Source organism: Plectropomus leopardus, chromosome 4 (genome assembly GCF_026936395.1).
Source record: "Plectropomus leopardus strain MGB_pleo_1.0 chromosome 4, ASM2693639v1, whole genome shotgun sequence".
NCBI lineage: Eukaryota > Metazoa > Chordata > Actinopteri > Perciformes > Serranidae > Plectropomus > Plectropomus leopardus.
Genome location: NC_142179.1, coordinates 33,683,136 through 33,827,314, shown reverse-complemented (window position 1 = coordinate 33,827,314; position 144,179 = coordinate 33,683,136). Strand labels below are relative to the sequence as shown.

At 39.0% G+C, this 144,179-nt stretch overlaps 3 protein-coding genes across 5 annotated transcripts in view; 1 reads left to right on the top strand and 2 right to left on the bottom strand.

Moving 5' to 3' along the window:
* Positions 1–15,579, bottom strand: part of slc4a5a (solute carrier family 4 member 5a) — a 64,704-nt gene extending 49,125 nt beyond the window's left edge. For all 3 annotated transcript variants that reach the window (XM_088077168.1, XM_088077169.1, XM_088077170.1), the window contains exon 1: positions 15,373–15,579. In XM_088077168.1, the coding sequence (XP_087933294.1) occupies positions 15,373–15,518 (146 nt within the window). In that variant the 5' untranslated portion in view covers positions 15,519–15,579. The remainder of the gene's footprint in view (positions 1–15,372) is intronic.
* Positions 15,580–16,912: 1,333 nt separating this feature from the next.
* Positions 16,913–37,767, bottom strand: LOC121945056 (tetraspanin-15). The gene is made up of 8 exons (XM_042489060.2): positions 37,453–37,767; positions 29,945–30,130; positions 26,667–26,741; positions 26,408–26,503; positions 23,092–23,208; positions 21,916–21,966; positions 21,444–21,560; positions 16,913–18,413 (listed from the first exon to the last, which is right to left on the bottom strand). Exons 1-8 carry the CDS (start codon positions 37,537–37,539, stop codon positions 18,078–18,080), a joined length of 1,065 nt encoding a protein of 354 aa, XP_042344994.1. The 5' UTR covers positions 37,540–37,767; the 3' UTR covers positions 16,913–18,077.
* A 17,188-nt stretch (positions 37,768–54,955) lies between these two features.
* Positions 54,956–114,179, top strand: tacr1a (tachykinin receptor 1a). The gene is made up of 5 exons (XM_042487477.2): positions 54,956–55,763; positions 74,277–74,471; positions 92,680–92,830; positions 97,748–97,944; positions 102,879–114,179. The coding sequence occupies exons 1-5, from the start codon at positions 55,360–55,362 to the stop codon at positions 103,222–103,224; spliced, it is 1,293 nt and encodes a 430-aa protein (XP_042343411.1). The 5' UTR covers positions 54,956–55,359; the 3' UTR covers positions 103,225–114,179.
* The last annotated feature ends 30,000 nt before the right edge of the window (positions 114,180–144,179 follow it).

Genomic DNA, 144,179 nt, shown 5'->3' with positions numbered 1-144,179 from the left:
TCTGTCCCACTGACAATAATTTAGGCCTAATGCACACTTAAAAAACAACAGCTGGAAGAAGATCAGCTCTGCACTCAGGTTTTCTGGTAAGCAGGCTATGATACAGTGCTGGTTATGGTCGCTTAGCAACCATAGATGCAACCTGCCTCTTGAAAATAGGCACAGTGTAGGCACAAGATTAGCACCCAGCATCCAGCATTGTGTGTTCCACACAGATCATGGATGTGTTTGAAATCATCCACTCATTCACTCACTCCCTATCCACTACATCCGTGATAGGGGGTGATTTCGAACACAGCCCATGACGCAGAATGTGTCCCGGCCCCTTAGCACACACACACACACACACACACACACACACACAGACACACACACACACACACACACACAAATACACACCAGGGAACATACACAATCATTTGGAGAATATTTTGTTTAATTTAGTTTATCTTGCCAACTCTCTTCTCCAACTAATCACTAACTTTAGTCTGCCAGTGCACAGCAGGGTTTATCAGAGATGTTTTACTGAAAATATCTACCCAGAGGACATGGGACTGTATCTGTAAAATAGTGTGAGGACGATGATACTAAACCAAATGTGCAGCCTCAAAACTGACCCCCTTTCACATTACATTTCAATAAGTTACTTCCATAAACAAATGAGTAATACAGTTTTAAACCACAGACTTATTTTATCAACCAAACTACAAACATTTTTCACAGCCGAGTGTTATTTCTTGTCACAGCAGGAACAGTGTAAGTAATTTAGTCATACCTCTGTTCCATTAAGTGTCCCAGTTAGCCATGCCAGTGCACAATAGCAGGGCCCTGATACTGACCCACATAAATGGAATAGGGTGCACTGCATGCCAATCATTGTTAAGTGTTCCTGCTTTCTTTTTAAGTTATGAACTTGCAGATTGCAGTCATTATTACTCCTGTTCTTTTCTTGCTATGGCATGACTAGGTCTATTACATTACATCCGTGTAGCTAAGCCACGAGCTGGAAAACCGCCTGACTAAAGAACACCATTACCCCTTTTCCATCAAATTAGCTCCGTTTCTTGAACCGATTCATTCAGGATACTTGGAAGTTTGGGTGATATCTTGCAAACCAGTCTGCATTTGCACCAGTTTTGAGTGGAACCACTGTAAACCAAAATGTGTAATCAATAGAAGGCGTTGCACAATGCACAACTGATATAAGCAGAAGAGGCAAAATTGCGAATTACAATGATTACCTGCAATCTTTTTTGCAGTTTGTTTTTACCAAAAAAGAAAAATGGACCAACTATTAGTTTAACCACTGCAAGCTTTTTTTTTTCGACGACATCTGACTTCACTTCTTTATTGCGGCCTTTTCCATCCTCTCTTTCCAAATGGTAGAATATGAAACACCTACCGATGTCAGCGCAGTTTGCACTTCATGTCAAGGAAAACTTGCTATTTCTTTGGTTCTAGCCGAGAGCCAGCTTCTCTGGTTCTGAACCAATTTATTCTTGATTGAAATGTTACCAATGTTTGAATTCAGTGCGGTAACCAGATCAGAACCGGTTCCATGTTGGTGGAAAAAGGGGTATCTGAGATTATCATTTCCATGGGGAGGGATTATATATGGGCACATTTAAAGCTGCACTAATAGCTAACTATTTTTTAAATCTCAACAATGGATCAAATGCCTACAAGTAATTGCAATGGTGTCATTGTACTGATGAATTTGGACATAAAAATCAGCCAACTATGCAGTTCTCCTCAGCTCCATGGAACCATTAAGCCTGTTTTAAGCATAATTTTACAGCCAGCAACTTTACTGATTTGGTTCAGTCTCACTGCGTCAACCCTTTTCCAGGTGCAGCAGGCAGTTAAAAGATCTAATAAAAACAGAATGAATGTTAACTGTTCAATGCCAAACAGCACACAGACAAATCTGGCAGCTAGATAGCATATATTGCCTATTGCAGATCATTCAGCAGCTAAGACAAGACGTTTCAGCAAGTGTTGGTGGAGACCCAAACACAGCAAAAACACAAATGAATTCTGAAATTTACATTTGCCAAGTGGCCAGAAAAGCAACATGTTGCACTGCTCCAAAGTGGACAAAAAAACCTATAAATGCAGGTTTCAGTGAAAGAAACAGTAATAAACAACTGTCAAGAACAAAAACAACAAAGTTGTAAAGCAAGATATGAAGATACTTGATTGCTTTTACACAATCTATATCAAGCTATATTTGAGAAATGTCAAACAGTTATGTGTTCTTGGTCTGTTACTAAAGTAGAAGGTACCAGTATGAAACAAATGGACATTTTACTTTTATGCTTTTATGAGTTTCACTTATCACTTACAATTAAGTCAAACTGAACCCCAAGTCTTGCAAAACAAATGGATTTTGAATTCAAGGCTAAATTTTTCATTAGTTTTTGGTTTAAAAATACAAGATAACTGTCCAGCTTTAGAGGAAATACTGCAAAATAAAAAGTAAAACTGATTATGTATTTGTTTCTACTGCTGTCTTCTTCTGTTTTCAAATTGCAAGGCAGTTGATTTGTACTAAATTATTAAAAGGGACACTTCACCCCAATATCAAAAATATGTATATTTCCTCTTACCTATCGTGTTATTTATCAGTCTAGATTGTTTTGGTAAGAGTTGTCAAGTGTTAGAGATATCTGCCATAGAGATGTCTGCCTTCTCTCCAAATAGGAAAGAAAGCATAGAACTTTGCATCATTTATTCATTGTCCATAACCGCTTGTCCTCGCAAGGGTTGGCGGCTGGAGCCAATCCCAGCTGTCATTGGCTGCGAGGTGGGGTACACCCTAAACAGTTGGCCAGACTTTCGCAGGGCCGACACATATAGACAGACAACCTTTCATGCTCACAGTCACACCTAAGGGCAACTTAGAGTCACCAATCAACCTGAGCTGCATGTCTTTGGACTGTGGGAGGAAGCCGGAGACCCCGGAGAGAACCCACGCAGACACGGGGAGAACATGCAAACTCCTGTAGAGTTCCATTTTATTGGAGAGAAGACAGACATCTCTACAGTTTATGTTTCCAACACCCGGCAACTCACACCAAACCAATTAAGATTGACAAACAGCACCACATTATGGGAAAATATGCGTTTTTAATTTGGGGGTGAACTGGTCCTTTAAAATGCTGTTTCGGTATTCAGAGTTGCTCTGACTTTTTAAAAAAAATTCTGCTTCTCTACAGAGTTTGGCCTGTTATTTCAAAGCATTTCTTGTCTCTACAGTGTTTCACAGTGCAGTGCTTCACTTCACTCTCCGTGGATAATATGTCATTTTGGACTGACATTCTTGAAATACAATCCACCCCACAGGGATGAGAGGTGTAAAGTGGTTGGTGGAGGATGGGTTTAGCTGAGCAGAGCCCAGCTGAGCTGCTACTGTGAATGTTTGTAGCGCTGGCTTCCTGCCTCTGTAATTAGTGCTGTCACATCAGTGTCCTTCACACCCAGTGGGCAGCTGGAGCGAGAGCTGCAGGCGTCCCCCCTCACGGCCCGATCGATGGGCTCGCCCTGCCTCCAAATGCCCACACACCACTTGATAGAGATATGTGCACACTGTAGCACACGCTCGCACATAAACATGCACATGTGTGCACGGCATAATGTGTTCATCCGCTCTTCCAGCGTGCATGCAGATGCACAAAAGTCTTTGGCAAACACCAACACAGAGAAATGTGCATATCAGACACTGAATATAAAACAGGTCAGTCTGTCTACTGAGCTAGTCTGTAACTTTGAAAACATCTGCCAATGTGGTGACATAATTTACCTCACTTGACATATAAATTTACCTAGTAACTTTTAATGAAGAGATTATTTTCTCAATAGTAAATACTTTAACCTCATGTAAAGCCATGAAGAAAAAGTGAAACAAAAAAGGATATTTATATTTTTTCACAACAAAGACAGCCCAGTGCTCAAGGGGGATTCCCTATCCTTCACCTACAAAATCTTACTCAAAAACATAACAACCACAAATTGATCCAAAGGAACTGCAAAGTCACAAATTAACTTTAAAACATGACAAACAATCACAAAGAGACACAAAACTGTCAAAATTAAGGCATAAGAGTCCTTAAACGGACATAAAAAACACATAACAACCAGGAAGAGACACAAAATAATGCAAAGGAACTGCAGAAAGAGAGTAAATAAATTCAAAACATGGCAAACAACCACAAAGAGACACAAAACTATCAAAAAGAAAATAAAATTACTACAAAGAGACACAAAATGACTAAAGAGAAAATAACTACAAAAGCAGCAACATCCACAAAAAGACAAAAAACAAATAAACTGTAAACAGAAACTTTTAAACTTAAAAAAGTTAGTGTCTGGGCCTTAAATTTTAAGTTGACTGAAGTCTAGTTAAATCATTTCAAAATTATCTCAAGTCCAGTTAACTTTAAATTTTAAGGCAGCCTTTTTTTTAGAGTTGAAATATTTTTTTTACATACAGTGTACAAAGAGACATAAAACAACCAAAAAAAGACACAGAATTACCTTAAAAAGACAAAATGAACCATTAAAGACACAAAACTATAGACACACACACACACACACACACACACACACATACACAAATTGTAAGATGCATAATGTCTACAAGAAATGCAAAGCAACAACAAAAAGAGGTAAACCCAACACAAAGTCTGTGTGACTTGCTCCCATGTAAGAGAGGTTGTGTGGCCTTTTTGCATATTAGTGCCCAGGGGCCCATTGTCATAATCTGGCCATGTTTTTAAGGAAATAAAGGTAATGAGATTCACTTCTAAACATCAATAATCTCCAGATTATTATCATTATTATTATTTGCAGCATTCAGATCATAGCATTTATGCACATTAACCAAGCATTAACATAAACAAACTTCCCAAACAAGATGACATATAGCTACATACCATACTACACACACACACACGTATCTCAAAAGTTTGAGGCCTTGTGCAGCTCAGTAAAACTTTATATGCTATTTTGGATATTTTCGCATAAGTATGTGTGTGTATGTATAAAGTGAGAGAGAGAGATTACAGTTATTAGGATAAGTGGTGCTCATTATTGCTTCATTAAGTTTCAAGAAATGACTGTACGTCTCATCAACTTCTCAGAAAGTTTTTAAAAGCCTGTTTAACAAACTTTATTTTCTCCTTGGTGTCATATGAATCTGTTTTTAGTAAAAAAAAAAAAATGCTTACATTTTTTTAAAACAAAGGAGCCAACCCCTCAAACTCTGACAAAGTTTCTGCCTTGCACCTCAAACTATCACACCCACCTTTATACCACTGTTACTGGCAGCATAAGATATTTAAAGATGAAGATTGACACGTTCAACTTGATACAGACTCAGGTGTTAGTGTCAGTCAAAAGTTATCAGTATTGGCTGTCATAGATCGGTGGACTATCAGTCTGCTGTTCTGCTGATATTCAAGAGTCCAATTTTCTCCAAGTGCCATCACATCTATAGGTGTTTTCCCCACACATCACTGACTGTGTTACTCTTATCTTTATTTGCTGGGGCCTGAAGCTAAGGAAGGAAATCCCGAAGAACTAAATGTCATCTCTGACTCAACAGGCAGTGAAAATAACATAGCACAGAAGAGCTCAGAAAGACAGAGAAAGCAATCGGTGATGCAGAGAGATGAAAAAAAAACAAGATAAGACTATAAGGGGAAAAGTAGGACCACCTACCTGGATTAGTTGTCAGCTGGAATGATTGAAAGCAGAAAAGGCCTTTGCTGCTTGGAGGGTCGCATCAATGAAAACATGCCAGTGGAGCTCCAGCAAACTATTGAATGGCACAAACTCGACAAAGAGGAAAGCTCCTTTCTATTTGTCTCTGTCTGTCTTTCTGTCTGTCTGTCTGGCTCGCTCTGTCTCTCTCTCTCTCATGACTGGGTCAATAATGGACAAACTAGGACTCAGCAGAGAGCTCCAGGCAGGAAGCTGTTTCAGAATAGGGTGAACACCAACCACCGATAGAGAGTCTGTCAATATACTGCACCAGCAGGTCAATATATGGCATCGTGGAAAAAGTGATAAAGGATAGGAAGCTAGAGGATGCTGCTTGTGAAAAGACACTGTGGGTTGAAAATGGATTTGGAGATGGAGAGATGAGCGATCACACACTGTATGTGATCGATAAAGATCATCATTTTTGATATCCTATCTCAGCCCAGTCAACAGAAGACAGAGTTGGTTTCTGTAACCCATGAATACATTACATTTGCATGTTTTCAACGTATATCAATAGGCAGGTTTCCATTAATCTTCAAATTGCGCGAACTGAAATTGCAAATATAGAATACGTCTAACGCATAAATTTAAAAAAAAACAAAAAAAAAAAACTCCCTTTAAATGCAAACAAGTTTTTATGCTTGTGGTATTTCAGGCAATTTGAAAAAAAATAAAATCTTGCCAAACTACAAAGGAAATGCTTTTTCACTTTTATAGGTCACACGATACTATTGCTATGTGCTTGTTGGTAGGATCTGGCTCCCTCGTGCATGACGCAGCAGGCGCTACAAAAAGGTGTTATTGCATCGCATAACTCTTAACTCTCATAACTCTCATAATTTCTCTGTAAAATCGTGGACTATCACCTCCCAGAAATCCCTCATACATAGCTGCTCACATGCATAAGGGGTTTGCCTTTCCATTATCGCTCACATATCACGCCTACATCGCCTTTGAATGGAAGTAATGATGGCTAGCGTGGTAGCTGCAAAAGAAATAAACATGCTGATGTTTTAGACATCCATCACCATGCTTTTTGGAATGTTATTATATGAGTGCACATTGTCATAGGGATGTGAGGGGATGGTGGATAGCGTGATGCCTCGGCAAACACCTGGCCAGCTGCAGACCACTGTTCCAGACCAACAAACAGAACATGATTGAGCAAGTGGTTGCTGCCTTTCCAGTGGCTTTCAAGACACCAAACATGGGTGTTTGCTGCAATCTGTTGCTTATTCTCTAGCAGGCTTTTTAGGCATAAAAAGTGTTGTTTCCTGTCAGGATAATGGCACGACAGTCGGTTTTTTCACTAAGACATCGTTGTTCCTGTTTGATCCTGCATATTTTAAGCCAAAATCTGATATTAGCTTAACCATAAAAACAGTTTTTGGTGCCTAAAGCACACTAACCTCAGAGTTGTTGAAACCAAAAGTTTCAAAGTATTTTCTGCACAATAATGTACAAATGTTACATATTCATGGTTTACAGAAACATGCAGTGCCAAAATTTGGCAACTGGGTTGTCTGTCTAGTTTTTACATCAGGGTTTTTCAGATGTTTCCAGCGCTAAAGTGGACACCAACAAAGCATGTGAAGAAAGCATGTGATGACATTCATGAACTGTTGGTATTTGGCATTTATATGTTGGTATTTTACTGTAGGTATGGAAATACCTATAGTAGTAAGAGAGACAAAAAGCTCTTTGTCCACAATGTCTGTTGTTATCTATTGACCCTAACCCTTCCACTCTTCTCATTTCTATGCTTATGATATAGTCCTTCCATATCAAACCTGCCATATATTGTTATTTCCAGGCAGGTTATGTTAGTCGGAAAAGCTATATTTGGGGATGTGAGTGCTACCATATGCTCGAGGATACCTCTCAGGGATTTCCAGTGCATTGAACACAGAGGTGGATCAATAATGGCACTGAAGCCTTCTACTGGGAGCCAAGTCTGATGATTACTGTCCATATCAATCATGGAACATGACCATTTTAAACATGTCCTTCACTGTCTCTATTACCCTTTATCCCTCCATGAATTCAAGGCAAGACCTCCCTGTCGAAAGAGGGGTCCACTACCCAGTATACACATGAATAATAGATGTTATAAAAGTTATAAAGTAATATTATATCTGAATGCAACTGGTAGACTTACTGCTTGTTGTTTTTTTTTTTTCACAAATCTCAAGATTTCAGCAAAGAAAACCCATGCTCAATCCCAATCCCTCTTTGCCCCTAACACTTAGCCCTTAACCCTTGATTTTTTTGTGTTCATGTTTAGGGGAAGAGTTTCCTAATTCTTGTTGGAATAGAGGAAGAACAAAGCCCAAACACCCATCCGGCCAATCACAAGCAGCACAGTTGCACACAAACACACGGATTGCCACTCACAGCTGTCAAACACAACATCCACTATCTCCATCAGACAAAGGGCAAAGTGTCTATAACTATTGTCAAAGTCACATTCTTGTACTGATGAATACTGATGAAGTATGAGGGTCTTGAAGTACAACAGAAGATTAGGGCCATGTTAAAGAAAAAAAAAAGTTAGATTTCAAGAAGAATTTCAAGAAAAAGTTGTAATATTTTGAGGAAAAAAGCAGTTGTAATAAAAGTAATTTTATGAGAATAAATTAATATTATGAGAAACAAAATTGTAAATATACGAGAAAAAAAGTCGTAATTTTACGATATTAAAGTTATATTTTTACAAGAAGGGATATATTATTACTGAAATAAACATATTGCCAGCAAAATATAAAACTGGCGTGAGCACAGGATGCGTCCTTGGCAACCACTGTCACCGGTCCCTCTCATATTGCTATTATATCATCCCGGTCTTAAAAAAATACAACTTTATTCTTGTAAAATTACAATTTTTTTTCATATGAAAAAAAAGTTGTAATTCATATTTTCTCATGAAATTACAGCTTTTTTCTCATGTAAATCTACGACTTTATTCTTGTGATATTACGAATTTACGACTTTCTCAAAGTCTCTCTTTTTTTTCCGTCATACTTGAAGGGTTCTCGCATTTCATAGTAAAAGATTTCAATCACCCCCCCTTGTAAATCTATTTCAGGGGTTGTAGGGGCACTTGAAATCGAAGGGTAAGGGTAGGCCAAAAATATGACATGGGATTGGGCCGAGAACTACCTACATGGTTAAGACAGGAAGATGCACTTTTCTTGTGATTTATGTGAAATCAACCTTAAACTCTGAGACCTCCATCACTGTGACAGCATCATCATTATAGATCTTCCTCACCACTGAGCAGAGTCAAGGCTGCTTGCTGCCCTCTTACAATGAGGCAATAAGCTCATCACAGTTCAACCGAAGAGTCTGACTGAAAACGAGACAAAGGCCACAGACTAATAGTAATGTCTGCTTGCAAAATGACACTCTGCAAGTACCTGAAAATACCATTATCCAAAAGTAATGCTGCTATTTTGGATCATAAGCACCAGGCCTTTGGTTAGCATGGGTTTTCAACAGATAAGAACCTCTATATGTTAAACCTTTAGGTATAGATATTTAAAAGATGTATGGTGTTGGTGGAAATTAGCTTTTGAGTTCCATTCTTAAATGTTTTCTCCTGGGAGGATTAAACTGTCACTCCTAACTCATCCACATGGTGTCCTTAATGACTGTTAAATGGGCCGCCATTCATCAACCCTGAGGTTGTAGGGACACAAAGCATTTCAAGACATGAGATCTTTATTTTAGTGAATACCATCCATATGAAGCAGTATAAGTCATGTTTCTGCATATTCTGCACTTACGAGCATTATTGCCCAGTTTATGGGTACTTAGGCAATCTGGGTTCATATAACAGAGGAAAACAAAAGCCACTCCATCCTGTGGCATGGTGATTCACAATCGAGGCGGATGACAGCTTCATTATTGCAATCCTTCCATGAAATCCATCATACTAAGACAACAGATGATGAGAATGTGTTTTGACCAAGCTATAGTGCCATTATTACAGACATGTTAATGCCTTAAGATGTATTTACATGGTCTTATCATGGTAGAGAGGGCACGCTGGGTGAAAATACCTACACCGAACAGAATGTGAATTACAGTACTTCATCACAAAATAACTCGTGAAATCTACCAAACACAGAAGACGGATGATTTGTAGTCAGAGGGGAGATGCATTAGGTTTTGAATGACAAATAATAATGACTTTTTGTTTTTAAAAACTCCTAGCTCTTAACAATAAAACAATTGAAGCTTGCTCAGTTGATTGAGTCACTGATAATCCCCCTGCTTCTCCTCATATTGTGCAAACTCACAATGCAGAGAAGACCAGAGAGAGGCTATTAAAGGCAGTCTGTTAAAAGCTAATGGAGTGGGACTGCAGAGCCGAAGAGGTGCTGCTGTAAAGAGCAGTGAGACTGTAAAGAGGTTAAGTGGGAGGATAAGATGTGGGATACATATGATGAGAAGCCCCTGTGTAACGTGTGCAGTGGAAGAAATCTGTAGCATTGATATACCCTCAGGACAAAGCTTCTGGTAAAAGTCTGAAATCTGTGTTTTTATCCAACAGCTCATGAAGCATTTAGTGTGAAATTGACTGCAGATTGCTTGGTCAAGCTTTCCTTGTAACTGATGCCAGATATGCAGGTAATTTAATCAAGGGTGCACACAGGCATGGACACTTGTCTGTTCTGCGCATGTTTAGAGAGACAGTCTGAGTTGCTTCATGGACAATCCAGAGACTGATGTTAGTAGTGTGTTCTTTACACAAGAAAAGAAATTGCAACAAGAAACTAAAACTAGGTTGCCTCCTTGAACCATTCAAGCTACACTTCCAGTTAACACCTTTCAGATTAGTTATGCTGTTTACACCAAATTCCTGCCCTGCCGCATGTGTATCTCAAAGTCACATTATGAGACCATTTGGTTTAGTGCACTTTGGAGCCCATCGAAGGTTTCTGAATGCAACACCGCTGTCATTAAACAAACTTAAGGGGCGATCATACTGAGATGCACTGCGCCAGGTATGACCGCTCTAAAAACGCTGTGGAAGCAAATCTGGAAACAGCTGGGAGTGCATGTGGAGTGGGGCTGCGCGTGGCCAAAATGACAATGACGAGCGGTGCGATTCGGTGCCTTCAGTGGTAAAGTTGAAAACATTTAAACTTTTATGCATGCCCAAAAAATGCCGGAAAAATACAAAAGAACCACCCAACAGGCACGCTGAACCATAGGAAGCAATGGTTTTGTTGGCTACGCTTCTCTAGTGATGCGTCTCGTGTGATCAGGCCCATAGCATGTTATGGCTCCCCTTCATTGACAAAGTGCATTTTTTAACAAACTTAGCAACACAAAGCCAGCAAAGATCTGGCTGTATCATGCTATCAGCTATACTTCATGTTGACATGGGCTGATTCGGCTAACGACCAACTGCTAGTGTGTCAACAACTTTACTTGCTTTGCAACAGGCAAAGTCTGCTGCACTATACTCCAACAAGAAGCATGTGTAGCTAATGCATCTCGGGACTGTAAAGCTATGATGCTAACATCAGGCTGTAACGTGTCACCTGCTAAACTCCTGTCCAGATAAGCTGAATGGGTTTATGATATAAAAAAAAAAATAAGGACACAATAACTATGATAACAGAGCTAACAACAAAAAAATGCAAAAAATTAGACATAAAGCTAGCAAACAAGCATATTACTCACCTGCCCAACGGCAGCACAGCCAGCTCGGCATCTGATTCAGGCAGACTATTTTGCAAAATAGTGTAAAAGCCTGTCCAATATTTACTGTAATCTGGCTCTTGCTTGGCCAGTCTCTTTTTTTTGTCCTTCTAGCTTCCTCCGTCAACGTCCTCTACCGTCTCTTAGCCTCAGCCATTGTATCAGACAGTAACCAAGACAAGCTAACTGGCTTCTTTTTAGCTGAAGGCTGGTGGGTGATGTTACGCAGTTTTTGTGACAGAACCACGGCCTGCTGGCTAAGTTACATAGTGCTGAAGCCAGGTGACCGGGCGCTCTGCAGGAGTGGGATAGATGCCATTCCACCCATTGAAACTATTTGATTGAATTCAAAACTGCTATTTTAAGGTGGAAAAGCTACATGATGTTGTTTTAAAAATTGTAACATAATACAGTTATTGCTACTTTTGTGAAAAATCAGCAATCTTCAACATTTGTTTTGTTATAGTTTCAGAATGATGAAGACAGTTGGAGAACAATTATTTTTACACATGTAGGCTCCACAGGATGATTTTTGTTTGTTATGGCTACTATCATGTTTTTCTCAAGTGATGTACAGATTTTTAGGCATTCTATTGCCTCAAATGGCTTTAAAAAAAACAACAAACAACAAAATCTTCTAGTGAGCGCATGCCCCCCACCGCCCCTAGGTTGGGGCTGAGCCCCCCGTGTTTACAATGGCTCTCTCTACCCCTGATATACTATAATAATAACACTGAATGATGCAATTTTGTACTGCTTTCTTTTCTTTTTTTTAAGATTGTTTTTTGGGGGCTATTATTGTCTTTAATTGACAGAACAGTTCAAGAGTGAAAGGGGGAGAGAGAGAAAGGAGGCGACATGCAGCAAAGGGCCAAGGCCGGAATCGAACCAGTGGCTGCTGCAGCACGTAAACAACCTCTGTATATGGAGAACTGCTCTATCCACTGAGCCGCCAGGTGCCCCATTGCTTTCATTTTTAATGGTAATTGCACTAACACTGGGAATTATGCTGGAAATGCTGTTATGGGTCAGAGCAAAACAGCATAATCTCTCTGTAGTTTATATGCATGTAGGTTGTTGGCAATATGTGCTGCAGTGACAGCATAATTTCAGCAAATTTGAATGCTCAGAATCCATGACGTTGTATGTTATTATCTAAGCTCAATTTATGTGCAACAAGCCATATTGATACTGAGCCTCAAAATACCCAAGGCTGCCATGACTGATAAAGGTGTGATGAGTGTGTGAATGTGCCTATTTTCCCTTTCTGGTTCTAACAACAATTCATGTTCATATTATCATAATCACAGCTTGTTTGGACGAGCTCTCAGACTGTTGAGTGTGAGTGTGTGTGTGTGTCTGTGTGTGTGTGTGTTTCTTTTTTTTAGCTTATGCAATTCATCTCCTTGCCATAATTATTTCAACCACTGTTTATTGATCATCATGATGCGCTGTCTTGAATTAAATTAACATGAGTGGTGTATCTTATTCATCATAGAGGGGCTTTAGGGAGGCTGTGTGTCGAACGGGGGGAGATACAAGAATAGAGGGAGATTAGCTCATTAGCTCTGCTTATTATTTTGCATTGTCGCTGCTAAATAAATAAATAAAATAGATCATCTTTTGTCAAAGGAATAAATTGGTGGATGCACTTAAAAATTCATCCCCCCAAAATACCTACATTGTTTTTTCACTTTGCCAATATGTATTTTTGCCTTAGAAAAAGACTTGAATGTATGTCAGAATAGTTGGCAACTATTTTCTGTCAATTGACTGACTAATCAACAAATTTTGCAGCTGTACTTGTATAAACTGTTTGGTGAATGATTTCGTAAAGCATTGAGATAAATGTTGTTAACTAAAAAGTACAATTTTTCCCAATTAAAAGTAGTAGAGTAAATGTATAAAGTGACATGAAAAGAAAGTACAAAGAGAGTATAACTACCTCAAATTTGTACTTAAGAACAGTACTTGAGTAAACTTAGTTACACTGTCCTCAGTTACATTCCACTACTGGTAAAGACACAGATTTTAAGTACACCACCTCTAAAACTCACAAACTAATGTGACATGTTTTTTATTGAATACAGAGATTTAATGCATTCAAACACAAAAAAGCTTGCTCTGTTTTTTCTGAATTAACAAGATTATTATCTCAAAATTCTGAGAAACATTTGAGTAAAAAAAAAAAGGGGGGGGGGGCTTATTATCAGAATTATTAAAGATGTTTGCATTTAAAAAATGGATTAACAAAATAATCTCATACATTTAGAAAAACAAGAACAGATTTTTTTTTATGAAAACTTTTCTCAGATTTTTTTTTCTGAAGTGGAGGCATTGTGCTTTCATAGTTTATTCCACATTAAAACTAATGTGTAAAAAATGTGAAAAAAAATCCTCTGGTTGCCTGGCAACTGGTTCTGGCTAAGAAATAGTATCAGTTTTATTATCTTACTCTCAGCATGAAAGCGAATGAGCATATTGCCCCCAAAATGTTGAACCCTCAACTCTTCAGACCAAGGTTGGAACAGATCCTGGCAGTGTGACCTCCAGGAGGCAGACAAACCACCTGTTTAAGCCTTATTCAGTGATGCTCTTGGCATCCTGATTACCCCACGTCTGTGAACCTTTGCCTCCCAGTTGTCCCCAGGTCCATGGATCCCAGTATACTTGCCTGCAAGTCTATTTCTTTTTATTTGTGTCAGTTGTTTTGTTTTTCACTTGTTTTTCTTGTTACTATTAAAGTGTGACAGCAGTCTTTGACCTCCGGGGGGGATAAAGTTTCGGGGGGCGGGGGAGATCAATGCAATTGTTATTTCTTGTTTTCTTTTTTATGAATAGGTCCCTGTTTTACGTTCCACACGCAGTGCACACTCCCACCAGTGGTTTTACACTATTACACTGATATATGTGCTAGGAATCTGCCAACAGAGGCAGAGAAGAAGACCCAGCACAACCCGGTAAACATGGATGTAAGAAATGCTGGGTTTTAACATGGGCTTTGCAAATGTTATAAGAAGGGTATTTAAAACATTTGTTATACCTAAAGGAAACACATAATGTGTTTGAGTGAGATTTATATATATAACTTCTGATGGTTTACAAGAAGGGCAGGTGAGTGTGATCTATGGATGGATTACTCAACGGGCCAACTGGCCCCAGGCTTCAGGGGCCCAAGTTGTCAGGAACACCCCTTGCCCTCACATGTACTGACCAGGAAGAGACTCAAAACGACTACAAAAAGATGCAAAAGAACTGCAAAGAGATGCAAATTAACTACAAGGAGACACAAAACAACCAAAAAAGACTACAGCAAACAAACTAAAATTACCGCCTGATGGTTGTGTGCCTCCACACACCAGCCAAGTTTCACACACTGACACAGAGACATTTTCCCCTCAACAGCACAGATGATTTGTACAATCAGCTCTGTTTCAAGGTGGACACGCTTAATTAGTGTCACCAATTCAGTATCAGTATCTGACCAAATATGTTCCTTTCTGCACAGTAGTTTTTGTAGCTTAGTTATAATTTGAATTCAAGAGCTTCTGTGAGAACTTAAACTTGGCTGAAGTAGGGTATGTAAAAACAATGGGGCTACCTTTAACTCTCTATAGACACCAGCAAAACAAAGTACTAAAAGGAAACTTATATGCAACTAAAACACAACTTATTAAGTTAATAATCCTCCACCCAAATGAAAGTACAGGTAAATAAAGAAAAATGGAGGAATGACGACTTAAATAGTTGTCCTTGTTGTCCAATTTAAATCACTCTTCCTTGATTAATCTACTTGAATCCAGAAATATTCTAAGTCTACCCTTTAAAAAGCAAAAATAAACCAGAAAAAGCAATGCATTGCAAGAAAAAAAAGGGAAAAGGAATCAAGCTCACCATGGAATCAGGGGAAGAAATAGTCCAGTCTTAACTGTCTTAGTCTGCTCTGTATTCACGGTACTCCACACATACTGGTTGTAGTTCAGCCTCCAGTTGGTTGAGGAAACACCATAAAAAAGAGACAACTGAAAGTCTTTCTCCATAGCAGGCTGTCAGACTTCCTTTTTTTCCCTGTTTCCTCCTCTGGCAACAAATTCAGAAATCCCCTCCCCAAACAATTGTCTTCTTTTTGTTGAGAAAGGCCACGCCCCTTGAACTTGCGTGTAGCAGCACACCTGAGCAGAGCAAGCTGGGCGGCAACAAGACAGCAGGGCTGAGTTTTTAAGGTTATTTCACTTTAGAACCCTCTGACATAAACTATGCGTATGTGACGGTGTCGCACAGTGAAGCTGACGTTTAACCTTTTGAAAATAAAATGTCATCACCTAATCATTAGCAAAAATTTGTTTTTTTTTTCATAATCAGCATATGAATTCTTATGGCCAAAAACATGTTTTGTGAAGTTATATTGAAATTGACCTATGATCTTAGACCACCAAAATGAAATCAGGTCATTGTTGAGTCCAAGCTGAAATTTTATGCAAAATTTGAGGAAATTCCCTCAAGGTGTTTGTGAGAGATCGTGTTCATGGGAATGAAACAAATGCAAAGTCACAGTGATCCTCACCTATGACCACCAAAATTTAATAAGTTCATGATTGAGTCTAAGTGTGCATTTGTACCAAATGTGAAGATATTCCCCTTATGCCTTAGATGCCGTGTTCATAATAGTGGGGTGGACACAAGGACACAGTGACCTTGACTTTGACCACCAATATCTAAATCAACCCACCTGTAAGTCCAAGTGAATGTCTGTGCCGAATTTGAAGAAATTCTCTCAAGGTCTTTGTGGGATGTCGTGTTCACTTTGACCACCAAAATCTAATCAGTTCATCCTTGAGTGGACATTTGTGCCAAGTGTAAAGATATCATGTTCACAAGAGTGGGATGGACACAAGATCACAGCAACCTTTACCTTTGACCACTAATTTCTACTTAGCCTAAGTTTAAGTGGGTGTTTGTGCCATATTTGAAAAAAAAAAAAAATAATGTGACCTTGACCTTTAATCACAAATCAAGAATAAAAGAGACGGAGTCTCAGTGACCTCGATCTTTGACCTATCACCACCAAAATTGAATCAGTTTATTGCTGAGTGGAACTGGACATTTGTGCCAAATTTACAGAGGTTTTCTCAAGGTGCTCTTGAGAATGGGACAGATGTATGAACAAACCCAAAATGTAATGCCCAAGCCACAGCTATTGCAGAAACACAAAAAGAGGCAAAATCACCTCAGTGTGCCTGCATGGGTTTCACTCCTGCGCAGCACAGGTGGTGGGGCCATTTACATATCTGTGCTCAGGAGCCCATTGCCTCCTAATCCACCTAAATTGTAAACTACCAAATGACAAATAAACCTCTCTGTAAACAGGACAAATGTTTCACTTTGCAGTTATGGCGTCTCCAGTCTGCTGATATGCAAAACAATAGCACAAAACTCAGTAGACAAATTCAGCTTTATTGACAAGAACAGTAGTGCTGATACAAGGCAGGAGCTAGGGGGAAGCTCAAAACAGTGCATAACTCAGATACAAAAAACCATCATAGAGTAGCCTGTCACTGGATTTGTAGTCTGGATAATCCCTTTAGTTGTTCCATTAAAAGATGGAATAAAAAGTTTTGTTTAAAAATGGAATAGACTGAAGCCCCCCTGATGAGAGCTGAAGGCTGAGTGTCCATGTAGCGTTTTTTTTTCAATTGTTTCCAAGGAGGAGAAAGCATATAGTGGCTGCATGCAGCGGCCTAATGAAAAAGCGCAGCACCCAGCATCTTCTTCAGAGCTCTCCGACTTTTTTTTGTGAGCTCCAGAAAAGCCCATCTGTCGAGGAGGATCGGCCAGACACTGAGTGTTGCTGGTTAGTGTTGTGCTTTTATCACCGTTAGTGTTTAAAGCTCGTCTGTGTAGTGCCTTTCTGCCAGAGAAAAATGCTATATGGACACACGCCTTAACATGTAAACTTAAGGTTTTTTTTTCCTTACTTTATATACAGTACAAAACATGCATCCCATGTTATTCCACAACTACCAGTCTTACAATGTACACTGATTGCACAAAATCAAATTGAAATCATCATAAAAACAAACAATGCACAAACTGTATACATCCGTCACAGACGCTACACGCAAGACATACTTGGCTATTCCTATTTCTCTGACACTGAAAAACGTCTTTTCAAGCTACCATTAATTTACACACCAAATAGTACTGTCCTCTGACTACTGGGCTATTGTCAAAACAGCCTGAGGTAAGCTTTAGCACATGAGACATAGCTCAATTTCAAAGGCTAAAAAAAGAAGAAATAAAATGTGACATAATGCCATAAAATCTTTGAATATCAACTTCCACAAACAAGACAAAAGAAATGTTTTTATCTTAAAAGCCAATGTTGCATGTTGTTCCTTCTTTTTTTTTTTTTTTTTACTGTAAACAAATTCCTCAACAAAGTGCTAAAGTACTTCTGATCCCTTTAGCTGACCAAATTCCTTTTGATCCAATGACTGACAGGTTCAACTGTTAAGTAGTGCAACACAACTCCAACAAATGATTACAATGACAGAAAAAAAAGGCAAACCCAAAAGGCAAGAAAGGGTTAAAAAGAACGCTCAGTGTTCCCTTTTCTGCTTGCGGCCGACGTCGACCTCGTCCAGCCCTGTGGCCGATCTGGACTGCTGCAGTTCTCGGAGCTGGGAGTGTGTGCGCGGCTGCTGCTTCTTGAGCTTCTCCAGGTGAACGTCGATAGGGTCGAGGTCAGGCTCGGCGGCGGGGACGGGGAGGTAGCCGCCGTCCCTCGGCAGACACATGCACCAGCCGGCACCGGCCAGGTCCAGCTCACTGTAGTTGACCTCGGCCTTCTTCAGCTTGAAGTCCACCATGTCGGCCGACTCGCTCATGTCTACCAGCAGGTTCCAGAAGACGCAGCTCAGGATGATGCCCAGCAGCTGCAGGAACACATGGGAGCTTGTCAACACAAAACTCTCAATGCTTCTGTTTTTTAAACAGTTGTTTTTGATTCATTTATTATTTTTCAGAATTGTTATTATTATTAATTTAGTTTTATTTTATTTTGTGCATATTTGTTTTGTGTGAAGCAAACTGAGCTTACACTGTATGAAATGTGTTGTATAAATAAAGTTGATTTGTCTTGATTTAATATCATGAATTGCCAGAAATTTTTGTTTATTGACTCATTTATCATTTCAGTATCAGACTTTAAATCACTCAATCAAGTAATGTGCAGGGAAAACAAGTTAAACAAGAAAACTACCGTACGCATGCTGGTACTGATCGTCCGCCTTTTCTGCTTACAACTTTAGTCACATGGACTGAGACTAGCTACAGTGATAGGATGAGATACTACAGAGTTGTGAAAAGTGAAGCAAAAAATTGGGCACCTCTGTTTCTGGAAGTAAAAATATCACTTATTTCTCCATAGACACACTTGACTCATAGTTATTTTTATTGAGAGTCACTTTACAACTTTACATTAGAATTTATCTGGTACTACTAAGTAGAAGGGTAACTCCCAGTGTGCACTTTGGCAGTGAAACATACAATCTAAGAGTGAAATTATTTATCACAGACCATAATGATGTGTGAGACCTTAAAGGGCATCTCCATTATTTAATTTTACTTTTTTTTAAAAAAGTTTTTATATCATTCTGCATCCTTACAGTTAATCTTTGTGAAAGTAAGTATGTTTTACCATCAAAATGCTATTTTCCAAAGCCCTTCTAAAAACTTTTTTTCCATGTGACATAGGTTTATACACAATTTCGTTGCAACATTTAAACCCACGTACTACTGTGGACACATCAGTTTGCTTCTGAAATTAATAAAAAGTTATCAGAAAATTGCCTGATGATAAGTCCAAAAAAAAGAGGTAAAAATACCAAAAAACTACAAACAAAAAACAAGACAATGACCTCAAGAGAGTGTCAAAATTCAATTTTTTTTTCCTGTTTTCTGTAACATAAATTTGTAATTAAGAGAATTATTAACATACTGTTCTGGACATTTCCCCCATTTTTTGACAACAACCCCCTTATAGTTAATTTTTAGATAATTTCCTTAAAAAATGTTTTTGAAAGAAATCAAACCAATTTTCTTGGGTTTAAGGTTGAGGTTTAAATGCTACTGTAAGGCACCTGAAAGCAGCACAACAACACAGATGTCGATCCAGGTGTTAAAGGGTTAATATTATTGCATGAGTAACTTGATGGCGGGCCAAAATTAGACTTTGATGCTGTCTGGTGTGTGTCCAGTGTGTGTTCTCAGCCAAAGACTGTTGGTGAGGTAAAATAAAAATCCCTCTGATAGAGTTGACTGGCTGTTGGACAGTGTTTATATTATGATGGGTCTTTTCTCTGGCGGATTGCTTCACATCAATTTCAGGAGTCACATTCTCCGGGTTAATCTTTCAATCGTATCAGATCGATAATTCAAGCTTACAAACTTAATAGCTTTGAACCAGGGGCCGTCAGTATTTGGATCACACAGCTTATAAAAAATAAAGTGCGTCAGATCGAAATGATAGCCGAGGCTACTCAGCCTGCCAGATATATATTTAATCAAAATTTAGTATCAGCAGACGCCCACGATTAAAGCACTCAAACCGGGGCCAAAAAAATAACCTCTTTAATAAAAGCACCACTGTGATTTTTCCTATATGATTATTGCCATATTTTGTGTGTGTAATAACTTTTATGACATTAGTGAAGGTGTTCTTCATTTTAGGTGCAATAACAAACACTGCATGAAACCCAGCTGCAGTACTGTTGATAAGTGTCATAAAATCTTGACCTTCTATCACAGCCAGTGGATTGAGAGCTCACAGTCTGACACAGCACTGACGAAAAATAACCTGATCCAAGTTATATTATGATTCAAGCTTTTACGTGGTCCATAGAAGCTCAATATCCAAAACAGTAGGGGCGACATATTATTAGCCTGGCTGATTGCTGTCTTAGAACCACAGTGCTCTCATTTTAGTGTTCTCCAAACTACTTAACATAAGATCAGCTGCGTTACCATGGAAACTGTGCACCTCACGTGTAGTGCAGGGTTTTATAGTTGGCTTTCACTCGCTTCTGTGGCAACTGCTCCTATTATTCTGTTATTTAATCCATTGATTTGATCTGATCAGCCCTGACTGTTCTGACCACAAACCTTGACTCAAACTCAACAAACTGCAGCTGAGGAAAAAAAAATCCACCTGTTCTGCATTCAAGGACCCACGAAAACCTACCAGCTACCGCCACACGCAGAGTCTCACTCTGTAAGAAAAAGTGAACACTTATTTACAGGATCAAAACAATGACAGAAGTCAGACCCGGGAGGACATAAGCCACAGCAATTCAAATGACTGGAAAAAAAATATGCTGAAATTAGTACTGGCAAAAAGTAGAAACCTTGGATTTCTCTCCCAGAAACAGCAGTGTGAAAGCACTATTAACTGCAAGTGAGTAGGTTTTTATTTCAATCGGACAAAATGTATGAGCTACAATTTATTCTGGAAAAGTTACAAAGAACCGATGCTATTTACGCAGCTGTTTAGAGAGTAATGATTGTAATTACTCCACTGTGAGGGGGCCGCAAAGTCTAAATGTATGCATGGGAAGATTTGTGGACACTGTAATGTGTAGGAGACAAATTGAGATTTACCATGAGGTATAAAGTAATGAAACTGTCAAGAACCTGAAGCAAGTTTTTGAAAAGTTACAACACAATCAATGTGTTTTTTGCAAACATAGTTAAGTATTCTGGCAGTGTTAAATCAGTTTTTTATGCAGTAGAGGAAATTATTTGCCAGGCAGTGTTGTGAGGAAAATTAAAATGCCAGAAACTTTCACTGGAAGTGGGGAGTTCACGGTTCAAATATCGAGGCGAAGTTGAAGAGGTGCATTTAGTTGGAAAGAGGGCTTCAAACCCAGTTCGGTGTCAGTGAGTCGGTGCTATGAGTTTTAAATTACCTGGGGCAGCCCAATGGCACAGCAGAGTGCAATGGTTATTCCAATGTTGTCACTCATCCAGAGGTTGACTGCATGGATGCAGCCTCGCACATGGATCAGCTCATGCAGGGATTCACGCTGATGCACAGACCAGAGGAAGACAACAAGAGGAAAGTTTCAGTTTCAAACTCAAACTCAACCGTCACTGCTTTACTGAAAAACAAAAAAAGAATCCAGCAAGTTGAACTAGTGTAGTCCAATGCTGGAAGAGGAGAAAACATACAAATGAGCATTTCAGACTTTACTGGAACCTGCAAACCAATGTTTAACATGATAACAGTGAAGATCTGCTGAAGCAGCTATTTTATTCGCTATTGATAAATCTAACAAATATTTTCTCAATCGATTAAGTGTTGCAGCTCTCATATGATGAAAGAAAAGTGGTAACTTGTCTTGTGCTGTGACACCAGACATTATCAGTTGTTCCTCTCACCTGCTGCTCCAGAGTCTGGTAGCCGCATAGAGTGTTGATGACCTCTCCTACCTGTGCAAAGAGTTGAGATTTAGAGAGTTTGAGACATGACTTCAATAAAGCTCAGACGAGGAGAGACAACACCATGGGGACATATGTGGAAGTAAAGCTCCTCACAAGGGGGTGTTCTTGTCCCCTGCCAGCTGGAGCGTGAACTTAAGTGTTTTTAAAATGGCTGCAGCCCTGACAGGTAGGGACCGATAACAGCAGAAACCTGGCCAATGTTCAGCTTTCCTAATCATCTCTATCTCCACGCTGTGTGTGTGTGTGTGTGTGTGTGTGTGTGTGTGGGTGTGTGAGAGTAGTGGATGATTCTGTCATTAATTTCTTCCTGCACAGCTCCACTGCTTCCTGAGACAGTATCAGTGCTTTGAGCTGAGGGACAGGAGCAATACGAGGCATTTAGAGGGTGGAGGAGGCCATGAGGGACTAACATTTCATTTAAAGAGAGGACTCTCCCAAAAGCTTTATACCAGACACTTCTCTCACACAGTCTGTCACGTCTCTGATGTGTAGATAATAAGTGTCTCTTCTGGGTTTTGATAAAGCAGGAAACATAACTAACTCAGTGCATGATTTTTTTGATCTTAAACATTTATCAACAGGGACTGGGAATACCAAACAGGATGTTAACATCATGGATACTTTGATACCCACGAGGCCTGTCACAATAACTACTTTTGTTGGAGATATATTGTCCCAGAAATACTTGCGACAAATGAAAGTTATTTCAAGACCATTTTATGCCACTGATAAAATGTTAACATAATGGTATTATAATGCGAGTAAACACAGCTCAAGGGTCTCTTAGATAAAAAATAAAGACAAATTAAGATTTATATTTACTTTATTGTTTCAAGGCAGTATATAATAAGATTATTTTAAGTATGATTAACTTGTCAGATTTTTTGGTATACAATATAGTCACAATGTCATTATTGTATATTTGGTCAAAAATATTGTGATATTTGATTTTCTCCACATCCTGCGGCCCTAACAACAATGATCCTATCTGAACTGAACTGAAAGACATGGGTGAAAGCATTTATAGAAAGCACTGCCAAAAACTGATGCTGATGTTTTATGTGAATTTTTACATGACAGACTGTTTGTTCTATGTGTGTTTACAGCACTCACCTTGCCGCGAACACAACAGGTATAAGGAACCCCACAGGCTAGAGGACCAGTCCCATTGCAGAAATGGTACTGGTTGACCCCCCAGTCTTTATACTCGTCCCCTCCACAACATGAAAACTGGAAGACAAAACAGTTCAAAGACAAGGCAATTAGAAAAGAAAGCATGCTATCAAAACCAAGGGTCATCCCAAGTTAAAATGTGAACCGACGATGAGCTTTAGTTGATTTAATTCTCAGAAGTGAAACAACCCATACAGCTTCTGCTGTGAAATCCACACCTGTTTCACCTCAGAGCTCACTCGCACTGCTTCCTAATTATCACGCAGTGAGACAATGTCTCTATGTACATCCAATTTCTACAGCAAACTAAAGTCAATGTGCAGGGGAAAACTGCAGAGGGTCTTACAGTCAATTAAAGGCTATCACTTTTAAGCACCTCACAGAGAAGAATCAATCAAGGGTCCAACGTTTTGAGAGCTCTCAAAGACCATGAAGGACATCTTTATCTCTGTGATTGCCTGACCTCAGCCGCATGCTGCCAGGAACCACACTAGTTGCGCAAATAAGACATTTTTATAAGCAGTGGGGAAAAGAAACACTACAATGGACGACACAAGGCAGGAAGCAGGATTTTTTGCCATCTCTGTTGACGTAGGTGATGAAAAAAAAACAGCAAGTATCCCTTGATGGAAAAGGCACATGGCCAAAGATTAAAGACCCAATTACAGCCAATTTGTTTTTAAGTTCAAGAAAAAAACCTGCAGTTTATGCTTTAGTGGAGAAAATACTAATGTCAGTTATTGCTCAGATTAAATGTGTACCTCATATAGAGTACACATGATACATTTTCAAAACAACCACTTTCATAGATTCATAGATTTATTGTTTACGGCTCCAACCAGTCCACCCAGCTAGACAAACACACACAATTTATCTTTTCTACAGATGCCTTGAGATTTCCTTGTATGTTTTTGAAAAGCAAAATAATGTAGAGTGGTCTGACCTTCTTTAAAGAACCATCTTTGATCCAGCTACAAGAGCCATAATTGTGAGAAATCACATTACAGCTCCTGTTATTTTACCTGACAGATCAGGTAGTTAGCTCGGTATTGAAACTGCCAAATCACTATCAAGATGGCTAATGGCTTGAAAATAGCCCAAAAAATTGACAGCTCCTGTCTTATTGGATAGCTTCAGTATGCCATTAAATTGTAATGTATCATGAGGGTATAAAGGGGTCAGTCGTGTGGACTAATGTATTACAGGTGAGCACTGTTCAGTCTCTCCCTCCTGTGTGTGTGTGTGTGTGTGTGTGTGTGTGTGTGTGTATGTGTTTGCAAGAGACAGGAGCCCTTTTTACACAGAGACTGTGCTACAGAGCTGCTACAACCCTTTTTCATGCCTTTGTTGTATTTTTACATAGAAATAATACCGACAGCATCATTTTGTTCCAGTATGCAATTTTTGACAGCATGCCGGCATCGCAGAATTAAAGAGGTGTGACCAGCTTGACGTGAAAGACAACAGCTTCAGCCTCTGGTGTGACATTTAACAGGCGTCAGCAGCACTTTCTAAACAATAATATCATGGCAATAACATTTATCAACTGTCTCCATTAAATGACGGCTGATGTTGTCCTCTGCTTGGAGGGTAAGGAGCTCCAGAATCTAATTGTTTTCTAAATTTTCTGACATTTCTGGCCTCTGTTCTTCTTCTTTGAGTTAGCTGCTGACTGCGAACAGCTACTTTTTAAATCTCCTGTGATGGGTTGTATGCATAACATGTCGTCAAACTGCACAGCCTCCTAGCCCATGAGCCCATCCTGCTGGTTGTGCTGTTCATACATACATACACCATTTCTGCACTGTTTCTACCTCCCGTGGCAGCTGAAAGTGGCGGTCATTCCACAATTGTACCTTTTATACAGAATGGCGAGGCAGCATATTGACGTGAAATTCTCACATTGAAGGGTTAATATGAAAAGGGCTAGAGAGGGGAAGAGAAGGTAGAAGGTGGACAATTGCGCACAATGTTTCTTTAAGTTAATAACTTAACATTTATCGTAACACTGTGATACCCGCTGGTCGACCTGTGCATCATGAGTTGTCCTGCCTTACAGCAACAACACTTCTATTTCATTAAGCTTATCTTCATAACAAATTACTGTCAAATGTCTAAGAAACAGTTGTTCTTATTTTTACTACACCAAAAAGTAAAAACCGGCTTGTGTTTGTTGTTTTGACGGCCTGCCTGCAGTTAATATTTGGTGGCTGTGCTACCCCTCAGCAACACTAAAATAATAAAGCAATGTTAACCTTAAAGGTGCCGTGTGTAGGATTTAGGGGGATCTATTGGCAGAAACAGAATATAACATTCATAGCTTTGTTTTCATTTGTTTATAATCACCAGAAACTAAGAATTGTTGTTTTCATAGCTTACAATGAGTCTTTTATATCTACATCCTGAGTGGGTCCTCCTCTACAGAGTTCGCCATGTTGTTCTACGGTAGCCCATAACTGACAAACCAAACACTCTAGGTAGGAACATTAGCGTTTTTGCAATGGCCACAGTAGTTCTCCTACACCCTTGGCACACAAGAAAAGTCTCAGCTGCTTGCAATCTGAGACCTCACAGCTAAATGTGACTAAATCCTACACACTAGATGTTTAATAAGAGAATGGAGGCAGCTATTAAAAGGTAATGCAACAGTTACTGTTACTTTTTAGTAACTGATCATTTTTATATGCCATAAAGTATTTCAATTACATCTGAGAAAAGTAACTAGTGGCTATAAATAAATACTAACTTTCAGTAAGACCAGGCTTTTGTTTGTTTTGTTCGTTCTCATTGGAGCCAAGACTGTAAGAAATGTGACAAAGCAGACTGACTATTCCAATAGTGTCATTGGAAATAGATAATTAGAAACAGATAATACTAATTCAAACAATCATGTCATCTGTGATATGTAATGAACAGCTTGGTGCTGATCTGGCTAGATTAAAATGCAGGATAACAAATCTGTGTGACCATCTGACTTAAACAAAAGACAGATCACAAATCTGTCATTGCTAGAGCTCTGAATAATGCATAATAAATTCTTGTGAGAGCATCAAGCTTTAGATAATAACCCCTTTGTTGGTATAAGCCCACTTTTTTATCCTGCATCTATGTATCACAAACATACCAAATAATACCATAATTTTACAACAATATTTGTATTCAAATTGTATTAATTATACTGTCCACAAATATAAGAAATGTATCTTCCAAAGAAAATTTCCACTGTTTTTATTTATGAGAAAGAATATCAAACTACCTTTTGCTGCACGTAGTCCAAGATGTTTTTGAAATCCAGATCATCGTAGTAGTGTTTAATTCCTTCTCGTATACTGCTCTGAAACAAGGCAGACGTCTAAAGGCAGAGACACAGAGCAGAAGTGTTGACAAAGATGATGCCAATCATAAAGTGCAGTGAAGCAGTTTAAAGGCTATCATGAAGTGGCTAATGGCTATCCTTGGGGGCAACATATAACAATGTACAGGACGTGTGAAGATGAGTCACAAATAAAATGTACCTTGTTTTCAAAGATGAGAGCCGTGACGAGCCCGATCGCCTGGAGAAGCAGCAACACACAGAGAACACAGAGGAACTGCGGAGGGACAAAGACAACAAACTCAAACAGCATTTAGGGAAAATAATTATTAGTACAAGAATACTTAATACAGTGGTGCACCAACACAATGAAACATTGCATTTACATTGCTACCAAGTTTTTTTTGCAGTTGCCCTTTTTAAATCCATCCATGACACAGTGTAGTAGTATTCCAAGTATAACATACTTGTAGAGATAGCATTATCTTAAAGGCATCATCTTGGCAGATCCAGCAATAATGGATCAGTTTTGGCTAAAATAAACTTATTGTATCATATCATATGAATAACTTAATAGTTTTGAACCAGACCAACTAGTAGCTTGTGGACAATACAGTGTGCCAAATTTAGCAGTTTATGCTTGTTATTTCAGTGTGACAGATACATATTTAATCAACATTGTTTGCCCACTCTCTTCTATCCTCCAGCCCTGACAGCAGCAGCATGGTGGTGGCTGATATGAATTAGACGTTTGCCTTTGTTATATTGGTAGACCTATTTTTGTAGCTTTATTTCTGTAAGGTTTAGTTATTATAGTTATATAGATGAGAGGGAAGAGCCCAGATCCTGAAATCTTTTGTGGGTTTGTCTCGGTGTCTTCCCTTCTTTTTGTATATTTTGACCGGCCCATCAGTGTTTTGTTAGTAGGCTTGTTTGGTTAGTGTGTGTGTGTGCGTATTGTGTCATATAGGCAAATACAGACGAATTCAGGGACGTACTGGAAGTAAACAAGTCGCCATTTCTCCAGAAGCGTCCCCCCACAATACAGGCATATCTGAATGCAAGAAGTGTTCTTTCTACTTTTGCCTTTACTTTATATGTTATGTTACTTTTGACAAGGAACAGGAGGAACCTGTGCAGTTCTTGGCTGCTCCAACAATAGTGTTTTTTGCGATTCACTGATACAGATCCTCAGGCGGGTTCTTTCTGGCCGTTCTAGAGTCAAGGCTTAAAACTAAAGGTGACCATGCCTTTGACATCAGGGCCCATCAGGTTTAGAACGGCCTGCCCGAGGAGATAAGGCTAGCAGAATTGGTGACTTCCTTTAAATCACTTCTTAAAACCATTTATATAGATTTGCTTTAATGTGCTGTCCTCTTTTAAATTGTCTTTATTCTATCCTTTAACTTCTCTTTGTATTCTGTATTTTGCTAACATATTTCTGCTGTTAATCTCCTGTTTAATGCTACCTTAACTCTTGTCTGGCCTTGTTTGGCATTTTTGACTAACTTCTATTGTTTAATCGCCTCCAGGGCTTATTGCCTCTGCAATAGTATTATTATCATTATATGTGTTAAACTTCAGCTGTGGGGAAAAAAACTGATGGTGAAACGAGTAACATCAGCTGAGTTATTAGGACTTTTAATTAAAGTAACTAAAGTGAGCTAACTGTCCTGTCTACAGACTGCAGAGGTCCCAGGATAAATTAACTCAATCAACTAACTGTGGTGTTACTGTGAAATATAATTTTAGTTGCTCTAACTAGGGCTATAAAGTAAACGTCATTCGGTCTGCATCACAAACAGAACATGTACAATGTTGTCTCGTGTTTCAGTTTAACAAGTGAGTTTTAACCAACAGGTGACTCGAATACATCATGGTTGCTTGTTGTTACAGCAGCTGTTAAAACTGTGAGGGGAACATGTCCTTGTAAAAGTCTTCATTTTTATTTTAATTAATTTTAAACACATCCATATCTGTTTCTTACCTATGTCAGCAATTTATGTAAATGACTGCGAGAAAGTACAGACCCATTTAGCTTAAAGTCATAAGTTAACATGGTTGTCAAACAGAAACTCAGGCAGCTTAGTTTAGGAGTGACTTTTTTAATCATAAGGAACTCAACTGTTTTTTGGTAATGTCTACATTTTATGCCAAAATTTATGATCTATCAGCTGAGATAATTTTAAAAAATGACATTTGTTGCTGTAACTGATAGCAGCAGACACTGAGGCCACATTTAGATGAGAAAGGCACAACTAAAAACATAAGTCTTTCCTTTACGTTTAAAAAAAAAAAAAAATCTGTATTATGATAACATTGTGACAACGATCCTCGTGTTAAAGGATCTGCAACAAAAACTAAAAACGCCGTAGTCCGCATGCCAGGCCAATAGATGATGGTGTAACTTTGTAATGATACACCATAGAAGAACACCACGAATGAAGTACAGCTGTTTCGTCACTGTTCTGACAGGATTTATGCATTGCCAGTTTACATGGCAACAGAAGGAGTTGTAAAAGATTCAACTCTGGAACCAAAAGATAACACTCTGGAACCTTGTTTCCAAAGTTTGCGTTTTAAGGCCCCTATACGCCATTGTTGTGTGAACAAAAAGCCAAAACACAACAAAAGCTTAATGTTTCATGCAAGAACTGTTGCTGTTAAAATAGCCTGAGACTTGCCGCCGCAGTAATGGTGGAAGACACAAAGCGTAAATCAGATTTGCGTTTAAGTATTAAATAAAATTAATATTATGGGACTTTGATTGGGGCCATAAAAACTGCCATTATTTATTGAATACTTGCTGACAAGTTTTTAAAATGAAAGGAAACTGACTTAAAAGCTCAGCTTAACCAACCTACAAGTGCTGAGAGAAGAAAATATCAGCGCATAAAGGAACATAACTTTATGGCTTCTTCAGTGTGAAATGAACCGCTCATCCTCTTCATCAAAGCATAAGCAGAGACATCGCTGACTTCCTTTTTTATTGCTAACTTTTAATCCCCTTTTTCCGTTCTGCGTATTTAGCTAAAGCTAATTAGATAGTTGCATAGCAACCAGAATAATATATCCTTGCTCCCTCTGAGCTATTTTTCTGTTATTGGCAAAACCAACAGCTGTGCTTTTGCATTTCGGGTGAAAAAAATAAAAATCATAACGCATCCTAAGTGATCACGGATTTGCATGTTTTATGAACTGCTGCTGTTGGGCAAACTTTGAACACAAATTAGATTTCTCAGCTCTGATGTGTGTGTAATTTGTACACAAATATAAAAATGTTTATGTATAATTTTCTGTTTTATTACGCATTATCTCCCTGATTTTGTAAGTGAGCTAACAACCCAAATTGTGTAAAATTCTCAAAATTTAAATCTTACCCCTTAACAAAGAAGTTTAAGTGCACACACATATCATGGAAAAACATTAAAAGACATTCAGTCGTGCCCACGCCCCCTCCTCTTTCTCTATCATCCTTACCATATGCAGCAGGGTCTTGTTGTCCCTGAGGGACCCAACCATGCCCACCACCGACACTGTAAACATCACCAGGCCCAGCAGGATGAGCACCACGGCGGGGGCCAGGAAAAGACCCTCCAGGGTTCGATTCTTCTGCCTTTCCACTTCGGCATACACCCCCACACACAGCACACAAAGACCCATCAGCTGGAGGGAGAGAGAGAAAGAGAAGGAGGGGGTTAATGAGACAAAATCCTTGACAATCCTCAGTATAAAGAATAAATAGTGATGAGCATTTTGAACTATAGATAGCTCTCATTCATCTTGTGAGATGTAGTAGTAGCAGTGAAGCTTGAAATTAGACAAAGTTAACTATTTTATGTTATTATTATTATTTTTTAAAGATTTTTTTGGCATTCTAGCCTTTACTAGATAGGACAGATCAATAGCATGAAAGGGGGACGACATGCAGCAAAGGGCCACAAGCTGGTGTCAATCCCGAGGCCACTGCAGAAAGGACACTGCCTTCATTCATGGGGTGCCAGCTTTATGCTATTTTTTTATTATTATTTTTAAAGTCAAGATTGTTAAGGTGTTTTTTAAGTACTTTTATTTTTGTAAAAGTACTTTTTTTGTTTTCTTTACCCTTTGTATCCTACTCTACCCAACTGTACCATGGTGGCCCATACAATGTTTTGACATACAAGTTCAAAGGTTAAAGTGACAAATGCCAATACATACTCAACTTATTTATATTTTCAGTCTTTTTTTGAAATTAATAAAAGTCAGCAAGTTTGGTGGTTTTATTGGTGTTTCCGACAACACGTCAAAATGCTCCACTGAAATCCAGACTAATGAAATTCTTTTTAAGTGGATTTGTTGCCTCTTAAGGCAGGATAAGGCTCCAGCCCACATAAACTGCAACTATATCCACTTAGTGGTATTATGCAGCAAATGAAGACGATGGATGGAACTTGCCCTCTCATGCAAGGAGATTCAGACAGGATAAGTCCAAGACGCCTGATTGGGTGCTCGACAAACCTGCGATGACATCATCACAGTATGCAACAAGCCAACAACAATAGTGGCACCATGGGGTTTAGTAAGTTGGCCATTAAGTGGGTTCATTCTTACCACTCTGAAAAAACAAAGATAGTGGATGTCATTGGGACTTTCTACAAAGCTAAAACTAAAAGGTGTGGTGTCCCTCAAGAAAGTGACCTGGTGCCACTTTTTTCCCTATTATACATTAATGGCATGCAGAAAGCCTGTTCATCTGACCTGTTTCTCTATGAAGATTCAAGTATTCTTCTGTCTCTTAAACATTCAGCAGTTGTGGACAAGAGAACGACACAGAGGCTAAACAATGTTATGTTTTGGCTTATTTGTCTTACAACAGGCTGTCTCTTCACTTAGGGAGAACAGGAGCCATCTTTTTGAATCCAGAATAAACCAAGGAAAGACCCCAGAGATGAAGATAAATGTAGAAGGGGCTGTTATTCGGCCAAGGACACAGTGCAATATTTAGGATGAGCATTAGATAATCATCTATCAGAGGAGGTCATGGCGATGAAAGCCATCACGAAAGTCTGCCAATAGACAATTCTTGGCAAGAAAGTCAAGGTTTTTTGGACACAACACTAAGGATGTTAGCTGGAGCATTTTGTTCAGTGTTATTTTGATTATGCTGCCACCTCCTGGTTTAATAGTACTACCACAGCACTTTCAAAATTAACTAAAAACTGCCCAAAACAAGTTAATCAGGATTTTGTTAAAGTGACCTCCCTGTACCCTTCTTGATTTCGCGCATTTTTCTACTAAAAACTGCCCAAAACAAGTTAATCAGGATTTTGTTAAAGTGACCTCCCTGTACCCTTCTTGATTTCGCACATTTTCTACATTACTGACTTCCAGTTGATAGTCATACAAATCCAGTTGAGACTTGCACATAAAATTATTCATAATAATATGTCCACAAAAGCCCTGCGATAGTCTGACCACCTATCCAGGGTGTACCCCGCCTCTTGTCCAATGTCAGCTGGGATAGGCTCCAGCCCCCCCCGCGACCATTGCGGCGACATGCTGACAATGAATGAATGAATGAATGAATGAATATGTCGTCAAATATATGTACAACTACTTTAATCACTCCAGACACAATCACAACTACTCAAAAAGACACAGCTCAACAGATTTTATCCTTTTTAGATAAAAAAAGTTGAATGGGTAAAAAAAAAAAAAACCTTTTCATATATGGCTGCAAGTGAAACTTCCAATATCTCTGAAACTGATTGAAGCAGAGAACACTTTCAATTTCATTTCTCTTTCCTTGATTACATTCAAATCATAGTTGAATTGTTGCTCTCGAAACTCATGGCAAGAAATGTTCTGTTCAGATATTTTTGGGTTTGCATCATGCAATACTAATGACCATGCCCTGACTTTACAGCTAATACTATCCTGTCTACTCTGACTTGTGTGGATTCAGGGGTCATTCTTTCCACAACACTGTGCTCCACAACAACTCTCAACCTCTCAAAAATAAAAGATGTTTTTAGCATACACATAGGTTTAGGTATTTTTGTTCCGAGTACACAAACCCTCAAAATGAGCACAGCTGCCCTGAGTGCTCTGGTCATATTGGGTAAAAGCTACAAAATGTGAAAGAATGATTAGGCGCACAGAAAGCAGAAAAGTTGGGGTAAAATGTGGTGTTGGTGTAATATGACTGCATCAACACAACAAAGATGACCTCCAAAGTGCACCCAGTGCACTGTCTCGCTTTACGCTTACACAGGCATCTACACAGTGGCAAAAGAAATTCCCAGATCCTTTCCCTAAGTTAACATCCAAATACAACAACAGATTGTTAATACTGTTGAATCCATTCCGTGAGCAGGATTTTACTGTTGCAGCTGTTTAAGCTTTAACTGCTTTATACTACTAAACTACTTTATAACCTCTGTATCTGCCCCATACAAAGGCTCACAACATGTGGGAGTTTGTAAGATGATTAATGGGGCAGGAAATAAGAAAAAACAAGTTCAGCACAGACACAAATCACATATATAAATATATATACACAGACAGACAGACAAATATATAGAGAAAGTTAGTTTAAAGCACTTTTTAAACAAAGTCAATTGAAAAGTCCAGGGGAGGAATTACTTTTTGGAAGTACTGCAAGACATAAAAAACATAAAAAACTTGACAAGCAGCCCAAACCTGACACATTTTTCATATAAGGAGTCACAAGCCAAAAAGATTAGAAGTCTCTGTTTTAGTCTTTAACTATGTTTTCTTTCTTTTAAGCGTGTGTGTGTGTGTGTGTGTGTTTTTGTTTTGTTTTGTTTTATTTGTTGTTTTTTTTTTTTTTTAATTTAAGGTCTTAACTAGTGAGGTGACTATGGGGCAGCAGTAGCTCAGTCTATGGGAACATGGCCTGGGATCTGGAGGGTCGTCGGTTCAAGTCCTCATCCAGACCAAGTATGGAGTGTGGACTGGTAGCTGGAGATGTGCCAGTTTACCTCACTGCTGACGTGACCTTGAGCAAGGCACCAAACCCCTAACTATTCAGGGTACCTGTCAATGAGCAGCCTCCTCACTCTAACATCTCTGAAAATTTAATGCAAGTATAGGTCCTGTTTGTGCATGTGTGTGTATTTCTGTCCTGTTTGTATATGACAACAGAGTGAACAACTAAATTTCCCCTTGGGATCAATAAAGTATGAAACATTTAAAAAAAAAAAAATAGTGAGCTGCCTGACAAATGTTCTGTATAAAGAATGATCAAATGGAAATATTTAAGTGCAGCAAGTAGGTCAATGTATTTTGACACTTTGCATCACTGCATCCTGTGGCCAAGTGTGTTGGATCACATAGTGCCTCACAGTGAATCCCTGTAAAGAGCATTACATTAAAATGCAATACTAACAAAGTCTAACCCTTTGTGTCTGCTGAAAACTGTAAGTTATGTATGTTGTATGTTGCAGCCCTGTTTATATCTGACTTATGCAAGTGCTACAAAAAGAGAAATAAAAAACAGTGTGTGCTTTCCTGCTATTGATATTGATTTTCAATTGGAAACAGAGGGAATCTGCCTTAAGTGTGGGGTCCATTTACTTCAACTCCATTTACTGCTCACAGCCCTCCATAAAGCACTGGCAGATACATTTGGCTTGGATCCCACATCTAAAGTCATCCTTCCTATAATCACTGCTGCAGTAATGAAGATAAGAATGAGTAGCAGACTTCGTAGAAAGGGATCTGATACCTGATACTGCAAGAACTAAATCAGTCATCCTGGGACAGAAGGGATGCCTTGCAGTTTAAGTGTTTGTTAGCTTGATACTGATTGGTTCAGCGCTCATGACTACTGAACAGTGACGCTTTGCCAAGACACATAAATCCATGAGAAAGCCAGTACTGTATGTGTTCTAGCCTGCTTCACGGTAAGGATGGCTTTTGCAATCATTCTTTTGTAATGCTCTTAATACAATGCTAAATGTAAATGCATGACACTTTTAGTAGGATGTGAAAGATAAAGTATGACTGTAACTAACCGTGGGTGAAAAAGAGAAAAATATAATTAACTAAACCTATTTGAATTTCCCTAGATGAGGTAATTCCCACTTTACACCTGCAGCTTTATTCCTGATGTAAAAATCCCACATAAATTACATTACCAAACTTATCATCACAACAGCAAAGATAGCTTTGACATAGTTTACACAAAGTTAGCTTGGGGCCTAGAGTAGAGCTGAACGATATGAAAAAATAATCTAATCAGGCTTTATTAAACCTATATTGCAATTCAGCATGCAGTTTAAAACAATTCTTCTTTATTCTTTTACAATAAACAAGCAATGCATCATTTTATAGACCAAACCAACATTGGATACAGTCAACATATAAACTGCTCTTTCATGTAGGACAGCTACTCTTACAACAATGCAACATCATGGGAAAAAGCCCAGTTTCCAAAGTATGAAATTACCCGGATGATCATCGCTGTTTTCGCATTATTGGGCCCATTTAGCGCTCTGCTAACTTGAATAGGGATAAAATTACTCAAAAAAACATATTCACTAATTTACAGATCTCAATGTAAGTCTATGGGAAAATGTTTTTTTGGCCCAATGACATCGCCTGACAGAGTGGGGAACTGCAATCCCACTGTTTGGCCACTACGAAAAATCGGCTTCCTGGTGGACTTCGAGGGGGCCTGGTGGCCATTTGGATTGGTAGTACTGCAAGCATTGTGTGGCATAGAGTAGCATGCATGAAGCCCACAGGGCCAGATGTCTCTGACCCTTCTGATTGGTTAAATTGTGGAGCATAAAAGTCAAAAACTTTTTTTTCTTTTTTTTTTTTTACAGCTTTTGAAAATTGTGTTCTGTTATATTATAATGCAGGTTTATTTCGGTTAGTCGTCTAGATTAACTGGAATACGCTTTAACGCCATTTATACGGCAATTCCTTAGGCTAGACGAGCTTTTGTCCGTTGAGCTAAGCTGGGCCACACTGTCCTAAATCACTGCAGTAGGAGGGAGAGAGAGTAGAGAAGAGCGACAGATCATATGAAAGGGACTCTGGAGTGCTAATGGAATCAAACCACTGATGTTCTGGAGTCATATTCAATAATGTGCTTTAGGGTGTATGTATCTGACAAACACACACAGATGGGCAGATTGGTAGCCGTGCAAATTGAACATTATTCCAAAAACATTCCTGCAGATAAAAGTAGTGTAGGGGTGAGAGGTAGAAACAAAACACAGGGGTTTGTAAAAGGGCCGATGAGGGCTGAGGATCACTCGACTAGGGCGAACGTCTATTTTCATTGTTAAATCTGATTATTTTTCTCATTAATTCATTGTTTGGTCTGTAAAATGTCATAAAATGGTGAGAAATGTCAATTAGTGTTTACCAAAGACTGCTAAAATGCTGGAATCAGAGAATTTTGACTCTTTGAAAATAAATAACTAAAAAAGATTAATCAATTATCAAATTAGCTGGCAATTAATTGACACCTAATCAATTAAGCACTAGTGCTCAATACTCAGCGTTACTTCTCATTAGCCTGGTAAGGCTTGTCAGGCATTTAAGGTGGCAGCTGGATGCCAACTTAAACCCTAGATCGTAAAAAAAACAAAAAAAAAACAATCAAAGTTAGGTCTATGAGTAGCTCATCTTAAATGCCAAAGTGCCTGGTTGCATACAAAAATACTCCAGTCACAAACCAAGTTTACCAAACTGATTCACTTTTCTTTCCTTAGATATGTGTGACTTAATAACAAAAATAACTCTGTTATTAAGTGTAGGGAAATACTGAAATACTTAGCTTGATGTGACCCTTGATTGCTCTGGTCCTCACCTTTGCCATCCCATCCATAATGGCTTTAACACACTTTTGCATTTTTGGATGAAATCTAAAATTTTAATTTGTTTATTTGCTATATTCTTATGTTACAGTCAGATTTAAAAAGTATGGGGAGTGATGAGCATTGAAATTCTGGACCAGATATTTATTTTTGGAATAATTTTCTCTGTGTACTATAAAACCTTACCTTAATCTTCAAGGTTAAGTTAATAATTCATATAGGTGGGCATCAGTATGAACTATTCTGATTACAAATATGTAATTAGTGTATGATTCATTTTAGTCATAATATGAACCCAGATTAATTGAAAGACTAACAAAAGCGCCTTTTAGCCTGCTCCTGTTTTCTGTCGGCAAATCTATTTACCCACATTACCGTCCCTTTAAACTGGATCCAACGCCCTGCACCACCGTGCTGCTCGACTGCCAGTGATCGCTGTGTATTGTCTCAGTACTAAATGCAATTACCAATACCTTAGTATATTGTTTTATTATAAAATTGCACAAAATTCTTGAATCAACATCAGATTAAAATCCACCGAGATGCATGATGTCTGAAGTGGCAACGTCTATCTTGCAAGCTAACCATTAACCAGCTAGCTAGTATCCAGAGAATTCCGTACCTAATTCCATTTGAAAATATGGCAACTTTATATTGCATTGCTCGAAAACAAAAACACAAAAGTTGTTGTCATAACTTATAACTTAGAATCGAATCACGACAGTCATCTGATAGATACGGGATACATCATATCCGACAAAAGGCAATTAATTTCAATAAAGTCTCAGGTATAGCCCCCCCCCAGGCTTTAACCTCAATTAAACGGAAATTCCTTAGACGTTGAGGGGAATTCGTATTTAAAACTGAGATTGTAATCCAATGACTAGTGTACGTTTTGGGGGGTGTATGCCGATTTGTACAGTAGATCGTACATATTCGTAAAATACCTGATATAACGATCTAAAATGTTTGTATGTGCCAAAAGCAAAAAGGAAATTTAAAACACGAGTGTTCTGAATGAAGTTTGGTGGATGACTCACTGATGCTATTGGGTGGTTCGCGGCTACTACAATTAGCAGACACTGTTGTGGCTCAGACTTACTAATAGCACATAGAATGCTCACGTCAATGAATGTACCAGATACTCACCGAGAAGAGCATTGAGTAGATATTTAAGGTAAATTTGATAAAGTAGTAGAAGTGGTTGGTTTTCCTCAATTCAGAGTAGGACGGCATGGCTGCTCAGTGAAGCTAGCTTACAAGCTAGCTAGCTATCCTTCGTTTAGTTTAGGCAATATCAAAATAATAATAAGGAAACATTAAATATCGTTAAGAAGATGAAAAAAATCATTTAAGAGAGCTAACTGAATTTTAAATATATAGCAGCCCTCATTTCTCACATACTATTGTGGGCAGCCACCGAAACAAAACCACTTCCGTACGGCCGGCCAGTCCACGCTTTGTTTTGACTACATTCTTAAAGGGGCAGTGCGCACATCTTCGGTATTAATTGGATTTAACTTGTTCAGTTCATGTGAGGCATCATTGTGTTTGGTTTCAGCTATTATACTGCTACATTATTTTTTCAGTATTTATTGATGATGAAATTATAACATTATAAACCAATTCAAACATCGAAAAGTAGCCTGTATTTTGACACTAAGGTCAAAAGTGCTAGATAAATTGCTGTAGTGACAAAAAAAGGTGTGGGAATTCTTATTGCAGTACTACTTTTTGGACATTAACTGACATGATAGCTATAGACATCAATGTGACCCATATACATACTGTTCATATGCTAAAACAAAAAAACAAAAAGCAAAACATAAACATGCATTTGAAAAGAACAACTAGAGAAAATAGTGTCTAAGAGTGGTTGTAATGGATTACTTCTATTGCACAGCTAATCCCTTTTGCTCCAGGTTGCATCAGTTGTTGCCACCACTTGTTGGATATATTTGGCATCCTTGTGACATTACTGATGCATTCACAAATAGGTTTACACACTTGCAAAGCTGGTCATGTGTTTACCCAAGTGATTATCAGCACAAGTGTTTCTTCTTCTGAGATTCCCATCTTCAGAAGATGGTGTTTTTTATTTCATTTTCTCCTGATTTGTTCTGTTTTGGAAAGAGGTATTACTAGTGGATGCAATGTATTGGTGCACCCTCACATGCATATACTCCGTTGTGTGTGTTGCAAAGAGAAGCATGAGCTAGCTATGAGTCACATCAGTCATTAGGTTACATTGATGAGTCACTGGAGTCTCTATGACACCCTCTTTCTATGTAAACATTGTCACTCATGGTGTCTCCTTGAGCAAGAAGCATGGCTGACCCAACCTCTGACCTTATACTGGAGAGGACCAGTGACAAAATTTTTTTGTCAACAGAGCATTTAGTCATCATGCACTCACCTGTGATGGAATGGTAATCTACCTCCAATTCCTGCCGACACTGCTAGTCCCAGCAGAATCAGAGAAGGTTCATCACCAGAAGGCAGATTTGAAAGAAGTATGTAGCTCCTTTACTTGAGTAAAAGTACTAACACCACACTGTGAAAATATTGTGTCACAAATAACAATCAAAGTAGACATGTAACTTAAGAGTAACTTAAAGTATGTACAATCAGTAAAATGTATTTAAAGGATTGAAAGTCAAATTACCCTATGCACAAAAATCTTAAAATAAAGAAAGAAAAGAAAAAATACATAAACACCCGACAAGACATGAAACAATTAAAATAACAGTAGTGGAGTAAAAGTCTTAAGTTTTCAGAATCAGAATCAAAAAATGGTTTATTGCCAAGTAGGTTTGTACATGCAAGAAATTTAAATTGGTGATTTGCTGCACAACAATAAAAGCAGTCCAAAGGTATGTATAAGACATAATATGTAAAAAAAAAAAAAAAAAAAAAAATACAACAGAGTACGCCAAAATATATAAGAATATGTGAAGATATATATATTAAAATGTCTGTTTTTAAGTGTATGGTTGTGCAGGATGTGAAAGATCACAGTGTACTGTAAGTCCAAGTACAAAAATATCCATAAGAGGGGAGATGATAGGGATGTTTGTTGATGCAAAGCATAATGTCAAGAGTGGATCAGGATAAGAGTCTGAGTCAGTGGGGGTCCTGGGCCTGGTTGATGTCTCTGTTGATGTGGTTGATGTGGGGAAGAAACTGATATTGTGATGGGAGGTTTTGGTCCTGATGGGCTGCAGCCTCCTTCCAGAGCAGAGTGCTTCAGAGAGTTTGTGTCCAGGGTGGGACAGGTCAGTTACGATCTTTCCTGCCCACCTCAGGGACCTGGAGGCATGTGGGCCCTGGAGAGACAGCAGATTGCAACCAATCACCTTCTCTGCAGGGGGGAAGTGGGAAATGAATAAGCTGGAGTTGTTTTCATGATGATCATGACTCATGAGCTCATCTCTGGTGAAAGAGCTCAGCAGAGAAATAAACTGACAATAAAAACAAAGTCAAAACAATGTAAGGCAGCCGTGAGGCAGCTGTCCGCAGCGCCATCTTGACAGAAAAGACAATGAAAGGTGATCATGAACGGGAATAAGTTAGCAAAGAAAGGAATGACTGATCATGCACTGCTTAGTAAGTTCTGCAGCCTCATCTTCCCAAAGGCCAACTCATCAGCATATTCATTGATCTTTTTTGAAAGAATTAAATCTGTCACCCCATGCACATTCTGAGGGGTCATTAGGTCTCCCAGCAGCTCATCAAAGGCAACACGCAGGGCCTCACATCTTTCAGAAATAATTGAGTTTAAATTGTCAGGGAGAGGCAGGGCAACATTTAGGGCGTGCCACTGAAAGCCAATCAATCAAAAGGTCAGAAATAACATTTGGAATTCAGAAATGTTTTCATGTATCCGAGTGTCTTAGGATCATGGGCCAGCCTGGGAGCCAGTTTCCATGGATTGAATGGAGTTTAAATTCAGAAACTCAGCTCCTTTCTTGTGTTAAGCCATCTGAATCCAGCACTTCCTCTGCCAGCCTCCGGTCTGCTCTCCAAACCACACAAACATGAACACACACACCAACTACAACCTTTACACACTGTGAGGGGCATATATCATTTTCACTGAACTATGAATTGAAATGGACATTATCTTAATATATACATATATGCAGTTCTGCACAATGAGGCACATAAATGGTCCAATTTGACAAAACTGGTATATTTCTGCTAGTTTATATAGTACATTAGTTTGTTCTCCTTGCAGACAGCAATACGAATGTGATGAGTTCTATAAAACCACCTCTGGATTCATTTCTGTCATGACACCAGGCTCTGTGAAAATGTGATTATTTCCCACCTGAGATGAGATGTGAATAGCTGGCTGCCCAGCCCAGAATGGCATAGGTAGTCAATTATTAACAGACTACAGGACAGTTACCACTGATGTAGTGAATACGGTTTTAAAAAATCCTTCTAACATTATTAATCCATCATAAATTGTTTAAGTATCTATACTTATTATAAGTTAGTTCAGACCAAGCAGCCTTATTTGAGTGGTTAAGAGGCCTTCCATGAGTGCTTATACAAAGGATGCTTACGCAGTATCACAGTATTAAGGTATACCGGGGTATTTAGAAATCCTGCAGGTATGTTTTTCAATGCCCCCATAAATACAAGCTCTCCTCTTTATCTCATTGTATGTGGTGCACAGCATGCACCACCAGAGCTCAGTCTCCGGTCTCTACAGACACTGCAACACCTAACGGTGGAGGTTCGAGTTACAGGACTGTAAACAGCTGGTGGTCAGCAGGCAAAGAGAGACCATGGAGAATAACAGCATAGTTTTTTTTATTATTATTTTTTTTTGTACATCTAATTTTTTCACCTCTAATTTGACTGATTATTATTTTGACCAAACTGGAGCTGGTAATTGTTGAACCAGTGGACTTAATTACTTGATTTCTAGCAAGAGTAACTAAGACTGTTTGGGTGGGCCTTATTTTGTTTCTGTTGAGTTTGAATGAAGTGTGTTTTATGATGAGTCAACTAGGCAATTAAGCCTCGTCAGTCTTCTGTGACTGAGAGAAAGTTATATTCAAAAGGTGTACAGATGTATTTCTGTTGGAAAATAGGTGTGAGAATATTGCTTTCCTTAACATTTTGTAGGTTTATGTTGTGTATTTATTAGTCGGAAAAGCTGAAAGTAAGTAGTGCAATTGTCGTAAGCGTGGATGGGTGGCTGAAGGTTGTTAGCGGCACACAGTTATATCGTCATATACCATATATCCCAGTTAAATTTCAGAAAGGTATGAAGGTATTAAATATTAAATACTGCCCAAGCCTGATACAGAGTACAACATCACTGGGGCTTTTAAGTATGATCAAATCAGACTGTATGTTGCCCATGAACAGAGTTTGACACTTCCTGATGTGGACCAAGCCTACACCAAGTAGTAAGCTAGTGTGCTGGAATGTTTATACTCTGGTTCGGTGCAGTCCCAGTCAGATTGCAGAATAATTAACTGAACAAACCAATTATAATCTGTCGTCAGTTTTGACAGATTAATAAATGCTGCTTGTTGTATAATGGCAGTACCGCATGGGGGTGAGCTTGGCTGTGCTGATATTCAATATAACAACCCTCCCTCTGGTGTCATATTGCTATACTTTGACATTGTACACATGCAGTGCAGCATTTGTAGCTATCATCAGGATGCACTGACTTGTGTCCCAACAGCTCTACTTCAGAGACCACTTCCTCTGACCCGTGGCCATCTGAAGGCTCATTAGCCTCCAAAGTGGACTTCATGACTTTCCTATTTGCAGCCATTGTGACGGCCAGCAGTGTGAATGTTCTGCAGAGGGAGCAGCCAGCAAAGCCCCTATATCTCACCTTTATGTATACAGTGATCTCTACATCCCTCCCTCTGATGTTGCTCTAACAGCCCCAGATACCTGGTCCTCTTCCTCCTGATGATCACTGGCTTTGATTACCTGTTTTTAGGCTTCTGACAGCAGAACCTCGGAGATGTAACAGTGTCAGGGGACTTGAGCTGCCTGCCCAGGATCATACACAGCTCCTGTGATACTGATAAGTTTTCAGAGGCTTACTGACATTTGAAGCATCTCTAAAATATATTATATTTGCACTGTGCTTGTAACATAGTTTCTCTAAATGTATGCTTTTAAAATATGACTCAAAGAAGACGAAGGTTATTTTGTTTGCTGAGTGTTTATTTGGGCTTTGTGTTCATTCAATTATGGGACCTTGAGGTTCAAAGCACAACAACAATGGTAAAATAAGAACGCGCTATGAAATATTTAAAAATGATGTTGGAGAAAACACAATTCAGGAAGAAAAATGCATTTATATTTTAAATTTAGTATATTTTTAGTATCATAAGTATATTTTTCAAATGTAATGAAAAGACTGAACCCAATCATGTTTTAGTGTCTAAATACTCCACCTTCCCCAGGCCGTCTGCGGCTCTCTGAAAGCATGTCATTTTAACTAACAATATAAAGACTAAATAGTTTTATTTTTAAATAAGGCTCATTAATTTCCTAAAACAGTTGGGAACTGTATATTTTAGCAGTATTAGTTGATAATGCGGTGACCCACATTATAGAGATATTATAGAGACATCCGCCAAAGACTGCTGCCCTTTTTAGAAGTTCAGAGTTGTGAGAAGGGGATTATGGGGAATTTAGTTTTGGGGCTTTGTTGTTAGCTTTGCCAGCAAGTTAGCTGTGACCTTGTTCTGAACCTGTATTGTTGCCATTTAGAAGTGAGAGTAAACAAACTTGACTCCTCTTTCCTGCACTCCCACAATATATTGATTTTTACTTTGCATTGTGTGTTTGTTTTGTTTTGTTTTGTTTGTTATTTGTTGTTGTTTATTTTTAACTCTGTATTTTTTATTCTTTCTTTTTTTCCTTTAGGTAAGGTTTCTCATCATCAACCCATCATAGGTTTCTACTTCACCCGCACATGTGTTTTTGCACGTAGATATATTTATCTGGTTTTTTTACATCTAAATGTGCAAATAAACTAAACTAAACTTAATAAAGCTTGTGACTCCTGCTCCCCGGACTCCACTGACTCTTCCTACTGAACCTGTGAACATTATTTCAGTGCAGGACAGTTTGACCTTCAGTGTGGCTCAAACAAAGCAGCAAACTTCCAGTCCAGAGATAAACTCAGCTGAAGTTTGACCACCAGCAGCTCCTCAGACATCCCCTCCCTGTTACTGATGTCCAAGGAGGATACAATTGCAAAGCCAAGCACGGAGTAGGGACCAAAACCCACCAGAGACATAGCCCCAGCCTTGGCGACTCCTCTGACCCCTCCTTTTGAACCAGTGGACACAGTTACAGTGAACCCAGAGGTCAAAGAAAAGAGAGCCCAGGGCTTGTTTAGCTGGCTCTGCAAACCACCGTGATGTTACTTTACAGCCTGTGTCAAAAACACTGAGTAATTGTCTTGATATATTAAACAAATACACAATACAACTGTTTTATACACAATAAAACAGTTGTGATCATGTATGAAATTATTTAGTGGTATGAACAGTGTTTTAGAGTTTTGAATGTTTTTCCCACTACAATTAAGTTCTCAGGTTCTATTTTGCACTATAGGCCCAGGTCTTGTATGTGCTGTTAGATCCACAAATACTGGTACATAATATAACATAATAACACACTGCAAAACTATTATTCAAATGTCACCCATACATTAGACTTACGTCTCCATATATGGTGAATTGTTTGCATGCCTTTTGGCAAATTTCACATTTCTGTTTCTCTTCAGTCCCTCAGGCTGGACTTTTCATTTTCATTAGACCTGCTGTGCACTGATGGCAAGGCTCAACAGGTTACACCAGCAATTAATTGGAAAAAAATCAGTTGGAGGTGTATTAATTGAACACTGTCTGATTTCCAAATCATCAAAACCTATTTCTTCATAGGAAACTCCTTGGAAATTATTATAGAAAATTATTCTTAAATGACAGTCCTGTGAAACAAAGCATATATAATTTCAGAACTTATTTTATTGTATATAATTAATTATTTAATTATTTCCTTTTTCTATAATTATTATTTCATTTTAAAAGCATATTTTATTTTATAACTGTAGGGGCCAGGATGTTATGTAGCCTCTGTTATTATATTTATTATTATTATTTGCTTCGGCGGCACATGTTCTTTTGGTCACTTTCACCTCTGGTAATTCACATCATATGACAGCACTTAGAGAAAGAGGGTGAGTTTTGCTCACTATTGTTTGTTGGCCGTTAATATCACATTTCATCTTGTTCTGCTTTAGTTATTCCAGTTGCCAGTCTTTTGTTTAATAATCCACCATGAAATGTATCTCAGGACTTCAGTATGAATTTCTTTGAACAAGTCATAGTTATGAGCCTACTTAGCCTCTTAGCAGCTTTTTTATTGATAATAGTTGCCACAATAACAATGCAGAATTTTCCATTTGTAGAAGAGCAAATAAAACTGAAAGACAAGTGCCTACAATTGTATTCAATTATAGTACTTGAATCCAGTAGTTGCTCCTTTTCACAAACTCATGTTCCAAAATGTGCACAAAAAAAGAAAAAGAAACTGAGGATACAGCACTGTAGGTCTGTATTCTAATCTGAGAGAAAAGTCTTCCTCCCTTAACATTAGCTACCTTGATGTCATACGTGAGGCCCGTCAACATCAGATGTTTCCATCGAGCTGCAGCAGCTATTAAAATACAGTTTAAGCAGGCAAAGCAATCTCATCCTTACTCATCATATTTTGACACTTGTGCATAAGCCTTTTTCATTGAATCGTGATGCAAGGGGTCAGAGGTTAGGTTGAGGCGACAAAACTACCCGGTGAGGGTTGAGGGAAAGACATTGTTGGGCAACTTCAGGGTTAGGCACTAAAGTTACGTAGGTTAGGTCTAGGAAAATAAACATGGTGACAATGTACTTTAAAATAAGGATTGGGGTTACTCCTTTGCTGTTTGGATGAAAGTCCTTTGTTGATTTACCCATCCACCATCCCCATCTGTCTCCTTACGTGGACTTTCGGTCTTCATACTATTTACTTTGTTACACTCATCACCATTTTGGTTAAATGGTCGCAGCCCTCGTGAGTATGTGTGTTAAACATGAATAACTGGCTCATGATTTCATGGGTAATATATAAATTTTCTACATAACTTTTTGTAGGTATATACAGTGACCCTGAGGGTCAAACTACTACATCATTTCAGAAAACACATTTCCCAAAACACCACAACATTTCAGAAAACACTACAACATTTCCCATAACACTACAATATCTCAGAAAACATCACAACATTTCCCATGACACTACAACATTTCAGAAAACACATCATCTTTTCTCTGAAGATGATTTTATTAGAGATAATAAACTCTGCTGCACTCTGCACCCTGCAATTTTTTACACATTTTCTGGTGCCCAATCGAAATACTGTAGAAAAAAGATGACATTTTCTAAGAGAAGCAGAAAGTTTTCTTCATTCATTTTTTTCAGCATTTTGTTCATTATTAATTTGCATGTGCCTTCAACCTCTTTGATCCATGCTTGGAACTAACAACACAGAAGTGGCATCTTTTACAGATGGATGAGGACTGATTGCTGATTGGAGGATTGTGCAAAGAAGTTTTACACAGATGCATTGGAGATTTACAATTATGCAAGTATTCCTTTTGTTTAACACAGTAAATTCAATAGGGTTCTTGGTCTTTCTAGGAGCTGTTAACTGTTTTGAAGAGGGTGTAAAATATGTATAAAACCAATACAAAAGTGTCAACACATTTGTGAAAGAGGACTTCTACTGTGCTTAGAAGGTGATGATGTTGATCAAGTTGATCCCAGTTTCATTAACAGTGTCTTAGCAATCGAGAAAAAAAACTTCCCTTCTTCCATGTCTTCTACCTGAACTTCCTTTGAAGCCCCCTGGCACATTGTCTTATAGCTATAGCAGCAATTATTCCTTCTTTCTTTTTTTTCCTGCAACTGATACTAAGATTAGATTTTTCTGACTCGTTACCATTTCACACCTTCATAATATGTAATAATGACAAGTGAAACAGCAGTGGTGTGGCCAGACCTGTATATGTATAGCTTATTCGCACATGTTAATTAGAATCGGGTGGCGTTTGACAACTGGATTCAGGGAACAGACTATTGCTGGTCTGATCTCTCTCTGCAGTCTGCACTTGGAGATTCTGTTGCATTGTTGGAGCCTCCACACACATACATTTCTGCAGTGGCCACACAGAGATGGACCTGCATGTTAAAGCTCACAATCTGTCACATCTTCAATGGCAAGCTGATTTCAGTTAATCAAATCAAACCAAGGACACCTGACTCAGTAAAAAGGTTAATTATCTGTGTCAAATAATACATTCCTATAGCAGACATTCTGAATGTGTCAGTCAGTCATTACTTTCGTGGTATGTCTTTCTTGAATGCCCTCCTGCCTGTAAGGGCTCTATCACAGTTTGCCGCAACTCTCATTAAAGTTAATTGAAACCCCTCCAACTAATGAATTCAAGAATCTTTGTCTGGTTTTGGTGTGAGTTTCTGCAGACTTAAAGGTCAAGGCTTGCTTTTGTTGCACCAGATCAAAATCATCTACATCCATTAAAATCAGCAGGCGCCTGCTGGTGTCTCCAATAAAGGATGTCATAGTGAGGCCATAGACTAAAAATAATGCACAGAATTATTATAAGAATTATTTCCAAAAATGCTTGTGCCTATCTCAGCTAAGCATTATTTACTAAATTAAAAAATATTTCACATACTTGACCCATATTAATGAAAACCGTAAAACACTGGCAAGGCGAAGGCAGCTTAATTTGTATAGCACATTTCACAGAAAAAGTGATGTCTGACGCTTTGACCTTTTGAAGCTTTGACTTATAAGTGGTCAGAGATACAATCTCTAGAAGGTTATTCCAAATTTGTGCTGCATAATAAATAATAAAGCAAATGCAATTATAAAATGCTGCTTTACCATGCTTTGTTCTAACTCTTGGAATGGTCAGTAAGCCTCCCCAAGAGGTCCTAAGGGTCCCAGAGGGTTCATATGTCTCAAGTGGTGAATCACAGAGTGATTTATACACAATCAAATCTAATCTACTGAAAATAAAGGTGTGGGTGAGCCTTTCAAGGTCTTGCTTTGACATGAATAATCTGACTTGAGCAATATTTTTAAAATGGTATCAGGCAGATGAAGTTTGTGATTTGATGTGGCTGTGGAAATTTAAATCTGAGTCCAGGATAACCCAGCGGTTTCATGCATGATAAGAGAGAGGAATTCAAGGTAAGAGGACCAAAGATAGTTAGGTCAAAGTTATCCCTTTTGAGATGCCGAAAATTTTGAGGCATCCAATCAATGATTTCCTCAACACAATGACACAGAGATTCTGCAGTTTCTCATCTGGTCGAAGATATACGTATGTATATTTGCGTGTTGCCTGCATAATTATGATAGGCTACCATATAATTTCATATGATATGGCATGATGGAAGCATGCAAAAATGCAAAAACTACATGGATGGTTAGGAAATGGTTAGTAAAAGGAAATAACACTTTCAGATAGCCCTTTATCATTAATCAAAATTTGCGTCAGAGGGCTTTACAGCTTATGACATCCCTCTGTACAGACGAAGGGACCCCCCCAGCCCCCCTGCAAAAAAAAAAAATTTAATAGGGAAAAAATGGTAGAAACCCCAGCATCCACCCTGCTTCTATTACGTTTTTACTCGCAGTGTTTCAATCTGACACCATCACGTGAAGTATCACGCGAACGCGACAGATTCCATCTGGCCGTGTTCTTGACTGACACCACTCGTCAGTGTATTGTGGTGCTGAGACAGGTGCTATCTGGCCATCCGGCAGCGTATAACAACACTATGAAGGCTTCTGTCCAACCGCATTTCCAGCTGATGACATCCAGTGGCGTATCATGCAGACATGAAAGGTGGGTTTTGGCCTCGGGATCTTATATAACTACCGCAAAAGCACTATTTGACATCTTTGAATTGAGAACCAACCCAACCAACGAAAGCAACAAGTAGTGCCAATCATAGGAAGAGTAGGGGGATAAATCCTTTGCTACCCTAGGACTGGCAAATTAGCATGGGGAACCCCTCCTCTCACTTCCTGTAATCTCTCCACGTCTTCTGTAATAAAGACATGACATGGCCATGATGTTTCTCTGTGATGACATGCACAGCTGAATGAATAATGCCATTTTAAAGCTATCATCATTATGAGCTGTCACATCCAACATGCCGCTGCCATATTTAGCCTTTTTACAGCTCCTATGCAACACTGTTCCCCTTCCACTGTGACTGCTGAGTGTTATTGTAGCCACCTCAGACTCATCCAGCAGCCCTCTCCATCACAGTTGGTGACAAAGTGCCAGCAGCCATGTAGATATGCTCAGTATCAGTCACAGTGAGCCCAGAGAAAATAGCTTTTTCTTCAACTTTGAGAAATAGATATGACTGACTAATGTTTTTCCTGATAGTCTGGGGAAGTAGTTTCACTATCTGATGACAAAAAGAGCAAAATGGCTCCATCAGTTTCAGCAGCTTGGGTGCATGCTGATTGGGCTGGATTATATCATCAGGGGTGTCGAGGTAAACAACTTGTCATCATAATCATCCTCATTTGAATCACTTTAGACTAGCGTGTTTTTCTGTTAGCTGTGATTGGATCTGGAAAACTTAAATGACAAAGAATGAGTGGCAGATTTGAAACAGGCCTGGACAAAAATGATGGTACCAATGTACATGTGGTACATGTGCACCAATGGTGCAATGTCTGACTTTCATTGGTTAAATTTCATAGAATCGTTATTTATTATTACTTTTGCCAGATTCAAGTTATTTCTGTGACCATTGTGAGTTTTTCTTTCATTAACCGAAGGGTATCAACAATTTTGTCCACGTGTGTATATATTCATTTCCTCCAGGACTCAAGTTGTCTTTGATGCAGTTCTGAAAAAAACTTTTATTTAATATCTGTGATGAATAATATAAATGAAAACCTTGACAGGATCTTTGAATCTCAGAAAAGCTTGCCTGAAAAATAATGTGTCACTGATTGAATTACTTATTAGTTATTCACCAATATTTAAAGTTCAAATAAAGTCTAATTGTACAGTTGAAAGTAAAAATGGCTTTAAAAGTCCACAGATATACAGAACATATGCTGGCCTACCTCATAAGAGGTCAACTAACTGCCGCTAAAAAACGCTGCCATCTCCATAAGCTGTGTTTACTGGGTAGTCTGGCATTTCCTCCACAGAGGTCACCAGTGATACATATTTCTAAAGTTTGGGGGTTTTTTTTAGAAGTTGAACAGGATGATTTCCATAATAACAAACACTTCACATCAGCAGTGTTGCCAGATGTACAATAATTATCGTATTTGTACGATTTCTGTGAGGTGAGGAATTGTGGATTTAAAACTTCCAGGTGATCTGATCAACTTTTGAAACATTATGTGACGCAATAACGCCTATAACCTATATGAATCAGAATCAGAATCAGAATCAGAAATACTTTATTGATCCCAGTGGGGAAATTGCATTTAGTTACAGATGCTCCCATACAAAAGTCTTAAAAGAAGTAGGAAAGTATTGAATATATCAATAAAATTTAAACAGTACTAATATAAAATAAATATATCTAAATACTAAAATAAAAATATAAATGTACATTTGTTCTTGTTTCTACAAAATATTCTGACCTGTAGAAGCAAAAATAAAAAGTCTCTCCCTTGCAGTTTTGTGAAATATGGCTTTTTCGAAATTGTCTGAAATACCAACTCATGTAAGCATAAAACCTTTTTTTTGTGATAAACAGTTTTTTTTAAAAGGGAATTCATGTGTTTGAAGTAGGGGTATTTTGTATTTGCAATTTTAATTTGCACAATTTGAGGCTTAATGGAAACCTGCCTTATGATTTGCTGGTGATTTGGGGTTGTCCCTCAAAGCAATTTCGACTCCACCATGGAGCTCTGACAGTTGTGATGGAGAGGACAGTCCAGTATGGATCGAAGCTTCTCCCAGGAGAGAAACAATGTCCTTGTCCAAGAGTAATAGAATCACTGTGACTGGACACCATCTACAATGGAATTATCTTCAGAGGAGGTCACATTTTTTTAGGTCATTTTCACCAAATTGCTGAGGTCATTGATGAACTGATGACCTGGGTAGGACACAGATCACTGACAATATGTGAAAAGTGGACATTTGCAGTTCTTGATTGTACAGAGGGTGAAACTGCGGTCACGACTCTAAACATGGTACATGAGCCTAAAAGCATTACTATCACACATATGCAAACACAATTTTATTTTACCCTCCTGTTATGTTCAACTTCAAAAAAACAGAAATAATGTTCCCACATCAAATTGACTCAGTACATGTTTGACCATCTGAAAGTAGTATTTTTTTCTCCATATACATTATCTTTAGCTCAATAAATATCAATTTTATTAATAGTAAGTGTAATCAAGTTCACCACCTACAGATCATGGTTTACTGGTGAAATTTTTTGTTTTTCATCAAAGAATAATTTTTAAAACAGTTTTTTTCTGTACACTAGTAATAACAAAAAAAAGACATTCACTATATTTTTTCAAAACATTATTATTATTTTTTAAACATTTTTGATATAGCTTTTGTAACGGGGGCATGCTGATTAAGTCAAACAGTGCATCTCTTCTCTTAGGTGTCAAATTGACCATTTAAATAAATTACTTCTAAAAACTACATTTAATTTTTTAACAGTGTTTACAATTTTTACAACAGGAAACCTGAACAAGAAGAATACATTTTGTGTGTGTGTGTGTGTGTGTGTGTGTGTGTTGGGGGTGGGGTTCATGCTCCCAAAATTATGTAAAATATCTTTCCTGTTCTATCTGTTTCCTATTTTTAAAACTGTGACACGCAACATAACAAAAGGGTTAAGTAAACTGAAATTCTTGAAAACATTTTTTTTACCTGAATTAAGGGTTAAACTGTTCACACTGGGGGCCATGATTTCCCAGAAACGTTCACGGACATACAGCTGTTAGAGCTGTCACAGACCAAAAGCATTTGGATAATTGAATCTTTATAACACCAGCATAAAAGAGGAGAAAATTTATGATAAATGCCATAGCAACGGCTGAGGGTTGTCCATATATATTCTCCATGGACCAAAGAGTTTGATAGATGGAGAAACGTTACATTACATTAGTACATTAAATTGCCTTCTCCTGTTTCCACTGAACCTTAGTCAAGATGGCATCCCACAGAAGGACCCTACAAGAGGCACACGAGGTTCTGGCATTGACACGGAACAAGGCTGCATGAAAGCAATAGCCTGCAGTGCAATGAATGTGAGAGCTGTGAAGAGGAAGGCAGAGAAGAGTGGAGTGTCAAAGATGTGAATTGCATGAGTTTTTGCGCCCTGTGAGTTTGATGTAGTGTACTGTGGCCTCAGAACACACACAAAAGAAAAAAAAACTCTGAAAAAAGGTTATTTTTCCAATGTCTTTCCAACAGGATAAAACAGTGTGTGGGATTATTGTGTGGCTGCACTGTTTTTACAAGTGAATTTACAGTCTATTTCTCCTGTTGTATGGTTCCTCTTAGTTGTTGTGTCTATATGTAACATAGTACCATGTTCTTTCCACCTTATGTTATGCACTCTGTGTGTCCCATGTTTATCCTTATTTTCATCTTACTTTTACAAATATTATCTAGTAGGATGTTCAGAGAATGTTTTTTTTTTTTCTAAAGCAATCTTCATGTCATACAGAAATTTGGGGTGAATGCCAATTTACATTAATTTGATCTGCACTTACATAGAAATTTTCTAGTCTTCCGACCACTTAAGCACTTTAACACCACGCATCACATTCACCCATTCACACACACTTACAGGGGCTGAGGCTACATACAAAGTTCCACCTGCACTCAGTTTAAACGCACTCATACACTGATGCAACAGCCATCAGGAGCAATTTGGGCTTCCGTATCTTGCTGAAGGATATTTCGCCATAAAGACTGGAGGAACTGGGGATTGAACCGACAAGCTTCTGATTAGTGGACAACTCGCTCTACCTCCTCAGCCACATCACAGCAACCCTCCTGCATTGGAGTGTGGATACCTGACCTGAACTGAATGATGTTCGGGCACAAGTCAGGTTTGGCCCTGCAGCGTCGTGGGGATAAACAGAAATATATTATGACTGCTTCAAATGTCTTTTGCAATTTTGTTTATCTGGAACATGCATCAGACTACAACGCACGCCAGTGTCTTTCCTTAGTTTTTGTTCTTTGCGGAAAATGTGCCTCACATGTATCTTCTTCTCAGTGTCCGTCTGAGAAAGAAAAACAAATCCTGCAAACGTCTCTGAAACCCCAACACATTCTCATTCCCAACACTTCAGATGTAATTTCTTAACCAGTGGCCCTATGTGTCAAACTGTGATGCTCCAGGTTCCCCTTTAGCATCAGTTTTGGGTGTGTCATGGACAGCGTGTCAGTTTCCACTTGTTACATTCATGTCGCTTCCAAACTTCCATGTTTACAGAAAATTAACAGTTTCCACCCAGCATACAGTTTCTTTTCAAATTAAACTTTCAACATAAGTCTTAAAGAAGTTCATGGTTTGGGTCCGGTAAGCACATTTGTTATTGACATAACATAGCATAGCATAAAGTATGTGACTCAATATACTTCACATATATCACCTGACATATTACTTTATGTAGTTAAAATAACATTGACTTTTGTTTCCTATTTGATGGGTTTGACCCATCCATTCACCCATGAGTCCCCCCTATGTGTACTTTCGCTCTGTGTGTACTCTGCCTAGTGCCACTGACCGTGCCACTCCATACTTGGTACAGAACTTGAACTGTCCATCTTCAAGTTTCCACAGACTGAGCTTGCCACCCAAACGGTGAAGGATTCATTTTCTTGGACCCCAAACTCTGTACAAAATTTCATTACAATCTATCAGTAGATACAAATATTTCAGTTAGGGTTCACAGCACAAAACTTATGATTATAAAAGCTCCTCTACTCCACAGTCACACAGAGATGGGCTGTGAGTAAAGGTTCATTCAGCTTTTCACTCCTTCTGTCCTACAGAATCCAGTAGCAAGCCTGGAAGTGGCTCTCTTAATGAGCTCATTCATCCTCTCACATTGCTCCTCTGGGTAGACTCCTGCAAATGCAGACATAAAGAATGGATCCAGGAAAAAAAAGCTCTGATCAAATAAATAAAGCTCGGTATAATAAACGGTAAATACCCTGGACCGCCCCTTTATATGAAGAATTTCTGTTGAAGTGGCGCAGTCCTGCTTAGTATGCAGAGGATGGCAATGTGTAGACTCCATCTGTCTTAAATATTGTAAAGGTACATACATCTATATGACATTTTTAAGCGTGTATTTATATTGTGTTTTTTTTTTTCTCATGAGTCAAGTCATTAGTAGTGATATTATTACATTACTGGGCACCAGAGTGTTTTAAAACAACACAGGAATTTACTGTGAAATGTGCAAAGAAGCCTCCTGAAGCATGTCACAGTATTTGTCATCAGTATGTCACATCCCATGAAGCAGATCATGTCCAAATAAGCTCTGCAGTCCAGACTGTGAGTCCACAAGAGGGGGCAGTGAGTGAGTGGGCAGACAGACATTTAAACAGTGTGGCAACTCAGCCCACAAGGTTCACCACATTCAGGAGCAAATATGGATCTCTTAAATTGTATTAGGCAAATAAATCTATTCAAGATGAATTTGATCCAGTGGTGTCACTGGGCCTATGGGACTGTTCTTTTTCAGTCAGAGGAGGGGAGTGGCTGTTATTTTTTTTTGTTTGTTTGTTTTTCACCATCCCCAAAGCTAAAAAAAAAATTTTATTGAGCATCCCTGGGTGACTTTGAGAAGGTTTATCCCACACAATGTGCTCAAGGACCATTGGAAATTAGAAAATACAGCAATAATTTTTGTTCTTACAGTTTCTGACAATAATAAATGAGTTGTTTTGGGAGGCCTTCAAGTATGGAAGGCAAAAATCTCCCCAAAAAGAGACAAAAAATGGTAAACATTTTTTTTTCGGCAACACTCAAAAAGAAAAAATACCAGCAAGTTTTAAAGAAAAAGAATCACCAAAAAAAACCTTGAAAAACAACCCACCCGAAAAAGCTAAAGAAAAAAAGCTAAACATTTTTAAATTAAACAAAAAAATATCTTTTTTTTTTTAATTTATTTGTTTTCTTTAGAAAGAAAAAATCCTAGAAATGCCCCTGATGTCATCGATGATGCCACTGCTTTTACCACCACTATTATTATAACAATTTGTAAATATTATCGATAGGATGAGTAGCATTAATAGTAGTATTTGTATTATTACTCATGTGCCTATTCGTTCTTCCATTCTCCTGCTTGCGTGCTTGTTATTCCCTACAGAGGAATGATGAGCAAATTTAATCAGATAAGAGGTATTTAGGCATGATAATCCTGTTGGCTTTCCCGTGCGGTCTGAGTCGAATAGAATAAATAACTTACCTGGGCTCATCCACAGTCACAATTACGGAGCCTGCCTATTGGCCGGGTGCGCTTCGGCTCGCTACATAAGCTGGTGTGCAGGCGCTCAGCTCGAGCAGAGGGGCAGGGGAGTGCTCAGAGCGGCTGAAGGAGCGCAGAGCTCAGATATGTGAGAGTAGTGAGAGGAACACGGACTTCTTCTGGTGCTGCGATGCGCGTAAAAGGCGCGTTTTGTGTTTTACGCACAGCGACAAGTGTTGGAAGCAACAGATGGTGATAGATTGTGGTAAAGTGCAAGTATCTCACTTATACTGAGGTCCTGAGTTTATTATTTCCAAGTCATTGGAGTCTGTAAGAGAGCATTCCAACAGAGCGCGCGACGGTTTTCCGTAGCTTTTTTGTTTAGTTTGTATTTGGCACCGGGATGTTTAACTTTGTTCTGTAGTGAATTAGGTTTATATTCAGTGGTTTTAGTTTTACTAATAATTTTATACAGCAAAATGGATCCTTTATTTAATATTACAGATGCGTCAAATTGGACCAGCGGCTCCAACGTCACCAACAACGGGACCGTGTACTGGAACCAGTTTGTGCAGCCAGTCTGGAGAATTGTTCTCTGGGCCATTGCGTACAGTTGTATAGTTATCGTGTCCGTGGTAGGCAATGTGACAGTGATCTGGATTATCATGGCGCACAAACGCATGAGGACCGTCACCAATTATTTCTTGCTCAACCTGGCGTTCGCAGAAGCCTCCATGTCCGCCTTCAACACGGTCATCAACTTTACCTACGCCGTCCATAACGAGTGGTACTTCGGACTGGTGTACTGCCGATTCCACAACTTCTTTCCGATCGCGGCTGTGTTCGCCAGCATCTACTCAATGACTGCCATCGCTCTGGACAGGTAAGAAGAAATGTGTTTCTGTAAAGCGCACAGTTAAACCATTATTACGTCATCATTGATCAAAATTATTCTCTATTCCGTCCTGAATCACTGATGGCAAAATGCATGGACATTGTGCTGAAACTTAAGAGTGGTTGCAAAGTGATATGATCACTCATATTTCAATACTGTAGTAAAACACTACTCATATCTAAGTGGATTTTTGTCTATTAACCATATCCATAATGCGCTCCAGTTGTCAGTTGCTTTGCTTCTCTGGTCAAAGATTATTGAGATTGAGTGTCCTTTGGACAAAATATTGTACAAAAAAAGATATTAAAATGTATATTGCACCCAAATACTTGCAATTTCTTTTATTTTATTATATTTAATTTTATTTTCGGTGACACGCCTGTCTCTATATCAAGTTCTCTTTCTCACTTCACCCAGATCTCAGGATCAACCGTACCAGATCACTGACAGCATCCATCTCACAGCAGAAACACTTAATCATTCATTGCACAATGACCTAAAACCACTATGAACAGGGACTAAAACACGCACCACTATAGTGTTTTAGAGTATCTTTTATTTCATTCATTTAGGATAAACCAGGAGTCCATTACAACTTAAGGAAGCACTCTTCTTTATTGCATGGATTGTGTTCCCTCCCTTGCAGTAAATCTCACAGACATTAATCAGAAATCCTGCAATATGCTTCAAAAGGCTTCATTGTGGTCATCTTTGCAGAGTGATGCCAAAATAAAACTAATAAAACATTTTTTTTTTTTGTGATTACCTGTACCTTTTAAGCTTCTTTATCTGTACTCAGCACAGCAACACACCTACTGTACATTATTATTACACAATTTCCTAAATTGTTCATTTTGGGGAACTTAATAGTTAAGCATAGCATGACTACTTTCAAAATACTTAAACAGTTGATGGCATTGCAAAAACGTTTTACCCGTATACAGAAAATATGAAGTCAATTGTTCTATTCAGCAGTTTCCTTTTACTGTAAACCAATCTACATTTTTATGGTTGTGATTGCGTGTGTTGAATGCATGCATCTTTGGCCAAAATACTATCTAAAAGTCCGTTAGTCATTTTTACTTTGTGGAATGTACAGAAATAGTGATGGAATTGCTGCAGTAAAAGCTTTATTAACAGCATAAAATTGCTGACTGAAAAAAATCCAACATATGTGACTTTCTGGTTCCGAATAGGTAAAAATTAAATGCAGTTAAAAAGGCACAGAAGGCAAAAAAAACAAAAAAAAACATAAAAATGCACACTTAACAATCTCCTATGTGTTGTTCTGTATCAACATTATTCATAATGACTCAAAAAGTGTACTTTTTATGTCCAAGTAATTGAAAGAATTGCAACACCTGCCTATGTCTTTAATCGTGGTTGGTCTGTTTTACACAACTTACATAAATCATCTTTTTTTGATGTTTCAATCAACTGTTCATTCAAAAATGCTTTTCAGTTGTTTCAGTTGAGTTTTTAGGCTGCTGTTGTTGCAGAAGTTGAGGCTTTCTTCTTGATTCAAGGTTTTGAACATAAGGACTTCAATTCTGCTGTGTGCAAGCATTTGTAAATAAGACAAGAAAGATCCAGCTTGTATGTAATGTAAGTAAGCCCTTTAGAGACGTTTTAACTGATTGCGTATTCTGTAAAAATAGCATGAATTGTGTTAAAAGTAGGGTTCACATCAGACTGATGTGCTAACTGTGGTCAGAGTTTTGAAAATGTGACTACAGACTGGACAAAAGGATATAAAAAAAGCCATAATGTTATTCCAGTAATGCCATACAAAGCTATACATATTCAATCTACTTACATGAATAGGATAGCTCCAGATAGAAAAATACAAAAGTGCTACTCAGTTCTGTCTTCTGCCTTTGGCTACAAGTTCTCATCTCCATTACACCTTATGTTCTGTCTTACAACACATGCGGGAAAGAATCTTATTGCATTTCTGATCTGTTCCTGGCAATCTCCTGCAGATATATGTCCAGACCCCCAACATTTATTGTGTCCAAGAGAGACATGTACGAGCTCTCCACCTTAATGAGGAAAGGAATTCCTCTCTGTGGTTGTGGAATGTAGAGTAAGGTGGAAGGAAATGTGACTCAGTCACAGTATTTAGAAGGAAATGGTGGTATTGTACATTTCTGCAAACCACGGATATGTTAAATTTGTGCATTTCATACATATCAAGACAACTTTTCTAAAGTGATGTTGTTTATGAGCTGACTTTGTCATCTGTTGGTGTAGGGGATGGTGGACCACATGCCATGCACATAACATGCTCACCAAGCTGCGGACCACTGTTTAAGACCAACAAATAACATAACCAGTTGTGTTTTAGCGAGTCATTGTTGCATTTCCAGCAACTTTTAATATGGGTGCTTTTAGCAACTTGTTGCTTTTTCCAGTGGAAATGGTTCCATCAAAATTAACAGAGACATCGCAGTTTTTCCATTGAGGATTTTGCCCCAAAACAAGGTATTTTAGGTCAAAACATAAACTTTTTCCAACCATAACCAAGTGGTTTCTGTCCCTAAACCTAACTCATGTTAACTGCAGCGTTGTTGAAATGCAAAAAAACAGAAACAAAGTTACAATGTATCAGCTACCTAATAATGCGCATGCAGTGGAATGCATTTTGTGTCAAAGCAATGTATAGTGATTGCCAGAGGAGTCCTCTCCATCAAAGGACTCCTTATTGTTGTAGCAACTGAAGGAATCTTGGCAGTGTACCTTTCTGCAAACCACATACACATTTCACCTTTGTATGTTGCTATGGACAATGCTGTACTTGACAGGTGATTATGTTTATGCACAAAAACCCCTTGATTCGGTAAAGATAATGTTTTGGCTTACCTGGTTTGGCTGCAACACATTTTCATCCCAACTCTTCAATATTGCCACTTGGTCAGTACCGTTCACATATGATGCGCTAGGTATCCTCCTGCATCTGTTGTTCACACTCCGGGGATGGCATGTCAATTTATGTGTTAAATGTATTGTGTCTTTTCAAAATACACATTCTCACAGAAAATGTACAGTTTTTACATGTTAGATGCGTAGTCTTTTTCAAAATAAACTTACCTCTGTAAAACATGGGTATTTATGTTTATTTCCATGTGAAACAAAAACACGTGCTGAGGTTTACACAAGAAAAGCATTCAGGCTGTACCCGATTTAGAATTCTGCAAATCGAATCAGATTTGGCTGTTCAATATGACTATTCGACAATTTGTTTTGTTTTATCATACAACGTTTTAAAGTTTAAATGGACTTCAATGTGACAGCAGCTATAAATAATATAGTAAACAACCATACGGTGCTAACAACAGGTCACAAATGTGCAACAACATTTTTTCTGACACCAGATTCCAAACAAAAGCCAGAGACTGTCCTATTAAATTGCTGTGAGCTGTGAATTCACTACTTCTAAGCAGAAAGTCTGTGCCACTGCCTGTGTGTCTGCAGCATTACAGTGAGTGCAGAATTATTAGGCAAATGAGTATTTTGACCACATCATCCTCTTTATGCATGTTGTCTTACTCCAAGCTGTATAGGCTCGAAAGCCCACTACCAATTAAGCATATCAGGTGATGTGCATCTCTGTAATGAGAAGGGGTGTGGTCTAATGACATCAACACCCTATATCAGGTGTGCATAATTATTAGGCAACTTCCTTTCCTTTGGCAAAATGGGTCAGAAGAGGGACTTGACAGGCTCCGAAAAGTCAAAAATAGTGAGATATCTTGCAGAGGGATGCAGCACTCTTAAAATTGCCAAGCTTCTGAAGCGTGATCATCGAACAATCAAGCGTTTCATTCAAAATAGTCAACAGGATCGCAAGTAGCGTGTGGAAAAACCAAGGCGCAAAATAACTGCCCATGAACTGAGAAAAGTCAAGCGTGCAGCTGCCAAGATGCCACTTGCCACCAGTTTTGCCATATTTCAGAGCTGCAACATCACTGGAGTGCCCAAAAGCACAAGGTGTGCAATACTCAGAGACATGGCCAAGGTAAGAAAGGCTGAAAAATGACCACCACTGAACAAGACACACAAGCTGAAACGTCAAGACTGGGCCAAGAAATATCTCAAGACTGATTTTTCTAAGGTTTTATGGACTGATGAAATGAGAGTGAGTCTTGATGGGCCAGATGGATGGGCCCGTGGCTGGATCGGTAAAGGGCAGAGAGCTCCAGTCCGACTCAGACGCCAGCAAGGTGGAGGTGGGGTACTGGTATGGGCTGGTATCATCAAAGATGAGCTTGTGGGGCCTTTTCGGGTTGAGGATGGAGTCAAGCTCAACTCCCAGTCCTACTGCCAGTTTCTGGAAGACACCTTCTTCAAGCAGTGGTACAGGAAGAAGTCCGCATCCATGATTTTCATGCAGGACAATGCTCCATCACACACATCCAAGTACTCCACAGCGTGGCTGGCAAGAAAGGGTCTAAAAGAAGAAAAACTAATGACATGGCCTCCTTGTTCACCTGATCTGAACCCCATAGAGAACCTGTGGTCCCTCATCAAATGTGAGATTTACAAGGAGGGAAAACAGTACACCTCTCTGAACAGTGTCTGGGAGGCTGTGGTTGCTGCTGCACGCAATGTTGATCGTGAACAGATCAAAACACTGACAGAATCCATGGATGGCAGGCTTTTGAGTGTCCTTGCAAAGAAAGGTGGCTATATTGGTCACTGATTTGTTTTTGAATGTCAGAAATGTATATTTGTGAATGTTGAGCTGTTATATTGGTTTCCCTGGTGAAAATAAATAATTGAAATGGGTATATATTTGTTTTTTGTTAAGTTGCCTAATAATTATGCACAGTAATAATCACCTGCACACACAGATATCCTCCTAAAATAGCTAAAACTAAAAAAGCCCCACTCCAACTTCCAAAAATATTCAGCTTTGATATTAATGAGTCTTTTGGGTTCATTAAGAACATGGTTGTTGTTCAATAATAAAATTAATCCTCAAAAATACAACTTGCCTAATAATTCTGCACTCCCTGTATATCAGAGAGTAAAGTGAAAGTCAAGAACACTCACTCTGCAGCAAAATCTGGGGACCAAGAGTTCACTGCTCAGAGAAAAATGACTGCTGGATTTAAAGAAATTCTGACTTTCCAACTGAGGATTTGAGCCTCGGATGTGTTGCGGATTCAACAACTTTTTGGACAACATTCATACAGGAAGTGAACAGTGAGTTAACGGATTAATGCCCAGGGTTTGTTGGACCACTCCATCTCCCCTTCCACTTGCTATATACAGGTATCCATCTCCTATTACCCCATTGTCAACAGCATTTCAAACTGTCCCTGTCAAGTGACACATCATACTGCTGCATAAGGTGCCGTCTGGCCATGTTATAAACTGATGCTGTCTGGTGGTGTATAATACTGCCACAAAATGTGGCTATGGGCATGAGTGCCTGACTTTAAAATCACTGACCAACCAGTAGTATTTGACAACTTGGGAATAAGAACAAGTTGGGTTTGAGGGCACAATCCCATCTTGAAACACAGTGATGTCTGAGTAATAAGAAAACGAACACTTTTTTGGCACAAGAAGAGCAACAAATTGCCAAAAAAACACTCATGTTTGGGGGCTAAAAAGCCACCAGTAAGTCATCTACGTCCTAAATCAGTTTATATACTTCACAACCTTAGAAATGATGTGACATGTATTAAATGTAATGTATTTGTGGTCTGCAGAAATGTACATTTTTTTCTGGCATGCAGGCTTGAGAGGCTTTGTGTAGCTCAGTGAGTGGTTAATGGTTCATTGCCCTCTGGATCAAGTCCGAGTCATAAAGCCTTTGCCAAAAGCAGCTAATAATGGTGTATACTGTGGGCTATGTTCAGTTTTATCTGCCCATGACAGACTTTACTCTGCAGTGACTCTGCTGCTGAAAAAATACGGGGTTTGGGAGATTTATATCTTTATATATGGGGTTTCTCTTCTTCTCAATGAACATTTATGTGTGAAGGAACCGTATTCATCAGTGGTGACGGCTTCTCTTGACAGTGAGGCTGAATGAAAATTAGATTCATAAAAAGACCTGTGTGTGTGTTTGAGAGAGAGAGAGAGCGAGAGCGAGTGTGTCTGTGTATGCTATCTCATGCTCATGTGTTTCTATGTGTGCATCTGTCTGTATATTTGCATGCATGTACATACTGTAGGTTTGTTTTCACTTAAGCCTCTGTGTGTGAATATTATATGAATGTTTATTTACATGTTGTGTTTGCATGTGTATCTAATCTCTCTGTGTGTGGGTAAACATGCATCCATGTGTTTGATTCCAACACACACTGATACTGTTCTTATTGTAACACTGTGTGCATCCCTCCTGAAGCTTATTTAGTCTGCATCTGTGTCTTAACTCCAGATCTCAGGTGACGATGGCTTTTAATTCCTCTTTCACCAAGACAGCCATGAACTTGACCTTTTTTCAAAATCAACCTAGAGCTGGAGGAAATGAGAGGGAAAAGGCAGATTAAAGTGGCAACAGTTCTCACATTCAGACATATTTGCCATTCAGCAAATGTAGAAATCTGGTCATTTTCCACTGACCCGTGTTCGTACAGCACAATGACGCTATTAAAACCCTGGCAGAGACGCATTAAATTCACACTGATGGCATCGTACTTTCTCTGGCCGTGGAAGGAAAGAGTTATTTTGACAGTGAAAAAAAAAATCATTGATGTAGTGCACAATAAAATTTAGAACCTGGGTGCTGGATGTAACGGGAACTGGAAATGAAGTGGGTGGAGGAGAATTCATTGATTTAGCACTGAAATGTCAAGTATCAGCAACAAGGGAAAAATGGTTTCAAAGTTTGAAAGCAACTTATGATTGGCTCATGGAGACTGTGACAAAATGTGGTTAATTTACTGTGAGAATGAATGCCCATGGTCGTCTGATTAATTTAACAATGGAGAGAATGAATGAGAATCATTAATGTCTTCCTAAATGAACCTCTGCCAAGGCTCATTTCAGAATTTTTGAAATGTCAATACACCCACTGCGACCCATCACTGGCAGCCATCTCTCACTGCTGTTAAAGCACTAGTTAATTTCACCTTCTTAAAGGTTCTGTGTGCGACACTCAGATCATTAATATTATATTTGTCATGTAATGCAAAGTAGGTGGACTCAAATGCAGAAGATGGCAGTCAATAGGAACCCAAAAGATAATTTTTTTATTTCAAGCAAACAGCAACTGAACATGATATGGTCAAAACAAGGACTTGACAAAGACTGAACTGAAAACTAGGGCTTAAATACACATTAGACTGAGGAGGGGATGAAGTGCAGGTGGAGAAAAAGGGTAAGGAAGCTCAGCTGAGAGGAATAAAGTGATGGGGTGGAGGATCAGGCAGGGAGCTGATTGGCTGGGAGAAACTGTGGCGCAGGAAGGGACTAATGAGACTGATGAGGGACAGGTGTGTATGGGTAAAAGAGGGAAAGGCATCACAGAAACACAGGAGAGGAAAAACACAGTAAACTGAAAGCCAAAAACCAAGAAAACACAATTATCCTATGAGCCAACCAAGTGAAAACAAAGACAGACAGACAGACAGACAGACCAAAAAAAGCAACTTAAATGAGTCTGATACAGACTCTTAGACCAGTCCTCCCAAAAGTCTGAAGAAATCAGAACACATTGTGCAGACTGTTACAATATTGTTCATTGACAATTATATGACATTGCATCTCAGGGGATGTTTCAGATTAACGTAAAAGTTATGTAATGATTAGAGTGACAAATTATTTTCTATAGGGGAGTAATTAAGAGAAATGTAACTTTTTTGGAAAGCTGATATGTGACGTGTAATGTATTACTTTTTTGAGTAATGCCTTTAACACAGCTTGTTGATTGCTGTTGTTCTGCACTACGTTCATATGTTCAAGTGGCCCTGCAACAGACTGGTCACCTGTTCAGAATATTTCTCTGCCTTTTGTGGGTGTCAAGGGAGAAAGGCTTCAGCTCCCAGGGGTCCTAGAGTGTGGAGAATGGATTAATAGATAGTTTAATAGTTACCATATATCAGTGTGCTCAGTGAAGTATGGAGGATACGACCAAATTCATTATTGTCTCATTTAGCGAGGCTAATTTCCCTTCCATTTAGTTTCGGTCTTCAGTGTGGCTGCCACAGATAGCTGCTCTTAGCTCTTTGTATGAATCACTGATGATCACTTTCCCTCATGTTTATGATCAATTCCTGGTTAACTGGGAGAAGACATTTTGAAATTACAGACATTGATCATTGAGATTGAGCTTGCGGGGAGGCAGTGTGCATTTTCAAGTGCCCATTTAACCAAAGCTCTTCTGGATTGGACTGGATTAGTGAGACATACATGCAAACTATATATGTCATGTATCTGCAGTACAGGCATATAAGTTATGTTATCAAGTTTTCATAATAACAGCAACATTTGGACCAGCTTAACATAATTTAATGAAACAGTCCTTCTCCCATTCCTACCTTAACTTGTAAATGCAATGGCAGTTTTCTGTGCCGTCAGTATGGGGACTGGGAGCTGGAGTTAAATATCTAACAGAATTTTGCCAATGGAGGACATTGTGAGTTTTTCATTAGTTCAACTGGAGTGTGAAATGGCAACAATCCTGGATAAGACACAAGCAATACTGTGATGTTATTGGGCATCAAGGGGAGCCAGACTCTGCGATAACACTGCAGATAAAGTGAACCTGAAATGAAGTCCTGAAAACACTAGCTAAATAAAGTAAATAAAAAACTAAGATTACCACCTTGCGACAGTATGCCTCCAAAGTTTCGCCATAATTAGTGTATGAATCCTTGAGTTATGGCCAAAAATGTGTTTTCACTGTGACCTTGACCTTTGACCAGCACATTTTGATCATCTCATCCTACAGTTCAAGAAAATGTTTTTGCCAAATTTGAAGAAAATCCCAGAGGAAGATCCTGAGATATTGCATTCATGAGTATGGAGACGGTTGAGGATACAGTGACCTTGACCTTTGACTGCCAAAATCATATCAGTCCATCATTGAGTGGACGATGGACAGTGGACGTTTGAGCTAAATTTGAGGTCCTGAGGACATTCCTGAGATATCATGTACATGACAATAGGAGGGACAAACAACCCCAAATAATAATGCCTCCAGCCGATGCCTGAATTTGCACTAAAAAGGTGGGCTCTAGGTCAGCAGTTGCATGACATTGCATGTGTCTGGGATATATTTATATGTATATTTATACACATATCTTGGTAATATACAGTATACAATTCAAATGGACTTTTGTTTGTATTTCTTTGCACAGACCTACGTAACATATGACATGCATTTACACAGTTTGTATATATATGTATATTTGGTTATTAAAAAGAAAAATTATGTAGCTATTGAGATAAATCAAATTGTATACAAATATAATACTGCATATAAGGTACGGTGAACCAACTGTGCACTCCCAAATATTTAACTTCTTTGTAAATCAGGCCTCCAGGCTTGTTATCTTTCATAGCTCAAAATCATTTGCTTTGTTGAAATGGTCAACATGGTCCCTTGTCCAGCAGTCAGGTGCACTGTGTCCACAGTGCAAAGTCTCACTGCCACCACAGTGGTTGGCAGCTAATGGAGACAGCTTGATGTCTTTTGCCATGTCAAAAAAAATCTATTTTAACAGGGACATTCTAAGCTCTGTTCTCTCAGCCTTAAGATTACAGAAAAACACAGTTACCATTTATTGAGGGGTTCATATGTACCAAGACCCATAAACTTGGCAGGTGGTGGTAAGCAATAAGCAGTGATGGTACTCGTGGATAAAAATCACGAGTGCCGCTCCTCAGTAGTGCTGCCCTGTCTCAGGCACTGCCTCCAGCCACAGGCATAAAAATATCAAATTATAGCTCCTCTTTGAAGATATTTCTGTGTTGTTTACATGTCGGCAACATTTGCGGCACCTGTTATTTCCTTTCAATCTGCTCTGGTGGAGCTAAACTTGGTGAAGTGCTGTAGTTTTGACAGGACATAAAAGAGCTTATTTTACCTCATACGACTACTGACACTTGCCTGATTTTACAACGGCATGTTTTCAGCCAAAAAGACAGCACCAATGAAACGCACTGACATCATCTCAGCTACAAAAAGCAACACCACGCAGAGTCTGGCAGTCTGCTCTGGAGAAGTCTGATCATTATGACTGTAGGAGGAAAAGGATCGAAAAAGACAACAAGTCTGGCCTCAAACTTTAGATTTCCATTCATACCAACAGATTCCAATATAATACTGAATACTGTCAGACCTTACTTTAATTACATTTAATTATTACATGGTCTGCATTTTTTTCTGCAATAGCCATTAAATGTATTAACATTCAGTAATTAACTCTCCATTAGTAGTTGTGGGGTCCGCCATTCTGGTGCTAAAAAGCTGGATTCACAGAAAACCAACGCAAATACAATGTGTTTCTGACAAAGTTTCTGCTCAAGGGGTGTTTGTGGTAGCATTTGACCACATTTTCTGTTTCCATGGTAATAAAAGATGTTGAAAAATCAATAAAGCTGGAGATTTGAGGGATTATGACTTCCACTAATTATTATTTTCCATAAATAATTGATTAAATTGCAAAGTATATTGTAAAAAGGTTTACTTCCACAATCCCACAATTATCACCAAATTCTGCTGTTCATTTCAGCTTTACAGAACATTTTAGCGTCTCTTTGCTCATTTTATTAGTATTATTTAAAGAAGTAGCCTTAGTATGACATGACATTTCTATTTAAGTTAATAGAAATGTAAAAAAAGTAAAAAAAAAAAAAAATTAAAAAAAATCCGCAATAAACCCAATATACACTACCTGGCCTTAAAATACAGACGATGTTAGCCACTAGCTTGTGATTGTAGGGGAACATTTTCTTGATATGAAATCATTTTTACGTAAGGTCAAAGGTCAAGTGTGAAGGCTCTACCTGATGGATTAAGTAGCTAAACACACAAAGCAAGTGTGATGAACCACAGGCACAACCTGGCAACTCCGATAGTTGTTGTTATTGATTTTTAACCCTGTGAAACCTGAGCAAATTGGCTTCTTTCAAAAACATGGGAAGGAGACAATGACCAATGACATCCGAAATGACCTCAAATTAGCAAGAAATTAGTAAAAAATAAATTTAAAAAGTACAAGTAAATTACCTGAAAATTATTAAAAGGGAAATAAAAGAAAAACAAAAAGAAAAAGGAAGGTAAAAAAAAAGACAAACAAGACAAAAAATATCTAATAATTCTGTAACATAATTTTAAATATGGAATTATGATAATCATGGATGCATTTTTCAGTAGCTTATATATATACACATATTTGTTAATTTATTCATTTTAATATTATGAAAGGCATCTGAAAGCAGCACAAGAATGTCACCCCCTGGTTTCAAAGGGTTAAGTAATCTAAAAAAAAAAGTAAATCATTTTATTTTAAACCACAAGGCTAATAAAGTCATTAGTTACAACTTATAGCCTTAATTATTAGTGAAAAAAAGGGGCTTATCTACAACTACAGTGCCTTATATAGGCTGGAATGCAGCTGTAAAAACACATTCTCCTGCTCCTGAAATGCATTCTGGGAAACACGGTAGTGTAATGTACAGTGCTTTGTGCCCAGCTTGTCAGTGTCTGACTGATGATAAAGTATTAAAGTGCGCTCACAAGTGAATTGGTCCTTTAATGGTTCTTCAGTGGGAGTTGTTTAGAGAAAAAAGTGCTACTCATTCACAACCTGCCAGCTTTGTGGCCACTTTCCGCCTCTCTGACTTTTGAGCTCCAGCATTCTGCCTGTCACATGGCCAAGCAGCTTGTACAGTAACAAATGAAAGAATGATTGACTGAGACTGAGGCTCAGCTGAAGTTTTATAGTGCTGGACCTTTAATATTCACCTAATGTAGCTGAGGCACACAGCCAGCCTTTCCCAGACACACCCACGACAGCAGATGACGTTTTGCACAGCATATCAACCACTTCGTACAGCGTCCACCTCTCCAGCTCTCTCGCCTTCCTCCTTCAATTGCCACTTCCTCTACTCCCTCCTCCGTCTTTTGTCCCCAGAGAGATCATCATGGGAAGTTAGACTGCCCAGTGCCCACCCTTCTCCCTCTGGCTCTCTGTGCATGAAAAGTGGGAACAATGTGTTTTTTTTCTCCAAAAGAGGACTAGGTGACATCAAACAGTACTGACATAGATGTGACAAAGAAGAAGATGTGGATATAGCTCACCTCCCACTGGCTTTGGCTTCCAAAATCAAATTTTTGTTAGTATCTTTTTTTTTCTTCTATAACCTGGACTGACTTTTATTTTATTCTATTTTTTTTAATTTTATTTCGCATGATACACATTTGTTCCCTAAATGTAAAAGACAAAGCACTACATCAACAGAGACAGATGCTATTTTAGCAATAACACATTGACAAGACAGTAACTCATCCAAATTTATTCCTAAATATTTTCGGAAATACAATATTAGTTTTACTTTTATTGATCTCAACTCTCATGTCATATGAGGATGTAAATCTGTGTTTCAGAGGTGTGTAGTTTTGTCTGTCCCTCCTGTTTTAAGGCTGAATGTGTTTGTGTCTGTTGGCCAGGTCACTGCACACACAGCATATTTTACATTTGGATTTCTTACTCTAAGTGAGCAGTAATTCTCACTGTTATTTTCACCGTGAAAGACTGCATCAGCGCATCTATAAATCCACATCCATCAGAGTCAGTGTCACACATTTAGATAATTCCAAACAGCTGCCTGAGAGCCATGTCACCTCTGAGTGAATAAACAACACTCCAATCAACACTTGTCATCTCCTGTCAGCACAAAAATCCACCGTGATTAGAGCTTGAAAAACGGCTTTGAGGCTGGTAGTGCCCTGCTTAACGGCACATGGCTGACTCTGAAATAGCATGACTTTTGCTTCGTGTGCTACAGGACCCCCATCTCCATGGCTGTAACCAGGTTTTCTTAATACATCCTTGATGTGAATATTTTACAGGTTTATTTCCACATTAGTAGTGTCATAATTGACCTTTTTTGCAGTTTGAGTTGTCAGCAGAATTTTTTTTTTTTTTACAATGGTGGTCTATGCGGAGAATGCTTTTAAGGCTGTAAGGGATTTTTGGATTCAATAAAGCAAATGGTCAATGGGAAACATTGGAGTCTCTTGATTTGGCCTGGTGTGTTACCATTGTTTGTTACCAACTTTCTGATTGTGTGACTCAGATATTATTGCAGATGTTTGCAGTTAACCTGTCATTATCCATTTGCTAATTACTAGCCTACTAATTTGCATAATGGTATCTGAATCATGCAATCAGAGCCAAGACAAAAGAAAAAAAAAATCAATCCTATTCTTAAATTGTTTTTTAACTCTCTTCAGTGATGTTTTGTGGTTTTTTTGGAGGATCGGATTTTCTAGATTATGCTTACCTCAACAAGCAAGCTCATCTTCTACCTCAGTGGACACACGCTGCTCACCAAGAGCATTTCTCTGTGCACACACCACACAGACTAAGAAATCTCAACCAGGGAGAGGGTGATGCTGTGGTGTGCAGCTGGATATTAGTTTTGCACAAGACACTGATGTCTGCTGGGTATTGATGAGAGTGAGTTGGCTGAAGGAGTTATATGTATGCATGTGGACAGTAATGGAAACAACAGTGACAATACTTCAAATTACCCACCAGCCAACACATATATATGCACACACACACACACACACACACACTGCAGACTCTGCCACCTTCACCCAGTCTATCTCTGATGAGAATTTTTTTTTTTACATAACCTTCTGCAAAACAACAACAACAACAACCCCCTGAGAGGCCAATAATCCAGAGGAAGCAAATTCATGATCAAATTACCACAACCTACTTTCAAATGCAATTTGGAAAAAGGACAAAAAAATCACTGGCAGGCTTGAAGGCAGGCAATTTCATCTGTCGCTTTCGCTGCTTCCCTCTTAATCACTTCCGTTTCTTGAGGAAAACAGTGCAGCAGCCTCATGTTGTTTATATCGAACTGTTGCATTGCCATGGCAGTTTAGGTGCTATTTGTGGATAATTGGAGGTGTATTTCACCCATGCTATCTAGCTCTGGCTACCCATTGCTGCACGCTGCCCAGTGAGAAGGTATCTTATTGAGAGCTATCAGATATTGCCCACAGACAGATATTTGGAGAGCAAAGTCTCAGAGGTGTGCTTTCCAAGATTTGAGATGAAAGGAGGGAGAGCAGAGGTCGATGCCGACAAATCAATGAAAATGAAATACCTTTAAGCTGTAGCAGTATTTGGTGGGACTTTTTCTGGTGAATGAAAGGAGTGTTCGTGTTGAGATACACTGGAGGAGCTGCAGTACAGTCTGTATATTTGTGGACAGATTTTGTCAACATGATAGCATCAGATCGAGCAAGATGCAATCACAAAATATTACAGGTGTGAAGTTGAGATCAAAATGAGGGACAAGTGTGAACATTAACGTGTGGACTGATCAAGGGGCCTGCAAGTTGAGGGGTATGAAGTGTGGGGGGGCATTGCTCCTCCACTTCAAGGGGAAAATCACCTAAATTATGAACTATGTTATTATTTCAATAGCCTGCAAACGTTAAATTAAGCAATATTACATAAGAGGGTGTGCTTTAATGTAATTTGAGCACGACAGTGATGCGGTCAGGCCCTTGTGCAAGCATGGCTCATACAACTATTACAAACAAAATAAAAATGTATAATCAAAATGTATTCATGTTTTATGGCAATTAGCTCTCAGAATAGAAAGCTTTTTAGAGACTTTTACTGGAATTAGTGGAATACTGGAACATCAGTAGAATCCTATATAAAATGAAACCCAGTTTACTACTCTAGCAAGTACATCGAACCTTAGTTACGACCTAGTTACAGACACATTTTCCAGTCCATGTTGAGTCTGCTGACCAACTTGAACTTATACTTTCAAGAGATGGTCGGCTCTCCCAAACTAAACACATACACCAGATTTAAACTTTAGTCTTGAGTCATGACAGAATTTGTTCTGATTTCAATGCCGAAACCTTTCCTGTTGTCTGCTCTGGATGCATTAAATCGGAGCAGCGCTTTCATGCATGCCAGCAGGGGGGATAATAAATTGGGCTATGGAGCCAGCAGCGCGTTGTCCTCTGCAGGTGTATGTTTGATTCTGACATCAACGGCCCGGTTGTGACTCACCTCAGGGAAGAAAAAAAAGACACATGGCTGCCAGCGTTGTTTGAAGCTGAGCCAAAGTAAAGTCAAGGCTGTGATCTCCCATTTTCAACGGACTGCTGGGAGTGTTTGATTTCAAAGGCCTCCTCTTGTCTCTGATATAATTAGAGGGAGGATGTCAATTTAGCACATTTATTTGGGTTATTAGCGGGATTAAGCCTTTAATTAGACCTCTTTGGTTTGGGATGGTGTTTCACTGGAGAGCTTTGCTTAAAAGGGAGCCAAAAAAATAACTGCAGCACACAGTACATGTTTCCAGACTTTACACAGTCTGGCATAACAATATTAAGGCTCTGTGTTTTTTGTATATGAAGTATAGCAACAAAAAATTAATCCCTAAGAAATTAGTATAAATCAGACACTGCATTACTAGATAAATAAACGATTAATTATTTCGAGGGTTTTACAGGATGTAACTGTAATATTTCACAATAAATTATTGTCAAAATTCTATAGGAACTTACTGTGGAAGTAATGCAACTAGTACCGTATGTACCGTCCAACATTATTGTGAAATATCACCGTTACATCCTGTAAAACCCTTTAAATAATCCCAGCATCCTCATATTTATATCACTGTATCATTTTTACAGTAATTTATTGTGACATATTACAGTTACATCCTGTAAAACCCTTTGAATAATCACAGCATCCTCATATCTATATCACTGAATCATTTGTACAGTAATTTGTTGTGAAATATTACAGTTACATCCTGTAAAATTCTGGAAATAATCTCAGTATCATCTTACCTATATCAATGTATTATTTTACAGTAATTTGTTGTGGCATATTACAGATTTATCCTGTAAAACCCTTTAATTAATCACAGCATCCTCGTATCTATATTCACTATATCATTTTACAGTATTTTATTGTAAGATTTTACAGTTACATTCTGTGAGTCCCTGTAAATAATCACAGCATCTTTGTACACTGTAAATGGTACAGGGACTTTGCAACTAGTCGCCAGCAATTCATTTTAAATGTGCATTTAAAACTTTGACAGTGTATCTTCCAGGTTATTAAGGACAACAAACAATGTTTAAGAAATTGAAATAAAAGTAGATCAACACAGACAAATCTCAGTTGCGCTTAAGTCAAACATCTATGCAGTGGATAAAAAAGAACTGAGGCAAAGTAATACGTTTTCTCCTCATACCCTGAAGTACTGCATTATTACTGAGGAAATGGATTCCACCAACTAAAGTGTTTGAAATCCATTTCCTGATGAGTCTCGGCGTTAATGGTGCACAAGGTCATTTTAAGTTATTCATGCACTCCGTCGTCTCTCTGATTAGGAGCATGATTATAACAATGTGATATGATTACTCCAACACCGAGGGGAATCATTTGACTAGAATTCTACCTCATAGCACACAGTCTTTGTAATGTAACTTTAGTGTTGGTTTTGTTCCAAAGAGTACACGTTTATGATCCCATCCCCATCACAAAAAAACAATAATGGATTTTCTACCAGTATGACTTTTGGAAAAGAATCAAAGCTTACTGTGTTGTTTGTCCTGTGAATTTAAAAAGGAAAGAAAAGAAGCTTCCTTTTAAATATTTCAGATGCATGGGCGAGTGCGTTTTTGAATGTTTGTTTCCCGCAGGTTATGTTTCAGTGTGAAGTTTGATTCACACCCCAGGAGCTCTATTTCTTGTTTATGAGTCCTACACAAATGAGCACTTTTTACACTTTTTCCTACATCAAGGACCAAAATAACTTGTGATCACACCCTGAACAATGAATCCTCCGCATGTACAACTCTGTATCTTCTCTCCTCCAGTCTGCCTTTAGGTGAACAATAATTTACACAAATGTAATTCATTTTGGTCAGAGATGATTTACAATGTGTAGTTTTGGCTTGTGGTTCAATTTTATGGATTTCTGAGCAGTGCAGGTGTGATCTGGCAACTGTTTCTCTGCAGCTACAGTTACTGTAACAGATCTTTTTTTTTTTAAAATCAGATGACTACAGTCTTTATCTATGTAACACTGTTGACTATAATGTAATACATGAGGAGAGTTAGTAATCAAATGACCCACATAAAGCAGAAAATACACTCAATAAATGAAATCCGGTTTGCTGAACAACATTTATCATGCAATATTTGTAAAACTGCAAATAAAATGCAATGGCAAAACATTAAAATCATTGGCTTTGCACATTGGTACTGACACTTTACAATATGGTTAAAATGCTGGCTGCGGGCATTCACATCAATCTCAGATGATAAGTGTAAGATTTGTTGCCATTTTTATACACAGTCCCCACATTTTCTGGTACAGAAAGTTATTGGATAACTAATTATGAATTTTAATAAGTCGGCATATTTAATATTTGGTGTCATATCATTTGCAGTCAGTGAGAGCCTGAGGGCTCTGAGTCACAGACATGAGCAGACACTTGGTATTTTCACTGATAGCATTTTGCCAGGCTGCAGACAGCCTCACTGCATGCTTGTTTTGGGGGATCTTTCTATTTTAATGTTTTCTTCAGCAGATACAGCACACTGAACTGAGATCAGATCACTAACACAGCCAGTCACTGTTTATAGTTACTATGCTGCTGCATTACATGGACGCACTGATGTAGTGGTAGTTTATTAGGTGGGTGTTTCCTACATATAGGCACATGGGTACACTCTAAAAGAAAATTATTTGGCTCAAAAACAAAAAAAAAAACAAACAAAAAAAATCTCCCCACAGCCTCTTAAATTAGCTAAGCATAGAATAAATACAGGAAACGGCACACAGCTGTTGAAAGGTAGGCCTATCTAATTTGTTTAATCCATACAAAAACAAGAGCAAAAAAAAGAAATAAATAAAGAGTATTTCTTAGACGGGTGCAGTTAACCTTTTGATGAGCCGGGCTAGCTGTTTTCCTACCTCCAGTCTTTATGCTAAGCTAAGCTAATAAACTGATGGCTATAGCTTTATATAAGTGTAAGTACATTTCCCAAAATGTCAAACCATTTCTTTTTCTTCTTTTTCTTTTTTATTAATTCTTTTTATTTATTTATGCATACTTTTTCATTAGCGTGCATCCAGCTTATTGCTTTGCATGCCAAGCAGTGACGTGCTACTAAACCAATAAAAAAGTCAATCATAAAAAGTGCATCATATAAGATGTGAAATTATGAATGCATGACTTCTACAGCAGTCGGGGGTCAGTGCTCAGGTGTTGCTCAGCACTTTATCATCTTTCTCTTGTCCCTGCAGGTACATGGCCATCATCCACCCTCTGCAGCAGCGCATGTCGTCCACAGAGACCAAGGTGGTGGTGGGAGTGATCTGGGTGCTGGCTCTGCTTCTGGCCTTCCCTCAGTACTACTACTCCAACACGGACCAGCTCCCCGGCCGGGTGGTGTGCTACATCGACTGGCCCGAATTCAATGTGTGTGACTTCAAAAAGATGTGAGTCTCTCTGTGGAACAGCTATTCAAATACTCAACAAGCACTGTTAATTACTTCTGAATTGACAGCAAATGTGGGAGGATGTTGTTTGTATTAAGTGTAAATGAGAGCGTGCAGCGAAAAAGCACGGAAGCTTTTTGTGCTTTGTGGTGAATAAATTGAAGGCACATCATAGGGGATTTGTGTTCTCCCTCTGAAAGGAAAACGCATCCACTCCGATGGAAGAAAAGGACAATTAGAATTGATTGAAGCCTTATTCCACCATTCATTTTCTATTTGTACTTCTACTATGACAACTACTAAGTTGAAGAAGAACAGTTTACCAGGTGCTTTACAGACCAAAACATTTCAAGACATAAAAATGGGACAATAGAAAACAGAAAATAAATCAATCGTTCACTGGAAAAGAAAAGAAATGTTTAAATGAAAACACAATATTTACAAGTTTACTCTTTTTAAAAACAATTTTAGTTTTCATCTTCTTTTTTTTTAAATCAGAAATGCTTAAATCTAAAGTAAGAGTACAATTTTTGGTTGCTTATAGTGGATAGACCACATGTTCTGAAAACTGAAAATGTTGTTTCCTACATTGTTCAGCTTTTCACACTCATGCGAGCACACTGGCACATGTAGTGTGTAGTCCATTAAGGGTGCTGGGGTGCTGCCTGTTTTGCAATTTCAATTGTGGAAGACGTATTTTGATTTAAAATAAATAAATAAATTATATATATATATATATATATATATATATATATATAGTTGTTGCTATCGTGAAAATCATCTCACATATATCATGGCAGTACATTTTTCTCTTTAGGAATATCGCCAAATGTAGTGATTTTTGGCGCAGTCTATGATGCTAAATCTATTCTTGACCATTTTAAAGAAATCCTACGAGCATAGGAGACATGACAAACTACTCAGCTAGCAATTTTGGGTTCTAAAAACATTCTGAGAATGATACAATGCAGCAATGCAATGTTTTACTTGTGTTCTCAGCAGCAAGTTTTCTTGTAGTTCCCAGAATGTTCTTCTTAAAGTTAAGGTAACATTCTCTCACATAACATTACATTTTCATTTGAAAAAATGGTGATGTTTTAAATCTCAGTCCTCAATAACATGTTCTGAATGTTGCTTTTATAAAATTCTTCCTTTGTTCTCATGTAACATTGTAGGAATGTTTTATAAAAAAGAACATTCTATGATCTGTCACCTCTCAACATCATGAAAACATCCTCAGAATGTTGCAGTTATAACATTTTGTCAGCATTTATCCTTATGGGGACATTATATTTGAAATGATAATCATCTTTGAAATGTTCTTTGAACATTAGATTAAAATGTTTTCTTTAAAACATATTGCAACTTGTAGGCAACGTAAGCCGATGTTGTGGGAACATTCCCCGCCAGCTGGATAATAGCCCACATGTTCAACAGCATAGTATGATAACGGGAGAATCCACATATTTAAAAAATAAATATGCCTTTTATGTACGTTGTCGCACACATCTTTGAAATCTAAGACAAGATAAGATGATACTATATAGTCCGTTTCCACCGAAATTTGTCTGGCATACACAAGCTCTCAACAATCAACAGAATAGTATAGAAGACATTAAAAAATTTAAAATATCACATAAAACATCTTTAAGGTCGCCCCCCAGCAGTCATACAAAAGACAATACAATAAGTGACCATAAGCCCCTCTGACAAACACTGTTATGCGAGAAACATCATAGACGTACATTCAGAGAAACCCGTGTCCAGTCATAGAACACAGGTGGGATATAATTCCAGTCCATGTGGTGTTGATGATTGCAAGTCGATTTGTGCATTATGGGTATTTTAATGTGTTGTCACCTTCTAGTCATGCAGCAAGCAGCTAGCCAGATCAAAAGATTACACATTTTCTTTTCCAACTTGAGTGAGTTCTCAGCCTTTTTTTCTTGCTCCCCTAAAGAGGACATCTGTGCTGGATGATATTGCACACTGCAGTCTGCACTGAGCAGAAGGTGGATGGATTATTGCAACTCATAGAATGTTGGGAGTTGAACTTCTTGGCTTTGTTTTCCTCTGTTTTGCCTCATGTTGATGCTGTTGCTGTTCTGCCAGCCGGAGAAAAGAGACAGCGTACATCCAAGGTACGCTGAAAACTTTCATTGATGACAGACAGATGGTGCTTGAGGAATCTGTTCCAGCATCCCTCAAAGCGGCATCCTCTTGGCGCAGACACCCTGACCTGGGAATCCACCGAGGTCCGCAGCTTTACTATGATTCCTATTAAGGAGTGATCTGGGTTCACCGGACATCTTCAAAATGCCATGTTGCTGAGTTTTTCATCAACAAGTACTTCCCACACACAGCTCTCAGATGCTCAGCTAATGCAAATCCAATGATAAACAAGGTGAAACTGCACACTAAGCTCTCTTGTTATCTCTGACAGAGACAAGTTCAGTGTCTGCACTGGTGCTTATGGCCCTACTCACCCTCATAGTGAAGAACAACCTCCAGCTGACCCTCTTAGAGACAATTAAGCTCCTTCACATTCAGATCACAACCTCCATTACAACATTGGAGGCTGAGAGATGTTTCTGAAAAGGATAAAAGCATTTCTCTAAAACTTTGTCAAACAAACGTCTTAATGCGCTCGGCATGCCAGACATTCATAGTTTTAGGCTGCTCTTTCATATGCAGTGACAGAGCACTGCAATTTGCCTTATACGTAGTTGCCCAGATTTCTGCAGGATTGAAAAAATTGGGTGGACCCTGTTAATGACAATGCCCCAGAGACTTTGCCTTTCTTAATTTATTTAGTCATTATCATTATTATTGTTGTTACTGTTGTTGTTGTTGCTGCTGTTGCTGCTGGTGGTGATGGTGGCGGTGTTATTATTATTATTATTAGAAGTATGTTTTTATTTTTTTAGTCTTATAATTCCTATATTGTTGTAAATTAGTTGATTGCCTAGTTTGGTGATGGACTCGTACATTAATTCTTGTGCTTAATAACTATAAATAGTACAAGTTAATGTAATACAATAGAACTTGAATATAGATTCTGTAAAAATCCGTACAAATAAGCTAAGTAGCAGTAGTATGGTGAATGGTAACCCCGGCCACCAGTGTATGAACGTGTATGTGATGAGTAGGAGAGTGGTCGGAGGACTAGAAAGGGGCTATACAAATGCTAGTCATTAATCATTACCCAGATTACAGGAATAGGAAGCTAAAAATATAAGATTATGTTCTACCTGTGGTTCCCGTGGACCGCTGTCCAGGCAACAATTGGGGAACAAGGACAGGTCTGTGCAGAGCACCCAAACAAAAACACTGACACATCAACAACAGTGTGATAGTAAAATCCAAAAAACACAATTCACTCTCAGTGGTTTCTGTGACATGAAAAATACTTTCAGAATAGGCTGACTGATGTTTTAAAATACAAAAACGGACAAAATATGCAGAGCTACCTATAGAGCTGTTATCATAGCCCCACCTAGTGGAAAAGACATGCACCGCTGGCTTATAATCTTACTTTTAGCAAGCTGCATAAAAATCTTGAGTCAGACAGCTCTGAGACAAACCTCATCTTCTATAGGAGCATATGAGCTGATTTGTGTGAAAAGCTTGGTGTGAGCAGAAATCTGAATGCCCACCTGGCCAACTGTAGTTGTTTATCAGACCAAAACAGATTGAGGTCTGTTTTGGAGGAATGGCCCCATGTTTACCTGCACTATTCAACTTTGCTGAGAGCCAGCCAGCCGACTATTTTGTTTTGATTCTATAAATTCGCTAAAGAGCCTGTTCAAGCATCCCCTCGGGCAACCAAATATAGACCTGATTTTACATTGTTAGTCCTCTGAATTGCAGCAGATTTAGAGAGCTCAGCCCGAGGGCTGCACCAAATGCAAATTTCTAAACTATAACAGACAGTCGGGGATTTTATTCCTGAGGCATACTGAGTGTTTTTTCTGATTCAGAGTCATGCAGGTCAAAGTCTGAACTTCTACTGTGTATTCAGTTTCTTTCACTAGTTTACAGCATTATGATCTTCTTTTGTGCTTGAGTGTGGTTATTTTACTTCATGCAGCAAAAACAGTTTTTTTTCTTTTTTTTATATGGGCCATTCAGAAGAAACATCTCAGAGAGGTAGTACAAATTATGTGTTTGTGTGATTTTTGTCTCGAAGGGGGAACTTGCTACAAAGAATCCAGACCCTACCAAACATGTTGTGAGACTTTAAAAATATGTATATACTCAGACTGATATAGTTTACTCAAAGCTCAATGAATTAAAATTCATTCAAAATTATCCAGATTATGTGAATATGCCAATATTGTTGATTTCAAAAGATGAACTTTTAGACACAAGATGTCTCTAACTTCACTGTGAAGTCTATTTTCAGCGTTTGTGCACAGGACGTTTCATGTTTAAAAATCACACTTGTGTAAGTTGCATGCTGGGCCATGTAGAGACCACTGGAATTCCACAGGTGAATTTGTCCATTTGTGTGACTCAAAATGAGCTGTAACTGTAAAACCAAAGTCATTACGTGCACTCAGTTTCCCCCAATCCTCCATTTTTCACACCACCACCTCAGCTCTACCCATGGATGCAATATTTACAATAACCATACAGCCAATGACCTATGACGCCATCTTATCAACAACACCATATAGGTCGCCTTGTATTTCCTTAATTTATACACCTTTTCCATTAAAAAAAGTGTCCACATGCTGGTTTGTTGAACACGGGAAAGTATGCCGAGTATACCTTTCTGTTCTCTTTTTACTGTTGTGTCATAATTGACATTAAGCCCCAAACTAGTTGTGATTTCTCCATATCCTGCTCAACCAAAAGTGCCGGATGAAGAAAGGGAGGAGAGCTGGCATCAGTGTGAGGCTGACTTGACTTGGACCAAGCAAACAGCAAACAGGATAGACGGACCTTGTTGGGAGCCATAAGAACACAAGACTCTGAGGCAAATTCAGAAAATGCACTGCAGGAATTATATGATGCCACCAGCAGCAAAATGACCAAAGAACCAGATGGAACTTTCATAGTAGCTGCGGATTTTAATCAACTCATTCTTCAACTCCAAAGATGCATCAGGATCAAGGACAAATGAAATTTCATTTTTTAAACTTTGTTAAAAAAATTACTAAGAAATCTACCTTCTAGCTTCTACCTTCAATATGTGCATACGTTCCACTGAGATTAAACGTGGGCACAAAGAACACACACATCATTCTACACAGTGAAGCTCAAACATCCAGGTGAATTTGACTAGAGCGGAATTTTCAGTAAAATTACATTTAGACAAACTTTAGAATTATTTTTCCCACGGGCTGCTCTTTGTATATAATTTTAAACTTTGTGAGTGCCGTACAGGTTTGGCAAGAAGCTTGCTTGGCAGCATTGGATTTTTGTAATACATTAGATTCAGGATAGTTAAGGCAAGCAATAAGAAAGATTTAAAGGCATTATGTGACCCTGATCTGGCTGTTCAGGGACAGTCAGGTCTGAGTAGCCACCTTTCCTCCAGATATCATCTTTCACTGAGTTACTAAAATAGAACCAACAGCCTCTCATATCATACCAGTGACTAACCATAAATGTGAATCATTTGAACACTCTGTATTTATGCTTGGCTTGTACAGATGAAATGGCAAAAGCTGTCATTGCGGCTCAAGCGCGCCAATTTCATCTCCCCTTGCCCCATGATCTACGATCAAAGAGAAGGCGAGGAGATGTATTGTTGTACACACAGAATCCTAGACAAACTTGTGAAGCTGCTTTAAAACACAGGATAAATGCAGCATGCCTGGAAGTGATTTATTCACACTTTGTGCCACCCCAGTAACTCCAATTTCTTCCATTTGTCTTTTTGTAATCCCACTGGCACAACTGGCCGACGCACACATGAAGGCACAAACACAGGTTCAGTTCCACAAATGCGCACACAAGAGCAGTTCAGCGGACACAGAAAAACACCCACGCAATGACGCACATATGCAGGCACTCAGACACACAGCAACACGGCTGCGATCACAGCTCTGCTGATGGCAACCTCTCAGCTCATCAGCAACAGTGTTTACCCTGCTCTGCTACCAGCCTGCTATTGCCTTCCCCTTCCACTGCCTCTGTCACATTTCTCCATGGAAATATAGTTTGTTGTGAACAGCGCTACAGCAATTTCATTGTTCATTAAGGGGTGCCAGCTGCACTTATTACTTTTTTAATGAAACTGTAATCAGTGACACATAGGAGCAAAGTGAGAAGGCAGCAGTCATTCAGCCCGCTGCTGAAGTTGTAAATGACACATCTGATTAAGGCTGACCCTGGGTCAGAGCCCACATGTCTGTCTTTCCAGGTGTTGCCCCGCTGCTGCTATCAAAGTCACCCTGTCTGATGGCCTGTCTGCTGCATTTGCAGTTAGTTGGAATTAGCAAGCGTGGTCTAATAGCAGAGTAGGCTATTAGTAGATGACATTGTTTGTGAATGCACACTTACATGGATGACTGTTGTACACCACCAACCCCATGACATAATCACAATAACACATAGAGACATGAAATTACAGTTTGTCCTTCAACCTGCTACATCTTTGGAGATGAAGGATGAGTTGGCCAATATCTCCTTTCCCATTGTCAGTAGGGCAAAGCTGTGTACAATGCTTTGCAGCGAAAAGGGCTTTATTGTTGTCACAGCTCATCTCTGCATGCTGTAGTCTCATTACATTTGTCCATCGCTCAGCACTACGATAGGTGCATTAATGTTGCTTTAGCCCCTGGAGCTACGGCAATTAGAAGGCCCTCCCTTCACAATACGCCACAGCAATGTAGTAGCTTCCTGTGGTGCTGCGCAGAAGTGTGGTTGTGTTTATTTTTGCTTTAGAACCTAATCATAGCAAAACAATTTTAAAAAATGCATTTTATTTCTTGGAGTCACTTCTCCTTTTCTTCATTCACTTTCTTGCTTATTTGACCATTGCTACTCTCTTGAGCCTTTTTCTGCGAACATGTGCCCTGCAAACCTGAAATTATCTAGACATTACTTTAAAAAGCTGTATGTGAGAAAGCAAATGTCCAAATCAGTTGGATTAGATATTAAATTCACTCTACCCTGCCAGCTCCCTAGTGTAAAATTCAGTGTAATGTCTGATTGAGCTCATGTTTGATTACAGCAGGTAATTGTCCGTAAAACTCACAGCAAGCAAGTGGCTGTGTTCACGATGTTTCTATCATGAGGCTCATGTAAAACTGGACGAAAACAAACATGTGGGGGTGAAAAGAAAGGCCATTTACACAAAAAGAGGCAAACCTGATTCTCCGGACATTCTCTGGAGTTCATATGAAAAAAAAGGCTTCAGCTTTTCTCACCAAATAAAAATGTACTCATTCTGGAGAATCTTTCTCACCTTTTTTCATCTCCAGAAAAAATTGCTTCACATATGAGAATAAGTTCAAGAACACCTCACAAAATAGATCAATGCTACACTGAAAAAAGACACACACACAAATAGTGGATACACTTGTAACACTGGGTTTGAAATGCGGTGGGTGGACAACTCGAAATGAGAAGAAAAAGCAGGATAAAGACATTTCTCAATGTCCCATATTATGCTCACTTTCATGTTTATACTTGTGTTTTGGGGTTTCTACTAGAACATGTTCACATGCTTTAATGTTGAAAAAACGTTATTTTTCTCGTACTGTTTGTCTGAATATATCTGTATTCAACCTATGTCTCAAAAACCTTAATTTTAGCACCTTTCTTTCTGTGAAACTCTCATGAAAATCCCCAGACTGCGCTGACTGATCAGTGTTTCCAGGTCTTTCAGTCTTTTACGTCTGTGCTCTCAGTATCTCTGCGCTGTCACTTCAGGCAAGGAATGCTTTTCACAGCATTTTTGCAGCACTTTCTACCTTTTTATAATGTAGTTGCAATATCCCAACTTCACGGATATCCTGAAGGCTTGTTTAAAGGCACAGTTTCTGAATACCGACTGCACATTTCTCAGTGGATTCAGTCTTTGGATACTCTCTCAGTCTTTTGGACCTTTACATGCTTTATAATGATACAGGATTTTTAAGCAGCAATTCTCACAATATTAGAAAACATGTTCCCGCTTTGCAGTGGACTTCCATGTCTACATATTGAGATTACAGGATGGCGCTGCTGTGTTGTCAACACAAGAACATGGTGGGATTACGCTGCACGTGGTTATGTTTAGGCAACAAAAGCACATTGAAACCATGCTGGGATGTCAAAAAATGCACATGCTGACATGTATGGTTAGGTTTAGGCAGAAGAGGCACATGGGAAAGAAAAACATCACAGTCAGACAGGTAGCAGATTCCTGCATGAAAGTCCAGGGTTTGTTGGATCCATCCACTGCCCCTCCTGTCTGCCCTTTAAGGACCTTTGTGCTCCTTATATTACATCATTACCAGCAGTGTTTCAATATGACATCATCTAGCAGCGTATCATGGAGACGTGACAGGTTCCGTCTGGCTGCGTTCTTAGCTGACACTGCCCGTCCACATATAATGCTGCCAAGGCATCTTCTGGTTGTCAGACAGCATATAATAACACCCTGAATGGTTCTGTTTGGCTGCGTTCTTACCTGACAGTGTCCAGTGGTGTATCACGCAAGCGCAAAAAGTGGCTTTTGGTGTTGGGATCTTACACACAGAGGACTGCAAAAGTGGCAGTAATTGACGACTTTGTAATGAGAATGGGCTGGAAACCCAGAGGTGGAGTCAGTAGATCATCATAACTGTTTTAAAGACACAGATGAAAGTCTCTAAAGATGTAAATAATGAAGTCTGTAAACATAACTCACCATTGAAATTAATGTATGAATTTACGTCCCCACACACACGCACATTATTAGACACACACTCACAGAGAGGAAATCACGTGCTGAGCACACCTTGTCCTCTGTGATCTCTCTCTACTAAATTGGGCTTCACACAACACGAGCCTGAGATTAGTGCCAGTGAGGCAGAGTGGAGCGCGGCGTCCTGTTACCTCCAGTATTCTTTCGCCTCGGCTGGCAGGCAAAGTCAAGACAACAGCTGCCCTTCCTACGAACACACACATTCATTAATTATGTATACTTATACAAACAACTACATGTTTAAATAAAAAGGCACAGTTTAATTATGCATGTAATCATGCATTTCTTTCACATAACTCACAATTTAATGCTCATGTTGTGTCAAATAGATGTTGATACACTTCATTTCCTGTATTGAGCTGAGGGAGAGCTCAGCCACTTATATTTGTTACATTTGTATTCATATTCACACTTGCACATTCACACACACACACACACACACACACACACCAAGAGCCAAGAAAATAAAGACATTTGAAGCATGTTTGTCCGCTGGGGGAAAGGGAGCAGGCAGCAGCACTTGAAATTAAAACAACATAAGTTAGTGTGTATAATTTATCAGTGTGTCTGTGGCCTCTGTTGAAGGAGGTTTTATTGATTCAGCTTGTGTGACAGCGAGGCGACATAGTACAGATCCTATTCCCCAAAGTGTCATCCATCAATAGCAGTTCAGGGTCTGTTGGGGCCCTCTGGGGAGAGGGAGTCCCTCTGCTCTTACAAGGTAACACTTCAGCTACAGTTGGTTTGATGTAAATGAAAAATGTGTATTGTATGCATAGAATTTTTTTTTTTTTTTTAAGTATAATAGAACTACCACCCCTGGTAATAGTAACAGTGGTGGAATGTGACCCAGTACATTAACTCGGGTACTGTAGGCCTACTTAAGTACACATTTGATGTAGTTGAGTATTTAAATTTCATGAAACTTTACACTTCTACTTCTCTACAATAAAGAGAAAAATATTTTACTTTAATTTATTTATCTTACAGATATGATATGATATCAAACAAAGCAACTAACAGTATGGAAATAATAAATCAGTTAGAATTAGTTAAAAATAATTTATAATAATTGTATTTATTTTAATGCAGAATATAGGGAAAATATAGATAGTGGATGAACAACTAAAATCGAGGGCGTCCATGGTTAATTACCCTGAGCAATATGGGGCTTTGGTGCCTTGCACAAGGGCATCTCAGCAGTGCCCAAGAGGCAAACCAGCACTGAAACACCCTGTGGAGATTCCTAAAATGTGTGCAATTTTGCAGCCTAACATGCTGACTGTATATCCTTCCCTCATCAATCCCTGCATTGTTTAATTCCATTTTTGCTAGTTTGCAGTCGTCTGCTTCCTTTTCTTTGCTTGCACATCGCTGCATTTCTTGGCACGTAACCGTTGCCAAAAGTCAATAAATGTGATAACGTTAAACCGGTCCATGTGTTGTGTTAACTGTTAATCATAAGGAATACAAGCCATTCAAACACCAGAGGCGTTTATAAAGCTTGCTAACCCTACCAGCATGTAAGAGGCATTAACTGGGACCACTACATTTAGCCAGTGTTCTCATATTAATACTTGACAAGGCAGCTGCTACCACAGTTGGGGGTAGTTCAAGCAGACACATTTAAGCTCATTTTGAGCATAAAATGCATTTTGTGCTCATAAAATATGTATTGTAGAAAAAAAAACACCCATATTAATATACTATGAAGGATATTGGTATGATTTCCCATTTTATTTTAACCCAAACCATGATTCTTTTTCCGAACGTAACAAGAATGTTCCTATGGTAACACTGTTATAACAATTTGCACAGCCTACAGTGTCAACACACAGCAACATGGCCACAGATAACCTTGCAGGCACAAGTAGTTTTGTAGGTCGTAACGATTTTTATAATACAAACAAATAACAAAACACAACAAAATAAAGACCCCATTGTGAAAACATTGCTTCATATTGCCCCTAGTTCCCAAAACTTCATAGATTACCTGTAAATCTCATTCACTTGTATCGCCGGAAAGTTTTGACAAAAGAAGAAGAGCAATAAACAAACATGAATCTAATCTTCTGCAGTATGTATAAATTGCAAAGCATTTAAATTGTGAGTGTAAGCTGTTTAATCCTGGCAGCTGTCTGCAGCAAGACTCAGCCCAGCAAATCCAATAATAATACTTAATAACACACACACCTGCTGCCATGATTAGAAATAAATAGTACAGCAACATATATCAGCAAATATGTGTTCTCATTTTAGATATGCGTACTTCTCATAGATAGTTGCTGTTTGTTTATGTGTGCGTGTGTATTTGTGTGCATGCGAGCGATCAGCATTGGCACAGTAAAGAAATGTTTTTCATCTTTTCAACTAACCGGTCTACAGTCAGCATTTGAAGCCACAAATGTCTCCAATTTGGAGAAAATCACCAGACAGAGGCTCCCTTTGTTAGTTGTTTTCTGCAGTTGAAATGCACACACAGCAAACCTTAATGTCAGAGATGAAAAAAAATAATAATAATAAAAATTTTTTTTTAAAAAACTGTGCAAAGCAAAAGCCCATGTTAGCAAGTCACTGTGAGGTCTGGGAATAACAGTTTGTGTTGTCCCTATTTATTAAATATATAATATGTACTATTTCTGTATTAAAATGTCAAAAAAATGACTAGACATATGTTATTTTGATGAGTTGTGTATTTACATAATCCCCAAATGTTTACAGCAATGTTCAAACCAAGAGAAATCAGCCACCATGTTTTAGCGCACAGATCACCACAAAGGCTGAATAGCATCAGAGGAGCTGGTGGCGATGCTATTATATGCTATTATACATACCGGACGCGTACACATGAAACGCTGAAGTACAGCATAAGGTAGCCTAATTATACAATGTGAGTGCGCTTGTGGGGCAGATGGGTAGGGAGGTGGATTGGTCCCACACAAGTTCACTTCCTGTGTGGATGTGTGTTTTTTTTCTACACCTTGCCATTTGCCTCTTTTGTCTGAACCTGTCCATGACTTTGTTGCCTAATGTTAACCATTGTGACAGTCGCACTGGTTTTCATGACCTGTTGAAACACAGCAAACAACAAACTGTGCAATTTCATCCCACCATGTGCATTTGTTGACATCCCGGTAAGGGCATCCTAGAGCGTAAACAGGTGACACAGAAGGATACCTAAAATGCCATACGTATAAACAGAGGGTCACTGACAGAGGGCCACGAAGTGATGAGTTGGGATGAGAACATATTGGTAGGATCATGCCCACATAATACTTTCTTCTCCATCATTACTTTCTTCGTCTTCTTAGTTGTGGCGAACCTTCTGTCAACACATTCACATCGCGACCACATAGGTCACGAGACAGACCACAGTGCATGACGGTCTGCGGCATTTGTAGGATACATTGTCTGTTTTCTACATTTTGGGGTGTCACAAGATGATTTTGTAGTGCACAATATAGTGAATGAAATGTGGTGTATATAAAAGAACTATAAAGAATAAAGTAAATATAGTCTTTATTCTTCTGTGAATAGAAGTATTTTTACTTTATTTGTTATCATTCTTTTTGTATTACTTTTTTTTTGCTATGCTTATTTTGACTTAACCCTTTTTCTATTTGTGAGTTGCCATAAGTTGTCAATTTCCCTGGTGAGGGAAAAGTTGTATGTTACGTTATGTTATCTTATGTTGTCTTATCTCTAAATTTACATTTAAGTTCGGCACTACAATACAGCTGACTCACTATAATAGTGCGCTATATAGTGGACAAGTGTGCATCCTGAACAGAGCTTAGTTGAGTGACTTCTCAAACTTTTTGGCTACACCTGGGAAGTTTTAGGTGTGTCCTAATAAAGGGAATAAATACACATGTGACACAAATCTTTTGTATTTCATACCTGTAATTAATTTAGATCACTTTTTCGAAACTCAATTTGACTTTGGATCTTTTTCTATTGACTATATTAAATCGACTTTGATTAAATGTTGTTGAATATAAAACTTTCAAGAGGGGATTGCTTTGTACAAGTGCTGTTTTTATTCTAATGACTTAACTCTTGGGTACACCTTGGGGGTAATTAGTTGCATTCAGCAGCTCATTTACATTTCTGTTGTAGTTCACAGAAGCTGGCTAATCTTTGTGGCCTCTCATTAATAACACATTTTGGCTGGTTTAATTTTGACTCTGGATTCCTTTTGTCATGGTACTTTTGTTTTTATTTGTAGAGTCAAAAATCCCTGCAAAAAAGGTTTTTTAATGTGATGTTGCAAATGATACCAAACATCTTACCACCTCCAAAGCCACTTTAATCATGCAAATCAGAAGGATCTGTAAATTTACCCATCAACTTTCTCTGCATGATTAATACTTTGATGATTCACTGTCTGGAGGACTTTGGAGGAAGGAGCACTTCAGGATGAGTGCATATGCCATTGAGATGGACACGGCATCTGGTTTCAGTGTGTCATTTTCAGCTTTTTTTTGTTTTGTTTTAGGGAGGTACAGCATTCAGAGATGTGGCTGTTCAGCTGTGTTGAAACACAGCAGGCGACTTTGGACCTCTCTGTCTCTCAGAAATATGACCATGACATCTTCACTCAAAGCCTGATCCTGGCCAGTCATACTGACACAGCTGACTTTTTCAAATAAAGAAAGTAGATTTGCTTTAATAGTGTCTTTAAAATAAAAAAGACACCCAAGAGCTGAGAAATTACACACATGCTTAAGAAACAGGAGAGCCAAGAATGGAAATGCTGATGTCTTTTCTTCTTCTTTTAATGTGTCCCAGTTTAGAGAGTCCCTGCATCCTTTTAGCTTTTAACAAGACCGCGATAGATTAACAAGCCTTTCGCTTTTCCTTTCCATCTTCAGGCTGTTGTGTAAACAGGCAATGCTGATGAATTGCAAATGTGAATGAACTACCTGGTGCCCTTTATATTAAGCCTGTTTTTCATGTAAGGGAATTAAGAAGCTGTTACAGCCAATTTCACACCTCTCTGACAACAAACCCAATAAGGGATGCCAAAGACACTGAGCACAAGATGCATTTAATCTGGTTACATTTTCCCCCAAAAAGGTGCTTACATTCAGCAAATAACAGATGTGATTCACAGTATGTTGTCTTTTCTCTTCAATCTGAACTCCAGAGAAACACTTACTTAACCACACATAGTCAAACAGTTTCCCCCAAGCTCATATGGGCACTTGTACGCATACAAATCACATTTCTACAAGTAATTAGATTGCGGAAGCCTCAGTTTTCTCTGAATTGATTTTTCCCAGCCTTGTGGTAAAGGTTATCTGTGCCTTGTGTGACCCGCTGCAGTGTGCTCTGGCTTAAGTTAACACTTTAAATAGTGTTTTATTGCAGAGGCGTTGCAGAATGCTTGACTTCTTGGTTTAATTAAAGATTAGATTTGACTGCGTTTCTCCTCTCCACTCATGTGGAGGGAGAGGGTAAAAAAATCCCAGGTGTCACTAATAACATTAACGATGGCTCTTACTCATTTAGACTGTGCCAGTGAGCCGACGCAACACAGCCATGTTCACAGCTGAGTCCCAATTACATAGACATTTTAAGCAAATTGAGTATGTGGCAGAAGTCTGGCAAAACTAAGACAACTTAAAAAAAGTGAGTGTGCATGTTGACACAAAAACTTGCTCTTTGAGTGGGCTATTGATGTATAATATTTTCATACATTTCAATGCACAAAAGATATGGAGAATTTTCCCACAGCCGAAAAACTTTCAAAATAATTGCAGACATCTGTGACAGCTCAAGAAAGCTGCTGAAAAACAAAAACATAAAGACAAAATTTCACTGTGAAAGTTTCACTATGAAATACCCAAAAGCCCCAGATTTGTTGCACATATTGCATAATTTCCTGTTAGTAAACAGGACTTGACCTCTTGTATACTGAATGAAGAAAAAAAACAGGAGACTATGGTTGTGAAATTGTAGAGTAAATACTCAGTTTGTAGTATCATCAGTAGCTGATTTGGCCCTGCACAGCCTGCTCCATCCACACAGGTGTTTTCACTCTGTTTTCCTGATTAGACCTCCTCTCAGGACAGTGTGGGTGCACTCAGACTGTGACATCTCTCTCACTCTGTTGATAACATTGTTGCACCTGTTTAGGCCTGATCACATCAGAAAGTGGTACTGCCAAGTTCATGTGAGCATCCTCACAAAATAGGCAGCAGAGGTGATGAGCAGAGGTTTGATGATGTAGTGAACTCGCAGGGTAAATTGTTGGTGAAGTACATGGCAAACAGTAACATAATCACAATAGCTCTGCAGCAAAGGACACATAGAAATTGTCCTGTTACTTGTGCTGATATGTGACTTATGAACAAGTAGAATTCATAATGGAGCACACCAACCCTTTGAGATCTGAGTAAATTGGTTTGATTTTGATGGCATTTTATAGTATAAGTAAAGGTATAGTTAAGTATATTTTTCCTATACATAATTTTAAATGTATGATTTCAATAATTATGAATATAGTTAGTATAGTTTTGCGAGCATTTTTTTTTTTTAAAAAAAATGCAGGTGTTTATCTTGTCTACTTTTAGATATGTTGACATGTAACCACTGAAACCAGCACAAACCCAACTACAGACAGCGATCCAAAATAGGCAGATTTGGCATATCACACCTCCTTTCCTTATTTTAGCTCTGGCTTTCACTGCAGCAAAGGATTCATTTTAAAGGTGTCCTGCTCAGTTATGTAGATAAGGAAGAATACTGTCTCTCTAAATCTAAAAAATCTTCACTGCATATGAGTTCCCTTCAGGCTAAAGACTAAACCTGATGGAGCTCTCAGTGCTCTGATATTAGCTGTCTATGCAATGTTCTCCCTTGGCTGACCTGCACACCTTCTTCACAGTGTATCTGTATCTCAGCGTGGAGTTATTTGCAAGTCTAAAGGTGCCTAAAGCCTGTAGGGCAGGACAACTCATACCTTTATTATGCTTGATACCACATAATGTATATGCATGCTGTAATCTCCCACATAGCTCCATGCAGCCTCAAACTGAGCACAGGTCTAATCAGACAGAGTGATTGCAAACACCTGTGTGGATCAGGCAGTTCTGCAGTCCTGATGTACTCTGATGAAAGCTCCTGTGCTCCTGGGTATTCAGCCGGATTAACATAATTGTGGTTAATTGCCAAGAAAATGGCCTGTGAGTCTCATCTGCAGCGTTTGCAGAGGGAAAAGCAGACAGTCCCTCTGTGGATGCCAGAGTCAGGGGGTCGTCCCTCTCTAAACATAGTTAAACACAATATACACACTCGCTCTGAACAGTTCGGGGTGTTATAATAAGATTTGCCACATTTTAATGGACATTAATGCACACACACGCACACACACACACGTATGAATAGACGACAGCACGCCCTATTAACCTGTGCACACACTTAACAGGGAATTTACAGAATTAAACAGTGTGTCTGTGATAGATTACCAAATCATGAGCTAAAGACTTAAACTGTCATATTTAATTATCTCATTAGCGGTTTAAATTCATTGGACAGGTATTAGAGCAGAGGTTTAACTGATGCCCCTCATATCTTTAATTGGGTTACAAAGCAAAGCTATTTCTCAGTTGTCTGGCAAATGCACTAATGATGATTGATTCAGCAGTTGACTCGAATGAGTAACTTTTTATTTTATGACTTGCTGCATCAGTGCTTCAGAGTTAGGGGGAGTCAACAGGTAGAAAAAGTGATACTTGAGCATTAGGAAATGCCAGCTACCACTGAGACACTCATAAAATAAACATCTACCTGTATGTTGGGCATTGCACTGAGGATTTAAATTTGGTATTCCAACCCAGTCACCAGAATGAAGTTGGGATTGTATGTTTCTGAAAACCACACATATGTATAATTCAAATTATTATCCAGCTTTTTTGTTTTTTTATTTGTTTATTAAATTGACCAAGCATTAAGCTCTTTCACAGCAATGCCCTGGATTCACATTCAGTGGTATAGCGGTAAATTTAATGAAAACATATAACTTGCAGCAATGGCCGTATGCAGAAAGGCCAAGCATATAATTGCAGTTGCCTCACATCGATTGCACTCAGAATTTTAGCAGGTGCAGACCAACCTATTGTCAAAAGGAGAGTTTAAAAAAAACTAATAAATGCTAATATTGGTCCATGTTTGCTAAATGTCCAAAAGGCAGCTGTTTGCTCACTCACTCATTTGCCACATCAACTTAATAAGGTGAGAATCCAACAATGCTGTGATTACAGCTTGTTGTGATGACTCAGAGGTGCCCAAAAAAATCAATTATAGTAAGTTAAGATATTAAGCAAGATGAAATTTGTAAATTCTTCCTCATTGTCTCCTTCTGTTGTTATTAGATAGATAGATAGATAGAAGATGCAGTCTACTGCTCACATTCATTTAAACAATAAAAACACAAAAGAAGCATAAAAAAACATAGTAAAAAACATAATAATAGATATAATAACAAAAATGCTGCCATGCCATGGAGTACTTCTTTTCTGGGACAGTAATGCCATTTAGGGTTGGCTGGGAAATTTTGAGTCACTTTTATTGAAAAAGCATTTTCTATTTGCCATAATGTGCGCTTGATACTTTTCCCCTCTGTATTATACATACGGATGACAATTTTGGTTAAATTTGCTTTTAATATCCCGTCACAAGAGAAATACAGGAGGCACTTGTCTTTTATTTCAGCAATGCTGAACTCAATGAGTTTTGGCCCCATATTTCGTAGTACTAACCATGTCATGCCTTTTATAAGTTTATTACCACGTTTTGATTAGGTCATTGTTGCAAAAGAGCATTTGTTAATGTTTCCAACTGGTAAAATAAAGGTTAAAGAGTAATTTTTATAAAATTGTCATTTTGTTAATTAAATGCAAAACAAGTGCAAATCCTAAAACTAAACAATTTGCAGGCTCAGATTGTTTCCAGTTCCTTTTAGAATTTATGCTGCTAATGCACAAGCTGGGTTTTGTATGACATTTAAGTAACTTGATGACTCACAAAAGTTGATTGTACCCTGGTTACCTAAAGCCCCTCCCTGCTCCCACTCCTATTTGGCACTTATGTTGTCTCATTAGACCTCTTCTCACCTGTCAAGGCAAGACATCTAGCCCTATTATCATTCTGAATAGTATAAAGAGCTTGTTATCACAATTCACCTGGCTAGAGGTCTAATCAGTGAGGGTTATTAAAATCAGCTGTGTGGGTATGCAATTACATACTGGGAAACTTGAATAAATGGAGCCATTGACTGGGATATATGTCTTTTTGCAGGTATTATGTATGTGTGGCCATCCTGATCTATTTCCTTCCCCTGCTGGTGATGGGCTGGGCCTATCTGGTGGTGGGACAGACCCTCTGGGCCAGTGAAATTCCCGGAGACTCTTCTGACCGCTACAAGGAGCAGCTGACTGCCAAACGCAAGGTAACCTGCACTTTAGACAGCTCCCAGACATTCTTCGAAATAACGTTTCTTCCTGAAGGCATGAGGTTCTCCCAAGACCATATGCTTCTGAAGAACCTTTTTTTTTTTAAAGATAGGGTTCTTCAAGGTTCATCGTAAGACTAGGGGTTTCACTGAGGACCCTTTTCATCCAAATAGTGCCATGTCCAAACAAAGTCTTTCACAATCGTGCCATATTGCATTACACTCTCTGTCTGCACTTAATCCTTCTAAGTCATGTCAACAAACTACTTACCTATCAGCTGTGGTCTTAGAGACGTAACCACTGACAAGAGAGTTGAGTACTTACTTCCTTATCATTCATATCATCAACAATACTATGGTCTTTAACAGTTAGTTCTGACCAAGCAGTTTGATTGGTTGAAAGCCATTTAATGAGTGCTGATATACAGTACAACATCACCAGGACTCTTAACTATGTATGTAATACTCTGCTTTACAGGTTTTATAAACCGTTAATTAGGCCTATATTAATGGTGTCTAGTAATCTAAAGTTACCATAGATTGTAGCAGTGTTTCAAGGGCAAGGAAATCCCATCTGAAAATGCTCAAAAAGTACCTAAGCAAAATTCTGCCTCACGCAAAAGCCCGCTACCTGCAGCCCAGAAGGGGAGCAGCTGCCACGGACAGGTTTTGGTATACTGCCTTTCACTGGGAGTAAACCAACTGTCACAGATGTTACACGGATGTGCAGTGAGGTAGGGACACAATATTCTCACACCAACCACAGCCTGACACCGCCATACACAAACTGTCAGATACAACAACAGCAGCCTGAGAGCCACCGCCATACACAAACTGTCTGATACACTAACCACAGCCTGAGAGACACTGTCATACACAAACTATCTGATCTGGTACTCAAGGTGACAGAGATCATAGCAGTGAGTGGACACATGCTAGAGCGATGTATTGTCTGATCAAACTAACTCATCTGAATCACACAGGCTGCCAAAGCCACTATTAACAGATTCTTATTTTACTGGAAACACAGGGCTAATTGATTAATTGATTCCAAGCAGCTGTAACATGCAGACCAAGCTTCAACAGATTAGCAAACAGTGTGCAGGAAAATGTTTATGTGTTGCTAGACAACAGCTGTCTCTTATATCATTATATCATTATGGCTGTGATTATCCTCTGCACTTTGCCTATGGGCTCATGCCGTCGACCGTATCACACCTGTGATGATATACAGTACAACAGCACTCCCTCTTGTGTCATATTGCTTTAATATCATAACACCATCTTCTCTTTTTCAAACAAGCTAGATAGCTAGCAAGCTCTGCTGAGCTGGCGTACAACACCAGAAACATTCAGCTCCCTGGGGATCTCCCTCCCGCCAGATGCCAACTTATTTTCATTTTTGAAATAAAATGAGGACGTATCCTTTAGGTAATTCCTCATTTCAACCTCATGACTCAGTCATTCCTTATTCAAATGATGGTGGGTTCTAAATGAAACCCTTGGAACAAAACAGAGTTCTCAGTAGAACCCCCTTTTTTTAAAATCTTTTTTCCATCCACCAACATGAAAGTGGTTCTGTACCACTTCCAACCTAGTTTTGAACTGTTCAGAGCATTTCAACCAAAATTAACATGGCTCAGAACTCAAAAAGTTGTATTCTCAGCTGAAAACCAAAAAAAATAAGGTCTTCCAAGCCCTTAAGTGCTAATCATGATGACATCAGTGGGCGTCATATTCTACAGGCTGGAAAGAGAGAGGTTGGAGTAGGCAGGAATGGAGAAGTCAAGTGAGAAATTTTCAGACAAAAAAAGAGCAGTACAGCAATGCAGTGGTCTCATTAGTAGCTGGTTCATAATTGTTTTTTTAACTTTAAAATTTAACAGGTAACCAATGCAATCCGTGATTTTGTATGCATTGTGCAATACCTTACATTGATGACACATCCGGGATTACAGTGGTTTAGCTCAAAACTGGTGAAAACATGGGCTGGTTTGTTAGATAACACCAAGGTTCCAAGAATACCGAACGAAACCACTTCAAGAACTGGACCTAATTTGTTGGAAAAGGGGTATCACAGAAGTTTCTGGGTGGGACATTTCACAGATGGCTCTACAGATAACCCTTTAAGTTGGGTTTTAGGTAGAACCCACAGAGTGAGTTCTAGGTGGACGTATGACCGGAACTAATTGGACCTAATCGTGGTTTTGGGTGAGACATTTCAGAGATGATTACATTTTATGTTGGGTTTTAGTTAGAACATTCACAGAGCAAGGTCCAGGTGGAACCTTTATAAAAGGTTCTACCAGGAACCAGAAAGGGGTTTTTTTATGGGAAAAGGCCAAAAAACCTTATATGGTTCTAGTTAGCACCTTAATTTCTAGGACTGTAGCTCTATGATTATAAACTAGTGCAAGCACAATAGTCAAACCTTGTTACATGTTCCCTTGTACACAGCAGTCCTGAGCAAAACGTGGCTGCCATGTTCATGTTTTCTTGCATTTTTCCAAATGATCATCACAGCAGCATGAACCTGAAACACACACCTCTCTCTTTTTATCCTCACCTTTTTGGAAGTATTCCAGACCACCTATTGTCTTCTCAGCCCACCTCAGTCTCTTTATCTCCTGTTTTCACCATCAGCTGTCATCCTCTACCTTTTCCTTTCTTTTTCTGTCATCTTTCATGGCCTGTGCCTGTAAAGTGTGGTCCCAGTTTCAGTGTTGCAGTTCCTTATAGAATATTCTCCCAATGAAGACACTTGCAGAGGCTTGCTTCTCTGACACTAGAACAATAAAGAGAATCCTATGAGGCTTTACACAAACATGCAGTATTCCCTGTGGTGTCTCTGTACTGATGAGTTCAGTTCCCTGCAGCTTCATCTGTGAACTGAAGTTTGATAGATGTTTGAAAACATTGATTCCATTCACTGTATTTTATTTTACAGTATTTGACTCTAGTTTTCATTATTTTAGATTGTTCCTTCACTTGTTTTTATTTATTTTTATTTATTTATTTATAAATAAAAATGTATACTATATATTAAATTTATATTTATATTTATTTTATTTATTTTTTGTTAATCAATTTCTAGCCATGCCAGTAGCATTGTTCTATGGATGGCAACGTGTGATTGTCAGTTGGTCCACCCCTTTGCTCCATACTGAAATACTCCGACAAGAGGATGGATTACAATGATATTTAGGGGATGTACTCGCTTGACTTTGTTGATGAGGTTGAAGCTTGAAAACAAAGCAATGCAGGACACCAGTCCATCTTCTACTCTAATAAGGCAGCCTCATAGATATGTTACATCTGCCCATGCATGTTATTTTTAATTTATTGTCAGAGAGCAATGATGTGCCAATAAGTATTAGATTTCCATCTTGGCAAACGCAAAGGTCAAAGCAACCAAGCTTTTTCTGGACTGACAGATTTGTTGTCTCGCCAATAGAGAGGCTTGTTAAAGAAAGGAGAGGGTGAATGCTGAGTCCTTAGAGAAGACAATCAATATAGTGCAGCATGTCTCATCATCAAAGGATTACAAAAACAAACAGAAAACTGACAAAACTGTCTGTAGCATTGTTTTGATTGATGGTTTTCCTGGACAGGTTTTATGTGTAGGTTTATTATACATTTATATCATACGGGTTCATCGTACTGATATGTCTGGTGTTTTGAAAACCGAACCTCTTTTGCAGCATGAAGACTTTTTGCAATATTAATTTGCAGTTCCCCAGCTTTTCAGCCATCCTGAAGAAGCCATCTAGTCTGAAGGTTGCAAAACAAAGCATTGCAGGACACCAGTCCACCTTTGTGAAATCCCAGCCTGTTCTCAATTTGAAGTCAACAAATACCACCACTTTTAAAGTGCTTAAGATTCCGACACCAAAACCCACCTTTCCTGTCTGCACGAGATGCAGCTGGACCACGTCAGTTGAGAACATGGTTGGACAGAACCTGTCACCTCTGTGTGATACACTGCTTTACAGTCACAGGTTGAAATGCTGCCAGTAAAGAAAAAATATCATCTCAGTCATCTCATGTTGCTGCTTTGCAGCAGACTTCTGCATCTACATATTAGGTTTTAGATATCTCTCAGCATCTGGTGATGACGTCCCAGGATTGTGCTATCGTTTTAGAAAAAAGCATCCCATTCAGATGGGAAGTGAACCCTGGACTCCTGCATGAAAGTCCTATTCACCCTATAGGTGCCCTCATGGTCCTTATATTACATCATTACCAGCAGTGTTTCAACCTGTTTTCTGCGGATGCAGCAGGTGCCATCTGGCAGAGTATAAAAACAACGTGCACGGTTTTGTCTGGCCACATTCTCCCCGATGCCATCCAGTGGCATTTCATGCGTACACAAAAAGTGCCTTTTGACTTTGCCATCTTACACAAAAAGCACTGTCAAAGCAATAGTATTTTACAAGTCTGAAATGAGAACAGGCTGAATGTACAGAACAGGAAGGTCCCGATAGAGCAAAAGGGAGAGGCGGTGGAAGGGTCCAACAAACCACAGACTTTCATGTGGGAGTCTGGTATTTACTTCCTGTCTGAATGTGATGGGGGTTTTTTCTGCATCTAACCATGTGCAATTTTGCTTAAACCTAACCATCCTTGCCAGCATGCACTTTTGTTAGCATCCCAATGTTGGTTGCCATGTGCTCGTGTTTTCTCAACATAACCACATGAAGCATCATGCCACCATGTGCTTGTGTTGACATCATGGGAAGTATCCCAGAACATAAACAGCAGAAAACACAGAAGGACACCTGTGTAATATGTAGATGCAGAAGTCAACTTGGGATGATGACTTGGAATGAGAGCATGTTGGAAATCCAGAAAGGAGAGGGAGGCAAAACAGTACAAGAGCAAACAAAATGTTGTTGTCATGTCACCTGTTCACAGGTGGTGAAGATGATGATCGTGGTAGTGTGTACGTTTGCCATCTGCTGGCTGCCCTACCACGTCTACTTTCTGCTGCACCAGTTCTTTCCTGACATGTTTGAAGAAAGGTTTATCCAGCAGGTGTACCTGGCCATAATGTGGCTGGCTATGAGCTCCACCATGTACAATCCCATTATCTACTGCTGCCTCAATGACAGGTAAGTAAGCCCCTGCACACACACATACCTGTATTACTTATTTAACAAAAACATTCATTCCATCAAAACAGTCATTCCATCATTTGTGTTGTTTTAACACAAATAGGGCCTACTGTTCTCCAGTTCAGTCTTTTTTCATATATTTTGCTAAAGTTGTACTTGGTGACTCTTATAAAAATAAAAAATCTGTGAAAGATAAGATATTTCTTTCCCTCCTTGCAGTGCTTGTAATGGCATTTGCAAGGGTCAACCAAATGAAAACAACCAATCAGAGTCAAAGGCTCTCCAACGCAGCTGTCAGACGTGAATTACTTCTCTTGAATGGCAGTCAAACTGTCAAACTAGGCAGCACTGATCATATAGGAAACAAGATTGAAAAGCAGCACTCAATATTTCTTGCCTAAAGTATTTTCAGAAACATTTCTTACTTAAGAGTACACTAAAATAGGTCACTGAAAATATGTGAGGAAAGAAATAGGCAATGCAGTGATAGAATCTTGATTCATGCTTGATCAGCAAGTTTGACCTCAGTTCACAAGCAGATTGACATGTTTGACAGCTGCATTAGAGACTACTCAGCTCTAATTGGTTATTTTCATGAATCCTGCAAATGCCATCAGGAGCACCACAAGGATGGGGAGAAACATGTTTTTTTTGCTTGTTTGTTGTTTTTTTCTTTTACAGACTGTCTCTCTCATATATAATACTTTGACAGTTTCATCGAATAAGGCAAAAATGTTTTTATCCAAAAGTTACAAACTGACAGCTATAAGCTGTTGTCAAAAACCTGCACAGATGTTAGACACGCAAAGCTTTGCAGCAGCTCAGAGGGCGTAATGTCTGTCTGTCCCACTACACTTTTAACTTGACACTGCAAACTTTGAAGTCTACTCTCAACTCAGAGGAGAGTGAGCTTTAATGCACAACTCCAGCACACACCGTAAGACTGTCTTTTACAACCAACTTTTCAAAACACAATATTTCAGTGTTGAATCTCCATTTTCTTAAACGAAAAAACTAAATCTGTACAGATGGATACATTCAATTTCTAAGGCACCACCCTTAACAAAAGGCACGATAGAAACAAAAGTGTGGTGAACACCTAAAGCACGGTGTATTTGAAATGAGTTGTGTAAAGGCTTTTAATTTGGAAGTTGTGCAGAAAGTGTGTGGGGAGTTTCATTGACAGTGGCATTTACATGCACACTAGTATTTCACTATTATTCAGGATACGACAATGTTCCAGATTTAATACGGGTCATGTTAACATTACATTTCATCTGGATATAACAAATTAAGCACTTTACAATAAAGACTGGGCTATGCCTGTTAGTCAGGTTTTAGGAGCATTCTTTTGACATGTTGAGAGCTCATTCAAAATTTGCATCTTAATTGGGGTTTTGCAGCAGCTTTCCTGTTTACAGTTAGCTCTGTGGGTTGTCATGGATATGTACTCAAACCAACTTGCCAGTTGTTTGCAGGGTTGTGGTAGAGATGCATGCCCAAAAGGAAAAAAAAAAAAAACATTTTTGGTTGGAAAGAGAAATGCTCCTATTTTTAAACATTATGAAATACTTGGATATCAAAAGGCCTTTTGATATGCAGAGAGTATTCTAACGTCGACCTTTTCAAAAAGGTGGTTGAAGGAAGAGAGAGGAAGTTTCCGAGTGGTCGAACAAATCCGCCAGCCTTTAAAAAATTCTATTATAATGCAAAAGCAAAATGGCACAAGTGGGCTCCAGCTGCTCCACGTTCCATATTTTTCTTTGATAAGCGAAATGTTTGGGCATGTTAATCAGAGTATGAACAGCTGCATGTAATCAGGAGTATTAGTGGAATAATAATTTTCATTATAATTGGAATATGTAGGAATATTATCTTTTTAGGAATACAAGCAAAAATGGAAAGACTGTACATGTAAAAGTGGTCAGTTATGTTACACTGAATGACAAAGCAGCAAAGTTGACACAATTCTATAAATTAATGAGCGACAACGGTGTTCTCAGTTTGCACTGATAGATTTTATGCCTCTTTGCTGATAGCTGAGGCCGGGAGCATTATGTTTTCTGGTTGTCCATCTCCTGAGACTCAACAATGAACTTAGAAGAATTTGGTTTTCATTGGTCAAAAGTCAAGGTCATGGTGACCTTGCATCAATCTCATTTTCTTGAACACGATATCTCAAGAGCACCTAGAAGGAATCTCCTCAAATGAATGAAACTTATTAGAATTTGGAGGTCAGGGTCACTGTGATCTTACTAATCTTACTAGCACTAGTTTTTCTTGTTGATGATGATGATATTTGAGACTTGGCCATTATTTGACTGGAGTAATTGCGGTACTAGTTCCTTCCCTGTTCATTGGACTATTCATTTAATTATATCTTTATTTATTAACTACAATCCCAAGATTGGTGATTCTATCCTCATGTACGTTTAAAAAATCACGAACAGACAATTTTCTCATGTGTAGTTAATCACCAGGACAGAATTAATGTCATATATTGTAGTCTGTCCTTCGACAAGATAATAGACTGGGATTTAGACTACTTTTTCAAAAAAGGATGGCAAGTCTTCAGGGGGAAAACATTTTTTCCTTTATAAGTAGCGATCATATTGTCCTTCAGGACTGCAGTCAATGACGCACACACACACACACACACACACACATTTAGGTACACACGTCACATAGCAATACTCCGCTGCTGCCTTAGTGACAAGCAGTTGTCAACAGCTGAGAGGCTGCTTATACTCGCTTTGTCACTACTGTGGAAAGAAACTCTCCGTACCTAAAAGACTTCCACATATGAACTGAAGTTAGAATAAACTTCAAACTTTGAAACTCTTCTCTGAAAGTGGCTGAATCCAACTGAGAACATCACGACTGACTGTCAGACTGAGGCGTTATTAGCATTCTGCCTGTCAACGAAAATGTCAATGAATTCAGAAATTTGTAAAATAGAGACAGATGGTCAACTCTGCTTGTCGTCTTTAATTTGTCATCTCCTATTGTCGGACACCTGATAATTGTCTTTGTGCTGTCAGAGAGATAAGATTTCACACTTGGCTGTTTTCACCTCTGAAATTCATTAAGTCCTAAAAATGAAAATATGTTGATTGGACCGCAGTCAGCTGAGGTTTAGACATCATCCTGAACAGGATGACAACTAGCTTTTGTCTCCATCAGCTCAGCTGATATAAATTCAAATGCATGACCGATGATGGCCTTCTCCTCTCAGTTTCCATCCATCTCCTCTCATCTGTCTCCTGCTCTCACATCCCTCCCCCCTCCCACACTCGTCTTCCTGTGTGGGCTGTGTATGTACTTGTGTGTTTACTGAGGTGAGGTGTTTCCCTTCAGTTGCCAGCTCCTTGTGAGTTCTTTATTTCTGTCATCTCTTCCATCTGTGGTTTTTGTAATGCTAAACATCAAGTGCTGCAAGAATGCATCTTTTAATAAAGGTCATCAGTAAATGTCACATGCAATATTTAGTGTTAATTAATATGAGAACTCAGTTACACATAGACTTTGCTTTCTAGGTATATTTTTATTTTTTACATGGCATATCAGTCTTCTGTCAATCTGCATGTTAATCTGATTCTACATCAAATTAAAGTTTATGGTAAATTATCTCATGAGATTGGGAAATTTTCCAAACTGGCTGCTTTACCAAGTTTAAAGTGACAAGAAAATCTCAGCTCAATATGTAAATACTGATTTGGTTAAGGATCACTGCCAGATTATTTTGTTCAAAGAAGATTTCTGTAAACAGCATGATAATCTGGCTAAATAACACTGCACCCATTATGTAATGCAGAGCAGGTGGACCCAAATGGAGGAGACAACAGGGGCTCAAAAAGATCACATTTTAATCCAAAGGAGTAGCAACTAAATATCACATGACCAAATCAAGGATCCAACAAAGGCTGAAGTGAAAACCAGGACTTAAATACAAACTTGTCTGATGAGGAGACGAAGTGCAGCTGGAGAAAAAGGGCGGAGAAGCTCAGGTGAGGGGAATAAGGTGATGAGGCAGAACAGGCAGGGAGCTGATTGGCTGGAAGAAACTGAGGACCAGGGAGGGACTAACAAGACAGGACAGGTGTGATAGGAAACAGGCAGGAAACAGACAAAAATAAGAAGTCCCACACAACATGACACATAAGGGGATGACCTACAAAATAAGTCGGGAAACAGACAGACCACGATGAATACATGAAACAATGAAAATCATATACAGAAAACCCCCAAACAATGTCCAAAAGACAACAGAATGTTATTAAAAGCCATGATCATGACAGCAGCAACAACTGTGAACAGAGGAATGTCTGTACACTTCGGCTCCCTTTGCAGTTTTTTTAATTGAGATACCCACAAACCCAGTGCTGTTTCAAGCTACAGGGTTTTCTTTAGACTTAAGACTTTGGTCACATGACCATATCACCTGATTTACAGTTTCAGTGCCAATGTACTGTATCTGTGACATGACATAGACACTAACTTAAGTCATATAACAATGAGGCTGTACTTCCATATTATCATATTGCCCACAAAGAGTTTACAGCTGACCAAGAGATCAAGAGATTCAGGCAGGCTGTTCCACCGACATGGAGCATTCTAATTAAAGGATACCTCATCCTAAGTTTTTGTTCCAACTTTTGGGGCTTTTAAAAGGCCTCTGCCAGAAGATTTGAGAGTTCGAGAGGGCTCATAATATAAAAGCAAATCTGATAAATAACTAGGCCCAAGACCATTAAGAGCTTTCAAAATGAATAAAAGAATGTTAAAATCGACTCTGAAACACTGAAAGCCAGTGCACAGACTTTATGTGAGTGCCTTCTTTATATTGTGAAATACGTATTTATACGCACTCTGTTTTTAAATGTGCACATAAATCAAACTTACTAAAACTAATATATGTTTTTCTTGCACAGGTTTCGTGCTGGATTTAAACAAGCCTTCCGCTTCTGTCCCTGCATCCCTCGAGGCTCTTACGAAGGCCTGGAACTCAAATCTACTCGTTACCTTCAGACCCAGACAAGCGTTTACAAGGCCAGCCGCATGGAGACCACCGTGTCCACTGTTCTCCAGGTTGGAGACGACATGGAGCAGCCCAAGGCCAAGGCAGCAGCAGGTCAACGGCCCAGTGGGGCTGCAGCTGGGGCCAGACCACATAGCTCCTCCTTGGACCTCACCTCAAACGGGTCATCGTCCCGCAGCGTCTCCAAAACAATATCAGAGACATCCAGTTTCTACTCCAGTAACAACCTGCAGGAATAGACCTCAAATGCAGGTGGCACTGTGCCGGACAGCAGGGAGAGAGAGTGAGTTGACTGGTCACATAGCTGCTTTTGCGTGTGTGTGGTCATGCAAAAGTACCGCGTGAATGTGTGAGTTTGTCTGCCAGTGACTGCGGCTGAGTTTTTGAGGAATTCATTTCCAGCGTGATCACTGGAACATCATGCCAGGGAATTTGCAAGTGAGAATAAGTCCCTGTTCACTGAGTGCTGTCATCACCCACGAAAACCTTGTACAAAATCCTCATGCTGCTCACAGATAATGATCAAGTCCCATCAGAGAGGTTTGCTCAGTGCTGAAAAGTGATGACAAATACTTTGATGACTTGAGCACATTCCAGTTCAAAAGTTAAACTGAGGCAGACGATAGCGCCTCTTATCTTCACAGCCTCTGCTCGTCACACCAGCCTTCTCTCAGTGTAGAGTGAAGCTTCACACATCCTCAATCACACAAGCTGTGTGACTTCACATAGTCTATTTTCGAGTGGAGCTTTAACATGAGACAAGAATGCTGTGAACACAGCTGCATCTTGTTTTAACAGAAGTGTTTTCTGCAAAGAGACAAAGCTTGGAACTCTTTACGCCTCTAATGGAGAAAACCTGCTTTTGGCAGGAGTTATCTCCCCAGAAGATACAAGTTTACAACACAGGCAGATGTACGGTTTCAGTTGAAGGGCTCTCCCCGAGGAGGTGACGGAGACAAGAGAAGCAACAAAGTCTAAACTCTGAACTTTGCATGAGTGAGTGTGTGCATGCTTGCACACGTATCAAGCTGATCAGAATGCCAACTTCATCCCCGGAGCAGGACTTCCTGAGCAATCCAGTGTGCAAGACGAGTGCCGTCTGGCTGAAGGAGCGCTCTGAGCATCCCCTGCAGGCGTTGCTGAAAAGTTCGAGCAGTCACCTGAAATGCCGTCAGTGTCTGGCTCAGCTTTCATCTGGCTAAATTCTGACCTCAGCAGCTGGAAGCATCATCTCTGAAACGTCGAGGTGCTTCAAAGGCTGAAGAGGCAACAGTGAACCTCAAGTGAAAACTGCCCGATATGAAACCTTGGCACCAGATTTAGTTCTCCATGACAAACCGGTTTGCAGCTTCGAGATCGATCTGCAATGGAGAGCAGATGAAATGGTCAAATTTCCTACAGAATGAATTCACTTCACCAATAATAACTGTCCCCTCGGCTGCTGTCCGTGAAACTCCCTCAACCTTTACAATACACAGGATGCTGGTTCGTGATCTGAATGCAAGGCACCTCTTTCAAACTGTGAAATGTTGATCTCACTCTCTTAAGCTGCTGTACCCTTTCACCTGGCAGAAACATGCACTCCGTGTCTTAACGCGATTTGGCTGGATTACATTGATTTTTACATTTACCTCCAGTACACACAATTTCTTGTTGCCTGCTACATTTATGTGCTATTTCTTGGTATTTTCATGACTTATGTCATCTCTGAACTTCTCTGCAGGTGTTTCAGGTGATCAGATCTTCACCTCTCAAACATTCACATTTTTTTATGCTGTCATTTCACCAAAATGTAATCCAGTCATACGAGATGCATGTTGATATCAGGTTTAAAGGGCTTCATAGATGTTGCAGCCTGGAATGTACGTAGGCAGCCTGTTAGCTAATAGCTCTCTAATGTGCAGAGATGTGCCTTGCTGAGTAGCATAATGTCTGTAAAAGGGCGAGGGGAGCAGAGACACAGCTCACTCTACTGGGGTCCAGGAAAAGGTTGGTTAGGTGACAGGGGCTATGGAAGCCCACTGGGATAAAATGTCCCTTACAGCGGTAAACACATACACATAGCTTACACATAGTTACACAGACACATATAACCACTGTAAAAAATGACAAGCTGAGCAGGGAATGTTAGTGCTTTTTCATTTGTCTTAAGGCCATGTTTAGATGAGAACAGCCCTACTAAAATAGAAGGCTTTCCTTTGTGTTTTGAAAAATAATCTGTGTTTATATGATAACATTGTGAAAACGATCCTTGTGTACAAAGATCCACAAAAACGCTGTAGCAAGCATGCTAGGCCAGTAGTTGGTGGTGTAACCTTCGTAAAAACAAGCCATAGAAGAACACCACACGCATGCGCAAATTGCGTCCATTACGTCACCATTCTCACAGGATGCACACATTGCCAAGTTACATGGTGACAGAAGGGTTTGCATTTTCAAAAGATTACACTCTGGAACCTGGTTTAAAAAGTTTTTCAGGCCTCCAAAACAATGTTGTCATGTGACCAAAAGGCCAAACTGCAACAAAAGTTTAACATTTCATGCAAGAACCATTACCGTGTAATAGCCCCTTATATATGTCATGTAATGCAGAGCAGGTGGACCCAAATGCAGGAGACAACAGGAACTCAAAAGATCACTCTTTAATCCAAAGGAACACCAACTGAACATCACACAGCCAAATCAAGGATCAAACAACGACTCAACTGAAAACCAGGACTTTAACTATAATAATGAGGAGATGAAGTGCAGGTTGAGAAAACAAATGGAGAAGCTCAGGTGAGACAGAAGAACAGGCAAGGAGCTGAGAGAGGAGGTATTTGCTGAAGTGTAAGGAGCTGGGAGAAACTGAGGAGCAGGAAATGACTAAATAGGTTAATATAGGACAGGTGTGTAGATAGGTAAAAGAGGGAAAGGAAGCACAGGAACACAGGAGGGGAAAAACACAGGGCCCACACTGGCGTACGCCTGCGGTGTGCAGACCATTAGATGGCTATTGTAGCCAGCAGATACTCCAGATTGGCTGCTGAATTTGAGTGGCGAGAGCAGCATCTAAGTCACCAGCTGGAAGATTCCATGCACAGTTTGTAATGGTTTCATGGAAGTCAAAATATGTCCCTACAAATATTTTGGATCAAGTTTATTAAGTTAATCCCCAAATTTTACATATTTGCTGTGTAGAGCAAACAGGCTTTCACCACGCACATCCACCAAACAGTGAGGCTGTAATTTATCAGATGAAAGGCAAGAAATAATCCTTTTTAATAAGTCTTAGTGAAGTGAAAGTGAAGTAAAAAATCTTTTTTATCTTTAAAGTGGAAACAAGTTTTGCCATTTCTGCTTGTTTTTGCATTAAAAGTCAATTCAGTAATCTCCCTCATTATCACCTTATCAGTTATATTTTGTGAAAAATATGACTCAATCCAAGATGGATATTCTTTGCAGTGTGCATTCATAACACATGCACATGCAGAGTGATCACCTGTTGACACCCATCACTTTACTTTCACACACACACACAAACACATACACACACACAGTCCCCCTCCTGACTCGTCTGGTCTATTCTCAGCGCACAAAAGCTGTTGTTATAAATTCCCGCGTCAGCTGACATGAAACTGAGGAGCAGATGTGAAGCAATATGACTGTTTTGGATTGAGCATTAAACCAGTGTAATTCACAGTATAAAGCTAGCAAAACCTTGTCTTGGTGACAAAGACATATAGTTAACACTAAAGTATAAGCACGGTACACACTGGAAGTCACATTCAGTGAGAAAAGGAAATGAAAGATATTCAATACTATAAAAAAATCGACCTTTCATCACCATGACATCCCACTTTTTCACAGAGACTAGAATATAAAGCCGAGACATCCTTCAGAGCTTTTGGGTGATTGATGTCTTGGCCAAGTCATCAGTTTAGTGACGAGAACGTCAAAATCATGGATCACTGGCTTTGATGCTAACACATTAACATACACCATGTTGATTGATAGTGTCGGACTTCCATTTGAAGAGTAGGGGCAGAGGAACTTTTACTGCGGATATAATACACATGCTGGGATAGTGATTATGCCCTTGAGATTTATAATGATGAATGTTTATATATGGTATTTTGATATTACTATATTGTTTTTTCCATGTCATGCAATCATTTACATCAATGATTGTACTTTTATTCAGTCACTCCTCAACACCACCCAGTATGGAAACAAAGGCATGTAGAATACAAAGCAATACCTTGTCTCTCTTAATGTATGTTAAAGGCTCAGTGTGTAGCATATAGAGGGATATATTTGCAGAAATGGAACATCATTTTCATATAGATTTATGATCACCTGAAACAGAGAAGAGTGAGCAGTTTATATCTACATACAGAATGAGTGCTCTTCCACAGCTGTTGCTTTCTGCAGTTGCCCATCATGGTCATACCAAATATCAGCTCTATAGAGCCATTTGCATTTTCGAGTTGGCCACCATTCTCCTACACCATTGGCACATGGGAGAAGTTTCAATTGACTACAGTCTGCAACCCCGGCACTAAATCGTTCACACTAGCTCTTTAAGACAGAAAGCAAAGTGAATTTTTAAGCTAGCGAACAAGTGAACACACCACTAGTTCTTGCTGTCTTGCTAGCCTCTCTCCTTTTCCATCTTGTTCCTATACTTTTATCAAGCAAATTACAAGAGATACATCCACACTATTTCCCAAATCTACCAGTTGATAATGGTTCCTGAATACACAGTTGAGGAATAACCTTTGCAATACTAATGACTGCAAATGGTATACATTTGTGTGCTCCAAATCTGGGCCAAAGAGTGCTTCATTCCTCGTCTGTATTTTGAGGAACGGGTACTTGATGACCTGTTACTGTGTCTAGAAATGCATGAACACTGCTTAGGTATTTGCTGAAGTGTAAGCAAGAAGCCCACTATTGTCCAGCACTACATCTATTACCATACAACAGTGCAGGATACGTGTCAAAGTATCTACTACAACTCAACAGTTCAATATGCTATGCACAAGTGTTGTCTTGGAGACCTCTATAGCCTGTATAATGTGTGATAAAGTGCTAGCAACATCACAGCCAGTGGATTAGAAAAAAATATGCTTGTGGCGTTAAGCGTATAAAGGTATTTCTTTATTACATTAAATATCAATTAGTAAAAATAAGCAACAACCAAAGTTCAACTAAACAAATCCTTAATTATCATTTATTTCTTTAACACTAATATGTCCTGATCGTTGCACAAATTATGCAACATCCCATTTTTTCAAACTGGGGGTTATCAGGGCCTTTAAGAATGTCCAAAGCCCGGCCAAACATCCAATTTATTTAAAAGCATGGAAAATAGATCTGTAGTTTCTCCTGGCAACAGCAGTGACATTCTATCACTTAACCTCCTAGCAATACTTGACTTTGTTTTATGGGCAGAAGCATTCAAAGATGCAAATCAGCCTAAAATGATATTCTTTAACTAAATGACCCTTCACAAAGGCAGTAGACCTCCTCAGCATCATTACATTCCACCCACAGAGCCCTAAAGACAGTGTGCCCGGGGAGAATGAGAGCATTGCGTTTGATGTCATTAGAACGTAGTTATCTGATTACAGTAAGAACGAGACCTGCACCCTTGATGCCTCCTGCACTGATGGGATGATTTGGAGTCAGTGAGCTGGATAGGAAAATGTTCCTCGTCTGTGTTCACTAGTGCAAGTAAATTAAGTCATACAGTAAGTGTACAAGTGTCTAAATGAGTTGTTTGTGGGTTTGTTTCCTTATGAGGACCAACAGACATCTAAAGGACAGTGAGATAAAGACTGTCCTCTATCATGGGGACAGTTTTGCAGCTCCTCTGCACCACAGTAGTTTACATTTAGGGTTTTGACCAGAGTTTAATCAGACTCTGCATGTGGCAGAACCTCACAGAGAGGGACAGGTACTATTTTGTGTGATGCAGCACTATCACTTTTCTGCCGGGGTGTTGCGTGGAGTGGATATCGGCTGTTGCCATGGCTGACGCTATGGCTGAGGCTGACACTATTTCTGTAGCTATATAGCTAAATCTGGTAACTTTAGCTGCAGCTGTGATTGTAACTGGCTGGCTACTCTGTACATTTCCCATAATAGGAGCATTGGCCAAGACAGCTGTTCCTACTAGGATCTGCACAGGCTACATACATAAAATTGACAGATGTGTGACTACAGCACAGGAGTTTGAGAATAGCTTATCCTCAAAACTCATCCAAACCATTTCACTTCACTGCATCAGCATGTTATTAGTGTTACAACATCAAAAACTCACAATCTTGCTCAATGTATACGCTTCAGACCAGCAATGCCCATATCTATGGCCACATACATTGTCATCAGTTATAACCAGAGCCAGCCACAATGCAAGTAATCTCACAGAAATAGTATAAGGACCATGACCTAACACCACATTGCATGGTGGTGGCACAGTTGTGTGGAGGCACCACCCTAGTTTGGTTTAGGAAAAGATGGTTGTTTTTGTGTAAATAATGTTTGTTGAATATGGGGCAGCATGGTTGGGTCTAGGCACAAAAAGTACTTGGTTAGGTTTAAAAAAAAAAAGATCTTTCCTTTAAAATAATTGTGTTTGTTACATACAGGGCAGAAAGGTTGGGTTTAGGAACCAAAACAAATTGTTTGATTGATTTAGAAAAATTCTGAGTTTTCATTTAAAGAATTACATTTGGTACATACAGGGCTGCACAGTTGGGTTTAGGCACCAAAACTGCTTGGTTGGATTTAGGAAACATCATGGTTTGGATTAGAATAACTTCATTTATTATGTACAGGGTGGCATAGTTGGGTTTAGGTACAAAAACAACTTAGTATAGTTCAAAAGGTCTTAGTCCCCATTAAAGTATCTACATTTGTTATATACAGAGAAGCACAGTTGGATTTAGGCACCAAAAGTACTATAGTTCCAGAAAATGATTATGTTTTGGAGGCTAGGATGTAAGTACATCATCCATGTCAAATAACGTGACTTAAATACGTAAAGGACGTAAGTATGTAAAGTTGAAAATAGTTAAGATCTCCAGCCTATGTGGACATTCTCTTTTTTTTCTGCGCAAGATGCTGTTACTTTAACCCCTTTCCAGTGTGTGACGGCATTGTACCACAGAATTTGTGTGTCCAAAATCAAAGAAAGTATCCTAATTGGCTTTCCATTGGCAGTGTTTCTTCTTGTAATTGTACACATTATGTGCCGATGCAGTGTTTAGATATCAATTCACATGTTTCTGTGAGACCAGATTGTCACAATATAAGCCACAGCAACAGTCATGAAATTAATGCCACCATACTCTTATGTTGCTATCTTCAGAGCCTACAGTGTTAACAATAAAACAATTTGTTATTAGGTTTACTTACTGCTAAATGTTTACTTTATACAATCTAACTGCTATGAAGCCAGTTTAATTTTGTTTCAGCTCATCCCCACAGCCTGTCAGCCCAGAGCAATGGGCTCTCACACTGTAGTCAGCTCGGCCTGACTGGGGTCTGGTAATGACTGCCTGTTGGTAACTAATTGGTAACAGTGGTAACTCCACAGGTTCCTTAAATGATTACAGCTTGGACTCCTCACAGAGAGGAGTGATAAAGATATGTTTGATAAATGTTAGGCATTTAGTGCTGTAACTGAAGAAAGGTCCTCACAAGGATAGTAAGACAAATATTTGTGTTTATGTGTGTGTGTTATTACTGTAAGTGTATAGCGACAGTTTCCTTTAACCTGTAGGAGGAGGACGTCATTCAGTTATAAAAGCAGAATTAAATAAATCTTGTTAAAGTAAAATTTACCTTGATGTGATTTGTCAGGTTTAAAAGTCATATTGAATCTGAATCCCGATGAAGCCCATCAAATTTAATTAAAGGGCAAATGACAGACCTAATATGACATAACATATCTATAGTATCCATTAGGATGTGGCATCAGCTGTCTGAGCCAGTGAAAGGAATGTAGAATTGGAGTGAGCACTATGAACATATATTCCAACAACCATTCTCATCATCTCATCAACGTTTTATTGATTTATTTTTAATTTGAACATAATCATAACCAGCAAGCCAAGAATAATCCGCCCTCCCCGTGTCCTAAATGTAGAGTATGTTCTCTCTTCCGCCCATAACTTGGACAGGTCAAGTGGAGCGGGTGAATGAGAGGCAGGGGCTTTAATGAATGTGTAATCAACTTTGTTCGAGTGCTCGTCAAATGAGCACACGGCGGGCTCTGCCTCTCTAACACACACACGAAGCCGTGGCTCTTGAGAGCTGTAGTGATGGAGACAAAAGATGCCAGCTTGTCGCTGAAGAGAGGCGCCAGGCAGGCTACACAGCGGGGTGAGCAGCCTCATCAGCACCATCTCTTCCTGTGTTTCGATCCATCCCTCGCTTTCCAATCATGCTAATTACAGCAGAGAAGTGGAGAGGACAACGAGCTGAACACACCCACAAGCATACCTTGCACACAGGCACACACGCATATAATTGTGCTTGCAGGTCTCATCATTAAATGAGGTGAAAATATACAGATCGCCACAAGCATGTGCGTAGGTGTGTGTGTGTGTGTGTGTGTGTGCGTGTGTGTGTATGTGTGTGTTTGTAAAAGTAGGAACAGATTAGTGTCCTTATTTGCTTCAGTGACCTAAGTAGTTTTGAAAGTGGCATAAACAACAAAGTGAGTCATTAAATGTCCTTGCGTTCACTGATGCATCACTCACAGTGCAATTCATTGAGAAAAATAAATGTAATTTCTAAGAATGTCTACTTGTATAAATGATGCATAAATAACGTCATATGCACATGAGGAGAAATTATCCTAGTTTCCGGGTTCCAAACCAAAGCATCCTGCAACTAAAACTAAACTGCAGCGAAGAAAGAGGAGCCTCTGCAATCTATAATTAATGTAAAGATGTGTGTCGCTGTGGTGGGGCTCAGTATTGTTGCTTTGTGAAGATACCTTCTTATTTTCCCTCATCTTGCACAAAATTCAACTTTTTCAGTGGTCTCTTTTGTGAATTTACTGTACTTTTGAATGTGATGTTTTGATGAGCTGAAAAGAGATATCACCTTGAGTTATGGTATAGATTTATCTGTATCTGTGTTGTGTTGTGAAATTAATTCATCCATTGAGAGATGTACAATACAGTATCACAGCACATGGGACTCTGCCCTTGAAGAAAAAGGGATTGGACTTTTGGTAAAGATGCCGACTCTGTGCCATGAAGAAACATCTTCTTACAGTATAGTGCCTGTTCCAGTACAAATGGTCACATATACCTCTGTGTCGGCATGCTGTTGGCTCTGTCTGAAAACTAAATACTGATATTTAGAATTATTTTCTGAACTCAATGCCATACAAGATACACGTTTTTGTAGGCAAAGTGAGCCTGCCATACTACAAAACTATTGAAAATAATGTCCTAAATTTGATAGGAGGGTAAAGAGTCAGGGGGTGTATATATATCCAGGCAGTTTTCTTTTGGCTCTGCACTCTGCATTCAATTGAAACCTTAAAGGAGAGGATGGGCCCGGTAATGTTGAATATTTTTCTTATTGTCAACAAATCCAGAGCATGATAATCAGACTGAATTGCCATTTTTTTACATCATATATTCAGCTTAAAATCATGTTCTTGTTACCTGATTTCCTGTTGGGGGAGGGGAGGTTTAGTAGTGAGATGATGTCTCCATTCTAAGGGACTACACACATGCCATGCTTTTTGCATTCTCAAATCAACTGTTGTCAATGTTGATGCACATAAGGCGAGCTCAAAAGACAGAGTGACGCTGTCATGGCCCGCAAACATTCCTGAGCACATTTTCAAGGTATTATGGTTGCACCCAGAGATAAAGATAGATAAAGATAAAGACAAACTTCTTATAAGCAGCAATACGCATCACCTGTCATGAACCAATTCATCACAGCTGGCAAATATCTCTTTTTACCTTAAATATCAATCTATTGTAAATATGGAGAAGAAGTTGATCATTTTAGTGGCTACCCAGAGTGTGATCTGTCCCACAGACAATATTTTAATTTCAATGGTTGCTAAGGCACAACCAGCCTCTGAATTTTTGGAAGTTGGCCAAGATTAGTACCGAGATCATTGATTGTCTTTATTTCTAACATGTAAAATGCAACAAAAACAGTAGTTAAAAACAAATGTGTGTATTGATCAGCAGTTGGACATAGACCCAAAAAATACACTATTAAACTCTGCTTGAACCAGTTTGGCTAAAAATGTAAAGTGCCCCGTAAATGACTTAGCCCTAAAAAAAAAATAAAACTATACATTTTTAAAGATTTGCATTTTCATTTGAAACAAAAAGGTTTGTCAGCGCTGAGTGAGTGCCCCAGACAGGTTAGGTAATTGAGAAGGTATTGCAAGAAGCATTCATGCATTGTTGCTTTTGGTCTTTTTTTTTTTTGGAATTTGTTGACAATGAGAAAAATATACTGCAGCCACATCCTATAAAATGCTGACTGTCAGCTTTCATTTGAGGGTGACTGCATTCACAACCAATCGACTGTGTAGAATTTGAGTGCATACCTCCGGGGGTTGCAGAGCTACAACCCTTCATCCCTCAAATACCCTTAAAGCTGACAGTGAGCACTTAAACTTCACAGGATGTGTTTCATTTGAAGTCCAGTGCACTGGAATTAAGAGTTGACTGATACTTGGAGGAATGTGAAAACAAAAACATGTATATGTGACTAAATACTGTACATGGATATTAAATATAAAAATGAATCATATACTATATAGTTATCAGGTACTTTTCAGACACAGCCATGTATGCCAATATGAGTTCTATACTGTATAGTGCTGTATCTGTTTTGCTTGTTTCTATCATGCTTACATATTTGTAACTGAGACTTAGGTTGAGACAGCATTTTAAACATCCCAAAACTTCTATCATGCTTTTGCTATTTGACAAGAAAAAAAAGAGTCTCTATTGTATAACTTTTTAATGCGAGTACTGCTCTGAGGTGACTGTGTATCTGTTACTGCCTTCATTGTTAATGACTCTTTGCCATTTATGGAGTCACATTTACTGTACAGTGGGTGTTTTTATCTGTGATCTTTGCCAAAATCGGGGAATCAATTTTAATGTCTTCTATTCAAGAAAAAAAGAGTACAGTATTTCAACAACAACAAGTGAGTGTGTGGATTTTTATTTGTTTTCTCCACATCAAACAGCAGTTGTGACTAAAGGATGGAGACAGACATTTGGCACAGAGAGTGTCATACAGCTTCTATAATGTTCAGAGAGAGAGAAGAACAAAAAATAATAATAGGTCTGCCACAGCTCACTGTCTGTCTTTGTGAATTCTGACCTGTGGTACGGGTGCACCGAGATGAGAGAGAGGATGATGAGGAAGAAGCAACGAGGACAGGAGGCTCAGTGTGTGTGTGTGTGTGTGTGTGTGTGTGTGTGTGTGTGTGTGTGTGTTTGTGTTTGTGTGTGTACCTGTAATTGCTACATAGTGAGGACTCTGTTTTAAGCAACAGAGTGAGGGCATTTTTGGAAAGTGTGGACATCACTCCTCACTTCTGCAAAGACCTGTATGAGATTTAAGACCTGATTTTAAGGTTCGGGTTAGACTGAGGTTTAGATGTGATGTTAAGGTTTGTATATGTATATGAATAGGTATATGACGGTCCTCTCAAAGATAGACTCACATGGGTTTTGTGTGTGTGCGTGCCTGCGTGTGTATGTGTGTGGTTAAACAGATGAAAAAACAACAAGAGGCTGGGTTTTGCTGTTGTCAGATAAAAACATGTCATGTGTTGCACTGGACCTTCAGACAGAGCACACTGCCTGCATATTAAACCCCAGCTAAGCTGCCGTATGGGCTTGAACCCTCTGTCAGTTAGAATACCCACAGACTCCATGTCATGTGACTGCATGATTCAATATGTTCTTGTACTTCATGTGATCAAATGAAAAGCAACAGTTGTCTATATATACCATATAGACATGGGAGTGGTATCTTTTTCAGAGCGCAAAATCATGTATTTCCCAAACTCTCAAACCTTTCATTTGAGAATTCATTGTTCACAAAAATTAAAGCCGACTTAATGTTCATTGTGTTGAATAAAGCATCCAAACATGTTAAACATACCCATTAAATTACCTTTTGTAAATATCTGCTTAGCAAAATGTAAAATACATGTGAGTTGCAGTAAATTAGTTGAAACATGCAAAACAAGCAGAATGGGTAATTATGCTGCAGATTAATTTTGTATTAATGTTTGATATAATTAAACCAGGTTATTTTATTTCCCCAATGTATTGAGTATTTCTCAGAGAATAGTATTATTGTAAGGAAAGAGAAGCCTCTAAAACTGAGTTTAGACCACATTGGGGCTTTAAATGTCTCCACTGAAAGCCAGCAGCTCATTAGGGCTTCATGATGGACACTTTATTGCAGGTTTTATGGACTAGTATGATGGACAGACACATGATACAGAAATAACCTCGCCTGACCACTGGCTGTGGTCATGGAAGACCTCAAGTAGCATGGGAGATAAACCACAGCCAATGTATGATTTATAATGAAAGGTCATAATAATCAGCTCTCCTGTCAGCCTTTGGGAAGCTCAGACTTGCACTGCATCTGGTTCCTGTCATTTTCCAAACCAGCAGAGAGAGATTCAGCGAGCAAATGTCTGAAGTCTGTCAGAGCAGCCGCAATCTCCAGGTAGCACCATCTGTGCCTCTTTTCATCCATATTAAACACTTTACTCAGAAGGTGGGGCTCACTGGAAGTACAAAACCCAGAGCATGATTGTTTTACATCAAGGTTCAGTTTGAAGGAAAATGTGTTTGAAAGCAAAAACTAACACCTCCATATTTCGATGATTTACAGAAACATATGCAATTCCTCTGAAAAAGCTTTAGAACAAGATTTTTGCCTACTATAACAATAATGCAGAGTAACTTGTCTTTAATACATGCCATTGGATTCAAACTGACTACTGTAAATATTATCTTGTTACATGATAACAATGAGTGTTTCAAGATGTCTTTTCCTCTCCAAAACAACAGACCTAGTTGGAAACTTTCATTTAGTAACAAAAAAAAGCGTTTGAGATTAATTAGTTCTGTCGTGTGCTCAATGGGCGCACCACAATTTTTGGAAGGTATGTCATGGGTACACAAATGCACACATAGTCACATGACTTCATCAGGATGTTTAAGAGATGTCACTAACGAAGAAACACGACGGTATATCATGCTGGTCTGCGATGCATCTAAACCGCTCATTCATGCCAATATATCCCCCTGAATCCTACAGGCTGAACCTTTAAGGCAAGTATAGGGAGCACTGAATGTAAATTAAGGTTTTTGCAGATTGGCATTGAAAAGTGTGGCAGTTATTCCAGTCAGAGTGTATGATATGTCTAGAGTAAGGTCCTTGTGACCACAATGTCGACTTTTTTTAAAAAAAAAATAGATCAATGCAGAGGTGATAAGCGTGTGCAGTAAACAACTTTTTCCAAAGAAAAAGTTGTTTCAATCAGCCAACTCCTGAGGAACAGATTATAATGTGAGTATAGAATATGTATAGAATCACTCCAAACAAGGACACTCAGCAAGACATGGATTGGGGAGTGAGAATTATTTTATTTTATTTTATTTATAAACAAAATACCATTTTTTTATCAAAAAGTTCAGTCAGCAGCTTAGACACTGATCGGCATTTCGACAGTGATTAGACGTCTGTGCCTGGCTGTGAAGTGAAGGCTGCATAAAAAATGCACTGCGGGACAATTAACATAGACACAATATTTTAAAAAAAGAGCAAAACGGCAGGAGAATGCCAGGAGACCAAATTACAAATGACGACATGAAACTCTACAGGTGATTGAGGGACTGGGCTGAGAAAAGAGAAAATAACCTCTTAACAGATGCAAAGAGAGTTCTAAGAGAGAAAGAAGAATCCGGTCGGAGGAAAGACAGACATAGACCAAAAGATATTAAAACAAGAAAAGAAGAAAGACGTGTGTAAGAGACGAGCCTGGGGAGCTTTCATCAAGGCTAATTATCATGTCTTTGGTGCTCCATCAGTCCCTGGGTGTCACCTCCAGCCCAGCAGCTCATGATAATACATCTTGAGTCTCCTCAACCGTCCCTCTTCCACATTTGGTGAAGGGTGTCGAAGTGGGGGTGGATTTTGCAGAGACAGGCATAAGACTGCTGTTTGATCGTCACAGGGAAGATGGATGGGTTTTGCCTTGAGTCCCTGCCGTGTATGTGTGTGTCATTTGTTGCATTCCTCCTATAAGGAGAACAGACCCAGTCACACCAAGAAGTAACAAAGAGAAGTTTATTCATCTTTTTTTTCAAAGGTTATTTTTTTTGGCATTTTAGCCTTTTTATTAGATAGGACAGATCAGTAGTGTGAAAGGGGTAGAGAGAATGGGGATGACATGCAGCAAAGGGCCTTGCGCAGGAGTCAAACCCAAGGCTGCGGTGGCAAGGACATTGCCTTTATTCATGGGGTGCATGCTTTATCCACTCAGCCACCGACGCCCCGAGTTTATTCATCTTTATTCAACAGGTGGGTCTGGAAGTTTGGTGACATAGTAACAACTCACAGAGCTAGTTTGTCATCTACTGCAGCTGCCCAAGCAGTCAGCTGGGAAAATGCTAACACTTGTCAATAGAGAGCTAAAGTCAGTTCTATGAAGTCCTGTGACTAGGAGCACACTGTCAGGTGAGCAAACCAGTTTGGGGTACTACAGAACATTCTAAGGAAAAGGCCCCCTCAAGGGACGCTCACTTGTGTTTAGGCAACAACACCTCAGATGATAAGGTTTTTAGGACAAAGTCACACATGGTTAGGTTTAAGGCAAGGAGGCACATGTTAAGGTGTAGAAGACATCATATTCTGACGGGAAGCAAACACCAGACTCCAGCAATCAAAGTCCAAGCTTTGTGGGAGCCATCCACCTCCTCTCACACCTACCCTATCAGCGCCCTTGCAGTACTTATATTACATAGTTACTGGCAGTATTACATCAAATAAGACGGCAACCGATTCTGTCTGGCTGTCTGTCTGACATGAAAGGTGCCTTTTGGTAACACACTAACACCAAAAACACTGATAGTATGTGGCTATTTGGTGATTTCAGAATGAGACTGAGTTGAGTGCAACACATGACAATGGGGGGTGAGGGGTCACAAGCCCCCCTAAAAGTCCTGGGACAGCCCTGGTGTGGGAAAAGCCGTTACTAAAAACAACTAAAAAGGAAACTACCAAAGCACATTGCATTCACAAAAGTAAGAAAAATAGACCCCAACTCTCATTTTTACAAGAAAAGATCCAAAACTTATGAAAAAATGGAAATTCATTAATTTACAGTTTATCTATAAAGCCTCCTGCACTGCTTTTACTGCTTTTTCCATAAAATCAGACTGGACTTTCTGTCTGAACAGTCCCATCAACTGGATATGCCTGCACAATGTTGACATGACATTCATTTCCATTTAAATTAGGTAACATTAACATTAACATTTTCCAGTGTCTCATATTGGAACATAAAGCAGAATAAATGAGATTGGACCATCTTACAGCCTGAGGTAGCATTAGCTATTAGCTGGACTTAACTTATCAGAGCAGGTAATTACAAGATCTTCTCTTGTAATTAAGAGATAGTGACTCAATTATGAGATAAGGTTTCTAATTTTTCTTTTCTTTTGTGAATGCAGGGTCCCTCTGCAGTAAACAATGGTATTTTTAAATTACTCTTTCTATCTAGACTCTTGTGAATCATACAATACATAAGGTGGCTGAATTTTTACTTATTTCTGTTGTAAGTAACCTTGCAGTTACTGATTCACTTCGACTCTCTATAGCTCTCTGAGCTTCCCGTCATTTTCTCTGAACTTATTCTCCTACTTCTCTGTATTTTTCCCTGCACAGCCTTTGATCAATAAAGGGATACTGCAGGAGAACATGCTCTCAGAGCCAGTGAGCCTGCTAATGGGGCCCCTATGCTGCTTCAAAAGTGCTCTCAGATGGTCGAATAGATTCGGTTGTCTTCTGTGGCCGACTATTTCTAGAGCCTAGCTCTCTGAAACCGCCAATCTGAGTCTCTTTTTTGTTTGTCACACAGCTGTTTGTGGCTTTTTTTTGTGTAAGCAACTGAATACAGACTGTCTTCCAGACTGTCTGAAAATATATCCAAAATATTTGATGACTGGCTTATTTTTCTGTCTTCTGATGTATTAACTGTGAGTTTATTTTAAATAATATAATAATAATAATCAGTCAGTGAAGGTCATCACAAGACTAGTATGTACAGACGTACGTATATGCATCCACATTTGTGTGAGATTATTGAGTATGTCTTTGCATTAATGCAGGTGTGTGTATGTATGTTAATATCCATGAGTAAGTGATTGAGTGTGCTCTCTCTGACTGGTAAAGTGTGTGAGTGATTGAAGGGTGTGTGTGTGTGTGTGTGTGTGTGTGTGTGTGTGAGAGAGAGAGAGAGAGAGAGAGAGAGAGAGATGAGGCAGGTGGTGGAGAGCTGAGTGCCTTCTTGGATCCTGGGAGGCATCTCTCCAGAGACAAATTGAAGGACTATCATTTCACTTCACTGTCAGCAGCATTCCTGCCTAGCACATCGAGGACATAATCACCATACAGGAGTACCATCACCATCCTCACACACATTGTTCCCACCCTTAGGGGTTACAACAATATATATTCAGATTTGCTGATATCGCAGGCTGTTATCGACATTTTCATTAGATATCAGCCATCAACCAGCCAGCGCTGTCCACCTCCAATGTAATGAAGGTCCCTCTCAGAATAGTGAACGCATCTCTCCAGTCTGGTGTGGGGGGATTGCACTTAACAACCTGAAGAACCTGCAATATAACCTGCATAACTTTTAATTAAATGAGGAGGCTGTAAAGTGCCAGCATTACTCTTAATTAGCCTACTTAAGGTATGATTATGTAATTGGTGCGCATTTATTTATGAATGCAGTTTATATTTAAATGCCAATCAAAAGAAAAGTTAAATATTTATTTGTTGAAATGAATTATGGGGATTTTTTCCATTTAGTGGCATCATGACAAAAACTTGGCATTTAAAGGCTTGACGTTCTGAAAATTAGTGAATGTTTGATATTTATGATTAGGACTGAAGTTGGTTAAAACATTAACTCAGTGAAAGTAGAAAACAATATTATTGTATAGTATAGCTTGATTTTGAAAAGTGCATTGTGTGTGCAGAGCGATAAAAGTGTGTGTAATACTAACTCATTGAGCGCCAGCCCTATTATATAATGGAAAGTGGCTTGTGCCAGCTTTTCTGGCCATTTTGAGTCATCTTTCAAGACCCACAGAATATTTTATACAAAGACTCTGAAAACACCAAATAGCTCAAATGAAAGAAGAAACTCTCTTTTTCGTCATGGAAAAAAATGATTGTTTGCACCTTCTTCCATTCTTGATTTATCTGAAGTTGAATAGAGGCTAGTTTCATCAAAATTACAAATGTTATTTTATTGTAAAATAAATATGCAAAGTACTGCACAATGCAACAAATCATGGCCCCTTCCTTCAATGTATTTCTATTGTAATCTATTTAATTGTTGATTGTTTAATTACTCTGAATGGTTCAGATGGTTAACCACACCTGCAACCATAGAGCCTGTCAGCCTATTGGTGTGCATTATGTGTAAATATAGGTGTGATTTCATCTTTTCAAACATTTGACCTGACAAAGATCCAAGCAGGATTGGAATGTTGTCTTTAATAAACTTGTGTGGCATGGAGTAAGTGTGCAGGCGTTACCTTTTTTTCTCACACGTGACAAACCCACCATTTTCAACTAGCCAAGTTACCATCAAAAATAATTAGTTTGTTGTCCATACTTGTTTAAAGCACTCAACCCCATTTTTTAAGGGCATCTGCAAAAGCACACCATAGATTACAGGGTTCAGCTAATGAAGTGCTGATGTTCCGCTGTTTGTTGGCTGAGTTGAGGATCCTGCCTATTCTTCAAGACTGTCCACAGTCAAAATCGAAATAGAGAAAAAAAGATCTGGTACCAAAAGTGAGTGTGTATGTAAAGCATGCCGAAGTCCCTTTTTGGCTTCACATTGACAAAATGTGTGTCTAAATTAGGCCTAATTCACATTGATGCTGTGAAGCATTTCATTAATGTAGAAGTTCCTTTGATGTATAAAACCTCTTAAAGCCCATCAGACTGATAGCTACCTGCTTCAACTAACTTCAGTTAGCTGCTTAGATTGCGCATACCAGTGTAAATGTTTAAACACCTTATGTTTGAATTACAGTCAAAATTATTAAAATGTACAAATCTTGTGGAATTTTTATTGGCACAAATAAGGTGTATTAAGGCTGAAATTACTTAACTACCGCAAAATCTTAAAAAATAGTTCAGTGATAGGGAGGGGAGTTATAACTGAAGGGGAAATTTTAACTTTAAAACAGTGTTCATACCACCAGAATAAGGTTTTGTAGGCTATATCAATCTATGGAGTTAAACTATGGAATAGTTTGAACTCCGACACATGATGACTTAAACATAATACGCATGCTGCCTGTCAACACTGCCATGACAACAATGTCCCACAAGGAAACGATTATGGCCTGGTCTGGGGCCAGGATGGCTGTAACAATCTCCAAATAATTCACTGATAAGAATTAAACATTTTTTCAAAGTAGGAAACGTACACATTACACGGTATTATTACTGCTCTCAGAGCCAGATCTGGGATCCGGATCTTCAACTCATGATTAATGTACTATAAAACCTGATGCTGAAGGTATATACGAATATTATTTTGGTGCTAATGTAAAATGTTTTTCTTTTAGTATTTCTGTTTGCATTTTTCCAGTATTGTTGCAGTACTAATCCATAGACATGTCGGTCTGTGATACAGAATATTCTGAGTTGGAAAAAGGCTTCAGCTGTTTAAAATGTATTACCATGTCAGCATCTCTGTCAGCATTTATTCATCAGTTTGTCATGTTTAATCCACAGACGTGAAAGGCTGTGCTTCAAAATACTCTCATTCACCAGATATCTTATTCTTCACTAATTTCACAGTGGGTTGATAAAAGCCTTTGACTGTTTAAAATGTATTGCTTTGTTCTTTACTGAACCTTTGACCCACTGGGCACATAAATCATCTATGACCTGTCTAAGTCTGTTTTTTGTGCCCCGCAGCAAGATTTTAAAAGCAGACTCATCCATGAATCATCTTATAATAAATCTTTCAATTGACAGTGGCATCGTTTGTGTGAAATTTATCAGTTTGATTGAGACTAAAACCCTGTGGGACGTCTGGAGCTGAACAGAGCGTCTCAGAGGGAATCATTAACCTGAATACACGCAAAATGTCCACTCTGGATCTCATTATGTTCATTTTTTAAATGTAAAAACTTTGAGACAGGACGAATCGACAGCCATATGCCAGCAGCTCAAAGGCTGAAATTATGCCAGCATATTAACATATTTACAATACAATACTAAAGGCTTTTGTTGTTGTTTTTTAGCATCTGTTCACCATAGTTTAGCCTGTTTGCTAATTTGTACTAAATATAAAATAAATACTGTTGGTTTCATTAAATGAAAAGTCAAGAGATCAACAGAATCATTAAGATTAACCTTCTGGGAACTGTGAATGTCTGTATTGTATTTTGATTACAACCTATCTTTTTTTAACATACATTTAAAATATTACTACCTTTCACCGTAAGCTCACCGTAATTTCATATCCTATATATATCCTGATTTACCATATTATACTATATAATGTTGGTATGTTACACATATTTTTGCATAATATTCTATTCTATTCTATTATATGTATATTACCTCTATAGAAAAACACTAAGTAACATTACTTAAACATATTATTAATAATTACATATTAGTCTGGTGTATGTGAAGTAAAGAAGTGTAAGTAGGTCTAACCATATAAATAACTTTGTATCTGTCATATATTTTTACTCTGATGTTGAAATGGCATTACATTTGCAGAAAAGTGAATTGTGACTTGTTTTCATTATGCAAGACACAAAGTGGGAAATGGTGACTTCATACTACCTCTGGTCTATGGTAACATCTCACAGACATGTTCTGGCCCAGCACGTTCTCATTCCAAAGTCATCAAATACTGCAGCTTTGTGAGTAACTTTGGCGTAAGATACCAATGCCAAAAGCCACCTTTTGCGGCAGTATGTAGCACAGCTGGACGGAACCTTTCACGGTGTTATGATATGCCACTGATCAGCCGGCCGGTACCTGGCTCGGCTGTATGATGCGAAGACGGATGGATCAGTTGATATCACAACTGGATGCAACCTGTCGTGGCTGTATAATACACCGCCGGATGGTGTCAGATTAAAACACTGCCGTTAACGATGTAATATAAGGAGTGCAAGGGTCCTTATAGGATGGTCGGCAGGGGCGGTGGATAGGTCCAACAAACCCAGGAGTTTCGTCCAGGAGCCCGATGTTTGCTTCCCCTGTAAGTGTAAAGCCAAACCATGATCTTTGTTTTTCTGAAAATACATGCTTTTGCTGCCTAATCTTAACCATGTGCTTTTATTGACATCACAGCATTGACGTTGCGGTATCCTGAAATGTCAACAGCAGACATAGGAGGATACCTAAAACCTAATACGTAGACGTGGAAGGCCACTGACAAAGCAGCAATATGTGACGAGTTGGGAACATGTTGCCTGGTTTTAATTTTGTTTTTCAGAACAAGTTAATTTTATTAAGAACTTCCAAACTCTCACAATTCACACTCTCTTGGACGGCAGTGTTCTCTAATCCTTTTGGCATCTGTTGGTATAACAACTTTCAATCCCATCAGAAGATCTAGCTTTAGCATTTATTGCCATTGACATCTTAAGAACCAGAGATACACAACAATCAATACTCATTATCGTCATCATCATCATCCATTGATCACTGACACTCACAGAGAAGTATTAGCATAAGCAACAGAGAGCTGCAGCAGTCGGGTCCAGCCACTCCAGAGGTTTCTCAGTCTGTCATAACAGATGAGCAGCAGGTGTGAAACCGGTCCAGTGATCACAACGAGGCTCAAACCACTAATACATCAATTATCACCCCCCACACACTTACTCCCTGAAGACCCTGACAACAAAGGTCCACTGTCCTCTCATGCTGTGAAAGGAAAATGCTATACTGCTACTGGTCAAGGAATTTAAGAAAAACAATTTATTTTTTGACAACGATTGAAGACTTTACTGGCAGCAGTGTTGGCACTGGGTTTGGCTCAGTGGACAAAGTTAGGACAAATAACAGAGTACTCCTTGGAGGGATGAGGCGGCTGATAGAGAATAGAGCTAAATGTCAGGAAGAAAAACTACTGCACACTCAGTGACACTACTGAAGAATCTGTGATTAACACTGTGGCACTGCAAAGGTGCAAACTTCTATTACTGTTCAGTCCCTCCAGGATTTTAAGGCTGCTGATTGTTGTGGGCTGATATGTCTGATTTCACGGCAGCTTTTCCAAAAAAAATTGAAGTATGTTGCCTTGTTTATACACACTTTTTGCATAAATTTGTCCACTTGAAAAGTGAAATTGCAAGAATAGCTATGACGCTGTCTCAGATTTAAAATGTATTGTTATGAGTTTTCAGTGTTTTCCACAGAATTGTAATCTATTTGCGATGGTGGAGTTGAGAGGGGAGCAGCAACAGCTCATCGAAAAGCAGAAAAGTTGAAAAATTATGCACGCCCCAAAAGCACATCGCTCACAACAAGAGAGGAGTGCCCAAAAGACACAGACACAGACACATCTTAATGTGACTGGTCTTTTATCTTATATAACAAGTTTCTTTCAACCTCACTCCCTCTTAACTCGCTGAGCTGAACAGCCACTCAGAGTGATTTCAGTCACTGACGGGTTGCACAGCCAGCACTGCTGAATCAGCAGAAAAAAGCAGACAATCGCCAACATTACGGGACACAAAGGCCGACAAGGACAGCAGACGCTCGCCATCAGCCCAATGTGACCAGACGGTGTAGTGATAAAAAAAAAATCGGACCATTGGGTGAAAAGTTCAGCAGCCCACAGAGGAACGAAAGGAGCAGTTGCCAAGATAAGAACTGGGCATAATGAGGAGATTTAAGGCCAGAGCAACTTTTGGCATTAGGCTTCGAAAGGCTACATCTTGCTGTATGGGGCTAATGGGGAGATTCAAGGCCAGAAGTGACTGTTTGGTATGAGGCCTTGAGTAGCTCCAGCTCACTGTATGTGAACAACAGGAGAGGTGAAAAGTTTAACAGCACACACACAACAGAGGTGAAAAGTTTAACAACACACACCCTTTTAAAGTGGCTGAATATGATTTTTATATAAGTAAATTGAATCTTGATTTTGTGTTTATCTACTGAGTGGTCAATTCTGCTGTAGTTTGAAACAGGTGAGCATTTAACCAGTATGAATAACAAGTTTGTAAACTATGTGTGAAACAAAGTAAACATTTAACCAGTTTGTAACCTATGTATGGTAAATAAACCAAGATATATTGATTTTTAAAATATAGTGCTAACGGTCTCGGAAATAATGGTGGCATGTGAAAGGTGGGGTTGAGGTGTGGAAAAGTACAGAGAGCCCTGCTGGCAGCCTGACGCCATCAGAAACGAAGCCAAAAGATGAGAGTATAAGAAAAGTGGGGACTCTTGGGAAGGAGAAGAGACCCCTGAAGTCCCCAAAAGAGGATATAAGTGACTGTATCAAAAGTACTGTTTAGTCTAATCCTGGGATTGACTCGAGTTTGTTGTTGTTCTGTCAAAGACTGCAATAAACCCTTCTTTGCATCTGACTTTGCTCCTCTCCAGTGTTCCTTGATTGAGACATCTGCACCAACCTGAAGAAAGCTTGCAAGAACTAGATACATTAGATTCAAGTTAAAGTTGATTATAGAGAGATCATCAGAGGTGTCAACTTTTTACCACGACAACGGCCAACCATGAGCTTGTGTCACAGCCTTAAGACCCCCTACTTTCAAAGCCCAGTCTGTTCTGATTGGTCAGTATGTCTAGGTCTTCCACATCTGAGTTGTCATTGTCATTGTCTCTGTATTATCACTGCATCTGCTAAATGACTGTCACAGCAATGTAGCAGCACTTTTTCACCTTTTAAATAGTGCATTTCTGACATCACAAGTTAACGGAGGTTCTAATAGCTTGTTTAAAGACACAGTTTCTATATATTGGCTGTGTGCATTTCTCTGTAGATACTTGTATCGCACCATTACCTGCTTTATTATAAAAAAAGATATAGAAAACAGATTTTCAAAATATGGGACCTTTAAAGGAACACTTTGACATTTTAGGAAGTACACATGCTTGCTCTCTTGCTGAGAGCTGATGAGAAGATTGCCACCACACTCTGAGAGTGCATCAATCTCCTTCTCATTTAACGCTCAGCAAGAAAATGAATGTGCAATTCCAAATGCGTCAAACGACTCTTTTGAATTAGGCTGTTGGCTTTTGATGCGAGTCCTGTCTTCCATGCTGCGCTGCCCTATGATCTAATGTTTATTACACAAAGTCCATTAAATAACTCATTATAGAAACAACTACATGCATTAAATCATCATGATAAAGTCTGGTAAAGGAATGAGACACGGCAGCTGTCCCTTGATTATAAATTCATAAAAGTGCAGTGACTGAAGCCAAGCCAATTATATTAATCAAAAGCTTTCAGAGTATTTATGGAAATGCATCATGCCTGCTGACAGGTTACCACTGTGACTAATGCAACACAGCACTTAACTGCGCAGAAACTGCCTGAGAGGAGGCTCTCTCTTACTGCTGTCATGTGAAGCCCATGGGTCTCATATTTTGGTGATTCTTTTGTTCATTTGCATTGTAATGCCAGGGATTACACAATGCTCAACGGGATGAGGGAAATTCACAGGCCGAGGTTTATGAAATCAATTGCAGATATTAGGTGCTGAACAGAAGCACCTCATAAAGAGTCAGGCTCTGTAGTCTTATTGGCCTCTTCACTTGTATGTGATGCTTTTAACAATTCAGAGTGCTTGGATGAATTTTAAAATAAAAGGAACACAGTGTGTACGGCTATGGTAGCAGCAAGGTCAAACCTGATGATGTCTGATTGAGAAGTAAATTGGAAAACAATTGGTCAATTTTTTTACCCTCTAGCAGCAGGGGTCCTGTGCATGAATGTTTCGTTATTAGAGTGGTGAAAGGAAAATTTGTATTGTTACAGCAGCATAGGGAATATCAAAGAAAGGTATGTATAAGATGAATAAAGCAAAAAGAGCAATATAAACAGTAAAAAAAAAAAAAAAAGAAGCAAAATAAGAAATAGAAATAGGAAAACAACCAAAATAAAAGTATAAATAGTAAAAAACAAGATGCAAAACAGAACAGTAAAAAATATATAGTTGCCAACTGTAGCATTAATCACTTGACTTGAGTTGAGCACAGTTCAAATACAGTTGAGGACTACTGACTTGGCTCGGACGTGGTTTGAATTCAACATCTCTCCCTTATTTTTTCAACACTTTTTTCAACACGCTGAATGCCTTCCAGCCATCAGATGTGTGATGTTGAGTCAACACACACAACATTCTGTGTCTGTATTAGCTTGGCTTCCTCCATGAGATGCACTGTACACTGTAGACACACAGAATTAATGTACAGAATGTGAAAAATAATACACACTTTTTGACAGAGAAGCACACAGATTTTTTTTTTTTAATCAAATAACTTACTTGATCAAATACGATTGCTGTGTTTGTTGTAGATGTGTTGGCTATACTGTTAATTCTGTTCAAGTAGCAAATGTCTGACTGAATTATTTAAGGCAGTGACTCCTCTAGCAGATGTTATTTGCCACCATTAATAAAGCTTATTTCAGCTGTCCAATTATCATTCTTATATTGATGATTATAGATTATGTGGGACATACAATACTTTTAGCTAAAACAAGTAATTATCTCAACTAAATGCAGCCACCATTACGCATTGTTTGTAATATTTCTATTCTTTACGGCTCCCCATGGTCTTTGGATTCATTTCTATTGTCTCATATCCAGATAAAATTCAAATGCAAATCAATAAACATTGGTTTACACTTAACCTTACACATGGATGTCTGTTAACCTGATCATAAACCCTATTGCACCTGTCTCAGTTCTCCCAGGCTACATTCAAGTCAGACCCAATGCTTGGGGATAATACTAAAGCTAAAGATATTTAATAACTATCAGATGGATCAATCCCATCTTTAAACTAAGAACGGGAGAAAAGTGTTATCATTTTTATCATCTCACTCAAGCTGCTCTCACCCAGAACAGTTCATTCACTGTTTGAGCTGATCAGGGATAACATTAATCCCTGTTCAGTTCAGTTCAGTGAGAACTTTGTTGCATTTCCATTTCAAAAAAGTTGTGGATGCTACCTTTGGAACCATTCCTTACTGTCCCCATTTTTCGTCACCCCAATGTTTGGGTACTTAGCACTCAGATCCGGTAGTAAAAAGAGGAGCTAGAAATCCTGTAGCATTCTGGCAATACCAAACCTTGCTGCCATATGAATCTCTCACTCCAGCCTGCTCTTTTTTATTCTGAAAATGTCACCATGCAACCCTGTTCTGTGGACGATAAACAGGGTGCAGTTTCCACGCTGTATCACCGGTGAACAAGGAAATACAGCGAGTGCTGCTGGACAGAGCAGTTAGTGACAACAACCCCGCCCACATGCTGCAGTGAAAACACTTAACAGATCTAGGGTCTAAGTACCTGTTTGCACAGGTTACTTTGGTTCCAAAGGTACTATATTGACAGCTTTTGGTGAAAACGCAGCTTTATATATCACGCCTGAAATTAGTGGCATTATTTTTTGCTGTCAGTAGAGGCAGTAACAGCACTGACTCAACATCTGTGTAAAAAGTGTGAATGTGAAGGACAAGACATTTTGACAACCTGATACTTACAACCCATCACCACAAGATTTAAAAAGTTGCTAGCAGCAGTTAACCGCTAACTCAAACAAGTAAAACAGTTCCTCACACTCCAAGCAGAGGACAAGATCAGACGCCATATAACAAGGATGACAAATGATTGTTATTGCCATGTTATACCATTAATGGTAGAAAGTTGCCCATTGTTGTTCAAAATGCCGTTGTGTTACTTGTCAGACTAATGATGCCTCTTTTGCTTTCAAAACACTGCCATGCTATCTAAAATGAAGGGACATGGTTGCAGCAGTATTGTGGGATCTCTGTGTTAAAAGGGTCAACGTAAAGGCTACGTTTTTTGGGGAGAAGAGCAAAGGATGACAAAATGGTCAAAATCTCTCAGTGATTTTAAAGATGGATTGCATGGGAGGAAAAAAAGGAAAATGGAGAGAGAGAGAGAGAGAGAGAGAGATCTTATTTAGGGTATTCCTCTTAGTAATTTAAGTAATGAATGGTGGTCAGTGTGAACAGCTGGGCTGTGAAGCAAGAATTCTGAGTCACCGTGCAAAAGAAATCTCCCCACACATGTTGCTGTTTCCTCTTAGCAGAAACTGTTACAGACAAACTGTCCTCACTGGGCATTGTCCTCCCGATTTACGTTGCCAGCCTGCATGCCGAGCAGCAGCAAACTAATAACTCAAAATAATTGATGGTACAAAATAGTGCTTCAGCCAGCCAGTTCATTAGTGCTCTCACATCTGCCTTCTTAGCATAAACTGTGGGGTATTTTCTACTGAAACGTTCTCTGGTACTCAGAAAGCCAAGCACTTTATGACTCTGGCAGCACAAACTGACAAGAGCCTCTTAAGACTCCAGTGTGCTTCATATGAAGTGCGTTTCAGTTTGTCTAAACATCCTCTCCATCCATCAAAAAACAGACAACCCAACAAACATGCCCACTTTATGTTGCAGAGGTCAGGTGTGCAGAGGTGTAGAGGTAGAGCTCAGCTTTCTTTCTTTATTCTTCAAGTAACTACTTCTTCACATTTTGCATGTAACACTGTTTGCTTTCCACATTTTTGAAATAAATCAAGTCAAGTTCAGGTTTCAAGGGGTTAAAGAAGTTCTTTGGATGTATAAAACCAGGTTACTAGCTACCTGCTGGAGCTTAGTTTGCTGCTTACATCATGCATACAAATATAAAAGTTTAATCTTTTGTCAATATGGACACAATTCAATCATTCAGTCCATTTCAATGGAACCATGAGCACCAAAGCAGACAGTAATACTGGCTTTGTAAACAAGAGAGATGCAAAAAAAAGAGGTTTAAATACAATTTGATTGTATTTCCATCTTTGATGAGCAACAGTTTTCTGAGAAAGGGAAAAAAAGGCTGTCCCATATTGACACCTGTCCCAAATATAAGCCTGTTGAGTTCAGTGATTTAATAAAACTTTATTAATTGCTATTAATTGAAGTTTTACAATAAGATATTTTGAAGCAGAGGGTTAGCCCAGGATGCCCAGGATGTTTTTTTCCTGTGTATTGACATCGATGTACCTATGTAGTAGCCTGCAATTCAGTAGGTGATGTTGTCCCACAGTCTGCATACATCAAACTTGATGTCTTTCCCAAGTTTATTAAGATCCATGTTGCACAGTTTAGCTGCATTAAACATGGGTAAACATTTGAGTATTTGAGGGGGAGTCATTGAAGGACTACCATACAAAAAGGGCTCTTGATGAAACCTGTAGTCTTAAAAAGAAGTTTTGAAGAACGCTTCAGAAGGAAATGGTTTAGGGTAGGAAGAACGCTTTTGGAACCCTTATTTCTAAGACTGAGGCTTCTGCTTTATAGTAATTGTCCATGTTTCCTGACTGGCTGCAGTGTGTATGTGTGTTTATGGCATTCCCAGATGGTTCTGGCAGTCAGTGGTTTCTGGTTATGAACGATTAAACTGTAGTTTTGGGAACCGTTGCTTCTGTTGTTTTACAAATTAAATCCAACACAAACATTGACGTCATCAGTGACGTTGATGTCGGTGTCCTGGAAGGAGGATGATTTCCCCATCCTGATAAGTGACCTGTAGCCATATGTCATCACCATCCAATGCCAATTACATTGCACAATTATAAAATAGACAGAAAACGCAGAAAATCTGTATAAATTCAACAAAAATTTAGTATAAATTTAGCTGAGACGAAAGAGCTGTGCCTGAAAAGATAAATAAATAAAAAATAAATAAAAACAAAAAATAAATAAATATAATATTATTTATACACACACACACACACATATATTTATTTTTTTTTTTATTTTATTTTTTTAGATTTTATCTTAGTAATACATATCACGAAACTGCTATCAAACTCTTGTTTAAACACTCTTTGCGCAAAAATGCAACCCATCTTCTTTGTAGCTTCCATGTTGGTCTCTGGTTTCCTGCCTGTTTCCTTACACACCTGCTTCCTATTAGTCTTGGTAGTCCATCCCTGTTCCAGAGGTTTCCATACACACCTATCATGTGTTAGTCTCGTTTGCTCCACTCTGGTGTTACCTGCCACACCCCCATTATCTCCATTGTTGGCCCATTCTTGTGTTTCGTGATTGTTCTTGTGTTCTTGTGATTAGTTTTCTGTGTATAAAAACCTGTGTTTCTTTGTTCCCTGTCAGTCCATGTGTTGCTCTCTGTGCTGCTTCTTTTTTTTCTCTGTGTTTGAGTCCTGGTTTGTTCCTTGTTTGGTTTGGGGTTTTTTTTTTTGGTTGGTACGTTTCATTTCAGCCTGCTTTTAAGCCTTCTTTTTGTCTTTTTTTTGAATGAAAAAAGTTTTATCAAAAATTATTTCAATCATAACAGCAAGAAAATGGCCTCAAAAGTAGCAACACATGTAAAAATTAATATGAATTTTGCTGAAAAAAATGATATATGCTATATGCTATATATATATATATATATATATATATATATATATATATATATATATATATATATATATAGATATAGATATATAGATATATATATATATATATATATATATATATATATATATATATATTTGTGGAAAAAAATTTAAAAATAAATTCTAAATTTCATCTATCAGTTTTCAGGTCATTGCTGGCAAAATTAGAAAACACACCTTACTTTCTTGTAAGGCACCTCTTGCTTGTTGCTTTTTTCCCCCAAGTTTTAAAAGACATCAAATGAATTTTCTCAGGTTTCAAAGGATTTAATGCCTGTGAAAGGCATCCAAACACAGCACAAGAAAACTGACATCAAACCAGGTTTTAAAGGGTTAAAGCCCCATGTACTGCATTTTAGTCCTCTATAGTAACTTGAAACACGACTATGGCTTAAGTTGGCCACTTTATTTCTAAGAGTGTACAATGTAAGAGGTGCAGAATATAAGGCTATTTTGGATATTTGGGGGTGCATTTGCCTAACAATGAAAAAAAAATACATTTTAACATGGTACTTTTCCCGTTAGCAAGATAAATAGTATATTTGTATAACAAAGAGTTTTTTGTTATAACATGATAAGCTTGTATGATGTCTCGAGTGCTTTGCTCAGCCTGCAGCCCCTGCGATATGGAAGGATGGATGGATGGATGGATGGATGGATGGATGGATGGATGGATGGATGGATGGGTGGATGGATGGATGGATGGATGGATGGAAGTTTGTGCGATGTAATAACGTGAACATATCTTGTTAAAACATAAATATATTCTGTTAAAATATCAAAACCATCATGTTATAACAATAAACTGCTTATTGTATTAATTTATACTTTTAATTTTTTTTTACATGGCAGCAATAAGCTTCCATAGCCGAGAATTTTCCTATATACTGTGAATGAACTTAGCAAAAACATGAATGTGATAATATACATTTATAATCAGAATTTATAGTTTCAAAATAAAGTTTTGGTCTACAGATGTTGTTTTCTTGCTGTATTTTTGTAGTCACACACCTAAAAAAAAAAGCAAAGAAAAATTCAGTCGATGAAACTTTTTTTACCCTCAGTGACTGAGATTGGCATGTGTGCTTGACGCTCTTTTTTCTGGCTGCATTTAGGTTATAATCTCTCCATACTTGTTCGCTGTGTCTCACCCAAGACAGTCAATCATAACAGCCTTTTCTCTCTGACAGCTGTGACAGACAACTGGATTATGTTACTATTTTGATACTGGAGGAATTTCACTAATGAGAGGAGATGGACATGACACTGTGGATCTCAAAACCCTGACAGTCAGCTGCCAAGAGGAGGTAGTGTTGTCACCGAGACCTCCGCCTTTAGAGTGAGCGCTGAAAAAATGATACAACTGATAGGAACCTGTCAGAGGATCGTATCCATATTCAACCATTAAGGTCTCCAAAACCTGATCAATACCCAGCCCTGTAAATTATTTGTATAAGCAAGAACGCACCCTGCTGGTGTATAAATCACCCCACTGTGGGCAAATGTACACCGCCTGTCATCCCGCCTTTTCTCACATTCCTACAGTAAGAGCAGATGTGTGGCAGAGCCAAGGCAGCAAGCTTTACACAAAGTCCAACACTGTAGGTCAACACAGAGGGAGGACGGAGCAGCACGAATGGCACAGAGTGGGGAAAAGATGAAGTACAAGATGACGCTGAAGAGGGTGTCAAGTGTTGGAGCGCAAAGGAGTGGAAGCCCCTGATCCTAACTACAAGAGGCAATCTGAAAAATGGCTCGTAGGGGAGCCGCTGGATTCCTCCTACAGGCAGTATTTTCTCTTTATCGGCATGATTTCCCACCATGAGACAGTCATCACAGCAACGACCACAGGGCTTTACTTCTTTTCTGTGACCCAGGAGCAGATAATGCTCAGTGTTGACTCATCTTTCATCTCTAAAAGAGAAGTTAGCCACAGATTTATCTTTTAATTGGCGTCATGTGTTCCATTACACACTTTATTATGTGCACTGATGAATGTTGTCTGGTGCTAATGGAGTCCAAAGTTAAAGGTGAAGCAGAGAGAGACAAGGCAGACTGAATAAAATGTATTAAATCTCAAAGACGTGCAGCAAGTCATCGTTCATATTGATCCCCTCTACACTGTAAACTGTAAATAGCTATGCATGCTTTATTATTAAATGCATTTAAGTTGCTGTAGACTTTTAGCATTAATCGTTAAAAACTGCTAAATGCTCCACTATGTTCACCAGATAGTTGCTAACTCTGTCTGATGGTTGGCACTGACCAGGTATTCACAGTGGGTTCGTCTGAGCTTTATTTGCTGAAAACAGCTGCCTGCTGCTGCTGGAACCAGAGAGCGGCGAGACTGAACCGAACAGTAAAGCTGCTGGCAGCTGAAAAACCAAAACACTGGGCTGAAAGATGCTCCATCACTTCATTACACTTACTCAATGTATCCATTATAAGTAAAAAAATAAATAAATATACATTAAGAGCCGCGCAGGGAAAAAGTCCAGCATATCCTACATTGTGCTTCAAGTCAGTGTTGAACTTTAAGCACAGTTGCCAGGAGAAAATGTTGGCAACATGCATTTTTGCAAAGCACAAATGCGTTACATTTGCACATTTCATGCCTATCATATCAACATAAAGTGATGTTGTAACCAGCTCTTCTTTTATCCAGTTATTGTTGTGTTGTGGGTGTTCTTAGTGACCTGTGGCAGTTTTTTCTGCATCTTTTTTAGCCCCCAAACATGGATATTTATAGCAACCTGTGGCTGATTTACCTGTGCTTTTTTTTGCCCCCAGCCGTGGTGTTTTTCGGGACTCGTGGGACTTGTGGCTGTATTTCCAGCAGCTTTTTAGCTGCTGAACATGGATGTTTTTTAGCAACCTGTTAATGCTATTCCAGTGGCTTTTAAGGCCTCAAATGTGGGTGTTATTCAGCCACTCATCACTATTTTTCAAGCGTGTATAGAGCCACTAAAACCTGGTATTTTAAGCCAAGATATGATTTTTACCTCACCCTAACCGACTAGGTTTTATGCCCAGACAAAGCTACAATAAGTTTTTTTATTGAGAAATCACTGTGTTTCCTGCCAGATAGTGGCATGAAAAGCAATTGTTGTTTTTCTTATCAAGACATCCCTCCTTTTCCAGTGGAAACTGTAACGCCAAAATCACAATTTTGAGGCAAAACATGTAAACTGCAGCGTCAATACTGAAATGTGAAATGTGTAGTTTGTAAAAATGTACAAAACACTTATTGGCAATTGGATTTGAATTTTTCAGTCTCAGAAAGACCCAAATCTTTCTCCCCCTAACAAAAGTGCATTGATGACATCATGCCAGGAACAGGAAACATATGAAATACAGAGCAAGACAGTGAGCATTTACTGATGTATTCTGAACATTTTGCAATGGCAGTCTGCAGATACATTTAAAACAAATGTTTCCTTGTTGTGTTAGATAAAACAAAATTTAAATGCAAATCCCTTTCATATAAACTGTTTTTATTTCAGGGCACAGGCTTCCTTTGGTATAAAGCATTTTTTAAGTTCAAAGTTGGAGCAGACACATACAAATTCACCTCCTGCATGTGGTATGCATTTGCACCCACATTGTTTATTTCCTCTCTACTGTCCATGTGTGATAAGCCCTGCTCAGATGAAATTCAATTGTATAATTATGTAAGCATCCCCCACCTGTACCTACACATCTGGACTCCATCATGCATGAAGTCAAGGAGGGAGAAAAAGTCTGTCTCTGGCACAGAGAGGGTGGAGGCAGTGAGGCGGGGTCAGAGCCAATTCGAGGCGTCATCTTGCATTTCACAGTGTGTCACTCATAAAACATTTCTCTTATTCTTTGAGAATTATAATGCCATAAAAGGTGATTTTTCAGCCAGACCTCAGTGTCAACCTAACAGAACTGATCTTGGTTTATAAATATTTTTGCACTGGTCGAGGAACAAGCACTTGGCAAAGCTGTTGAAAATATGCTACTGTAAGCATGGGACTAATCCAGCAGTAAATATCCAGGCCTACATCATTAAATATTTGAGAAACCCCTCTCTCCTTTTTTGCTTTGTTCTGTAAGCTGCAAGATACTTACTATTTTTCATGTAGGGGATATAGATGAGAATAAATCCATGCAAGCAATTTTCCTCAAAGGAAACTTATAGCTGTCTCAGATGGGTCGAGACCTGTGTGGTGTGCCAGCCCTCTAAAACGTAAGGGCCCTCTGGTACAGTTCTCGGTAGATTATATCATGGATTTTCTGGGACCTTTTCCTCCTTCCTTGGCTCACACATCTCCCAACCATGGTGGACATGACCACTCTTTGGCTGGAAGCTGCCCCACTACCAAGTTCTTGGGTGTTCATTTGGAGTTGGGCTGCCCAGTCCCATCTGAGGCCTCCTCCAACCAGCGCCCCCAGTTCACATTCCAGCTCTGGAACACAGTTAGGGAAAGCTAGGGGGTAAATCTTCACTGCACCATCGCTCATCACCTGCAGACTAACAGGTGGCGCAAGCCGTTCCATCATTTAATGACAGCAGCAAGGTAGACAAGCTCCTGAGGGTCATGGTAGGTCTCAGGACTGCCCCGATAGAAGACCTTCCATTTTTTTCCACCTAGTTGGTTTACGGCAAACAACTGTTGGCATTTCCACCTGTAAGTCAGGCCCCCAGCCAGCCTGCAGTCAGCATGGCTTGTGTTCATCTGCCAGGATCCCCAATGTGGACCCTTGCAGCCTCCCTACAATGTTCCCATCAGTTTGCACATTGCAGTGAGGTCCTACACAGTGTCATGCCCCAACCAGCCTGAAGTCAGAATTAATATATGCTTATCAGCTAGATTGCCCACGGTGTAACATGGTAGTCTCTCCACAAAGCCAATGTTCACACCATTTTTTAAATTGCAAGGTCCTTTGCAATGTTACACCTGAGCCAGTCTGCAGTCAGGATAGCTTGTGTTCATCTGCCAGGACACCCAGCGTGAGCCCTTGCAATGTCTCTACTGGACATCGGTGGTAAGCCAGAGCACATTTCGATGGATTGCCTCATGCAAGCCCACCTGGATCTGGACCAACCAGTTGAACTGGCTAAGTTCGGCAAGCTGACATTTTGCCTGAAACGTGTAGGTTCCTCCAGGTTTTTGGCATGATGTCATGTGTGAAGTCAAACTGTGAATATTCAAGTCCCTTTTACAAGGTGGAGATTGATATTTTTTATGCCACTCACAGACTTTTAGCATTAGCATTATGTTAGATTAGCTGTGGCTACAATCTGCTTGACAGTCAGCATTTCAGCCCACAAAATCAGCTAGAATGTCTTAATGTCTGAAATCAAAGATCTATTGTTTTTTTGTGTTTTATTTTAAAGCAGTTTTTCTGCCACTATTATCATTGTAGACTGCAGGTGTGCTTTGCTAAAATGGGAAGACTAACAAAACAAAACAGTAGCAACTGGGGGGGCTGACTTAACTAATGATCAATTGTAATGCAATGCATGCTTTTAATGAAAAATAAAGAAATAAATGCTTATGTTCAATAATATTGGCAGCCACTCGTTAAACCCCCTCCAGTGACTACTTCAAGTTCCTTTAAACTGAAAGAATAATGTATTCCTTCAGCCAAGCTTTGACAGTCTGTTTAAAGATATGACAGTATGGCATCTGCACTCTGCTGGGAGAGGGGATGAATGGTGGTGGTGTTGAGGGGGGGGTCGTGGGCACAGAGCCAAATTGCCAACTTTTAAAGAAAAAGGAACAACAAAAGGAGAGCCAGGGAGACTGGAGCCAACACAACTTATGCCATCATATATTCTCGTTTCATCTCCTTGTTCTCCCCACATCCATCCACACTCCATCTACATGTACAAGCTCAGAATAAAAAGCGGGATGAGCAGTGCACATGATGGATGCAAGTGTTCTTTTTTCATCCTCTCTGTTTCTCTCCTATTGTCAAAAGTAGCTGCTCTAGTATTCTGTGCTCACTTTTCTACATCTCCATCTTTTAACAATGCAAAGCGCATCTGCTGAAAACACGGGTCTCATTGCTGCAGGGATTGTCAAAGCTCTCTTGGAAGCTTTGTCAAAACACAAGCTTGGATTGTTTTCTCGTCATAGCAATTTCCTTTGTTCCAGTTGCCTCTGATTTCTCTGCCACCAGATGACAAATGTTATCGTCTTGTACAAAGAAGTTGTAAGAAATCGACTACATTCACTCCAAAGACAAAAGAAAAAATGTTCCCACTCAGATTTAGATTTTTAGGACAAAGGTAGGGTCATGTACTCACACACATGCAAAATAGTGTCATGGACTTTTATTCAGTACATTTGCAGAGTACAGAACATGTTGTTTATGTTCCTTTGTGCACAGCTATTTAGTCCATCAATGTCTCCACACCACACAAACAAAGCAGATACTGTACATACAACAATAAGTGAGCAGATGATTGCTATTTTCCATCACATTTGATTGTGCACTGGTAGCTGGCTTCCCGCTTGGTTTCCCGCTTGGCTCCTTCCACTTATCTCTTTGCCAACCCGCCAGCTCATTACAATGCTGCATTTTTTCACACTAATGCAAAGAAATATTTAGCGCTTCCTGCAGACTTTTGTTCTTTTCCCAAGAAAGTAAGACCCTGTTGCAGGGATACTCAGCTTGCTTTGCTTGGGGGCCAGTTTCACAAAATGACAGCAGGACATGGGCCCATCGCAGCAGCCCCTTATGTCTCCAGGATTTTAGGACATTTCTATGATTTTACGGCATTTCTGGGATTTTCGGACATTTCTAGCATTTTAGGACATATAGGACTTTAGGATGTTTCTAGAATTTTAGGACACTTCTAGAATTTTAGGACATTTTTAGGATTTTAGCGCATTTCTAGGTTTTTGGGATGGATCTAGCCTCTAAGGACATTTTGGGATTTTATGATGTTTCTAGGACTTTAGCATGTTTTAAAGATTTCTGGAAATTTTAGGGGGGTAACTGAGACCTCTGTCAGGAGCTGCAGGGGATCCTCCATTGGCACTTTTTTTTGATAAATAAGATTTATTTTGAAGTTGTTTAATTTACTATGGAACTTTATATATACTAAAATTACAAAAAAAAAACCAAACTGTGAATCACATTATTTTTTATTGTGAATTTAGAAATGGTTGCACCCAGGGGGGGCACCCAGCACCAGATTTGGCCTGCGTGCCAGAAGTTAAGTATCATTGCCTTATCGAAACCTAACATACATAATAGACAGTTGTATGACATCACTCTGTTATTAAACAGACCTGTTCAAGTGTTCAGTAGTTTGGCGGGACTAATTTGGGCATCACATGAGGTCACCAGGGTATATATGCTAGCAACAGTGATAAAGGTAAACGTGTCCAGCTCAAATACTTGAAACAAACCTAACAGGAGGGAAACAAATAAATCTGCCATGGCCAATCTTTATAGACCCACACAGTCATGAGATCTAATCAGGCAAAATAATTACAAACAGGTGATTTTCAGATATCCTGACTGATTAAATCTCCAATGAGTGACATGGGGGGAGGTATGGAAGGTGTTACACGAGGTGAATAAATGCTGCCTGACCTTAAAGGCTCTAACTACCAATGTTCCACCTGTGCTTTCACTCACGTCGTTTCCTCCGGATTGTGTAAGTGTGTACAGACTGTGCTTCATTGATCTTTTCACTCTCCTGTACCTTTTAAGGTGAGAAAAAATACACCTTTATCATGTTGATTGGTGAGTAGCAGAATCTTGTAGAGATCCTTTATAAAATGACAAAAGTTTTCTTTACTTTTTCTCACCCAGATGCATTCATGCATACTTGAGCCCAAACAAATGTGTTGACTGCATTTCCTTCCTCGTGAAACTATTGCAAAGTCATTCAATTTTATTTGAAATCCAGCATAATTGGCATGTTTACTTGCAGGCATGCTTCTTTATCCCTGTCTTTGTTTGTGCATTGCAGTTTATCTTAGTGTTCCCGCCACCTGTTGATCCGCAAAAAAGAATGAAACCCTCAGGACTGTGAATCACCTGTTTCAGCGTGCATGTGTGTCCTCAATTGCATTGAACAAATCAGGGTCCGACTCATAGTTAAAAGGCTCAATTGCAGCACTAGAAGTCAAAAACTCCAAAGGGGACTTTTAAGCTCACTGACCTCACACATTCCTAGCATATTTATGCTCAACTTCCACCTGAGAATCGCTCTAATAACCCATAATAACTGAAAACACATCTCTTTGTGTGCATGGCCTTTGAGAGCACCCTATGGAGGCTTTGACCAATAGCAGCACTACGGAGCAATGTCTTCATGAGTGGGTTCCCACTTTGTATCATGTACACGCACGATTATGCACATGCAATACACACAAGCACGCAGGTGGCACAATTTACATTCTGCTGCTGGTTTCAAATTTAGAGCGTTCTGTCTGGTCATACTACCGCGAAAGATGGCTTTTGGCATTGAAAATCACTGAAGTGGCAGTATTTGACAACTTTGGAGTAAGAATGGGCTGAAATGGCACATGCAGTTTCAGCCATTCTACTTTTGCATTTTATGACATGATAAACAACCTGTTACAGCATATTAATCAGACTATTCCCCCTTATAGGTTTTTTTGGGGGGGGTGTTTTTCCTTAGTCGCTGTGAGGATCTAAGGACAGAGGGATGTCGTTTGTTGTAAAGCCCTCTGAGGCAAATTTTGATTTATGATACTGGGCTTCACAAATAAAATTTAAATCGCATCGCTGCATGTAAACAGTGATATTAGTGGAATAATCCTTTTCATTAGCCATGTAAACAGCTCACTCTGAATATTATCTTTTTGTGCATGTTATCGTACTCACTAAGAGGCTTTAACTGTTAAATAAAAAGTACAATAATGTGATGGATAAATATTGATTAGAATGCATCCATTTTGTTGCAAAATTCAGCCCCAATAAGTCATGTAATGTGTTATTCAATGCATAATTATATCATAATTGTATTTTCCAAATAATGTATTGCTCAGAAGGGTGAGTCTTCAGTTGATTGCGTTGTGAAATGAATTTGTTTGAGCAGCTGTCTTTAACCAAGATGAATGCTCTTGTCGCTAATAGAATGATCATGATTCTTCTCATTGCACTGCAGAAATGAAGAGCTGAAAATGAGAAAAAGTGACACGTTAAGATGGATGTCCTCCCCATCATGACGGAGTTTTCTCCAGTGATTGACCTTTTTAATCAAAGCACAAGTTGATCATTTCAGTAGATGAGACATTTTATGGCGTGTTATGAAATTTGTTAATTTATGAATTCAAGCAGCCCTCCTGCTGCTCGCAGCCAACACTCTTTGTGCGTTGTAAATGAGACTGTGCTCTTAAACCTGCCAAGTCAAATAAGAGTTAATGATTTCAGTCTCTGAGATGCCTTTTGTCTCTTTGCCTATTATTACCATTTTATCAGCCACACATCAAGTGCCGATTTGCTTCAGCACACACTTATCATCTCATCAGAAAATGAGTTTGGGGTTTTGTGTCTCGTGGAAGCCGAACACGGCCAAGCCCCGAGAACTCTGACGCACACTGAGATGGATTAAATGAAAGGACGAGGGATTAATTAAATTGATTTGGAAAGTGAGAGCTGCTTCACAGATTGTCGATGTTAATTTTGCTCAAATGAGACATAAACAGAGATAATAAACTATACTTTGCATTTATTGATCACTGGACTCAAAAACATCAGATTGTGGTGTAAGTCAGCAAGAGGTGAATGTATTCCTCGTCCTCTCAGCCAGGAGATCTACTCAAATGAGTCAAGAAAAGCGATTAATAGTAATTTGGTGGGTGTTCAGGAGCAATTTATTTCAACAATCAAAGTGTTTTCTATGAAGGTATTGAGTGTGGGGGCGTCTCCATCCCGAGATTTATTTTCACCATTTCAAAATAATGCAATTAAATTATGAATAAAATCGATTCCTCAGTCGTAAACATATCCATTATGCTAACTGAGGAAAAAAGTTCTACATGTGAAGTGACGGAGGTGCCTGCCCATTAGAGTTAGCAAACTAGCTTTTGCGAATTTGTCCGTATATCTTTATATCAGTGTGTGTGTGTGTGTGTGTGTGTGTGTGTGTGAGATTATGTGGCTTTATACACATTTGACTACAGCTGCTGCTCTCCCTCTCTCTATCACACACATACACACCAAGAATGCAAGCTGCAAACAAAAGCGAAAAGCTCCCACCAAGCATTTCATAAAAGTGACATCCAATCGATTAGCTGGTATCATATCAATCATGTCAGTGTGTGTTTATCTGCTAGAGATCCATCTGCTTTCCATACTGCATCTGCCTGTCACTCACCGTTGTGTATCTTCAAAAACAATTAACAAAAAAAGGATAGGAATAAAGAAAAGAATGTTTTGTTGTTTCATAAAAGTCTGAAAATTTGTTTAAAACCCAGGTAGAGTAAAATCAGCCTCAAGGTTTCTTTTGAAATATATTAAAATGTTAAAATACTTGCTAAAACCATGTTTAAAAACACTGGGAACTATACAAAAGTTCATTTTTGAGTTACAGTTTTTTGTTTTGTTTTGTTTTGTTTTGTTTTTTATTTATGCAACCATTTTAATCCAAAAAATTATCCACCAATATGGTGGAAAGCTATCTGAGATTTACTTGCCAAAACGGAAATCTACCTGAAATCTAATCTGTGCTTGTTTGTGTATTGTGCTACCTTTAGCTGCAACAAAAGTCTATTGTTTCACAGCTGCTCTACTTAGGCTCAGCTCCTTAGTAAGAACTGTGCAGTTGACAAGTATGCCTTTGTTGTTATTACTGGTGCGTTACATTCAATGTCAAAAAAAGTGTCAGAAAACAGGTTAGTAAACAGTAGAAAGCAGCATGGAGGCCTCTGAAAATGTTACAGTGGTTACCTCTTTTTTGTATCTGTTCCTTATTCAGTCTGTCTTTCAGTCTCAGTGCTGACGAATTTAGATGTTGTTTGAGAAACGCTTGAAAGGAGACTGAGAGTATTTGTTGCGGCGCATCGTTGCAATGCCCTGCAAAAGGGGCGAGCATGAGTGAGTCCACCTTGGTGTCATGTTTCCATCACAGCCAACTGAATCTGATCAGAGCTGCAGACAAAAACACCCCAGACTCCCACAGAGTCATTTGTTCCGGGAGTGAATAAATGTTCCCATTAAAGACAAAAGCCAGATGATGATAATGGGTGTTGTTTTTGTCCAGTGGGAAAGAGGCTTAAGTGAACATCACGACAAAGCTCCAGTTTAATCGGCACGCAGTAACAACTGTTCAGGTGTTCTTTGTTTGGAGGTAAGCAATGGTAGCTGTTCAAGTGTGTTTTTTGATGCTCAAGGATTTTCTGCTCCTCTGCACACTTTCTCACACTCTTTTGTCTGCCATCATTAAAATTCAGAGAATGCAAGCTGATTATATTTTCTCTTGCCCACCATAATCTTCCCCTATACCTGCACAAGCTGCTCCTCCATAGGATTTTTCATACAAAACTTTGCACATTATGTTATCCTTATCAAAAACCAGCAGGTTGTGCAGTCAACCACAAATACCACCCCTCCTCCACCACACTGTGATTGAAACTCATGCTGAGTCTTAAGTTTGTGCCAATTACATTCATTAATTCCTTAATTAATGCCATTAAATGCCTGTTGTTTCATAATCCACAGCAGATGCTTTAATTCATAAAACCCATTATGCAAGATGTCAGATATCCGTTCTACCTAAATCAGGGATTACCAGCCTCTTTGAGAATGAGAACTACCTAAAGGGTAGAGAGCCATATGAAGGGCTATTTGTTTAATATAATTGTCTTGAATAGAATAAATTTGCTTGATTTACAGTATCAGTAGTGAATCTGTTTCAATATTTAAAGGTAACTTTATATATGCTTCCTCTAGGCAACATAATCAGAAATCACTATGTAAATTTCCATTATTATGCTGATGATACGCAACTGTATCTATCTATGAAACCAGATGAAACTGATCAGCTATCTAGACTTCAAACATGTCTTAAGGACATAAAAGCCTGGGTGAGCCATAATTTCTTGATGTTGAATTCAGACAAAACTGAAGTTATTGTTCTTGGGCCCAAACACCTCAGAAAATCCTTTTATAAGGATTTCATTTCTCTGGGACTGCTTTCTTTCACTTGTCTAACATCGCAAAAATTAGACATATCCTGTCCCAAACAGATGCCGAAAAATTAGTA

Coding starts and splice junctions, on each gene's coding strand:
- tacr1a (XM_042487477.2), top strand. CDS start 55,360: ATGGATCCTTTATTTAATATTACAGATGCGTCAAATTGGACCAGCGGC. Junction 92,831..97,747: donor AGCTGACTGCCAAACGCAAG/GTAACCTGCACT, acceptor ACCTGTTCACAG/GTGGTGAAGATGATGATCGT. Junction 97,945..102,878: donor TACTGCTGCCTCAATGACAG/GTAAGTAAGCCC, acceptor TTTCTTGCACAG/GTTTCGTGCTGGATTTAAAC.
- LOC121945056 (XM_042489060.2), bottom strand. CDS start 37,539: ATGCCGTCCTACTCTGAATTGAGGAAAACCAACCACTTCTACTACTTT. Junction 30,131..37,452: donor TCTACTCAATGCTCTTCTCG/GTGAGTATCTGG, acceptor CTCTCCCTCCAG/CTGATGGGTCTTTGTGTGCT. Junction 26,504..26,666: donor CTCTCATCTTTGAAAACAAG/GTACATTTTATT, acceptor CTCTGCCTTTAG/ACGTCTGCCTTGTTTCAGAG.